This window comes from Cherax quadricarinatus, chromosome 70 (assembly GCF_038502225.1).
Source record: "Cherax quadricarinatus isolate ZL_2023a chromosome 70, ASM3850222v1, whole genome shotgun sequence".
NCBI lineage: Eukaryota > Metazoa > Arthropoda > Malacostraca > Decapoda > Parastacidae > Cherax > Cherax quadricarinatus.
The window spans coordinates 22,376,450-22,520,628 of record NC_091361.1 but is presented as its reverse complement, the minus strand read 5'-3'; the positions used below and the strand labels follow the sequence as shown (position 1 = coordinate 22,520,628).

The following is a 144,179-nucleotide window of genomic DNA, read 5'->3' as shown; positions in this document are numbered from 1 at the left end:
TCCCTTGCTGCCCTCTGCTGTCCCCCTTTGTTTGCTGACCTGATCTACTGTCTTTATTTATAACTTCATGCTGAATGCCTTTTATACATTTACTGTTTCCAACCCTAGTGTTGCAACCTGCTTGTTTCCCACACACACCCATACCTCTATCTTCTATCAGTTTAAAATCATAGGCATTTCACCAATGGCCTTCTCAATTGAGTTTGCAAGAGCTACCACCCCAGCCCCAGAGAGATGTACCCCATCCCTTGCATACATATCATGTTTGCCATAAAAGTTGTTCCAGTTGTCAATGAATGGGATTGCAAGTTCCTTGCAGTATCTGTCTAGCCAGCAATTTACACCAATTGCCCTAGACAACCATTCATTTCCTACTCCCCTTCTAGGCAAGATGCTACATATGATTGGGACCCCTCCCTTAGACTTAATGAAATCTATAGCTGACCTGTAATTATCTAGCAGCTCTTCTCTCCTACCCTTCCAAATATCATTTCCACCAGCACTGAGACAGATAATGGGCTTGTTCCCATTACCTGACATGATATTATCCAGCCTGTTAACTATGTCCCCAACACCAGCTCCAGGGAAGCACACTCTATCTCTCATCTTCTTATTCCTATTACAAAAAGCACGGTCAATATATCTTACCTGAGAGTCACCAACCACAAGAATGCGCTTATCTCTGCTAGCAGGGGCAGTAGTACCCTTACCTTCACTGGCCACTGAAGTACATTCATCCTGAAGAACAGAGAAGTGATTTCCTACCTTCAGATCTTCACTCTTAACTTTCCTTATTCTGATTCTCCTCCCATTACTGGGAACCACTCGCCACTTGTAGCAGGTGCTGGACTGCACCTCACTGCTGGTAGCCGTTGCTACCTCCCCACCTACAGCCTCCTCACAGCGAGAGACAGACTGCACCTAACTGCTGGAAGCCTCATTCTCCATAACTCCAGCCACCTCACACTCTCTCCCAGACCCATTGAGGTGGACCTTCAGCCTCTTAATCTCCTCCTGGAGAAGCAAGACCTCCTCCTTCAACTCTCCAACCTCAATTTTTAAAACACTGCAGAAGCAAGCCATGCTTTGTAACCGTCCACGCTAATCCCCAAAGCAGCTCAGGGTCTGTGACCTTACGTGACGACTGACCACTGACCACTGACATGTATATATATATATATGGTTTAGAAAGACACGTAAGCAAACACTATAACATATTTATTAGAAAACGTTTCGGTCCTGGGACCTTGATCACTTCTAACATACAGAGGTAGAAAGACATTATATATATAGGCGGAGAGTGAGGTGTGACGCACGTGACCTGAGGAATGTCATAAGAACATAAGAATGGAGGAACACTTTAGAAGGCCTACTGGCCCATGCGAGGCAGGTCCTTATCAAAACAACCTCTACCTATGATGAGGACGGGTAGACGATGAAATCATGTGACTCCTGTGTTGTTGGGTTGGTGCTGCTTAAGTATCATGTATGCCAATGTTTTTGAAATTTTGTAGTTTCCAGTGTTGCGTTTTCTAATAAATATGTTATAGTGTTTGCTTACGTGTCTTTCTAAACCAACTTGTCGGTATTTATTACCAAGGTTTATACCATATATATATATACATATGCATATACATATGTATACATGTATATATATGTATATATATATATATATATATATATATATATATATATATATATATATATATATATATATATATATATATATATATTCATATTTATATATATATTTATATGTGTGTGTGTGTGTACTCACCTAGTTGTGGTTGCAGGGGTCGAGTCACAGCTCCTGGCCCTGCCTCTTCACTGGTCGCTACTAGGTCCACTCTCTCCCTGCTCAGTGACTCTTATCATACTTCTTCATAAAGCTATGTATGGATTCCGCCTCCACTACATCACTCTCCAGATTATTCCATTCCTGGCCACTCTGTGACTGAAGAAATACTTCCTAACATCCCTGTGATTCATCTGATTCTTCAACTTCCAACTGTGACCCCTTGTTGTTGTGTCCAATCTCTAGAACATCCTATTTTTGTCCACTATGTCAATTCCTCTCAGCATTTTATGTCGTTATCATGCTTCCCCTCGCTCTCTATCCTGTCGTCCAGTGGTCGTCAAGTCGATTTTCCTTAATCTCTCCTCGTAGGACCCTTTTCTCCGGGACTAGTCTAGATGCATACCTTTGCACTTTCTCTAATTTCTTGACGTGCTTGACCAGGTGTGGGTTCCAAACTGGTGCTGCAAACTCCGGTATGGGCCTGACGTACACTGTGTACAGAGTCCTGAACGATTCCTCACCGAGGTGTCGGAACGCTATTCCTAGGTTTGCTAGTCTCCCATATGCTGCAGTAGTTATTTGGGCGATGTGGGCGCTTCAGGAGATGTGCTCGGTATAATCTTTTTCCCTTGAGTGAGGTTTGTAGTCTTTGACCCCCTAGACTGTACTCTGTCTGCGATCTTCTTTGCCCTTCCCCGGTATCTAGGAGCCAGTTGCTGGACCAGGCTTACAGCCTGTCCAGATCCCTTTGTAGTCCTGCCTGATCCTCAACCGATTGAATTCTCCTCATTAGCTTCAAATCGTCTGCAAATATACCAGAAACAGCACCTGTCCCAGGACTGACCCATGTGGAACCCTGGTCGTCACAGGAGCCCAATCTGATACCTCTTCATGTACCATGATTCGCTGTTGTGTGTGAATATATATACAGTATAAATTTGCTTTGAATTATGTTTTAATGTCCGCTTCTTTCTAGTACATACACGCCTGCTAGATGCTCCAAGCACCTCCTCTCAGCACCTATGCCACACTGCAAATATGCTCACTCACCTGCACACACAGAATACTGAGGCTACGTGGATGGCGCGGCTCTTATATAGGGTCAGGCAATTGAATGAGGGTTGCCAGGTACCCAAAGGGCTAGGCACTGGGATGAGCTAGACACTGGCATGGGCTAGACACTGGCGTGGGCTAGACACTGGCATGGGCTAGACACTGGCATGGGCTAGACACTGGCGTGGGCTAGACACTGGCATTGGCTAGACACTGGCATGAGCTAAACACTGGGATGGCCTAGACACAGGGATGGTTTAGACACTGAGAGGGGCCGGACACCAGCGTGGCAAAAGAACAAGGGAGGGGTGGAACAGGAACACTGGTGGTGGAGAGAGGGATGCAGAAGATGCAAAGACTCACCATTTCCTACATATGACGATCCTGCAGTTTTTAGAAACATACGGGTGTGACCTGGCATGACACAAACTGCTAAATGAGGAACGACAAGCAAATGCAATACTCTAGAGAGGCCTGAGCTTGCTACCATCTGCAGCTCATAAGACTGCCATCCCCACGAGCCCCTTTGAGGGGGGGTAGATGGCAGACCAGAGGCCTAGCTTCTCCCTACGAGCCCCGTGAGGGCGGGGAATGTGGCTAGGCCTGGGGACACTTGGTCCCAAAGATGAGGAGGTACTGTACCTCCTCCCATGGGAGACTTAAGTCTCGAGACACTCCCCAGATAGGGAGCCAAGGCCGGGTCACCACTACTTGGAAAAGACCCGGGCCGGGAGAATACCGGCAAATAAAAAAAAAAAAAAAAAAAAAAAAAAAATGCAGCTGGTGATGTGGTAGTGTTACTGGTGATGTGGTAGTGTTGCTGGTGATGTGGTACTGTTCCTGGTGACGTGGTAGTGTTGCTGGTTAAGTGGTAGTGTTGCTGGTGATGTGGAAGTGCTGCTAGGGATGTGGTAGTGATGCCGGCGATGAGGTACTGTTACTGGTGATGTGGCAGTGCTGCTGGTGATGAAGTAGTCTTGCTGATGATGTGGTAGTGTTGCTGGTGATGTGGGAGTGTTGGTGGGGATGTGGTTGTGCTGCTGGTGATGTGGTAGCATGGCAGGTGATGTGGTATTGCTGCTGGTGATGTGGTAGTGCTGTAGGTGATGTGGCAGTGTTGCTGGTGATGTGGTAGTGTTGCTAGTGATGAGGTAGTGCTGGTCGTAATGTGGTAGTGCTGCTGGTGATGTGGTAGTGTTGCTGGTGATGTGGTAGTGTTACTGTTGATGTGGTAGTGTTGCTGTTGATGTGGTAGTGTTGATGGTGATGAATTAGTGTTGCTGATGATGTTGTAATGCTGCTGTTGATGTGATAGTGCTGCTGGTGATCTGGTAGTGTTGCGGGTGATGTGGAAGTGTCACTGGTGATGTGGTAGTGTTACTGGTGAAGTAATAGTGTTGCTGGTGATGTGGTAGTGTTGTTCGTGATGTGGAAGTGTTGTTCGTGATGTGGAAGTGCTGCTGGTGATATGGTAGTGTTGCTAGTGATGTGGTAGTGTTGCTGGTGATGTGGTAATGCTGCTGGTGATGAGGTAGTGTTGCTGGTGATGGGATAGTGCTGCTAGTGATGATGTAGTGCTGCTGCTGTTGTGGTGGTGCTGCTGTTGATGTGGTAGTGTTGCTGGAGATGTGCTAGTGTTGCTGGCGATGTCGTAGTGCTGCTGGTGATGTGATAGTGCTGCTGGTGATGTGATAGTGCTGCTGTTGATGCAGTAGTGTTGCTGGTGATGTGGTGGTGCTGCAGGGGATGTGGTAGTGCTGCTAGGTAAGATAAGATAAGATTTCGTTCGGATTTTTAACCCCGGAGGGTTAGCCACCCAGGATAACCCAAGAAAGTCAGTGCGTCATCGAGGACTGTCTAACTTATTTCCATTGGGGTCCTTAATCTTGTCCCCCAGGATGCGACCCACACCAGTCGACTAACACCCAGGTACCTATTTGTTGCTAGGTGAACAGGACAATAGGTGTAAGGAAACGTGTCGAAATGTTTCCACCCGCCGGGAATCGAACCCGGGCCCTCCGTGTGTGAAGTGGGAGCTTTAGCCACCAGGCCACCGGGCTAGTGGTGTGCTAGTGTTTCCCGTGATTTGGTAGTGTTGCTTGTGATGTGGTAGTGTTGCTGTTGATGTGGTAGTGCAGTTGGGGATGAGGTAGTGTTGCTGGTAATGTGGCAGTGCTGCTGGTGTTGTGTATGTGCTGCTGGTGATATGGTAGTGTTGCTAGTGATGTGTTAGTGTTGCAAGAGATATAGAAATGTTGCTAGTGATGAGGTAGTGCTCCGGTGATGTGGTAGTGTTCGTGATCATGAGGTAGTGCTGCTGGTGATGTGGGAGTGTTGCTGGTGATGGGGTAGTGTTGCTGATGATGTTCTAGTGCTGCTGGAGATGTGGTAGTGCTGTTGGTGACGAGGAAATGTTGCAGGTGATGTGGTAGTGTTGCTGGTGATGTGGTAGTGTTGAAAATGATGTGGTAGTATTGCTGGTGATGTGATAGCGCTACTGGTGATGTTAAAGTGATTCTGCTGTTGTGGGAGAGTTTCCGGTGATGTGGTAGTGTTGCTCGTGATGTGGTAGTGTTGCTGATGTGGTAGTACTCCTGGTGATGTGGTAGTGTTGCTGGTGATGTGGTAATGCTGCTGGTGATGTGGATGTTTTGCCGGTGATGTGGTAGTGTTGCTGGTGATGTGGTAGTATTACAAGTGATATAGAAATGTTGCTGACGATATGGTAGTGTAGATTCCATCAGACGTTAAAAACCATGATGAGAACTTTTTGCATGCATTTTCCTACAGACTGGGATGAATCACTACCCTTGTTGCTGTTCTCAGTACGAGAAACTGTGCAAGAGTCTACAGGGTATAGTCTATTTGAGCTGATCTTTGGGCACAATGTACGAGGTCCTCTTCGGGTGCTCAAAGAAGGATGGATGGGAGAAGACGTTAGCTCAACACTCTACAACCCGTCTTCAAGGTTGCAGGTGGCACGTCAGTTAGCCAAGGCTAACCTAAAGACAGCTCCTTCCATCCAGGAGACAAGGTGTTGGTGCAGGAACCTATACCTGGCCACACCTTGAAAGCTAGATTTACGGGACCTATGCAGATTGTAAGTAGATTATCTGATGTAAATTATGTGGTAGCTCCCATTGATAAGACCTCAAAAACTAAAACTTACCACATTAATCAATTAAAATCTTTTCATACACCAGATAAAGTCCCAGTAATGACTCTGTCCTCTTCCTCTGAGGACGACTCTGATTCTTTGCACTCTATCTCTGAAATTAATGTTAAACTTTCAAATTCTGTCCTCCTCAAGGATCCTAGCCCTTTAATGGAGGGATTATCTGAAACGCAAGCAACAAATTTAACTGAGCTTCTACAGTCATATCCTAATATTTTTTCGGATGTGCCGAAAAAATGTACGTTAGGTTATCATGATGTAGATGTGGGAAACTCTAAACCAATTAAACTCTCCCCCTACAGAGCTAATCCTGAAAAGCAGAGGCTACTTCAGCAGGAAGTAGAATTTCTGTTAAAGCAAGGTTTAGTGGAGGAGTCATCTAGTCCATGGGCTTCACCGTGCATCCTTGTGAAGAAGGCTGATGGAGGGTTTCGTATGTGTACAGACTACCGTAAGGTGAATGAGGTCACAATTACAGATGCTTACCCTCTTCCTCTTCTGGATGACGTAATTGACTTTGTGGGTAAGGCTACTTTTGTGTCCAAGTTAGATCTCCTTAAAAGTTACTATCAGGTACCTTTGACGGATAAGGCAAAGGAAATCTCTGCCTTCGTAGTTCCAGGAGGTCATTATCAATACACAGTTACCCCCCCTTCGGAATGAAAAATTCCCCCTCTTCATTCCAGAAACTTGTCCATCAGGCTATTAAAGGACTTGAAGGCACGGCAGCGTACCTAGATGATATTGTTGTGGTGTCTGATACCTGGGATCAACACCTACTTACTCTTAAAGCTCTTTTTGAGACCTTTCAGAGTTCCCATTTAACAGTTAATTTATCTAAATCTTCCTTTGGCCAGGCCACTATCACTTTTCTAAGCCATGAAGTAGGTAGTGGTAAAGTTGCACCTAAACTTGCTCAAGTTCTTGCTATTACAGATTATCCAGTTCCCCATGATAGGAAATCTCTTCAATGTTTCTTAGGCATGATAGGATTTTACAGAAGATTCTGTAAGAATTTTTCAGATATTGTAGCCCCTCTTACCTCTCTTACCAGTCACAAAGTTCCCTTTAATTGGACCCCAGATTGTCAACAGTCTTTTAACAAAGCATAAAGAATATTGTGTACTGCACCCATTCTTTTGTCTCCAGACTTCTCCAAACCTTTTTCATTACAGGTTGATGCTTGTGAGTCTGGGGTTGGGGCAGTACTATTACAAAACGAGAATGAGGAGTTGCAGCCTGTAGCTTATTATTCTGCTAAGTTCCAGCCGCACCAGAGGGCTTACTCTACCATTGAAAAAGAAGCTCTCGCGCTGGTACTGGCTTTGGAGCATTTCGATGTTTGTGGGCCAGACATCGCAGGTGGTCACCGTCTACAGTGATCACAATCCTCTAGTATATCTCCAAGCCATGAAGAACCACAACACAAGGCTCATGCGTTGGGCTATACGACTGCAACCCTATTCCATCAGAATTAAATATATTGCCGGCTGTGGCATGCAAAGAGTACGTAACCTTTATTCGGCGCATGTACACACCCTCATTTACAGGCTGTCTCCCCCAACCAGCGAACCAGGTTACTAAGAGTTGATGATGGGGCCCCGTCGTTCAACTAGTGACCAGGTTCTAGCCAATAAGAAGATGGTTTTGGCAATTGCAGAGGTTATGTGGGTACCACTCTCCTGTCTGCCCTTGTCATTCCCATTCTAGAGCTGGTTGAAGCACGGTATGCTATCTTGTGGCTTCTATTTCTGCCTTGCTTACCGTGGAGTGCACTATACTTATCACTGTACATAGTGTACATATTGCTGTTCTAAATTGGTGAAGGATAATATAAGTCTAAACTTTTTCTGCTGTGTTTATTTTGCTCCCATTACACCCGGGATAACAGGCCATTTGGAATCCTGGGTTGTAATATGAGTAGCCTGTCCGAGAGCTGGAGCTGGACTTAGAGAAACGGTTGAGCTTAGGGTGAAGCTCGTAGCAGGAACATTGTGCAGCTTGCTGTCTGGCATTGCATTAGCTTTGCCTACGCTTAACAAATTTTGCATGTCAGTTGCTTTATGGTCAGCCTTGCTATTGTGTGATCGTTCAACAGCTCGCTACTAGCTTGTTCGGTGTGCTCGCTTCGCTACGGTCAACCTTCTACAGCAGTGTAGCTGTCTGGCATTGCTTTACAAATTTTGCGTGCCAGTTGTTACTTGCCTGTTCGGTGTGGAGAATTTTGCAGTCTGCTTTGCTTGTATGCGTATTCTGCAATCGTACTGTGCATAGCTAAGCGTGTTCTGCAAATTAACGTGTTACGTTGGGGTATTCTGCAATCGTACTGTGCATAGCGAATAACTTATGCCACCTAGACGAGTCAGACGTCTGGTGTCGGCATATACTTTGCATAACCTACCTAAATTGTCCCTACAGCGTTGTTGGCAAATTGCTCGTTCCATTGGCATTACATACAAACGCACTCTCACAGCTGCGCAACTGCGTTCACTGATTGCTGACAAACTTATAGAAGAAGAGATGGCACATCAGACTCCTCCCTCTACGGGAGCTAGGGCAAAAACTACTAAGTTCTCGCAGGAGGAAGATGATACACCTACGGAGCAAAATGGTCAGTATAGTGCAGCTGGGTTGTCTCAAGGTGAATCAGCGTCGTTGGCACTTGAGCTGGCAAAAATCAATCTTGAGCAAACTAGAGAACAGAGAGCATTCGCAAGGGAAGAATTTGATAGGGAAAGAGAAAGGAGGCAGTTTTCGCATTCTGTAAATTATTTTAGTTTACAAAAAGCAGTACAGTTTGTTCCCCGCTTCAGTGAGGCCGAACCAGAACAATTTTTCGAAAGCTTCGAAAATCAGGCTCGAGCCTTGAGGTGGCCGGAACAGCATTGGGCATCGTTGGTTCATACAGCATTATTGGGTAAGGCACAGGAATTTACGTCAGCATTAAATGACGCTGAATTTTCTGATAATAAAGTAGTGAAGACCACAGTGTTGCGAGCATATACATGTATCCCAGCCAAATATAAAAAGCCTTTCAAACTAAGCAGGCGGCAGCTTGGTCAATCCCTAGTGGACTTTGTGAGACAGCAAACCAAAGCTTTTACAAGCTGGTATAAAGCAAGTGGTGTCTCTACCTTTGAGGAGCTGGTACAGCTTATTCTGATTGATAACCTGCTGGAGTCTGTGGGACCAGAGGTTCGAGTCTTTCTGCAGGATCGTGACTTAACCACTGCATTGAAGGCAGCCAGGTTGGCTGATACCTTCGAAACTAACCGCTCCTTGTCCGAGCGGTCCCGTCTCTCTTTTCAACAGCCTGGCATGAGCAGAGATCGTCAACCTTGGAGAATGAAGTGCCAGCCGGAGGGAGAACGTCTACGTCAGCCAAGTCACCTGGTGAGCCACGCTTCTCAACATATGGTCCACCTGCGGAGAGGCAAACTACTCATGGTTCATCTCGACAACAGTATCCAGAGAGACACCAGCCGGAACGACACCATTTGCAACGTCAGCAGGGAGTAAAGGGCAAGCCTGTCGTCTGCTTCCTCTGTAACAAAGTAGGTCACATCCGTCCCAACTGCCCCCATAAACCCCAACCCATTGGGAAAATCTCTAATATCCCTAGTAACATGTCCCCTAGAGAAGTAGAAAAAGGTATGGCCCCTTATTATTGCAAGAGTCTTATTTCCCTTCAGGAAAACTCGGAAACAACTGAAGTAAAGACCTTTAGAGATACTGGAGCATATTGCTCACTTGTAAGAGAAGGAATATTACCCCTTTCAGAGAACACTTCCTTGAATTCCTCTGTTTTATTGGAAGCATTTGGAGGAGCTATATATTCTGTTCCTTTGCATAAAATTTATGTACAGTGCAAATATTACACTGGGTACTTGACTGTAGGTGTCTCAAAAGGATTCCCCATGAAAGATGCCATGTTATTACTGGGTAATAACATTACTACTGTTAGTGCGTGTCCTGAACCTATAATGAGTAATTCTTCTCCGGTGTTGGCCATAACTCGGGCAACATCCCAAGGGTTGTCTGGAGAGAATGTTGACCTATCCTTGGACGACTCCTATCTCGGAATAGCCACGTTGTTTTATGAGGCACACCGGCCGGAGCCTCGTAAATCAAGTGAACAGACCCCGATCAAGCCTTCCTATTCCCAGGTTGAAGGATTACCAGATGTCTCTGTTTCCATGCCCGAGGGACTGTCCTTCCGGGAGGAACAACGAAAGGACCCTTCTTTAAAATTCGCTTTTCAGGCAGCCATGGGTAAATCCTCTTTGGGTCATCCGGTTAAGTATGAAGTTAAAAACGATTATTTGATCTGCACTGAGACTGGTAAGGAGATAGAGGGCCGGCAATTGTATGACAGGTTAGTGGTTCCAACCAAGTTTAGACCTCAAATATTAAATATAGCTCATAATACTTCATTAGGAGGTCACTTAGGAATTACAAAAACCTTGTATAGAATCACAAAAGAATTTTATTGGCCAAAATTAAAGAAAGATGTGAAGAATCATATTAGGTGTTGCCGAGAATGTCACCTTTGTAAATTGTGAGTTCATTACCTCTGTAACTTGCTCAGCTATCAAAACTTTGGAGTCCAGTCCCTGGACCAATTATGTACCTCTGTAATCTTTTGACTACCGCCCACAGGATGGGTATGGGGTGCATAATAAACATATTAAACTAACAACGAGAATGTCAGCAAGTAGGGAAACCTGGACATTCCATTAAACCTGCACCTCTCCAACCTATACCTGCTGATGGAGAATCTTTTGAAGATTTAATTATAGATTGTGTAGGTCCACTACCTAGGTCAAAGTCTGGAAATCAATATTTATTTACGATTATGGATAAAGTAACCAGATACCCTGAAGCAATTCCCATGCGCAGTATTAATACTAAAGCTATTCTCAAAGCTTTAACAAAATTCATTTCTTGTTTTGGCATTCCTAAAACTATTCAAAGTGATCAAGGTACTAACTTTACTGCCAAAGCATTTAGAGAAGTATTAACTAGGTTAGGGATAATCCACAACTTATCCACTGCCTATCATCCTCAGTCCCAAGGCGCCTTGGAAAGATTCCATCAGACGTTAAAAACCATGATGAGAACTTTTTGCATGCACTTTCCTACAGACTGGGATGAATCACTACCTTTGTTGCTGTTCTCAGTACGAGAGACGATTAGATTTTTAGATTTTGCCACCGAAGTGGCTAGTTTATTGTGCACCCCATATCCATCCTGTGGACGGTAGCGCGAGAGCATATGGATACACAAAAGGCCTAGGAACTAGGCCCCAAAGGGTTAACAAGAATACATATGGATTTATATCTACATATCTATAGTTCACTTACCTGTTACAAGCAAATTTAGGAAATTTGCTTAGTATATCTGGTATCTTATTTTCATTAATAAGATATCTTGACATGTCACATAGGTTATTATACTGTCTGTCTCTGTATTCCTCAATAAGTGGACAATTAAGCACATAGTGTTCAAGAGAGTGACCATATGCCTGATCACATAATTTACATTTAGTTTGATCATCATCTGTGTGTCTCCCAAACTGCCAGAAGTACTTGTAACCAAGCCTAAGTCTGGCCACTACAACATCAGTCAGTCTGTTCACATTGCAAGTTGCTCCACAAACATACTTATCTACGTTCATGTTATCATAGTGGGTTATAGATCTACTCAGGCTTCTAACTGCATTCCTATAACAATCATTTTCATTATTTACTTCTCTCCTAATATTATTCCTAATGCTAGACACAGTTATACCAAAGTTATATTCTACATTCTCCTTCTGGGTACTCTTCTTGGCTAACATATCAACTTTATCATGAAGGAGTAATCCAATGTGCGATGGGATCCATAGCAATTGTACATTAATTCATTTGTCCCTAATTTTTGAGTATCTATACCTGGCTTCCCCAATGAGCATGTTGTTGGAGTCATTATATGAGTCAAGAGCCTTCAATGATGACATAGAATCAGTAATGATGATAGAGTCAAGCTCAGTGTCACAGGTTAGCTTTAGCGCCATTAGGATTGCAAAAATTCAGTTTGCAGTGTAGACGCCCAGTTGTTAATTCTTATGCCTGACTCAACAAATTTATTATCGTTCTTAACTAGGGAGGTGGCAACAAGAGCAGATGCAGCCCTGCCAGAAGACTCCTGTTTAGATCCATCAGTGTATATAACTTGTGATAACTTATTACTACCAGCTAGGTGAGAAATTTCTTCGTGAGCAGTTGCTCTAACAAGAGATTTAAGGAAGGGATTACTAGCAATGAGCTTCTTGGGAGGAACTTGTAGGTATGTGATATTAAATGAACACATCTTCCATGGAGGGGTGAAATGCTCTTGTTGCCTACAGTGATACAGTTCATGCAGGTTATAAAACTTAATGTAATTGCACGTTTTCACAATCCATTTAGATCTGTGTGTATTTACCTCTAGACACTTGGTAAGATTCACTGTGACAGTGTCTGGTTCGTTTCTCAACATTCTAATACCGAGTACAGTGTTAATTTCAACAATCCTATCACTGATACTAGAAATACCAAGCTCCTTCCTCATGTTAAGAACTTTTGTAGATCTGGGACAGCCAAGAATAATCCTGAGAGCTTCATTTTGCATTAACTCCAAGGGTCGGAGAGAACTTTCTCTAGCTAATATCAACATGGGAGCAGCATAATCAATTAAGGACCTAACATAGGCTATGTACATCATTCTCACGATTCTCACATTAGCACCATAGTTGGGATTGTAGCCAGCAACAGCTTTGAGAGCATTTAGCCTAGTTTTGCATTTCTTGTTTAGTTGTGGTATAGTGGATTTGTTAAAGGGTACATCTACACCAAGATATCTGTAAGTTTTAACGTAGCTAATGATTTCACCCTGCAAATAGATGGGTGGGGGATGTCGTTTGCTTGTTAATATCTTTGTTTTAGAGGAAGATATTATGAGGCCTAGTCGATTACAAATTGCTTGAACTTCATTAAGAATGGTATTCATCTTCTTATGCCCTGTTGTATGGATCATGATATCATCAGCATAGCTTATAGCTATATGTTTAGGTGAGGCAGGTAGAGCATTTAGGAGAGCATTAATCAGAATATTAAATAGCATGGGACTAAGAACTCCTCCCTGCGGTGTACCTAAAGACATTTCTTTAGAATCACTTCTGAAGCCTTGATAAAGGACAGAGGATACTCTATTTGACAGGTATCCTATTATCCAGCAGAGTAAGCTACCACCAATATTCATTTTGGCTAGTTCATGTAGTATAACGGTTCTGTTCGCAATATCAAATGCAGATTTTAGATCAAGAAAAGTGGTAAAACTAGTAGAGGTGTGTGCAGTGAGAAAGGTGGAAATACAGTTCTGCACACTTTTACCTTTCATGAACCCATAGAGGTAGGGGGAAAGTTGGTGTCTGATTCTGTAGTACAGTCTGTTAAGCATCATTCTTTCAAAAGTTTTACAAAGACAACTAGTTAAGGAGATCGGCCTAAATGTATCAGGCTGTTGGGGCTTAGGGATAGGCACAATGAGACTATTGGTCCAGGAAGTAGGAAGAACGCCCTCAATGTAACTGAGATTATACAGTGCCAACAAAGGGTTATCAGGCACGTGCCTTAGAGTTCTGAGAATATCATAGGTTATACCATCCTCTCCAGGAGCAGTTGATCGACCTTTGGTTAATGCATTATCTAATTCATACTCGGTGAAGAGGCAGTCACTCTCATCTCCAATATTTTGGCTCATAAAATTAATCAGTTTTAACATTTCTTCAGAAGCACTCTCTAATTTTTTTCTAATATGAGATGGAAGGTTTTCATGCCTGGATGTTTTGGACCAGTCATTTATGAGGTCATTTGCTTTTTCAAGAGGAAAGGGATGAGCAACATTGCCAGTCTTTTTCCTGGTTATTTTATTTATACCTTTCCAAGCCAAACTCAAAGGGGTGGACCTATTTAATCCACTAACAAACTGTTCCCATTCCTGTTGCCTAAGTTCTTCCTTTCTATTCCTTGCATTTGTTAGTGCAGCTTGGAACGTTCTGAGCAGGTCTGGGGTTCTACATTCACGGTATGCTTTACCAATCCTCCTAGCTGCATGTGTTAGATTGCGTAGCTGTGGATCATTATAGTATTTACATTGGTTTTTATTGTTATTTATAGTGGAGGGTCTTTGTTTCCTATTCCTGCCCACTTGATCTGTGAGAACACTCTCAATAGTGGTAATTAAATCATCATTAAATTTTTGTGTGCCAATGGGCTCGTAATTCTTATACCATTGATCCAAGTGGTTAATAAAGTTGTCTCTGTGTTCTGGTTTGAGAATAAGTTTCCTCCTTCTGTATTTAGCTCCTTGATTGCTGGAGATGTGATCAAGATTGACAGTTGTTAGTCTTGGGAAGTGATCAGATAGAAGATCATCAACTATGACAAAGTCATGCATCGTATATGATGTATTAAATCCAAGACACAGATCTAGTATGCCACCATATATGTGAGTAGGCTCAGTAGTGCCCACAATTCGAACATTATCATGCTCATTTAGCAATTTCACTAGTTTAGTTCCGTTGGTGTTTGTTATAGACCCACCAATATTCTTATGTCTGGCATTAAAATCTCCAAGAATGGTGGTAGGTTCACTATTGATGCGATCTGGTAAAGCATCAGGTCGAAGCTGGTTCGCTGGGGCATAGAGATTAAAAATGTTTATGGAAAAATCGCCTGCATGTACTTTGACACCATGATACTGCATGTTAACTCGACTCTGCAAGGAAAGGAGTGAATGTGGCAAGTTCTTTCTGACATACATCACACAACAGTTGGTTGACCTTAGGTTATAAACTGCATGTCCAGGTAACTTTGGTGGAGGTGCTCCATCTTTCAATCTACATTCCTGCAAACAGATGACATCAATATTCTTGGCTGCACTAATATGATGTAAGTCAGGCAACCGCTTCCTGATGGAAGCAATGTTCCATGAAAAGATTTGTAATGTATCCATTGTAGTGAGTTATTACAATCTCTTGCTCATAAGATGGTAAAACTATTATGCTTTGACTACAGTGTGCAGACATTTAAGAGCAAATAGCATAGTTTGTACGTCTTTATCTTCAGGACCTTTATTTTTAAGCATTTTTCGGCATCTTGGCAGCCAGTTAAAAGGCAAGTCTTGAAGCCAAGAGTCATGGGCTTCTTTCTCACAAATTGCTGGAAGCTGAACGGAGATTGCTGCACTTTTGACATCATCACCATGCTCAAGAGCATCATCCTGATTACATATATTTATTAAACTTGTCAGGATCTGTTCAAGATGCTCAATTTTTTCTGGAAATTTGTTATAATATGAGGAAGGTCAGGCGAATCGTCTGATATCTCAAGTTATGCAGGAATGCACATCCACCAATTTCGCCTCCTATTTGAGAGGTGTCAACACAATTTTAACCTCTAGAGCACGAAAAATTCTTCCCATTATACCAACGTTTGTACAAAATTCAAAACCAAGATGGCGAGTCTCGTCTGCGCAGACGCAGGCTTTCCGTTTTCTATGACATAAATATTATTAAATACAGTATGGCCATCTATTTACATATAAATACTGTATTTCCGGAAAATATATACAGTATTTTCCACACTTTCTACAATACGAGGGTCATTACTAGGAATAAGGTAAAATTTACACGTATGTTAGCTAAAAAATAGAAAATCATTCCCCTCCCTTTTTGTAGCTACTTTCATCAGACACCTTTTGGCGCTCTTCTTGAACTGGTTCATGTTATGACTGGCTTTGACATGTGCGGGTAGTCTGTTCCATTCCTTTATTGCTGTGCAATAAAAGGTGTTTGAAGCCTGGCCAATGACTGTGGGTACTACAAAGTTGTGCTCTCTCCCCCTAGTACTATGATTGCTTTGGTTCCCAACCTTGACAAAATTGACAGCAAGATATTCTGGACACTGTTTGTGAGCAATTTTATAAACATGATTTAGCTTCAGTTGTTTTACTCTGTCTTCAACATTCAGCATATCCAACTGCTGTAATTCATCCTGGCCTACATGTTCTCTTGGTCCCAGCCCCAGGATGAATCTTACGATTTTGTTCTGGGTGATTTGCAGTTTGTCTTTCAGTTTTTTGTCAAGGCAGAGTACCATGAAGAGCAAGCGTAATCCATATGGCATTGTATAAGGGCTAGACATAGGGTCCTGCGAGCCTCAGTAGGTAGACACTGTGCTTGTCTATATAGGAACTTCAGTCTGGCATTCGCTTTCTTTGCTACACTGTTCCCTATCAATTCTCCTGACATGCATGAGTCAAAGGGGATTCCCAGATATTTTACTGATGAAACCAAAGTGATGGGCTCCCCATTACACTGGACATTAAAATTATTTACCCTTCTCAGTTTATGTTTCGTGCCAAAGAGAATGGCTTCAGTTTTCCCGAGGTGTAATGATAGTTTGTTGCCTACTAACCATTTGCTGCAGGACTCCAGTTCCAGTGTTAAAACAGCAATATCTTGTGGGTCTTTACCTGACACTAACAGGGCACTGTCATCTGCATACAGTAAGAGTTTGCACTTGACACTGATAGGCATGTCATTGACATAACATAAGAATAATAAGGGACCCAGAATACTACCTTGGGAAACTCCACATGTTATCGGCAAAGGTTCTGATTCCGTTTTGTTGATTTTGACAATTTGTCCCCTGTTGCTAAGGTAGGACTTAAACCAGTCTACAGAACCTATACCGATAGCTTGAAGTTTCGTACATAATATATTGTGGTTGACAGTATCGAAGGCCTTTTGCAGGTCTAAGGTTACCATACCTATGAGGTTCCCCTTTGACATTTCAGTTCTCAGGTAATCCATCAGATTAATTAGGGAGGTGTCGGTTGAGTAAGATCTTCTAAAGCCCGATTGATAGCTATGGAGAATGTTGTTGTCATTAAGGTACTTAACTACTTGAGAGTACACTGCCCTCTCTAGAATTTTGGATATTATACTGAGTATACTAACAGGCCTATAGTTGCTAACATCAGACCTACTATTTTTCTTGAAGATAGGAGTAACTCTGGCCTCCTTGAACCCCTCCGGTACGGTATTAGTGGTGATTGATAGATTTATTATGTGAGCAATAGGGATTGACAGTTCAGAAGCACCATCTTTTAGGAACTTAGAGGGGCCCGGTGGCCTGGTGGCTAAAGCTCCCGCTTCACACACGGAGGGCCCGGGTTCGATTCCCGGCGGGTGGAAACATTCGACACGTTTCCTTACACCTGTTGTCCTGTTCACCTAGCAGCAAATAGGTACCTGGGTGTTAGTCGACTGGTGTGGGTCGCATCCTGGGGGACAAGATTAAGGACCCCAATGGAAATAAGTTAGACAGTCCTCGATGACGCACTGACTTTCTTGGGTTATCCTGGGTGGCTAACCCTCCGGGGTTAAAAATCCGAACGAAATCTTATCTTATCTTATCTTATGTTATCAGGGCCTGTGCTCTTAGTTGGGTTTAACCTACTTAGCTCTTTTTGAATAAAGTCATGAGATACACTTATTAGTTGACAACTGTTTGGGGTTACCCCTTTATTGGTATAGTATGTTTGAAACTTATCAGAGACCGTGTTAAAGGTATTTGATGCAGCTGGTAGTTTACTTACTAGTGTTGATGCAACAGATGTGTAGTAGGAATTAAAGCAATTTGCCACCATAGATGTTTCGTGGCATACCTCATTATCGATAGTCTAATGTGGACAATACTACTGGTTTGGATACCCTGAGTGTTGAGGCAGGGGTGGGAGGCCTCAACGAGAAGGAAGTGAGGGTAAGGGGCTGGTTCAGAGTGTGGCAGTGGAGGTCCACAGGGAAGAAGCCCTGGAGGAGGAGATCATTGAGGAGCATAGCTCTCGCAAGAGGGCGGCTGTTATTTCTGATAGTGAGGATGTTTTGACTCCTGGGCAAATGACTGGGAAGAAAGCTTGGCATGATGTAACGCAGAGATAAAGGTGGCTTAAAGAACATTGAGTGTGTGCAAGGGGAAGGTAATGGCAGGTGTGGGGGGCGGGGGGAGTAATTCTCGCCTGGGTTCTAAGTGTAGGGTGCCTTGAAGGTCAGAATGGGGGCCCATTACGACCTTCAAGTGCCTTACTTTAAATGTTAATGGGTTGAAAGCAGTGGGCAAATGTAAAGTATTGGAGGTCCATTTGAGGAGATATGTGCCAGATCTCGTGTTCCTGCAAGAACATAATTATAAATCTTTGGGTGAATTGTCGATTACTAGATATGAAGTGTATATGGGTTATTCTACACGATTGAAAGGTGGTGTGGCGTTATTAATTAAGGAAGCCAGCCCGTTTCGTTTGCACAGGTATGAGGTAGGGGAGGAGGGGCAGGTGGTTAGGGTGGATGGTATGTGGGGTGGGGTTCGGGTGGGTTTCATTGGGGTGCATAACCACTTCAACTACTACAACACTGTACCATCACTACTGCAACAGCTAACAGTATGCCATCACTACTAAAACTACTAACACTGTTCCACCACTAGTACTACTACTTCCACAACACTGTACCATCACCAGAACATCTACTATCACAACACTGTACCATCACCAGTACATCTACCATCACAACACTGTACCATCACTACTACAACTGCTATCACAACACTGTACCATCACTACTACAACTGCTACCACAACACTGTGCCATCACGACTACAACTGCTATCACAACACTGTACCATCACCAGTACATCTACTACCACAACACTGTACCATCACGACTACAACTGCTATCACAACACTGTGCAATCACAACTACAAGATTAGTTATTCTTAGCTAACTATATTTATAGTGACTGTGATAAATTGAGAACGTCAGAGAGATAGAGCACAGTAAAACTCAAAGTATCGTTCGTCAGTTTTCTCTGCTACAGCTTCACTATAACTATATTTATAGTGACTGTGATAATTTGAGAACTTCAGATCGGCAGAGCACAGCTTAACTCAGTTTCGTTCGTCAGATTTCTCTGCCAGAGCTTCACTATAACTATATTTATAGTGACTGTGATAATTTGAGAACTTCAGATCGGCAGAGCACAAGTAAAACTCAGTTTCGTTCGTCAGATTTCTCTGCCAGAGCTTCACTATAACTATATTTATAGTGACTGTGATAATTTGAGAACTTCAGATCGGTAGAGCACAAGTAAAACTCATAGAGTATCGTTCCTTCTTTTTGAGGAACATCTCTGCGAAGGAATATATAAACATGACAAGCTTCTCTTGTTCCAAGGAATCTTTCCAAGACTATTTGGTTACCTATGATTTTCTGTTTGATTTGTGTGATCTGGGCAACAGGAAGAGGCTAGGAAGCGGAGTGTCTGCTACAGCATATAAAGTGATTTTCAACGGTAAACCCGCTTGTCTCAAACTTGGAAAATGTTTGGAGGATAAAGAGGCATTTGATGATGAAGCTGCTAAATTACTTGAGCTTCAAGGAGCTGGTGGAGCTCCACTGTTGTACTGTGTATGCCACAACTTCCCCGCTATTGTTATATCCTTCAGAGGCGGTACTACCTTGTATAATTATTGCAAGAATAACTACGACTTAAAGCTAGAAACTCTGTTGTTGATATTCCTTCAGGTGGCACTTAATCTGGAGGAGATTCACCAGCGAGGATTTACCCACAATGATTTAAAAGAAGACAATGTCCTCATTCATGAAGCAGAGGACGCCCTCAAAGTTAATATAATTGATTTTGGGCTCAGTACAAAAGTGGGAGAGCATATGGACTGGGATTATACCCCTGAAGAGCATGAAGATTACCCACACTATGCTCCTGAGGTATTTCTTTGTGGTCCATGCACCCCTAAAGGGGATGTGTATTCCCTAGGACACATGATGTTTAAACTCTTGGGCTCTTACTTTAGATACAGGAAAATTCCTGGCCCCTTGCTGCTAATTAAATTAATAGATATTATGATGGACCCAGAAAGGTCTAGACGGCCATCTATCCTTCAAGTATTTCAAATACTTGAGGAAACAGTAAAACAGCTGCTGATCAATGCAACCCCACAGATTGACGGCCCAACAGATGTCCCATCAATGGCCGACGACCAATCAGAAGCCGATGTCCCATCAGAGGCCGACACCCCATCTGGGGCCAACGCTCCATCAGAGGCCGATGCACCATCAGAAGCCGACGACCCATCAGAGAATGATGCATTGCCACGGACCTACACCATGCCACGGGATGACTTGCCATCAGTGACTGATGCCTTATCAGAGACTGACGCCCCATCAATGGTCGATACCCCATCAGTGGCCGACGACCAATCAGAAGCCGATGTCCCAACAGAGGCCGAGCCCCAATCAGAAGCCGATGTCCCATCAGAGACCGACACCCCATCTGGGGCCAACGCTCCATCAGAGGCCGATGCACCATCAGAAGCCGACGACCCATCAGAGAATGATGCATTGCCACGGACCTACACCATGCCACGGGATGACTTGCCATCAGTGACTGATGCCTTATCAGAGACTGACGCCCCATCAATGGTCGATACCCCATCAGTGGCCGACGACCAATCAGAAGCCGATGTCCCATCAGAGGCCGAGCCCCAATCAGAAGCCGATGTTCCATCAGAGGCCGACACCCCATCTGGGGCCAACGCTCCATCAGAGGCCGATGCATCATCAGAAGCCGACGACCCATCAGAGAATGATGCATTGCCACGGACCTACACCATGCCACGGGATGACTTGCCATCAGTGACTGATGCCTTATCAGAGACTGACGCCCCATCAATGGTCGATACCCCATCAGTGGCCAACTCCCCATCAGACACACAAGTCCCACCACGGGATGATACATTAGCTGGGGGATATTTTACAATAAGTACGACAAAAGGTTTGGCCCTACACTATGTCTTGTATATGGCATTCTCTTGTATGTATGGTAATAATTATTAACCAACATATGACACCATAGAGTGAGGTCCTGGTAGTGTAGTCTTCTCTCTCTATTCTTATCTACTCACTCACATTTTTATTGTAATTTAAATACAAAGAAATCTATTTTGTTTTCATTAAAAAAAGGGAATATTATTTTAAAAAAATTGTTTTATGTAAAAGAATATTTTGTTTTACTTAAAAAAATTATTTTGTTTTAATAAAAATCAAGAAAGTTTATTTATATATAAAAAAGAAGGAACTCGATGAGCAGCCACCTCCACGTGGTGAGTTCTGGGTTTTTTGTAACTTGATAAAACCTGTTACAAAATAGCTGAGAGCTGCTCATAATCTGCTGTGTATATGTGTGGAAACTACACATATATTCATACATACAGGCAGAGTGAACCTAGTAGTGACCAGCCAAGAGATGGGACCAGGAGCTATGACTCTACCCTGCAACCAAAATATTTGCATTAGTGATACTTGTAGTTTTGGTACTTGTAATGGTGATACATGTAGTGATGATACTTATAGTTGTGGTACTTGTAGTGGTGATACTTGTAATACTTGTGAAAGCCTTCACTGAAAGCCTTCACTGGACACATCCTTAATCTACAACAAGAACACATTCCTCACCGGCAATATGTGACAAAGCCTACAGATCAGCCTTGGTTTGACTTTCGTTGTAGAGAGGCTGCTACTGCTAAGTACAAAGCATGGCGAAGGTATGAGACATCCTACCACCTATAACAGGAACTTGCACAGGCAAGCCTGTAGGCATATGGGTGACGTTCAAAAGTGGGCCATTGCTAAATGAGAGGTGGACACTAAAAGAAAGCTAGCATCAGGTAGGCTAGGCTCCAAAACCTGGTGGTCCCTGGTCAAGGACAGACAATGTTATCTGCCTGATGAACTCATTCCACCTCTAAATCGAGTGTGGAAAATAATTTTCCAATATTATGCTGTGTAAATAAACCTGATTAAAAGTGTATTTTTAAAAGAAGAGAATGGAGCCGACAGGGAGGCTCTGCGCCTGCGCAGAAAGGACTCACCATTTTGTTTGAAATGGACACTAACGGTAGTGTATAATGGGAAGAATTTTTCGTGCTCTAGAGGTTAAAATTGGGCTGACACCTCTCAAATAGGAGGCGAAATTGTTGGATGTGCATTCCTGCATAACTTGAGATATCAGACGACTGAACAAGACAGCTCCAGGAACCTCAGATAAGCTATTTAGATTTATGTTATAATTCTGGCCAGTATTTTCATAAATTTAGTTAGTGAGGTTTTCTGAGTATGATACACCTTAATCTCCAGTCAAATTGGTGAGTGATATTAAGATATTCTCTTTCTGTTATGTGCAAATATGCCTCTGAGGGAATGGAATAGTAATTCGTCCAAATTAAAGGACAAAATAAGTAAAGATTACCCTGGAGATGAAGTGTCAAAATGTAGTAATGTATTGGGTTTAACTTGGGATACTGAGAGAGATTTGTAAATGTTAAAACCTAATAATTACAGTATGCCCAATAAATTAACTAAGAGAGTTTTGCTTGCTGAAGTTTCCAAATGTTTCGATCCACTAGGTTTAGTGTCATCCCTTACTATAAGAGGGAAATTATTAATACAGGAAGCATGGAAACTTAAATGTGCTTGGGATGAAACTCTACCTGAGGAATTTATTAACAGGTGGGATGAATTAATTGGTGATTATGAGAAAATTCCAATGTTGGAGTTCCCACACCAGGTGGCCAATCCAAATGGGAAAAATGTACTCCACATTTTTTGTGATGCTTCAAAATTGGCATATGGAGCAGTTGCTTACCTTCAATGTAATAGTGTTATTTCTCTTGTTATGTCTAAAGCTAAAGTGTCTCCAATTAAATCACGTACCTTGCCTCAGTTGGAATTAACAGCCATTTATGTAGGTGTCAAATTAGCTAATTATATAAGAAATAAGTTGCAAGAGATAAATACTAGCGTCACTGTAATTTGGTCTGATAATGAGGTATCCTTACAATGGATTCGTAATGGAAACAGTAAAATTGTGTACGTACAAAACAGAGTCGCTGAAATTAATCAGATGCAAGAGAAGTATAATGGTTTGGGCCAGCATATGTTAACATTTAATCATATACCTGGTGAGGAGAATCCAGCTGATTTCCTGTCTCGAGGTTTATCTTATGCTAAATTTGTAAATGCTGTATCATGGTTTAAAGGACCGAGCTGGTTGGTAAATAAAACTAATTGGCCTGTACAAAAGGCGTACATTGCTCCTGTTGAAATTACTGTGACCACCGCTCCAATAGTTTGTCCTTCAGCCATTGATATAAATAGGTATTCTTCTTTACCCAAACTAATCAATGTAACTAAGTTGGTGTTTAAATTTCTAAACAAGATGAATCTCTCATATAAATTTTCACATCCACTTGAATATTGAATAAAGAGGGTACAAGAAGAAATCTATGGAAATGAGATTTAACTGAGCTTCTACAGTCATATCCTAATATTTTTTCAGATGTGCCGAAAAAATGTACGTTAGGTTATCATGATGTAGATGTGGGAAACTCTAAACCAATTAAACTCTCCCCCTACAGAGCTAATCCTGAAAAGCAAAGGCTACTTCAGCAGGAAGTAGAATTTTTGTTAAAGCAAGGTTTAGTGGAGGAGTCATCTAGTCCATGGGCTTCACCGTGCATCCTTGTGAAGGAGGCTGATGGAGGGTTTCGTATGTGTACAGACTACCGTAAGGTGAATGAGGTCACAATTACAGATGCTTACCCTCTTCCTCGTCTGGATGACGTAATTGACTTTGTGGGTAAGGCTATTTTTGTGTCCAAGTTAGATCTCCTAAAAGGTTACTATCAGGTACCTTTGACGAATAAGGCGAAGGAAATCTCTGCCTTCGTAATTCCAGGAGGTCATTATCAATACACAGTTACCCCCTTCAGGATGAAAAATTCCCCCTCTTCATTCCAGAAACTTATCCATCAGGCTATTAAAGGACTTGAAGGCACGGCAGCGTACCTAGATGATATTGTTGTGGTGTCTGATACTTGGGATCAACACCTACTTAGACTTAAGGCTCTTTTTGAGACCTTCAAGAGTTCCCATTTAACAGTTAATTTATCTAAATCTTCCTTTGGCCAGGCCACTATCACTTTTCTAGGTAGTGGTAAAGTTGCACCTAAACTTGCTAAAGTTTTTGCTATTAAAGAATATCCAGTTCCTCATGATAGGAAATCTCTTCAACGTTTCCTAGGCATGATAGGATTTTACAGAAGATTCTGTAAGAATTTCTCAGATATTGTAGCCCCTCTTACCTCTCTTACCAGTCACAAAGTTCCCTTTAATTGGACCTCAGACTGTAACACTGCTTTTAATAAAGCAAAAAGAATATTGTGTACTGCACCCATTCTCTTGTCTCCAGACTTCTCCAAACCTTTTTCATTACAGGTTGATGCTTGCGAGTCTGGGGTTGGGGCAGTACTATTACAAATCGAGAATGAGGAGTTGCAGCCTGTAGCATACTTTTCAGCCAAGTTCCAGCCACATCAGAGGGCTTACTCTACCATTGAAAAAGAAGCCCTCGCGCTGGTACTGGCTTTGGAGCATTTCGATGTTTATGTGGGCCAGACATCGCAGGTGGTCACAGTCTACAGTGATCACAATCCTCTAGTATATCTCCAAGCCATGAAGAACCACAACACAAAGCTCATGCGCTGGACGCTAAGACTGCAACCATACTCACTCAGAATTAAATATATTGCCGGCAAAGAAAATGTGTTGGCGGACTCATTATCTAGAGTATATTTTTATTTATTTAGTTTAGGATGTTATATTTGTGGTAACCCCTTTTCACGCTCTTTTTTTTTATCCCCTGGTGTGGGGTTTTTTTTAGTGAGGGGATGCGGGCTACCGTCCGCCTGTATCTTGGACCTATGCTAGCCTGACTGACTGCTGTCTCACTTCTTCGAGGATTTGAGATCTCTTTTTTGTCAGCATATCTACCCCTCTTGCAACAACAGCACACTTTATTTCCTTTCCCTTTGCCATGATCGAAGTGATGGTTGAATGGGGTTTGCCATACATCCTGGCAAGTTCTGTAACACGCACTCCGCTCTCATATTTTTCAATGATTTCCTTCTTGAATTCGATCATGTTCCTCGCTTTCTTTACCAAAGGGCTTGCACTAGCTTTCCTTGGGCCCATGGTGACTTATTTAGCAGTTGCAAGCACAAACAATGGATTATTATGAAATGTATTATATGAACCCTCGGGGTGATGGTCACCTGCTGGTAAACAATGGCACACTGAGTGTGAGTGGTGTGGGAGACTGGCTTTGTGTGTGCGGTGATGGGCGGACACGTACCAGACGGTCGCCGAATCACGAGCCCAATCATGAACCCCGAGGCTAAATTTTGCCGAAAAAACTTGCCAAAAGTCAGATTTCATGAAAGTCGATGCCGACAAAACTCAGGAGTCCACTGTATATCAGTATTGTTAACATGGAGGAAATCAGCGATCATAGGGCTTGTATACCAGTCATCTGTGAACAATGTATGACTTGTGAACAACAACACTGGAAATACCCAACATCTGCCTGGCATCATTGAGTGCATTTCTCCCAGTGTAGACAATGACAGCTAACACTATACCAGTCTCAGTCACATAAAATTTTTTATACCAGGGCGATTATATTTGCTTTGTATATATTGTCTGAATGACAGTTGTCCCTTGAACAGAATCAGGGACTCATCGACAACAATGTTCTTGAATGGATAAAAGTAGGCACTGAATTTTTGCTTCAGATACTTAAACACTTACAGATTTTGTATAGGTCATTTCTGTTGGGCCTATTCCTGTCTGAGAAGCGCAACATTCATAGCACCAGCATGAATCTGTTGCAGGCAAGGTGGTCACGAAAGACTGGAGTACTGAGGAAGTAGTCTGGACCAGTACTGTGCTTATATTAACCCTTAAACTGTCCAAACGTATTATTATTATTATTATAATCGAGGGGAAGCGCTAAACCCGTAAAATTATACAGCGCCTGGGGGGGATGTAGAAGGCATTCAGGCTTAATTCGGGGAACTGGAGCACAGATCCAATTCCCCAAATCAAGAGCCCCTCACCAACATCAAGGAACCTTCCCTGAGGGGTGTCCAAACGTAGATCTATGTTTTTTCAACATTTCAAAGTACTATGTAAAAAACGTAGATCTTCTTTTTGTTTTTTTTACATTTGAAAACGTGTAAAAAACTTTGATCTTCAAACAAGGAATCAAAATAAAACAATACTGAAATGAAAAATATTTATGTACCACTCTCTAGTCTCATTTTACATTTTCAAATAAACATAATTGCTCCTTCTCCTTGACGTTACACCAGCTCATCCTCAGCTCCACACCAACTAGTTTGTATTAGATGGCTGGGAAGTGCACTGCCTGTATAAAAGAATTAGGTCCTTGTTAGAGAATCTTAAATTATATTTTTTTAATGCTCTTTTTATTTTGAACAATACATTACAAGGTAATAATTTACATTTATTAAAATATTAACTTCAGAATACAAAAATAAAAACTATTGAGATTTTGTATACTGTATCTTATATACAAACCCCTGATTAAAATTTAATTAGATTGGTCAAATTTGTAATAATGCTATTTAACCCTTTGAGGGTTTTCGTCGTACTAGTACGTCTTACGCGTAGGGGTTTTTGACGTACTAGTACTCATAAATTCTAGCGACCTCAAATCTAGTGGGAGAAAGCTGGTAGGCCTTCATATGAAAGAATGGGTCTATGTGGTCAGTGTGCACAGTCTAAAAAAAATCCTGCAGCACACGGTGCATAATGAGAAAAAAAAAACTTTTTCCATTTTTTTTTAAAAAATCAGCGACTTTGCAGTGTATTTTCGTATAGTATTTATTGTTGTATTCTAGTTTTCTTGGTCTCATTTTATAGAATGGAAGACATATTACTGAAATTGAGATGATTTTGACTGGTTTTACAATGAAAGGTGCCTTGAAATTGAGCTCAAAGTAGCAGAAATGTTCGATTTTTACCAAACTTCAAAAGTAAACAAATCGTGCCAAGCGTGCAATACACGTCAACTGGTGAGTCTAATATTCTTTCACAAGTGCACCAATAATATTTATACCATTTTTTACACTAATGCAGTAGTCTGCATAACAGTAAATCTTATATTTTTTGTGAGAATAAAAATTCAAAGTGGAAAGCAAAAGAATATAAGAGGGGCCTTGAGACGTGACTAATGACTAGAGGAAATGTCATTTTAGTGCCAGGAATGTCTTTCTTGTTTATTCTGGACCCTATTCCGAAATTGGCATCTTTTGAAATTTGTGTGAAATTGGCAAAATTGCTAAATTCTGACCACTGTACTGGATAGTTGAATTTATAAATGGGTGGTTTCTTGCACCCATTCGATAGAAAAAATGGAGTTCTAGCGAAATATTCATGTTTTTTGTCTACTAGTACAGTGAAATTGGCCGAAAATGGGGCTCAAAGTGGGCAAAATCGCCGATCCGTAAACATCGCCGAGACCGCTAACTTTGCGAGAGCATAATTCCGTAAGTTTTCTATCAAATTTCAAACTTTTGGTGTCGTTATGATCGGGAAAAGATTCTCTATCTTTTCATAAGAGAAAATAATTTTTTTTTTTTTTTAAATTTGGCCGACCCTGAGAACGAGTTTCGGAGAGGGCCTGTCGACCCTCAAAGGGTTAAAGAGTTTAACCTAAAAGACATATTACACTAAAATACTTTGATTATCAATTTAAGCATCACTATAGATTTTCCTTTTCCTTGCCAGGACTAAAGTGTCTCCCCTCCCCCCCAGCCTCCCACTGTTCTTATTATCACCAGTCTATTTCAACATATGTCTTAACCAAAAATATGTTCAACTTATGATTAGTTAATTCACTAAGTGCACCTACTCAAATTTTGAAGAAAATATTCAATGAATTAACCAACCAATTGGGCTGTGTGGCTCGTACATCAGTCTGCGTGCAGCCGGCAGTAACAGCCTGGCTGATCAGACCCTGATCCACCATGAGGCTTGGTCTCAGGCCGAGCTGCGGGGGCACTGACCCCCGAAACCCTCTCCAAGTAAACTCCAGGTAACCCTTTCACTTATGCAACATATAGGAAATGTTTCGCCACACAGTGGCTTCATCAGTCCAATACTGATGAAGCCACTGATGTGGCGAAACGTTTCTTCAATAAAGATTCCTATATGTTGCATAAGTGTCTCAATCTTCAACCTGTCGTTTTTTTTTAAACCATTTATCACAACCCTTTCACTGTCGAGACCCCTGCTCACAAACTTGCTCTCAGTGTTTAACCCTTTGACTGTCGCGGCCGTATATATATGTCTTACGAGGGAGGTACCGTGTTTGACGTATATATACTCATAAATTCTAGCGGCTTCAAATCAAGCAGGAGAAAGCTGGTAGGCCCACATGTGAAAGAATGGGTCTGTGTGGTCAGTGTGCACCATATAAAAAAAAAATCCTGGAGCACGCAGTGCATAATGAGAAAAAAAAAAACTCCGACCGTTTTTTTAATTAAAATACCGATTTTGTGGTCTATTTTCATATAGTATTTATGGTTGTATTCTCGTTTTCTTGGTCTCATTTGATAGAATGGAAAACATATTATAGAAATAGAGGTGACTTTGATTGATTTTCCTATAAAAAGAACCTGGAAATGGAGCTCAAAGTAGGGGAAATGTTTGATTTTTACCGATGTTCAAAAGTACACAAATGATGTCATTGTCCAATAAATGTCCAACTAGCCATTCTAATATGCAGTCATGAATGGGTTGATGTTATTTATACAATTATTACAGTATTGCAGTAGTCTGCATAATAGTAAGTCTTCTATATTTTGTTTGAATAAAAATTCAAAATAGAAAGCAAGAGTAATATCAGAGGGGCTGGAGACATGACTGATGAACAAAGAAAATGTTATTTTAGAGCCAGGAATGTCTGCATTGTTCATTCTGGACCTTATTTTGACATTGTTATATTTTTTAATTTTCGTGAAATTGGCCAAGTTGCAAATTTCTGACCACATTATTGGGTAGTTGAAATCGGTAAATGGGCAGTTTCTTGTACTCAATCGATAGAAAAAATGGAGTTCTAAAGAAATAGCTATGACTTTGGTCGACTGGCACAAAGGAATTAGCCAAAAATAGGGCTCAAAGTGGGCGAAATCGCCGATTTGTCAATATCGCCGGGGTCGCTAACTTCGCGAGAGCATAATTCCGTCAGTTTTCCATCAAATTTCATTTTTTTAGTGTCATTACAATCGGGAAAAGATTCTCTATCATTTCATAAGAAAAATAATTTTTTTTTTTTTTTGACATTTTGCGGCACCAGGAGACACCTCAGGATTGGGGGTTGCAACAGTCAAGGGGTTAATAATTTTCAAAAAAAAAAAAAATGTTTTTTTCATGTGAAATGATAAAGAATCTTTTCCCGATGGTAATGACACCAAAAGTATGAAATTTCGTGGAAAACTTATGGAATTACGCTCTCGCGAAGTTAGCAGTCTCGGTGGTATACGTATATGCATCGGCGATACGCCCACTTTGAGCCCTATTTTCGACCAATTCTATTGTTCCAGTTGACCAAACTCATAGTTATTTCACTAAAACTTATTTTGTTCTATCAACTGAGTACAAGAAACCACCCATTTACCAATTTCAACTACCCAATAAAGTGGTCAGAAATTGGCAATTTGGCCAATTTCACACAAATTTCAAAATAGGGTCCAGAATAAACAATGCAGACATTTCTGGCACTAAAATAACATTTTCTCTGTTATATTACTCTTGCTTTCCATTTTGAATTTTTATTCACACAAAATATAAATTTACTATTATGCAGGCTACTGCATTATTGTACTAATTATATAAATAATGTCAACCCATTCAAGACTGCGTATTAAACTGGCCAGTTGGACAAGTACGTATTAGACGGTGACGTCATATGTTTACTCTTAAACATCAGCAAAATTCGAACATTTCTGCTACTTTGAGCTCAATTTCAAGGTACTTTTCATCGTGAAACCAATCAAAATCATCTCTATTTCTGTAATATATCTTCCATTCTATCAAATGAGACCAGAAAAATGAGAATACAACCATAAATATCATATGAAAATACACCTGAAATTCGGCGTTTTAAACCAAAAACACAGTTGGAGTTTTTTGTTCTCATTATGCACTGCGTGCTGCTAGACTTTTCTTATACTGCACACACTGACCCCACAGACCCATTCTCTCACTTTCTCCCACTAGATCTGAAGCAGCTAGAATTTTGGGGAATTAATACATCACCAACACTGGCTTGTAAGTCGTACTAATATGATACCGACAGTAAAAGGGGTTAATATCATGAATCCTTAAAATTTCAGAAAAAAACTTTATTAACCCTCAAATACAATGGTTATTGTCCATGTTTTGCATCACAAATTACTGTAAGTATGTACACTTTATATATTACTGTGCCTTCAAGCATGATGCACCTATTGCAGCAGTATTTCTGCAATTGTTGATTTTTATAATATAAAAAAATGTGCTAAACCCTTACAAGTAATACAGCACTGTGATGGTGTGTGTTGACTTGGTAGGGGTTAGTGGAGTTACGGTTAGAAAAACAGGAAAGAAATTAGCCAGGAAAATAATTGTGATTTAATAGAGATCAATTTGTGATTTAACCTAGACTAACTCTGCTGCCAACAATTTCAAAAGAGATTACCATAAAATAATGTGAAAGAGAGACCACTCCCTCTATATGAGAGTGGTAAACCCTGAGTTGAAAATAGAGTAGCAGAGTTTGCATGTCTTTACCTTGGACATCACGGTGTCCCACGGACCCAGCAAACACCAATATCTTTGAATTTGTTAAAAATATGGAATAACCACTAACATATGGAGTACTAAGGGATATGTGGAACTGAATTGCCTTGGGAGTATAAAACAATAACAAAAATTATTACAATAACTAGGGTCATACAGCAAAGAAGGAAGAAGTGGGCACACTTGCAATGTGTAAGAGAGCAAAAAGTATTGCATAACAACTCTAGTAAATGCTGGCCAACTCTAGTAAATGTCCCTGGATAAAACTATCTAGGAAAACAGATGCAGATACTACCTTTTTGGGGAATTTTGAACAATCTCTATGCACTGCTGTAGTGTGGGGATGAGTTCATTACAGGTACGTATACCTTTGAGCATGGAAGAGAAACACACCTGATTTTTATCATTATAATCCAAACTAAGCATTAAACCCACAAGGATCATACCGCACTGCAGGATAGGCTGTACAAACTGTTTAATATGCTTGATCTGAGACTAGCAAGGGTGGAGAGTATAACAGAGGAAGAGTTAAAGATGGAGTCTGTGTCAAAGGTGGGGCTGTCAGTAAGGAGGGAAAATAAAATAAGGGTGCTAGAGTGGTGACGAGGTCGAAGTAAATTCTGTGTCCTTGCTGGTAGACAGGACAGTCCAACAGAATATGGCAAACTGAAACTGGAACCTGAAAATTTTCACAGAGTGGAACTGGGCGCCTCTCCATGAAATGTCAATGAGTGATCACGTGTGCCCAATGCAAAGACGGAAAGCAGTCTCCCAACCACGACATGATGATAAGACGACGACTAGGATCCTAAACACGGCTTGACAGAATATAATTTGTTATGAATCAAAGCAGACCAGCGTTGTTGCCAACAGCTGCGAATGTGGCTAGATATTACAGCAAAATACAGTGGAACCTCGCTTAACGAACGCATCGCATAACGTTAAATCCGCCTAGCAATACATTTTAACGCAAAAATTTTGCCTTGACTAGCGCTAAAAAACTCGCTCAACGCGGTTCGTTCGAGACACGGCCACGTGCAACCTGAGCCCGCCTCACTTGTTCCTTGGGTGCCAGTGTTTACAACCCAGCCACCGCGGTCACTTCCAAGCATACAATCGGAACATTTCATATTATCACAGCCTTTTTAGTGACTACACCTGCAAAATAAGTCACCATGGGCCCCAAGAAAGCTTCTAGTGCCAACCCTACAGCAAAAAGAGTGAGAATTACTATGGATATGAAGAAAGAGATCATTGCTAAGTATGAAAGTGGAGTGCGTGTCTCCAAGCTGGCCAGGTTGTACACGAAACCCCAATCAACCATCGCTACTATTGTGGCCAAGAAAACGGCAATCAAGGAAGCTGTTCTTGCCAAAGGTGCAACTTTGTTTTCGAAACAGAGATCGCAAGTGATACAAGATGTTGAGAGACTGTTATTGGTGTGGATAAACGAAAAACAGATAGCAGGAGATAACATCTCTCAAGTGATCATATGTGAAAAGGCTAGGAAGTTGCATGATGATTTAATTAGAAAAATGCCTGCAACTAGTGATGATGTGAGTGAATTTAAGGCCAGCAAAGGTTGGTTTGAAAGATTTAAGAATCCTAGTGGCACACATAGTGTGATAAGGCATGGTGAGGCTGCCAGTTCGGACCACAAAGTGGCTGAAAAATATGTGCAGGAATTCAAGGGGTACATAGACAGTGAAGGACTGAAACCTGAACAAGTGTTTAATTGTGACGAAACAGGCCTGTTTTGGAAGAAAATGCCAAACAGGACGTACATTACTCAGGGGGAAAAGACACTCCCAGAACATAAACCTATGAAAGACAGGCTTACTCTGTTGATGTGTGCCAATGCTAATGGTGATTGCAAAGTGAAGCCTTTATTGGAGTATCACTCTGAAACTCCCAGAGTGTTCACGAAAAACAATGTCCTCAAGGCTAATTTGTGTGTGCTGTGGAGGGCAAACAGTAAGGCATGGGTCACTAGGGACTTTTTCTATGACTGGTTACACCATGCATTTGCCCCCACTGTGAAAAATTACCTAATTGAAAAGAAATTAGACCTTAAGTGCCTCCTGGTATTAGACAATGCTCCTGGTCATCCTTCAGACATGGCAGAGCAGTTTGTGTGTATTAAAATTAATATTTCATGTGGTAAAATTTTTTTTTTGTTCATACTTTGGGGTGTCAGGAACGGATTAATTTGATTTCCATTATTTCTTATGGGGAAAATTAATTCGCCTAACGATAATTTCGCTTAACATTGAGCTCTCAGGAACGAATTAATAGCGTTAGGCGAGGGTCCACTGTATTCTGAGAAAGGAATACTACCTCTATATGAAATGGGAAGATCACATACTGCTGACTGCGTTGCAGAGTCCACGTGCTTATTGCCCTGAACATCAACATAACCAGGGTTCCACGTTCCAGAAGACAATGATTTCTTTGTTTTTGCTAGAACTGCAGCGCAACCGAAGTTGTATACGAAGAACTTGGGGATGAGGCGAATTTGATAGGTTGCAAAGCATTAAACGAGGTCTCAAACTACCAAAAATGTTGAGGTAGGCCTGGACACAATACAGATAATCACTAAGAGAACTGCATACAGTTCAGCTGTGAACATGTTAGCCAAGTCTAATATAAGACCTTGCACAACACTATCCAGGAACACTGCTTCAAACCCAATACTGTGAAGAGGATTTAGAACTATCAGTGTAAACTGCAATGGCATGAGAATGAGACTGGTAATGGTTGAGAAATGGTGAAGCAAGAAGCAACTGTAGGTATCTTAGCTTTCACACACAGCAGTGGAACTGTCAGAATCTCCCAAGGGGGAATAAAATAGTTAGATGTTAGATAAACATATAAAGGGGGCAACTGAAGAGAAGCCAAGAGTGAAAACAAAGAGAAAAGGGACAGTGTAAATGGCTGGCAAACAAATAATGAACCTCTGCTAACGTCCATTACCATCCAGTATATAGAAGGATCGTAAAGGTCATGAGAACAGAGAAAATAACAAAGGCAATGGGCATGACGCCAATCGTTCAGGGATGTAACATTTGGCTCTGCATGTAGACTCTTGACAGGGGAGGGGCAAAAAACACCTAGACATAAACATTATTTCTGATGATGGATGGAATCAAGTTCAGGAAGAGTTGCAGACCGCAGAACATATCTGATCACAACAGTCTAGTTTCAATAAAATTAAGGCTGAATGAAGTCGAATGAGAGTTCGACAATCCCTCCCCCCCCACCACCAAGAAAGATGAGTGAGAGTTTTAACCCTTTGACTGTTTCGGCCGTATATATATGTTTTACGAGGTACCGTGTTTGACGTATATACAGTATAGTGTACTCATAAATTCTAGCGGCTTCAAATCAAGCAGGAGAAAGCTGGTAGGCCCACATGTGAGAGAATGGGTCTGTGTGGTCAGTGTGCACCATATAAAAAAAATCCTGGAACATGCAGAGCATAATGAGAAAAAAAAACTCCGACCGTTTTTTTTAATTAAAATGCCGACTTTGTGGTCTATTTTCATTTAGTATTTATGGTTGTATTCTCGTTTTCTTGATCTCATTTGATAGCATGAAATTTCATTCTATCAAGAAATAGAGGTGATTTTGATTGGTTTTACTATAAAAAGAACCTTGAAATGGAGCTCAAAGTAGGGGAAATGTTTGATTTTTGCCGATGTTCAAAAGTAAACAAATGTCATTGTCCAATAAATGTCCAACTAGCCATTCTAATATGCAGTCATGAATGAATGGGTTGACTATTTGTACAATTATTACAATATTGCAGTACTCTGCATAACAGTAAATCTTCTATTTTTTGTTTGAATAAAAATTCAAAATAGAAAGCAAGAGTAATATCAGAGGGGCCTGGAGACGTGACTGATGAACAAAGAAAATGTTATTTTAGAGCCAGGAATGTCTGCATTGTTCATTCTGGACCTTATTTTGAAATTGTCATATTTTTTAATTTTCATGAAATTGGCCAAATTGCAAATTTCTGACCACATTAGTGGGTAGTTGAAATCGGTAAATGGGCAGTTTCTTGTACTCAATGAATAGAAAAAAATGGAGTACTAAAGAAATAGCTATGAGTTTGGTCAACTGGAACAATGGAATTAGCCGAAAACAGGGATCAAAGTGGGTGAAATCGCCGATTTGTAAATATCACCGAGGTCGCTAACTTCACGAGAGCGTAATTCCGTCAGTTTTCTATCAAATTTCGTTTTTTTGGTGTCATTACAATTGGGAAAAGATTCTCTATCATTTCATAAGAATTTTTTTTTTTTTTTTTAAATTTTGCGACACCAGCAGACACCTCAGTATTAGGGGTTGCGACAGTCAAAGGGTTAAGGAGGTTGAGCAGGCTATAGCAAGATGCTTTCAGGGAAATATGTGAGGTTTCCAGGACAGCTGGTGATCAAGCAGAAGGCCAAGAAATCTGACCATATCACGTTCAGGGATCCGGGAACCATACTGGTATAGCGGAGTGTTAGAGACAACCAAACGTCTAATAAAAATAATCTGGTGCATTTTAGTACCAGAAAATTTAAACCCATGAATAGTGGCCCAATGGAAAACACAGTCAATAGCATTCTGGAGAGAGAGAGAGAGAGAGAGAGAGGCTGTTACCAGGTGGCAGTTAGCACCTGCACAGGCTATAGCAAAGTCATCAACAAAGTGATGACCAAATATTAGCAGGGAAAACAGAAGCCAGATCATAAATAGCTAGTAGAAAAAGTGGTGCTAAGGACACATCCCAGAGGAACACCTTCAACCTGGATAGTCAAAAGAAAGCAGAATAAGTAGAACCTCGGTTATCGTGTGCATTACTTGTCAAACAAATTGTTTTTTAAACAAGGAATTCGAAAAAAAAATGTCCTGGGTTTCATATGTTCTCTTGGTTGCCAACCAACAATGCTTGAGGCCTATAGACAAAGCCTAGGGAAATGTGTCTTCCAGGACCATGAGTCAGAGTAGAAGAAATTGTTGCCTGACTTTATGGCAGCCAGGGATAATATGAAGGCTTTGAAGATGAGCCTGAGCCAGTAGAGCATATTGTGTTCCTGAGGAAAACCTTGGGCTTAGAGGAGACTGAAGATTATGTGGAGGAGTTGGTGGAGGAGCACAGAACTGAACTCACCACAGAAGAACTTCTAGACCTTCTGAAGGAGCAGCAACAGATTGTAGTAGAAGAGCTGTCATCAGAGGAAGAGGAAGGAAGGGATGATGTGCCCATTGCACTTGTCAAGAAAATGTGTGCTAAGTGGCATGAAGTGCAGGGGTTTACCGAAAATACCATCCAGACAAAGCAGTGGCCCTCCATCTCTAACATGTACAATGACAGTACTATGTCTCAATTTAGACAAGTGTTAAAACAGAGACTGAAAAAACCTCACTGGACAGGTTTTTAGCGAGACAAAGAACCAGTGAGCCAGAACAAGGTGTTAGTGGTAAAATGAGAAAAAGAAGAGAAACAACAGTTGGACAGTTGCCTGATATATTAACAGGTGGTGACTCTCCTTCCCTGCAGTAACATCCCCCCTCCTCTCCACCTCCTGCTTCCAGTATGCCATTATCTCTCCTCTGACAGGCAAGAGGCAGTTAAATTTTCATTTACTGTACAGTATTTCAGTTAAAGTTCCTAATAGTATTCATTTTTACAGTTTTATGTAGTAGTTAGTACATTTTTTATAAATTATTCATCTACAATAAATTATTATATTGTCATTTGGGGTCTGGAAAGGATTAATTCTATTTGCATTATTCCTTACGGGAAAAATTGCTTTGGTTGTCATCCACTTTGGTTGTCGAATCGACATCTGGAATGAATTAAATTCGACAACTGAGGTTCCACTGTATAAACCCAGACATGGAAATCTCTCTCAGACAAGAAATTTTTAAGGAAAAGTGGCAGACTGTTTTGGAGGCCTAAGGAATGTGTTTGAGCCAAGATGTTATATCTCCAAGTAGTGGCATATACTTTTTCAAGACCAAACAAGACTGCGACAACCGAGTGGTTACTAGCAAAGGCATTACGAATATAGGTATCTAACTGGAGTATGGGGTCAATAGTGGAATGGCTCATACAAAAGCCAAATCGACAAGTGGAAAGACTTATGTGACTCTAAAGGGAACAGCTCTAGAAGATCCCAGAGGCATTGATGAGGCTGCCTCACAACGGACCAACAAGAAGATCCTTCACTCTGGAAGAATCAGGTACAAGAAACAACACAAGGCACATCCAAGCTTCAAGTCCTGCATGTAGGGAACTCCAAATAAATATTATCCTCAGAAAATCACAAAGAAAATGAAGGTCTGCAAAACATTCCATTAAGAACGCTAAATGATGACACTGTGCAGTATCACTGATAAGCATAAACTGGTAAGGTGTGAATGACTAACAACTGGACGATTAGGTACAAATTCTCCTTTTGCTTGCAGTACTTCAAATACTTGCTTGAGAACTTGTCTGCCAGCTACATGTATGCTGAGAGATCAGGCCCAGAATGCTCCTTTTTCACAATCTGAATGTTACAGAATAGCACAAATTTTCAGTTTGAGGATAAGAAATTTATTCAGATTATTAGGCATCCCCAAAAGAGTATCTTAAATTGGTTGAATTTTTTCTGAGGTTTTCATTTTACAACTTGAGGATGCCTCATCCTATTGGCCTTAAATTTTCAATGCTGGATTACTGCAACTAGGGAATGGTTCATGTAACAACTGCTGTGGGGACATGTCAATACTTGAAAAATTTGAATTAATAATTTTCAAGAAATAATTTGTGATTGCCTCAACCATTTAGCTTTAAACTTTCAACATCAATAACTGGAGAAGGCAACTTTTGAGCAGATTAAAACTTTAAGTCCTGGAGTATTTTAGGATAAAGGTCTTTGTGCAGTAACTAGAGATTGCTTCTTCCAACTGGCTTTAAATTCTTAACCCTTTCAGGGTCCGTGCCGTAGATCTACGGCTTTACGTTGAGGGTCCAAACCGTAGATCTACACAATGAGCTCAGCTCACTCTGATAAGCTGTGAGTGGTAAATTTGGGCCTAGATATGAGAGAATACATCTATGTGGTATGTGTGCACCACATAAAATAAATCCTGCAGCACACAGTGCATAATGAGAGAAAAAACTGAGACCATAATTTTTTATTAAAACTGCAACTTTGCAGTGTTTTTTCGTATGTTTTTTATACTTGTATTTGCAATTTCTTGATCTCATTTGACAGAATGGAAGATATATTTACAGCAATAGAGATGATTTTGATTGGTTTTAGTACTGGAAATGGTTTGAAACTAAGCTCAAAGTAGCGGAAATGTTAAATTTTTGCCGATGTTCAAGAGTGAACAAATGACCTCACACATCTAATACACATCAGCTGGTGGGTTTAATATACGTTCACAAATGTGCTGATATTATTTATACAATTATTACAATATTGCAAACAGTAAATCTTCTATTTTCGGTTTGAATAATAATTCATTATGTGAATAAAAATTCAAAATGGAATTCATTTGTAAAGCCTGAAAACGTAAATAATGAACAGAGGAAATGTTAGTCTAGTGCCAGGAATGCCTGCATTGTTTATTCTGGACACTATTTTGAAATTGGAATATTTTGAACTTTGCATTAAATTGGCCAAATTACCAATTTCTGATCACTTTATTTTGTAGTTGAAACAGTTGACTTGGTGACTTCTTGTGCTCAATCGATAGAACAGAAGTAATACTAGTGAAATAGCTAAGAATTTGGTCGAATGGAATAATGTAATTGGCCTAAAATGGGAGACAAAGTCGGCAAAATCACCACTGCGTAAATATCGCTGACACATCAAAATTCACAAGAGTATAATTTCGTCAATTTTCCATCAAATTTCGTACTTTTTGTTTTATTACCTTCAGAAAAAGATTCTCTACCATTTCATAAGAAAATTATTTTTTGAAAATTCTTGGACACTTGTGCACACTTTTAAATTTGGCCTCTGGACCCTGAAAGGGTTAAAGCAGAAGCACCTACCTAGTGAAAGATTAAAATTTATTTTGGGCTATGTCAGTGACAATTTGTCTTTTTTCTTTTTTAATAAACTCAGATGTTATTTTCTGAATGATAACTTATAGATGGCTCTCTTGATTGACTCCAAATCTTCAAAGCTGATATTTAACTGCATAAGAAACTCATGCCACACTGTGTACCATTCATTTTATGTACAATAAGGTATACCTCCCTTAAATGGAAACTTTTCTTATTTAACTTGGAGGGTTAGTAGCCAAGGATAGTCAAACCAACATGGCTTAAATAAAAAAAAAAAGGCACAATACCGTGACTGGAACAATACACAAATAACCCGCACATAGAAGAGAGAAGCTTATGATGACATTTCGGTCCGACTTGGACCATTTACAATGTCACACTAATGAAAAGGACAGAAGGAGGGGTATATATAGGCAGGAGGTGGTAGTAGTAATAGTAGTAGTAGTAGTAGTGTGAATCTTAGTCCTGGCTTTGTCTCTATAGATGCCTTCCTTTCCCACTACATTGTAAAATGCTCCAAACTTCAGAACACCCATGACTTAACCTGATTCCTCCTTTTTCTTCTTCTCCCTCTTCCCCTTTTCTCTTTCTGCCTTGTGTATTTGCTCCATCTTTATGTATTTATTTATTTTTATCCCCTCTGCATTCTTGGTCTTACCCACTGTGGGCACCTAACTCCCTTGCAGTACTCCTCTTTCTTGTATTTGCCTGGATCCTCCTCCTTCTTACTACCTCCACTACTACTACTACTACTACTACCACCTCCTGCCTATATATACCCCTCCCTCTCTCCTTTTCGTTAGTGTGACTTTGTATATGGTCCAAGTCGGACCAAAACGTTGTCGTAAGCTCCTCTCTTCTATGTGCAGGTTATTTGTGCAACATGGCATATTTCCAATGGGATCCTTAAGTTCTTTTCCCCAGGAGGTGACCCACAATAGTCAGTTAACACCCAGGTACTTAATGCTAAGTGAACAAAGGACTTCTCCACTTGTTCCACGACCAAACCCAAGTCCATCAGCTATAAGCCAAAAGCATGTATTAACTACCATCACACTGGACACAAATGGAATAAGGAAGCATACAAAATGAAGTTGCAATTTAATAAGAGTTTCATCGAGTTATTAGCCCAATGTACATATATCTGAAGCATAATGCTATTAAAACTGGCATTAAGTGCTAAATGTTTATTTTAATTATCACTGTGAAGGCACCCACACACCACACTCTGAGAAAACACTTCTCACTCATCCTTGAGATATGACAAACAGTCAAGACTTATGTGAGGCCCACTGCCTAATTTCAATATAAAGCTCCATGATGTGATTATATACACAGAAGGGCCCTGCTTTATGGTGTTCCACTAATAGGGACATTTCAAATTACATATGACCAAAACTCGCTATATGGCTCCCACCACCTGACGTTCTAATACGGTCACTGTGCCCCACCCGGTTTGTTTACATTCTCCGTGAGCACCACGTCTCTCCATTATGTCTGGAAACTTTGCAAAATTTCAAGTGTTTTAAAGTTATTTCATGCTTCATATATACAGGAAGGCCCCGCTTTACGGCGTTTCACTTTACGGCGTTCCGCTAATACGGACATTTCAAATTATGACCAAAACTCGCTATACGGCTCCCCCCACCTGACTTTCTAATACGGTCACCGTGCCCCACCCTGTTTGTTTACATTCTCCATGAGCTCAGTAAGCACTAAGTCTCTCCATTTTGTCTGGAAACTCCAAAATTTCAAATGTTTTTAAAAGTTATTTCATATTTTATATATACTCTGATAATTATACTTATGTATACCTGTACCTAAATAAACTTACATACTGTGCTGGCATGCAGGTACACATTAAAATTGGTAAGTGTCTTATGTCTCCAGACATCATATTAGTAATGATAATAATAATCATCGAGTCATTTAAATGTCGTATATTACGTTAATATACACATTTTCATTAATTCATCCATGATATTTTTTTCAAAATTATATAATAAACACGATGCATACCATATAAATAAGATAAATACACCCCACAGTAGAATAAATAAACATAAATGTGAGATGTGGTAGCAGACGACTTGCACAAGTGACGCCATATTAGAAATGATAATAATAATAACAACAATACTCACCGAGTCTCATTAAATGTCGTATATTACGGTAATATACACATTTTCATTAATCCATCCATGATATTTTTTTCAAAATTATATAATAAACACGATGCATAACATATAAATAAGATAAATACACCCCACAGTAGAATAAATAAACATAAATGTGAGATGTGGTAGCAGACGACTTGCACAAGTGACGCCATATTAGAAATGATAATAACAATACTCACCGAGTCTCATTAAATGTCGTATATTACGTTAATATACACATTTTCATTAATCCATCCATGATATTTTTTTTCAAAATTATATAATAAACACGATACATAACATAAAAAGATGATAAATACACCCCACAATAGAATAAATAAACATAAATATAAGATGTGGGAGCCACATAACTTGTACAAGGGACGGCAAGAATAACATTTTCTCTAATCTAACATAAGAGAAAATGTGTTACTGGGGGTAACTGTAGAAAATTATTCCTTTCGTATGTATGTAAGTAAGTTTATTCAGGTATACACAAATACAGTTACATAGATTATCATACATAACAACATACGTGTAGAGAACCTAGGATAACCCAAAAAAGTCAGTGTGACTTATTTCCATTGCCTTCACTCAGAGCTTCATTTCTTCTCAAAATGATGTTACATGAGAATGGGAGTGTTCTTCTTTATTAATTCTACCGTATCAATGTAGAGACAACCTGTACACAATGTAACTTGTACACAAACCAGACGTGTACACTTCGTTTGTTTACAAAACTTACGTTCGCCTGGTTTGTTTACATAACTCTGCGCCTGTCCCCTCTCATGTACTCATTCTTTCTCTCTCTCATTTATTCGTTTTATCTCATTTACTTACTCCTGACCCTACATTAAGACTACAAATATTTTAAGGTAAGTAATGAGTGAACTGTATATACATTTTATCGCTCTGGGATGCTTAAATATCATAGAATAGTATGTGTGGGTGGGGTGGCCTGGTAAGGTAGCCTGGTTATTACCATACATACCACACTTGATTTCTTACAATAAATACTACTTGTCTCACCCTAGATTAAGACTAAATATTTTAAGGTAAGTAATGAGTGCACTATGTGTGTATTGTACTTTTTTATTGTTTTTTGATGCCTGGTTCTATTGCTAACTTAATATATGTTAGTGTAAACTTGTTATCTAGTGTTTGTATGCATTTATAAGTGGAAAAAAAGGGTGTTCCACTTTACGGCGGTTTCCGCTTTATGGCGGTAGCCTGGAACCTAACCTGCCGTATAAGTGGGGCCCTCCTGTATAGTGGTACCTCAGGATATGAACTTGAACAATTACGTAAGTGAATTTTTCTAAGTGTATTTTTGGGGGTCTGAAACGGATTAATCTACTTTACATTATTCTTTATGGGAACAAATTCGTTCAGCACTCAAATGTATTGGCACTTGAGCAGCCTTCTGGAATGAATCAAGTTCATATCCCAAGGTACCACTCTACTCTGATAATTATACTTATGTGTACCTGTACCTAAATAAACTTACACACTGTGCTGGCATGCAGGTACACATTAAAATCACTAAGAGTGTCTTATTAGTCTTGGGGATGCCATATTAATAATTATTATAATTATAATAATAATTTTTTTTTATTAACACATCGGCTGTTTCCCACCAATGCAGGGTGGCCTGAAAAAGAAAAACTTTCATCACCATTCACTCCATCACTGTCTTGCCAGAGACATGCTTACACTACAATTATAAAACTGCAACATTAACACCCCTCCTTCAGAGTGCCAGCACTGTACTTTCCATCTCCAGGAATCAAATCCGGCCTGCTGGTTTCCCTGAATCCCTTCATAAATGTTACCTTGCTCGCACTCCAACAGCATGTCAAGTCCTAAAAACCATTTGTCTCCATTTGCTCCTATCTAACACACACACACACGCTTGCTGGAAGTCCAAAACCTCCTTTACTCCCTCCCTCCAACATTTCCTAGGCTGACCCCTACCCTGCCTTCCCTACACTACAGATCTATATACTCTCAAAGCTGTTCTATTAAGTTCCATCCTCTCCACATGTCCAAACCATCTCAATAACCTCTCCTCAGGCCTCTGGATAATAGTTTTAGTAATCCCACACCTCCTCCTAATCTCCAAACCACGGATTCTCAGCATTATGTTCACACCACACATTGCCCTCAGACACGACATCTCCACTACCCCCAGCCTTCTCCTTGTTGCAACATTCACAACCCATGCCACACACCCATACAAGAGCATTGGTATAACTATACTCTCATACATTCCCCTCTTTGTTTTCAAGGATAAAGTTCTTTGTCTCCACAAACTCCACAGTGTGCCACTCACCTTTTTCCACTCATCAATTCTATGATTTACCTAATCTTTTGTAGACCCATTCGCTGACACGTCCACTCCCAAATATCTGAATACATTCATCTCCTCCATACTCTCTCTCTCCAGTCTGATAACCGATCTTCCGTTACCTAATTTTTTCGTTATCCTCATCACCTTACTCTTTCCTATATTCAATTTTAATTTCCATTTTTTACATACCCTACCTAAATCATCAATCAACCTCCGCAACTTCTTTTCAGAATCTCCCAAAAGCACAGTGTCATCAGCAAAGAGCAACTGTGACAACTCCCACTTTGTGTCAGATTCTTTATCTTTTAACCCCACACCTTTGGCCAACACCCGAGTATTCACTTCTCTTACAACTCCATCTATAAACATGTTGAACAACCATGGTGACATCACACATCCTTGTCTAAGGCCTACTTTTACTGGGAAATAATTCCCCTCTCGCCTACATACTCTAACTTGAGCCTCACTATCCTCATAAAGACTCTTCACTGCTTTCAATAACCTACCTCCTACTCCATACATTTGCAACATCTGCCACATTGCCCACCCTTTGCACCCTATCATATGCCTTTTCCAAATCAATAAATGCCACAAAAACCTCTTTACCCTTATCTAAATACTATTCACCTATATGTTTCACTGTAAACACTTGGTCTACACACCCCCTACCATTCTTAAAGCCTCCTTGTTCATCTGCTATCCTGCTCTCTGTCTTACTCTTATTCTTTCAATAATAACTACCATACACTTTACCAGGTATACTCAACAGACTTATTCCCCTATAATTTTTACACTCTCTTTTGTCCCCTTTTCCTTTATATAATCACTCTGAAGCACATTAAATGTCATATACATTAATATAAACATTTCCATTAATCCATCTATGATATTTTTTCAAAATTATATAATAAACATGCTACATAACATAAACATTATAAATACATCCCACAATAGAATAAATTAACATAAATATGATTATTATTATTATAATAAAAAAGAAGCGCTAAGCCACAAGGGCTATGCAGCACTGCAGGGTAGGGAAAGAAGCAAGAGTATTGGGCGGTAGAAGGGGGGAGGGATGATCAGTAGGTTACAGAAAACAGCGGGGCAGGGGATAGTGCGGGGGTAGAGGGCAGCAAGAGATTGAGGTAGAAAGGGCTGAAGGTATCATCAGAGTTTGTGAAGTCAGTCAGTTGTTGTCAAAAAGTCAATGAGAGAGTCCGTATGAAAGGTGGGTCCATCAGCGAGAAGGGAAAGTAAAGAGAGAGCAGCGGAGCGAAGACGACATTGGAGGAATATTCTGTGTGCTCGTTGATAAAGTGGGCAGTCTAATAGAATGTGTCTAACCGATAATGGAACCTGACAATTCTCACAGAGAGGAGTAGGGCGCCTCTCCATGAGATAACCATGAGTAAGACGAGTATGGCCAATGCGAAGACGGGAGAGAGTAGTCTCCCAACCTCGACACTGGTGACAAGAAGATGGCCAGTAACCTATACTCGGTTCAATAGATTGAAGTTTGTTACCGAGCAGAGTAGACCAACGTTGTTGCCAACGGGTGTGAAGGTGGGTAGCTATTGCAGCAAAATAGTCCGTAAATGGAACACCTCTATGTGAAATTGGAAGGTCATATACTGTTGACTGCGCAGCAGTGTCTGCCTGTTCATTGCCCTGTACGTCAACATGACCAGGGACCCAACAAAAAACAATATCTTTATGCTTGGAAGAGATGCGGCGTAGCCAAAGTTGGATACGGAGGACTAAGGGGTGAGGTGTATTAAATTTCTGTATAGCCTGTAAAGCACTAAGGGAGTCTGAGACAACCACAAATGATGACACAGGCATAGATGCAATACAGATATGTACTGCAAGAATGGCATACAATTCAGCAGTAGAGATACTAGCCGAAGACAGTAAATGCCCTCGTACGACGTTGTCCGGAAACACTGCTGCGAATCCTATGCCATCAGAAGACTTAGAGCCATCTGTGTACACTGCAATGGCATGAGAATGAGAGTGGAAGTGGTCAAGAAAAAGAGAGCGGGAAGCTACCATAGACAGTTGGGCTTTCGAGCAAGGGAGTGAGAAAGAACAGACTCGAACAGCTGGAACTTCCCAGGGGGGTAGGGAAAAGGGAGATGCTACATGAACATAGAGAGGTGGTAACTGAAGAGAAGACAAGAGCGAATGTAGGCGAAAAGAGAAGGGACGGAGCAAACAGGGGCGGCGAACAAATAAAGAATGTCTACTAATATCAGTGACCATTCTATAAACGGAAGGATTGCGGAGATCATGAGAGCGTACATAGTAGCGAAGGCAATGGGCATCACGGCGATTGGATAAGGATGGAATGTTCGCTTCTGCATAGAGGCTCTCAACGGAAAGAGCGAAAAGCGCCAAGGCATAAACGTAATCCTTGGTGATGAATGGGGTTAAGGCTAGAGAGAGTAGCAGGAGAGGCCGCTGAATAGATCTGGTCACCATAATCAAGTTTCGATAAAATGAGGGCGGAATGTAGGCGAAGGAGAGTTCAACGGTCAGCTCCCCATGAAAAATGAGCAAGGGTTTTAAGAAGGTTCAGCCGGCTGTGACAAGTTGCCTTCAGAGAGGTAATGTGAGGTTTCCAGGATAACCTACGGTCAAAGAGGAGGCCTAGAAACCTGACTGTATCACGTTCAGGGATACGGGAGCCATAGAGGTACAAAGGATGATCGGAGATGACAGAGCATCTAGTGAAAGTAATTTGGTGAGTTTTGATACTGGAAAATTTAAACCCATGTGTGGTGACCCAATTGGAAACACGGTCGACCGCATGTTGGAGAGAAACTGTAATGAGGTGATAGTCAGCGCCTGCACATGCAATAGCAAAGTCATCAACATAGAGTGATGACCAAATATTGGATGGAAGACTAGAGGCCAAATCATTTATAGCAAGGAGAAAAAGTGTTGTGCTCAGAACACATCCCTGGGGGACACCTTCAGCTTGGATAAAGTCCGGGGAGAGCACATTATTAACCCGAACACGGAAATGTCTGTCAGTTAAAAAGTTCTTAAGGAAGGATGGTAGATTACCTCGAAGGCCTAAGGAGTGGGCTTGGGCCAAAATATTATACCTCCAAGTTGTGTCATATGCCTTCTCAAGGTCAAAAAATATGGCAATAACTGAGTGGTTATTCGCAAAGGCATTACGAACATATGTATCCAAGTGTAGTAAGGGGTCTATGGTAGAAAGGCCTTTACAAAAGCCATATTGACGAGTGGAGAGACTGTTGTGCGTCTCTAAATACCACACCAAACGCCTATTTACCAGGCGTTCCATCACTTTGCAAACTGCACTGGTAAGAGCAATGGGACGATAGCGGGAGGCTTCATGTCCCGTAGTACCCGGTTTGCGGAAAGGGAGAACAATAGCAGATTTCCACAGCTGTGGAAGAACTCACTGTGACCAAATAAGATTGAAAAGGCGTAATAGGACTGCAAGGGCTGACTGATGTAAATGTTGTAGCATACGAATATGAATGTCGTTGGGCCCAGCTGCCGATGATCAGCAAGCTGAGTGTGTTGCCTCCAGTTCCTGAAGTGCAAAAGGCACATTATACTGTTCTTCTCTGAGAGAAGAAAAGTCCAAGGGTGCTAACTCTCTGGCAGACTTTGAGGAAAGAAACGAGGGACATAGATGGAGCCCCTGAGAAATACGGACCAGATGATTGCCAATTTCATTGGCAACATCTAGTGGGTTTGCTATATCAACACCGGCAACCTGCAAAACAGGAGCCAGGTCAGGAGAATATTTACCACTCAGTTTTCGTACTTTTTTTCCAGACTGCACTCATAGAGGAAGCAGAGGTGATGGTGGAGACATAATCTCGCCAGCAAGTGCGTTTAGCGTCACAGATGACACGGCGAGCGATCACACACTTCTGCTTAAAATCGAGAGGTCTCTCCATGGTTCTACTGTACTGGTACCTGCCCCATGCAGGGCGTTTCAAACGTACTGCACGAGCACAAGCAGGAGCCCACCAAGGCATGCATTTCTAAGAATGCCTGCCCAAAGTTTGGGGTATAGAATGAGAAGCTGCGGTTAAAACGAAGGACAAGAAGAGGCGTAAAAGCTCATCAATGGAGGACGAAGAAGGAACCTCACTAAAAACAGTTAGTTGTGAGTAAAAGTTCCAATTTGCCTGATCAAATTGCCAGCGTGGGTTACGAAGAGGTGGTGAATATGAAGGGAAAGTAAGAATGATTGGGAAATGATCGCTGTCATGTAAATCCGGGAGAACAGACCAGGTGAAGTCTAATGCGGCGGAGGAAGAGCAGACTGAGAGATCGATGCAAGAGAGAGTATGAGTCCAAGGATCAAAAGGGGTGTGAGTACCAGTATTTAAAACATGGAGGGGGTGGGTAGCAAGAAAAGCCTCTAACTGAATGCCATGGGAATCACAGTGAGACCCCCCCCCCCAGAGGAAATGATGGGCATTAAAATCGCTAAGTAACAGAAGTGGTGGAGGTAATGACGAAACAAGAAAGGCAATATCTGGGATAGATAATGCCCGAGAAGGAGAGAGATACAAAGAACAGAGTGCATACCACCTATGCAAGTGGATATGGGCTGCTGTGTAATGCAGCGAAGTACAAACAAATAGCTGATGGTATGGAATATCAGTGCGTAGAAGAAGGGCACTTTCATTAAAGGTCCCATCAGGAAAAGGATCTGAAGAATACATTACAATAAATTATAGCCTGAGATAGGATAGATAACGGCAGAGTGTAATTTTGGTTCCTGTAAGCAAACACCAACAGGGGAAAACTGGGAGAGCAACATCTAAAGCTCACCTCGATTACCCCTGAGGCCGCGAATATTCCACTGTAAATAGGCCATGAATGGCAACGATAAAGATACCTGAAATCCGCAGGTAAGGGTACCTACGGATCTACTAGAGGGGTTAGAAAAGTCCACATGCGGTGGCAAAGGAAAACGTTCAAGTAGCAAAGGAACGGTGCGTTGTGAAGAAAGGAGTTGCGCAGATGGAGAAGAGGAAAGAGAAGGAACAGAGGGTGGATCAGTGTCCAATGATGGTTTGGTCTCTGCAATATATTCAGAGATTGCTTCAAGTATTTCGGAGTTCAGAGGCGTTGTATGGGAGACAATATTGTAGATGGAAGGAGGAGGAGTTTGAGTAAAGATCGGAGCTGTAAGGGACTGTACCAAGGTAGGGGGGGGGCAAAAGGGTGGAGGGAACTGGAGAAGTGTGGGATTATCTGGAGAGATTATCTGGAGAGAGTTCCGGGGGTCAACGCCCCCGCGGCCCGGTCTGTGACCAGGCCTCCTTAGGTCAGTGTCCCAGGATGCGACCCACACCAGTCGACTAACACCCAGGTACCCATTTTACTGATGGGGAACATAGACAACAGGTGGAAAGAAACACGTCCAATGTTTCTACTCTGGCTGGGAATCGAACCCAGGCCCTCACCGTGTGAAGCGAGAGCATTAACCACCAGGCCACCAGAGCCCGTAGAAACCTGGGAGGTGGCAGAAGAGGAAGAAACGTGGGAGGGGACAGGGGAGGAAGGCACAGTACGAGGAGGAGGATGAACCTCCACTCTTGTAACAGAGCCAGTGAAAGGGGAAGACTCAGGTACAAAGACTGGGAAGGTAAAATGTGGAGGTGGATGAAGAGAAGGAGGGGTTAAAGGAGATTTTTTGGGCCTCTGAGAAGTAGAGGGAGGATTGGGAGGTGGTGTCGTACGAGGTCTTGTCGATACCGGGGTTTGTGAGGGAGAACATGAAGAAGTGAGGACAGACTGAGGAGTTGAAGTAGGGACGTCTGAGCCCAGGACAGCAAAAGAATTAGATACAGGAGTGACTATGGGACTGGCAACCACAGAGGAGGCTGCAGAAGATGTGACCTCAGAAGTGGGGGGAAGCTTTGAAACACGAGAATAAGAAACACGGGGCAGTCTCCCTTGGAGGCGGAGATGAGAAACCGCCATAGCATAAGGGAGACCTTCTGCCTCTTTGAGGCAATGAATTTCCCGCTCATTTAAGTAGACTTGGCAACAGCAAGAGTACGAAGGGTGAGCCTCACGACAATTGAGGCAAGAGGGAGTTCGACTGCAATATTTTGCTGGGTGGCCAAATCGCCAGCAATTCCTACACTGTTGCGGTATAGGGATCACCTTCCGAACTTGTAACCTATGTCCTGCTACATAAATAGAGGATGGGAGTTCACAGCTGTCAAAAGTTAAACGAGCCACATTGCAAGGGTATCGTCTTCGCCCGCAGGCAGGAAGAACATAAGTGTCTACCTTGAGAATTGGGAGATCTTGGAGTTCCAGCTGTTTGAGAATGTCAGTGCCACATGTCTGGAAATTCTGTTGGACTATGGTATGGGGCAGAATAACAGTACCACTACAAGAATTGAGGGAATGATGTTTTTCGATAGTGATAGGAATAGTATCGATATGTGAAAGAAGAGAAAGATCATGAGCTTGAGTAGAATTCTGGACTGTGATGATGTGCGTACCACTCTTAAGAGCATGAAAGGAAATATCTCTACCAACGTGGCATAGGAGCGCTTTGCCAATACTATGGTCGGAAAGATAGGCAGTAGAAGTTGGTCTTAATGTAAAGAATTTAGTCCATTGTGTGGTTTGAAACTGAGTGTGGAGAGGGAGTGTATGACGTGTCGGTCTTTTCCGAGTAGAAAGGGAAGGCAATGAAGTAACATCATTAGGAGATTGTCGTTATGTTTAGAAGTGGGACCAGAATCGGTCCGACATGGGATGGGCTGGCGATTCGAAAATTGCCGCACCGTAGACGGAGAAGCCGGAAGCATAGTCAAAGGAGAGCGGAGGTCAGACAAATCGAAGGAGTCAGTGGAAGCCCCGGTACCTGAAGTGGGTGAGGAAACAGCGCCAGCAAGAGGTACAGGGGCCTTAGGAATGTCCGAAGAGCGGCCAAAAGACGAGGCGAGGCCAGAACGGGGTGTGGTAACAATAAGGGGCCTGGGGGTAGCGGGGTCATGGATCGGGTACTCCATGGTTAGGTTACTTCTTTCTTTTTAAGAAAAAAAAAGAAAGAAGAAAAGAAAATAAAAAGAAAAAAAGAATAAAAAAAAGGGGGGACCGGGGAGGGATAGTTCCTAGGAGGAATGAAAGGGCCGGAAATCTCCCTCCACGCCCAAGAGGACCTCAGCACCACAAGTAGCGCAGATGCAGCATGGAACCCGTGCCATACCCTACCCATCATGCCAGTAAACCAGCAATCCGGGATAGCAACCTCACATCTGCCGAGCTACCTCGGTGGACAAAAGAGAGGGCGGCCGGATATCCGCCACAAAGCATACCTCCTTTGGCCACCACCCCCGGAATCCGAAAGGTGGCTTCCAGATATACACCCGTCGCCCGAAAAACACCCAAAGCCACCCTCCGGGATACTGGAGAGGGATTGGGACATCCCCAGGCGATCCAGATTCCACGGCAAACTACGCCACCGCCAAGAACCTCAATGGAATGGGATGGACCCTGGTACCCTTTTCCCTACCCAGGAACTAGCACGCCTGTGGGAAAAATTCCAAAGGCCAAAAAAGAAGGGCAAAAGGGAGGGGTGGGGAGGAGGAAGAGGAAAGGAAAAAGGGGAGGATGGGGAGGATGGGACAGGGAAGGGGGGATTGGGAGGTAATTAGGTTCAGTCTGAGGAAGGAGACCGACAGGTCTCCATGCCAAGGAGCCCCCCTTGAAGAGGAACATAAATATGAGATGTTAGGTGCAGATGAAAGTGTATGAACCAAAACCAGATGCGCCCGTCTGTTTGTTTACATTCTCCGTGTCTCTCTTCCCTCTCATTTATTCGTTTTACCTTGTTTACTCACCTCTCGCCCTACATGAAGACTACAAATATTTTATGTTAAGTAATAAGTGTAGTGCGTGTGAATTTTACTTTTCATTGTTTTTAATGCCTAGTTCTACTGCTAGTGTAAACTTCTCATTTGCTATTTATATGAATTTCTTCTTCTTTCAATGCACCGGGCACAACCTGCCAAAGCAGGGTGACCCAAAAAGAAAAATATAAGTTTCTCTTTTTAACTTCAGTAATGTATACAGGAGAAGGGGTTACTAGTCCCTTGCTCCTGGCACTGTAGTCGCCTCTTACAATGCACATGGCTAACGGAGGAAGAATTCTGTTCCGCTTCCCCATGGAGATTATATGCATTTATAAGTGGAAAAAATGGCGTACTGCTTTCTGGTAATGTTTGCTTTCCAGCAGTAGCCTGGAACCTAACCTGCCATGCAAGTGGGTCCCTACTGTATTCTACAAATATTTAGGTTTCAAGTCAATGCAAAAAAAAGCAGTCTTATCTAGTATTAAACAAAAAAGTAATGGCTAAATATAAAAATATATTTGAACAAAAACTAGAATACACCTCTTCTACTAAGAATACTGAACATGGTAATATAAATATAGTAATAATAATGATATAATAATTAGAGGGAATAAATTTACTGAGTATACCAGGTAAAGTGTATGGTACTGTTATTATTAAAAATATTAGAGGTAAGACAGAGAGCAGGATTGCAGATGAGCAAGGAGGCTTTAGAATGGGTAGGGAATTTGTAGATCAGGTGTTTACATTGAAGCATATACAGTGGTACCTTGAATTACGAGTGCCCCAACTTACAAGTTTTCCAAGTTATGAACCCTCTTTCGATCGATTTTTTGCTTTGAGTCGCAAGCCAAAATCTGAGTTATGAGTGATCTTCAGATGCGCCACTAATTGGAAGCGTATCTGAAGTCAAATCCTACTCTGTACCCAGAGGAATGTCAGGTACTTCGTCCCATCCTACAAGCTCTTCCAAGACATAACTGGAAGAATAATACGTCCACACTAATTCCAGATTATAGCGAGGCACCTCATCCCTTGTTTGGTTCTTGTATTAATCTGGAGAAGAGGCAACCACCATTTCAACAATCAAGAATTTTTCCAGAAACATTAAGTGGGTGAAGTACTGATAGTGGTGGGCAGAATAGTGATAGTAGTGGGTGGAGTAGTGGGGGTGGTGGGTGGAATAGTGATAGTGGTGGGTGGAGTAGTGATAGTGGTGGGTGGAGTAGTGATAGTGGTGGGTGGAGTAGTGATAGTGGTGGGTTGAGTAGTGATAGTGGTGGGTGAAGCAGCGATGGTGGTGGGTGGTGTGGCATGCAAAGACTACGTAACCTTTATTCGGGGCATGTGTACACCCTCACTGAAAGGCTATCTCCCCCAACCAGTGAACCAGGTACTAAGGGTTGATGATGGGGCCCCGTCGTTCAATCAGCACCCAAGTTCCAGCCAATGAGAAGATGGTTTTGGCAATCACAGAGGTGATATGGGCACCACTCACCTGTCTGTCCTTGTCATTCCCATTCTAGAGCTGGTTGAAGCACGGTCTGCTCTCTAGTGGCTTCTATTCTGCCTTGCTTACCGTGGAGTGCACTAATACCTATTGTTGTATATAGTGTACATACTTCTGTTCTAAATTGGTGAAGGATAATACAAGTCGAAGGTTTTTCTGCTTCCTTTACACCCTGGGTTGTAATAGGTGGAGTAGTGATGGTGGTGGGTGGAGTAGTGATAGTGGTGGGTGGAGTAGTAATAGTGGTGGGTGGAGTACTGACAATGGTGGGTGGAGCAGTGATGGTGGTGGGTGGAGTAGTGATAGTGGTGGGTGGAGTAGTGATGGTGGTGAGTGGAGTAGTGATAGTGGTGGGTGTAGTAGTGACAGTGGTGAGCAGAGTAGTGATAGTGGTGGGTGGAGTAGTGATGGTGGTGGGTGGAGTAGTGATGGTGGTGGGTGGAGTAGTGATGGTGGTGGGTGGAGTAGTGATAGGGGTGGGTGGAGTAGTGATGGTGGGTGGAGTACTGATAGTGGTGGGTAAAGTAGTGATGGTGGTAGATGTAGTAGTGATGGTGGTGGGTAGACTAGTGATAGTGCTGGGTGGAGTAATGATGATGATGATGGGTGGAGTAGTGATGGTGGTGGATGGAGTAGTGATAATGGTGGGTGGAGTAGTGAGGGTGGTGGGTAGAGTAGTGAAGGTGGTGGGTGGAGCAGTGAAGGTGGTGGGTCGAGTAGTGAAGGTGGTGGGTCGAGTAGAGATGGTGGTGGCTGGAGTAGTGAGGGTGGTGGATGGAGTAGTGATAATGGTGGGTGGAATAGATATGGTGGTGGGTGGAATTGATATGGTGGTGGGTGGAGTAGTATAGGTCTCGCTCAACATTCGCGTTTTACACTTTCGCGGGCTTAGAAGATTTGCGAATTCCCAGCTGCCTGATCATATTTAAAATATGTCATTACATGTGTTAGGAATTGTGGCGGTGGCAGAGTTTGTTTAGAGCAAGGACAAGATAGTCCTTCAATATGATACTAATGTCAACTCTACAGCTTATTTTTCTATCACAATTCATCTAATATGACATAATAAACAATATTAATAACATAGAAACATGACATGTACTCTAGAATGAATAAAATATGTCATTAAGCATGTCACGAGTGTTGCTGTGTTGTTGTTGTTGTGTGTATAAGGGCCACTGAAAGCATAAGCCGTACATAGTGGCGGTGAAGGCAGCAGCAGAGGCGGCAGAGACTAGAGATGGTGGTGTTGTCAGTCGCACTATATAACTCCAACAACACTGGAGGAGTTAGGTTCATGCTGTCCTTTTTCTATCGATTAATCGCTTAACTTACTTGCTACACTGTTAATGCTACACTTTATCGCTGGCTGGTGCTATAGCCTTTATTGAATCATGCTGCTTTAGTATTGTACATATCGCAGAATCACTGAAGAAGGCACATTGTCCCCTCTCTCTTCCTCCTCCACTTTGGTACTCTGCTTTGAGTTCTTTCTTGAATTCAATAGTTTTTCTCACCTTCTTTACCAAAGGGCTGGCACTAGTACAATATTTTACGATGTTTTAACGTGTTTTATGATTGTTCATGGTTCAATAGGATATTAAGGAAGCAGTATTTTAGGCTAAGTAAATGCTATTACTGTATTTCCCTACAATATATTTGTGCACCAAACATTGGCGAGGTTCTTTATCCCCTAACCCTCGCGAATGTGGAGGGAGACCTGTACATTTTTCTTATCTAAAAATCCGTAACAAAAAAACTGGGGTTTCTTTTGGGGGCTGAAATGGATTAATGCCATTTCAATTAATTTAAATGAGGAAAACTGATTCGATATATGAACAAATTGAGTTACGAGCTGGGTCAAGGAACTAATTAAACTCGTAGGTCAAGGTACCACTGTATGTGAACAGTATTTAGATAAAAGTAGGGAAGTTTTCATTGCATTTATGGATTTAGAAAAGGCATATGATAGAGTGGCGGATGATGCAAGTGTATGTAATAGGTAGTAAGTTACTAAATGCTGTAAAGATTTTTTATGAGTCTAGTGAGCTCAGATTAGGGTGAGAGAGGGACATTACATCCAAGTAAAAGTAGGTCTTCGACAGGGATGTGTAATGTCACCATGGAAAACAAATAAATAAATAAATAAAGAAGGAATAAATACACAGGGCAGAAGACAACCCAAAAGAGAAAGAGGAAAGGGGAAGAGGGAGAAGAAGAAAAAAGGAGGAATCAGGTTAGGTCACGAGTGTTCTGAAGTTTGGAGCATTTTACAATATAGTGGGAGAGGAAGGCATCTACAGCCACAAAGCCAGGACTAAGATTCATACAAGGAAAGTTGTGTATTAGGGAGGATTCTACCAGATGGCAACTGTTAAAGTTGGAAGTAGGGAAGACAGTTTTAGCAGAAGACCTATGCTTTTTGGGGATTCTAAAGAAAAGTTGCGAAGGTTAGTGGACGAGTTTGGGAGGGTGTGTAAAGGTAGAAAGTTGAAAGTGAACATAGATAAGAGTAAAGTAGTGAAGGTATCTGATGATTTACATAAAGAAAAATCGGATATCACACTGGACTGCTTGCAGAGGCAAATGCAATGTTTGCGGCTTTCACAGAGACCCACGTAAAGGATCACTTGGACAACGAAATATGGATCCCAGGTTACAACCTATACAGATGCGACAGAGTGAACAGGCAAAAGGGGGAAAGTTGGCCTGTATATCGCAGAGTCACTTGTTTGCACAGAACTGCTTAATGCCTCAAATGATGTAGTGGAAGTTTTAGCAGTAAAGATCGAGAACCAAAACCTAGTCATTGTGGTAGTCTACAAGCCTCCGGATGCAACGTCCCAGCAATTCCAGGAACAGCTGTTAAAAATTGACCACTGTCTGGAAAATCTGCCAGCTCCTGCCCCCAACATCTTGCTCCTGGGGGATTTCAACTTAAGGCACCTAAAATGGATGAATATAGCAAATAATGTTGTTGCAGTGATAACACCAGGAGGCAGCTCTGACAAAAACTCACACACACACACACACACACACGAGCTTTTAAATCTCTGCACAAAATTCAACTTAAACCAGCAAATAATAGAGCCTACTAGACTGGAGAATACACTAGACCTCATCTTCACTAACAATGATGATCCGATACGAAATGTCAGCATATCAAAAACAATATACTCAGATCACAACATAATCGAGGTTCAGACATGTATGCGCGGAGCCCCAGACCGACATAATGAGATTAGTCACGAGGGAGCATTCTCCAAATTCAACTTCAATAACAAGAACATAAAGTGGGACCAAGTAAACCAAGTCCTAAACGATATAAGCTGGGAAGATAGACTAAACAACACAGACCCCAACTTATGCCTAGAACAGATTAACTCGGTGGCACTCGATGTATGCTCAAGGCTTATTCCTTTAAGAAAAAGGAGGAGTAGATGTAAAATAGAAAGAGACAGGCGCTCCCTTTACAGGCGACGAAAAAGAATAACAGAGCGGCTAAAAGAGGCCAATATATCTGAAATGCGTAGGGAGTCACTGGTCAGAGGAATAGCAAACATCGAACTTAGAGTATATATCGTGTTTCTGTTATTTATATTGTCTGTTATGTCATATTAGATGAACTGTGAGTTATAAATAAGCCATGTAGATGACATTAGCGAAATTATTCACGAAGAATTTTGCCTGGTCTCCAGACAAACTCGCCGACACCGCCCATACCACTACATGAATGGCATATTTTATTCATTCTAGAGTATATATCATGTTTCTATGTTATTCATATTGTTTATTATGTCATACTAGATGAACTGTGATAGATACATAAGCCGTATAGATGATATAAGCGAAATTATTCATGAAGTATTTTGCCCGTTGTCCAGACAAACTCTCGTCCACCGCCGACACCGCCCATACCACTACTACATGAATGACATATTTTATTCATTTTAGAGTATAGATCAGGTTTCTATGTTATTTATATTGTTTATTATGTCATATTAGATGAAGTGAGATAGATAAATAAGCCGTAGAGTTGATATTAGCGAAATTATTAAAGTACAAAATTCCACTGGAACGGATTAATTGCATTTCAATTAATTTAAATGAGAAAAATTGACTCTGCAAACGAGAAAATCCAGTTGCGAGCAAGGTCATGGAATGGATTAAACTCGCAAGTAGAGGTTCCACTGTGTAAGTGTAAATATAAAAGGACCCCAATGGAAATACGCAAGTCACTCTGACTTTTTTGGGTTATCCTAGGTACTTTACACATATGCTGCTATGTATGATAATCTATGAATGTAACTTTATTGGTGTATACCTGAATAAACTTATTTATAAATTAAAATGTAAATATTTCCTATTTACAAATTAAAATGTAAATATTTCTTATTTATAAATTACATATATTATTTAAGTGTGATAGTGTTGGTGGGTTTTGTTGCTGCCTCCACCACCACCAGCACTATGTATGGCTTCTCTCAGTGACCCTTATAAACCCAACAACAACACTTACACCATTCACTCCTCTCATACATTATGACATACAGTGGTCCCTCAACAATCGTCTGGCCTGAAAGTCACCCATTTCGGAAATAGTAGTCCTGTTTTTTCGTCTAAATATTGGCTCGCAAATGGTCCATTAACTCGCTAAGCGTCCTTCGTCCGGGACGGGTACTCACACTCTGGGCCGCCTGGGCCTGCCTTCCCAGCCAGTGTGCCATTGTTTACCAGTGAGTGACAGTCCCCTCACATGCTCCTACGAAATATTTCATAATATTCCATTGATTTTAGTGCTTGCAAGTGCTAAATAAGATACCATGGCTCCAAAGAAAGCTTCTAGTGCCAGCCTTTTGGTAAAGAATGTGAGAAACACATAATTTATGAAAAAGTTTGTAGAAAAAGACAAAGATGGTGGTGGTAGAGTGGAAGCAGTTGTGATAGTGGTTGATGAACATAAGAAAGGAGGATCACTGCAGCAGGCCTGCTGGCCCATGCTCGGCAGGTCCTTTACAATTCATCCCACTAACGAAACATTTTCCCAACCCAGTCCTCAATGCTACCCAAGAAATAAGCTCTGATAACTCTATCCACTCATTTGGGACTTGCAAATGAGTGGATAGAGTTATCAGAGCTTATTTCTTGGGTAGCATTGAGGACTGGGTTGGGAAAATGTTTCGTTAGTGGGATGAATTGTAAAGGACCTGCCGAGCATGGGCCAACAGGCCTGCTGCAGTGATCCTCCTTTCTTATGTTCATCAACCACTATCACAACTGCTTCCACTCTACCACCACCATCTCTGTATTTTTCTACAATTTTTTTCATAAATTATGTGTTTCTCACATTCTTTACCAAAGGGCTGGCACTAGAAGCTTTCTTTGGTTGTAGTGATGGTGGTAACAGTTGTAATAGTGGTAGAAGGTCGTAGTGATGGTGGTAGAGGATTCCTTCTTTAGTGATTCAGCGATTCTACCAACTCTTCCAATGTCCAATGTTGTTGGAGTTATATAGGGCTACAGAAAACACCGCCGCCTCACCACCATTATGGACGGCTTACATTCTGTGGCCCTTATATACCCAACAACAACACAACACAACACCTCTCGTGACATACGTAATGACTTATTTTGTTCATTCTAGAGTATATTCCATGTTTCTATGTTATTAATATTGTTTATTATGTCATATTAGTTGAATTGTGATAGATAAATAAGCTATAGAGTTGATATTAGTGTCATATTCTCCAACAATAAACTTACCATCCCTCCCTCACACAAACGAATAGCCAATAAGAACATAACAATGGAAGAACACTTCAGGTCTACTGGCCCATACAAGGCAGGTCCTTATCAAAATGACCTCTACCTAAAGCTACCCAAGAATTTACTCCCGTACCCAATGACACAAATCAAACTCAGCTCCTCCAACTCACATATTTGTCCAAACTCTTCTTAAAGCTACCCAAGGTCCTAGCCTCGATCACCCTACTGGTAAGTGTGATGTTAAATAAGAACTTAAGAAAGTAGGAACACTGGAACAGGCCTGCTGGCCCATACTAGGCCGGTCCTTCACAAATCCAACCCACTAACAGAACAAATGCTACCCAAGCAATAAGCTCAGGTGTAAGTCCGACTCAAATCCAACCCCTCTCACTCGTGTATTTATCCAACCTAAATTTGAAACTACCCAATGTTTTAGCTTCGATCACCCAACTAGGCAGACCATTCCACTCATCAACTACCCCTATTACCATTTATTTTTTTTTTTATTATCACACTGGCCAATTCCCACCAAGGCAGGGTGGCCCGAAAAAGAAAAACTTTCACCATCATTCACTCCATCACTGTCTTGCCAGAAGGGTGCTCTCCACTACAGTTTTTAAACTGCAACATTAACACCCCTCCTTCAGAGTGCAGGCACTGTACTTCCCATCTCCAGGACTCAAGTCCGGCCTGCCAGTTTCCCTGAACCCCTTCATAAATGTTACTTTGCTCACACTCCAACAGCACGTCAAGTATTAAAAACCATTTGTCTCCATTCACTCCTATCAAACATGCTCACACATGCCTGCTGGAAGTCCAAGCCCCTCGCACACAAAACCTCCTTTACCCCCTCCCTCCAACCTTTCCTAGGCCGACCCCTACCCCACCTTCCTTCCACTACAGACTGATACACTCTTGAAGTTATTCTGTTTCGCTCCATTCTCTCCACATGTCCGAACCACCTCAACAACCCTTCCTCAGCCCTCTGGACAACAGTTTTGGTAATCCCGCACCTCCTCCTAACTTCCAAACTATGAATTCTCTGCATTATATTCACACCACACATTGCTCTCAGACATGACATCTCCACTGCCTCCAGCCTTCTCCTCGCTGCAACATTCATCTCCCATGCTTCACACCCATATAAGAGCGTTGGTAAAACTATATTCTCATACATTCCCCTCTTTGCCTCCAAGGACAAAGTTCTTTGTCTCCACAGACTCCTAAGTGCACCACTCACCCTTTTCCCCTCATCAATTCTATGATTCACCTCATCTTTCATAGACCCATCCGCTGACACGTCCACTCCCTATTACCAATGTTCATTTATACATTTTATTAGTGCCCTAGAGTCCTTATGGAGGGAGATTCCCCTTCCAAATAACCTCTCTTCCCTCTCTCCTCCTCCCTGTCTTCCATTCATCAACAACAGCCTTCAATAAAGGTAACTGTCATGTTGAATGTTCTTTCTTTTGTGCATGTAAATCTATCTTTTAGGTAAAAAAAAAAATTTTTGTTGATACTTCTGGGTGTCTGGAATGAATTAATTGGATTTACATGATTTCTTATGGGGAAAATTGATTCGAAAATCGTCCATTTCGATAATAGTCCCACTTCCAGGAACGGATTATGGACGATTATTGAGGGACCACTGTATTTTATTTATTCTAGAGTATATATCATGTTTCTATGTTATTAATATTGTTTATTATGTCACATTAGATGAATTGTGATAGATAATAAGCCGTAGATATAATAGTGTCATATTGAAGCATAAAAAACTCGTCTCCCTCTTGCCTCCTACCTGTCTTCCATACACAAACAAGAGTCAGTAGAAGTAAGTGTGATGTTAAATGTTCATTTATCCATTTTATTAGAGCTTTATATGTATTTCTCATTGTTTTCTGTATTTATATCTATACAGTGGACCCCCGCCTTAAGAACGCATCGCGTTACGTTAAATCCACCATACGAAGCATTTGAACACAAAAATTTTTCCTCACCTCACAATAAAAAACTCGCCTTACATGATTTGTCCGGGACGCACCCCATGTGTGGCCTCGGAGGCAGTGTTTACAAGCCAGCCAGTGCAGTCGCATCTACGCATACATTCGGTACATTTCACATTATCCCAGTGTTTTTAGTGCTTGTAACTGCAAAATAAGTCACCATGGACCCCAAGAAAGCTTCTAATGCCATCCCTGTGGTAAAAAGGGCGAGAATTAGTATGGAATTGAAAAAAGAGATTAAGGAAATGTGTGCAAAGTGGGTTGAACTGCAATCCTTTATGGATGAAAATCACCCTGACACAGCTACTGCAAGCCATGTTGGCAACCTGTACATTGACAATGTTATGGCCCATTTTAGGAAAGTCTTAAAGGAATGGGAAGTACAGAGCTCTATGGACAGATTTGTTGTGTGACAGAGGTCCAGTGACTCTCAAGCTGGTCCTAGTGGCATTAAAAGAAGAAGGGAAGTAACCCCGGAAAAGGACTTGCTACCTCAAGTCCTAATGGAAGGGGATTCCCCTCTAAACAATAACTTCCACACTCTCCCCTCCTCCCATCCCATCAATCATCACCAGACCTTCAATAAAGGTAAGTGTCATGTATTCTATTCTTAGTAGAGTAGTAATTGTGCATGTCTTCTTTAGTTTGTGTGTAATAACCCTTTCAGTGTCGAGAGGCCCTCTCCAAAACTCGTTCTCAGGGTCGAAAATTTTTTGGAAAAAAAGAAAAAAAAAATTTCTTATGAAAAGAGAGAGAATCTTTTCCCGATCATAATGACACCAAAAGTTTGAAATTTGATGGAAAACTTATGGAATTATGCTCTCGCAAAGTTAGCGGTCTCGCCGGTGTTTACGAATCGCCGATTTCGACCATTTTGAGCCCTATTTTCAGCCAATTCCAGTGTACTAGTCGACAAAAATCATAACTATTTCACTAGAACTACAATTTTTCTATCAAAAGAGTACAAGAAACCACCCATTTACCGATTTCAACTATCCAATAAAGTGGTCAGAATTTAGCAATTTTGCCAATTTCACACAAATTTCAGAAGATGCCAATTTCCAAATAGGGTCCAAAATAAACAAGACATTCCTGGCACTAAAATAACATTTCCTCTGTTCATCAGTCACGTCCTCAGACCCCTCTTATATTTCTTTTGCTTTCCACTTTGAATTTTTATTCTCACAAAAAATGGAAGATTTACTGTTATGTAGACTACTGCATTAGTGTAGAAATGATATAAATAATATTGGCACACTTGTGAAAGAATATTAGACTCACCAGTTGATGTGTATTGGACGTGTGGCATGATTTGTTTACTTTTGAACTTTGGCAAAAATCGAACATATCTGCTACTTTGAGCTCAATTTCAAGGTACTTTTCATTGTGAAACCAATCAAAATCATCTCAATTTCTGTAATATATCATTCATTCTATAAAATGAGACCAGGAAAAATAGAATATAACCATAAATACCATATGAAAATACAGTGCAAAGTCGCTGTTTTAAACCAAAAACAAGGTCAAAGTTTTTTTTTTCTCATTACACACTGTGTGCTGCACGATTTTTTTTTTACTGTGCACACTGACCACATAGACCCATTCCTTCATATGTAGGCATACCAGCTTTCTCTCGCTAAATTTGAAGGCGCTAGAATTTAGGCGTACTAGTACGTCAATAACCCTGGTGCGTAAGCCGTACTAGCACGTCGGAAACCCTGAAAGGATTAAAATTGATATTTCATGTGATAAAAATTTTTTTTTTCATACTCTGTGGTGTCAGGAACAGATTAATTTGACTTCCATTATTTCTTATGGGGAAAATTAATTTGGCTAACAATAATTTCAGCTTACGATGAGCTCTCAGGAACGGATTAATATCGTGAGGCGGGGGTCCACTGTATTTAATCTTAAAAAAAATATTTTTTGTTAATATTTTTGGCTGTCTGAAACGGATTAATTGTATTTCCATTATTCCTTATGGGGAAAATTAATTCGGCCAAAGGCAAAAATCGGTTAAAGGAATGGATTAATGCCATTACCCAAGGGTCCACTGTACAGTGGACCCTTGGCTAAAGGCTGCATCGGTTAACGCCAAAATCGGCTAACGGCTCGCTTTGGCGTCAAAATATTGGCTTGGCTAATGTCAAAAAACTCGGTTAAGGGCTTTCGTCCCGAATGTATCTGCACAGCCTGAGCAGGCCCAGCCACTCCATACTCCTTGTACAGCCAGTGGGCCATTGTTTACAAAGCTAGTAAGGACGATTCCCCATGTATATGCGATATATTTTGTATTATTCCATTGTTTTTAGTGCTTGTAACTGCTAAATAAGCCACCATGGGCCCCAGGAAATCTTCTAGTGCCAGCCCTCTGGTAAAGGACGTAAGGAACACGATAGAATTCAAAAAAAGTTTGTAGAAAAATACAAAAGTGGTGGTGGTAGAGGGTGGTAGCATCAGGTAGGATAGGCTCCAAAACCTGGTGGTCCCTGGTCAAGGACAGACAAGGTTATCTGCCTGATGAACTCATTCCACCTCTAAATCGACAGGATGGCGCCACCTCTACTAGTAGACAAGAGAAGGCGGACCTCTTTGCTGAACACTTTGCTACCAAAATGCAAGTTCCTGATCCAGCAAGGGACCCTCCTTGGCTAGCTGCAAGAACTGTGTGAAAACTGTCAGTGGTGACAATAAGGCAGGAGGAGGTGCATTTCCTTCTTAAATCGCTTGACCAAGAAAAGGCTGTGGGCCCAGACAAGTTGAGCCCAAGATTGCTGAGAAGATGTGCAGACCAGCTAGCAGCACCTCTAACTCGCATCTTTCAGCACTGCCTAGTACAGTGTAAATGGCCCTCTCTATGGAAAGAGGCAAATGTAGTCCCTGTTCACAAAAAGAAGAGCAGAGCAGAAATCAGCAACTACAGACCAGTGTCACTCCTGTCAATCACTGGTAAGATCCTTGAGACAATAATCTCCTGACAAATGACAGAGTTTTTTGACTATCACTCACTACTTTGTGATCATCAATATGGCTTCAGGAAAGGTTACTCTGCTGCTGATCTGTTGTTAAACCTCTCCACTAAGTGGCACCAGTCACTGGATGAATCCAAAGTCAGCTGTGTGGTAGCACTGGACATTGCTGGCACTTTCGACCGGGTGTGGCACCAGGGCCTCTTAGCAAAACTTCAAGCACTGGGAATTGCAGGCTCTACGCTATGTCTTCTCAGTGATTACCTTCATGGTAGATCTCTAAGGGTAGTTCTCAATGGAACGGAATCAGCAAGACATCCTATTGGGGCAAGTGTTCCACAAGGAAGCGTGCTGGGACCATTGTTATGGAATGCCTACTTCAACGACCTTCTTCATCTCATCCCAGAATCACATGCATATGCAGACGACTGTACACTGACATTCACTTATCCAAGAGAAGAAATGCCAGCTGCTCTAAGCTACATCAATCACCAGCTGAGAGTTATATCAGCTTGATGAAATAGGTGGTAAGTAACATTTGCACCTGAGAAAATGCAAATGATGATCGTCTCTAGGCACCATGATGGTAATGCTGGTGCAGTAGTAAGGATGAATGGGAGGGTGTTGGCACCTGGAGAAGAAGTTGATATCCTTGGGGTGAAATTTGACTCCAATCTAACCATGAAGAACCATGTTGTAAATCTTGCAAACAAGGCAGCCAGGAAGCTTACAGCACTTCGCCGTATCTCGCATCTGCTTGACAGTAGGGGTTGCAAGATTCTGTACGAGATACAAGTACGCTCACACCTTGAGTATGCTCCACTTTCTTGGTTTGCCTGCCCCCCCCCCTCTCATCTGCGACTGCTTGACAGAGTAGAGAACAGAGCAAGATGTCTCATCTCTTGCCTGGACCCATCCTGGATAGATCTGTCATTTCAGCAGAGCCTTCAACATAGGAGGGATGTGGGTGGCCTTACTGTTATGTACAAGGCTAATATTGTCAAAGTACCACACTTGGATCCACTTCGAGGACAGCGTGAAACAAGCTTTTATGCCACAAGACGGGCAGAAAGCAGCAACTTCACTCTGGCTGTACCCTTCTCCAGAACATCACTCCATCTGAGATCATATATACCCAGGATGACTCGAGTATGGAACACATTCGTACAGCATAATGATGTCAACGAGATAAAGTCAGTTGATCAAATGAAAATGCTGGCCCACAGATGGCTCCAACTTCATCCTGTTCCCTACTTGTATGTCTCATAACAATAAAAATGCTTTCAAATGAGCTGATGTAGGTAACAGCTCTTAGCTTGTCAATAAAGTTAGGAATCTTTAACCTGTAAATAGCTTGTCAATAAAGTTAGGAATCCTTAACCTGTAAATAGCTTGTCAATAAAGCTAGGGATCCTTAACCTTGTCAAACCCTGTGTAAAAAAAAAAAAAGGTGGTAGTAGTTGTGATGGTGGTAGAGGGTGGTAGTGATGGTGGTAGAGGGTGGTAGTGATGGTGGTAGAGGGTGGTAGTGATGGTGGTAGAGAGTGGTAGTGATGGTGGTAGAGGGTGGTAGTGATGGTGGTAGAGGGTGGTAGTGATGGTGGTAGAGGGTGGTAGTGATGGTGGTAGAGGGTGGTAGTGATGGTGGTAGAGGGTGGTAGTGATGGTGCTAGAGAGTGGTAGTGATGGTGGTAGAGGGTGGTAGTGATGGTGGTAGAGGGTGGTAGTGATGGTGGTAGAGGGTGGTAGTGATGGTGGTAGAGGGTGGTAGTGATGGTGGTAGAGGGTGGTAGTGATGGTGGTAGAGAGTGGTAGTGATGGTGGTAGAGGGTGGTAGTGATGGTGGTAGAGGGTGGTAGTGATGGTGGTAGAGGGTGGTAGTGATGGTGGTAGAGGGTGGTAGTGATGGTGGTAGAGGGTGGTAGTGATGGTGCTAGAGAGTGGTAGTGATGGTGGTAGAGGGTGGTAGTGATGGTGGTAGAGGGTGGTAGCGATGGTGGTAGAGGGTGGTAGTGATGGTGGTAGAGGGTGGTAGTGATGGTGGTAGAGGGTGGTAGTGATGGTGGTAGAGAGTGGTAGTGATGGTGGTAGAGGGTGGTAGTGATGGTGGTAGAGGGTGGTAGTGATGGTGGTAGAGGGTGGTAGTGATGGTGGTAGAGGGTGGTAGTGATGGTGGTAGAGGGTGGTAGTGATGGTGGTAGAGGGTGGTAGTGATGGTGGTAGAGGGTGGTAGTGATGGTGGTAGAGGGTGGTAGTGATGGTGGTAGAGGGTGGTAGTGATGGTGGTAGAGAGTGGTAGTGATGGTGGTAGTGATGGTGGTAGAGGGTGGTAGTGATGGTGGTAGAGGGTGGTAGTGATGGTGGTAGAGGGTGGTAGTGATGGTGGTAGAGGGTGGTAGTGATGGTGGTAGAGAGTGGTAGTGATGGTGGTAGTGATGGTGGTAGAGGGTGGTAGTGATGGTGGTAGAGGGTGGTAGTGATGGTGGTAGAGGGTGGTAGTGATGGTGGTAGAGGGTGGTAGTGATGGTGGTAGAGGGTGGTAGTGATGGTGGTAGAGGGTGGTAGTGATGGTGGTAGAGGGTGGTAGTGATGGTGGTAGAGGGTGGTAGTGATGGTGGTAGAGGGTGGTAGTGATGGTGGTAGAGGGTGGTAGTGGTTGTGATGGTGGTAGAGGGTGGTAGTGGTTGTGATGGTGGTAGAGGGTGGTAGTGATGGTGGCAGAGGGTGGTAGTGATGGTGGTAGAAGGTGGTAGTAGCTGTGATGGTGGAAGAGGGTGGTAGTGATGGCAGTACAGGGTGGTAGTGGTTGTGATGGTGGTAGAGGGTGATAGTGATGGTGGCAGGTGGTACTAGTTGTGATGGTGGTAGGTGGTACTAGTTGTGATGGTGGTAGAGGGTGGTAGTGGTTGTGATGGTGGTAGTGATGGGGGTAGTGATAGGGGTAGTGATGGGGGTAGTGATGGGGGTAGTGATGGGGGTAGTGATGGGGGTAGTGATGGGGGTAGTGATGGGGGTAGTGATGGGGGTAGTGATGGGGGTAGTGATGGTGGTAGTGATGGTGGTAGTGATGGTGGTAGTGATGGTGGTAGTGATGGTGGTAGTGGTTGTGATGGTGGTAGAGGTTGTGATGGTGGTAGAGGGTGGTAGTGGTGGTGGTAGAAGGTGGTGGTAGTTGTGATGGTGGTAGAGGGTGGTAGTGATGGTGGTAGAAGGTGGTAGTAGTTGTGATGGTGGAAGAGGGTGGTAGTGATGGCAGTACAGGGTGGTAGTGGTTGTGATGGTGGTAGAGGGTGATAGTGATGGTGGTAGGTGGTACTAGTTGTGATGGTGGTAGAGGGTGGTAGTGGTTGTGATGGTGGTAGAGGGTGGTAGTGGTTGTGATGGCTGTAGAGGGTGGTAGTGATGGTGGTAGAGGGTGGTCCAGTGACTCTCAAGCTGGTCATACTGGCATTAAAAAACAAAGAAGGGAGGTAACCCCAGAAAAGGACTTGGTACCTTAAGTCTTTATGGAAGGGGATTCCTCTTTCCAAACAATAGAACACCTTCATCCTTTCCCCTCCTCCCGTCTCATCACTCATCAACAAGTCCACAATAAAGGTAAGTGTCATTTCAGTATTGTTGATTGTGCATGTATCATTGTTTTCTGTGTAGGGAAATGTATATTTCATGAAAAAAAAAATTATTTTTTTTAATACTTTTGGGTGTCTGGAACGGATTAACTAGATTTCCATTATTTCTTATAGGGAAAATTAATTCAGCTAAAGGCTAAATCAGTTAAAGGCTAGCTCACTGGAACGGATTAAAAGCGTTAGCCAAGGGTCCACTGTATATGTAAAAGGAGAAACTTTTGCTTTTTCTTTTGGGACACCCCACCTCGGGGGGATACGACCAGTGCGTTGAAAGAAAGAAGTCTGTTGAGCATACCTGGTAAAGTGTGTGGTAGAGTTATTATTGAAAGAATTAAGAGTAAGGTGGAGAGTAGGATAGCAGATGAACAAGGAGGCTTTAGGAAGGGTAGAAGAGTATTTAGATAAGGGTACACAGGTTTTTGTGGCATTTATGATTAGAAAAAGGCATATGTGGCAGATGCTGCAAATGCATGGAATAGGAGGTAGGTTACTGAAAGTACGTAATGAAAAGTTTTTATGAGGATAGTGAGGCTCAGGTTAGAGTATGTAGGAGAGAGGGAGATTATTTTCCAGTAAAAGTAGGCCTTAGACAAGGATGTGTGATGTCACCATAGTTGTTCAATATATTTATAGATGGGGTTGTAAGAGAAGTGACTGCTTGGGTGTCGGCAAGATATGTGGGATTAAAGATAAAGAATCTAACACAAAGTGAGAGTTGTCACAGTTGCTCTTTGCTCATGACACTGAGCTTTTGGGAGATTCTGAAGAGAAGTTGCAGAGGTTGGTGGATGAGTTTGGTAGAGTATGTAAAAGAAGAATACTGAAAGTGAATATAGGAAAGAGTAAGGTGATGAGGAAAACAAAAAAAATAAGTAACAAAAGACTGGATATCAGATTGAAGGGAGAGAGCATGGAGGAGGTAAGTATATTCAGATATTTAGGAGTGGATGTGTCAGCAGATGGGCCTGTGAAAGATGAGGTGAATCATAAAACTGACAAGGGGAAAAAGGTGAGTGGTGCAAAAGGAGTCTGTGGAGACAAAGAACTTTGTCCATGGAAGCAAAGAGGGAAATGTATGTGAGTATAGTTATACCAACGCTCTTACATGGGTGCGAAGCATGGGTAGTGAATGCTGCAACAAGGAGAAGGCTGGAGGCAGTGGAGATGTCGTGTTTGAGGGTAACGTGTGGTGTGAATATAATGCAGAGAATTCGTAGTTTGGAAATTAAGAGGTGTGAGATTACCAAAACTAGGACCCAATGGGCTTAGGAGGGGTTGTTGAGGTGGTTCGGATGCAGAGAGGATGGAACTAAATAGAATGATTTTGAGTGTACAGTATAAATCTGTAGTGGAAGGAAGGTGAGGTAGAGGTTGGCCTAGGAAAGGTTGGAGGGAGGGGGTTAAAGAAGGTTTTGTATGCCAGGGCCTTGGACTTCCAGCAGGCAGGCATGAGCGTGTTAGATAGGAGTGAATGGAGTTAAGTGGTTTTTAGGGCTTGATGTGCTGATGGACTGTGAGCAGGGTAATATTTATGAAGGGATTCGGGGAAACCAGTAGGCCGAACTTGAGTTGTGGAGATGGGAGGGGTGTTAATGTTGCAGTTTTATAACTGTAGTGTAAGCATGCCTCTGGCAAGACAGTGATGGAGTGAATGATGGTGAAAGTTTTTCTTTTTTTTTGGGTCACCCTACCTTGGCGGGAAATGACTGTGTTATTTTAAAAAATAAAAATAAAATAAAAATAATAATAATAATAGTACATTATATCACATTTTAAGTACTTATAATTACTGAAATAGAGCTCAGACAAAACAATCTCTGGATGCAGGTCTTCGGAGTGATATCTCAAATTTAGTGTACTTGCTTTGTGAATAATTTCCATATAATATACATCAAAATATGTTATCAAAACACCATCCCAGAAACATTAGAGATGTCTTTATGGTATGATAAGCAGTGAACAATAAGTATCAACAATAATAGTACAAAGTGCAAAAAAATAGCAAAATAATATGTTGAGCAATAGTAAACGGGACGAAGTGTGAAGTGATATTAGGAGTAATAAATGAAACTACCTCTTGATACTTTATTCATTATTAATGATTCCATAATGACATCTGTTAGTTAGGTTCAGAGATCTTATATAAGCAGGGCAATAAGCAGGATAAAGACGGAAATTTGTGTTTGTATTGTGATACACAGTAAGTCGATGACTTATGGTTTGTAGCTCCTTATGTCTGGCTGGTCTCTACCTTACTACAAGTTTAAATTCATTTTAAACTTGCTATAATACATTAATTAACAGTTAGTGTTGGTATAAGAATAGTGACATACCCTTGTATTGCCTGAAGGGACACCAAGAAGTGTTTCCCCTTGTTTGTCTAAATTTTAATTATGGCAGAATTCTCATGCTAATACCTGCTTTTATTATTACTTTCCATTATTATTACTTTTTGTAGTGCAGATATATGATTATTGGATGATGAGCTTCTGTTCTGGTGGGATGAGTGTCCTAAACCTCCCTGCCATCTCCGCTTTCATATTTCCCATAATGCTCCAAGCTCATGCATGAGCTGTGTTATTCTAATGACCTCAAACAAATTTTGCCAATATTTTCCTGGTTTTTGGAATGGTGTTATGACATCCAATTTTCAGTGAAACTCGTAAATTTTTATCATCTAGCTTATATATACACAAGAGCACGATGGCAACTTTGCACAGCTATAATCTCACTCACACAGATGTAAAATGTATGATGGTCGTCTCGACCTCTTTCACCCCTTCCCTTCTTCCCCTAAAAGCTCCTCAATCCTAGGAGGGGGGGAGGGCCGAAGGATAGAGGCATCAGTGCGGGAGGTCATGCCTCATGGGAAGGCCAGGTTTCCGCAGTAGGCTGGACGCAGAGTGGGTGTGCCTACAGGAGGGTCAGTACAAGAAGCCACATGGATGAGGAAGAGCAAAACATTCCAAACACAAAAAATCTTAAAACTGTGAGTAATTAAAACATTTTAAACTATTTATCAGTAGAAGCATATAATAATTCATTTATTGTAGACTTAACAGAATATTGAAGATTTTTAATATAAAATCCTTAGTTATGGTAATCTATGAAGACTGAAATTATTAACATTTCAAAAAATTAAAACTCTGGTTTTAACTCCTAATATAAGTATTAAAAGCCAGACAAGCACTTGTAAAGCATGCAAAGAAAAGCAAACATGAAGACTCAATACATGCAATGTATTAACTAGGCACTATGTAAAACAATTGACTAAATCAAAGTGACATTCCAAAATACTTATTATAAGTAACAGCACAACTGCTCTCATTAAGGTATCATTAATATATAATAAACTCGGCACTACGTTAATATAACCTACAACTGAACCAAAAACAACAAGGTATTGCTATTTATTACTGACGGGCAACTTACTTAAGAGAATCATTGTGAGTTTTGTATTCCATAACAGTATTGGGAGGGAGGTTAAGGACTCGTTTTAGTGTGTCACGAATTCGTCCTGTAGTTATAGAGTCCTGTGCAGTTCGATTCCAAACAGAGATTATGTCCTCCTGTGAAAATAAATTGATTATGAAGAAAGTACAGATATATATTTTAAGCAATATAAAAATATCCAATCATATTAATTAATATATTCTTTTAAAGATAATACAAAATAATTAAAATTTTAATACTGTAACTGAAAGAATGTCTTGCATACAGCAGAGTCAAGAAAACAATTACTGTGGACCCCCGGTTAACGATATTTTTTCACTCCAGAAGTATGTTCAGGTGCCAGTACTGACCGAATTTGTTCCCATAAGGAATATTGTGAAGTAGATTAGTCCATTTCAGACCCCCAAACATACACGTACAAACGCACTTACATAAATACACTTACATAATTGGTCGCATTCGGAGGTAATCGTTATGCGGGGGTCCACTGTACACTAATACTTATACCTGTGTGAAGGAAAAAATGGGCTACTTGATATATCTGAAGATACTCAGGGGTATGGGGAGGTTACTGGGCTGATATGTATGTAAGGAGATTTATCACCTGATAAACTTAACATATGTAAATGTTACCAAAAATAAAACCTCAATTTTCTTACCATACTGCACCAAACAAGTAGGAACTCACTACACCTACACTAAATGAACATATACAAACAATAAATGCATCTGAAAACCAAAAGCAGAAAACAATTTAATTACTAAACTATTGGGAGAGGTATCTGCCATCTTGTTGTTGAGATTTATAAAGACTGAGAGCTTATGCAGCATTAACCCTTTAACACAGGTAAAAATAAACGCCACATTTCCTTATCAAACTGCACCAAAAACACAGGAACTTTCCACATTTATATTATTAAAAAAACAAAAATTTACTAAAGATGAACGTTTTCTAGAAAGTAATAACGACAGCTTCAGCTCACATTGTTCAGATATCACTAATTTCTATACCATATCTTCACCTAGGTAGTAGGTTGGTAGACAGCAACCACCCAGGGAGGTACTACCGTCCTGCCAAGTGACTGCAAAATGGAAACCTGTAATTACTTTACACGATGGTAATTGCTGGTGTCTTCTTTTCTGTCTTATAAACACGCAGGATAACAGGTATATCTTGCTACTTCTACTTACACTTAGGTCACACTACACATGCATGTACATGCATATAAATTTACACACCCATCAGGGTTTTCTTCTATTTTCTTAATAGTACTTGTTCTTCTTTATTTCCTCTTATCTCTATGGAAAAGTGGAAAAGAATTCTTCCTCCATAAGCCATGCATGTCGTAAGAGACAAATAAAATGCTGGGAGCAAGGGGCTACCTAGGTAGTAGGTTGGTAGACAGCAACCGCCCAGGGAGGTACTACCGTCCTGCCAAGTGAGTGTAAAACGGAAACCTGCAATTGTTTTACATGATGGTAGGATTGCTGGTGTCTATTTTTCTGTCTCATAAACATGCAAGGTTTCAGGTACGTCTTGCTACTTCTACTTACACTTAGGTCACACTACACATACATGTACAAGCATATATGTATATACACACCCCTCTGGGTTTTCTTCCATTTTTCTTACTAGTTCTTGTTCTTGTTTATTTCCTCTTACCTCCATAGGGAAGTGGAACAGAATTCTTCCTCCGTAAGCCATGCGTGTTGTAAGAGGCGACTAAAATGCCGGGAGCAAGGGGCTAGTAACCTCTTCTCCTGTATATATTACTAAATGTAAAAGGAGAAATTTTCGTTTTTCCTTTTGGGCCACCCCACCTCGGTGGGATATGGCCGGTGTGTTGAAAGAAGAAAGCAAGGGGCTAGTAACTCCTATTCCTGTATGAATTATTAATCATTATTTCTTTACTAATCATTACTTCAAACTTAAAATTCTTTCAACTTCATTATTTTAAATTGTACTAAATTGTAATACTGTATTTTTTATAACACTATATCAAAATTGTAACTATTTCCTACTGAACTTACTAGAGCCATATAGTATGAACTAAGTGAATATTCAGTTTTCTTGTATTCATTGTAACTCACCTAATGACCATATTTAAAATTACTGCACTGTTATAGCCTTATTAATCTTAAGTTAGTCTTAAGTTTGCCCAAAATGCTCTGCATATAAAGGGACTTTTGGCATGTTCACCAATTTGTTACACTCCTTCGTACAAACACGTATCATGCTAAAATAAACTTCTCATTGTCACTGTCAAATTTAAAAACAAAACCTATGGTCTGTGTTTATAGGTCACCCAATCTCAGTGGGATATGGCCAGTTTTTTGAAAAAAATATAACTCTTCAATGCATATCTGAACTGTCTGTACAACTGTCATTCTGTATGAGCTATGCAAGAAGGGCTGAGAATGTCATGTTTAATGGAGAGACAGTAACACTGCGCACCTTAGTAGAAAAGCCAGCCAATACTGAAATGGGATGCAGTGCCTCCTCAATCTCAAAATATTACTATTATCTTGGTGAAGTTTATATTACATATGTATCACTTCTAGTGCTGATGGCTGATACTGTAAAGTGATAATATAAAAGGGGCATCAAGGCTCAGCAAATCTGTAGAATATGATGTGCCTGACAGTGAGCTGGTGTCAATGTTTTTCAATCTTCATCATCCATCATTAACAAGGTCAACACTTACAGAAATACAACTAGTGCAGGTGCATCACTGTTAATTAAAGGCACGGCAATGAATAATTAACATAATCATTATTTTTATTATTATCACACTGGCCGATTCCCACCAAGGCAGGGTGGCCCGAAAAAGAAAAACTTTCACCATCATTCACTCCATCACTGTCTTGCCAGAAGGGCGCTTCACACTACAGTTTCCAAACTGCAACATTAACACCCCTCCTTCAGAGTGCAGGCACTGTACTTCCCATCTCCAGGACTCAAGTCCGGCCTGCCGGTTTCCCTGAATCCCTTCATAAATGTTACTTTGCTCACACTCCAACAGCACGTCAAGTATTAAAAACCATTTGTCTCCATTCACTCCTATCAAACACGCTCACGCATGCCTGCTGGAAGTCCAAGCCCCTCGCACACAAAACCTCCTTTACCCCCTCCCTCCAACCCTTCCTAGGCCGACCCCTACCCCGCCTTCCTTCCACTACAGACTGATACACTCTTGAAGTCATTCTGTTTCGCTCCATTCTCTCTACATGTCCGAACCACCTCAACAACCCTTCCTCAGCCCTCTGGACAACAGTTTTGGTAATCCCACACCTCCTCCTAACTTCCAAACTACGAATTCTCTGCATTATATTCACACCACACATTGCCCTCAGACACGACATCTCCACTGCCTCCAGCCTTCTCCTCGCTGCAACATTCATCACCCACGCTTCACACCCATATAAGAGCGTTGGTAAAACTATACTCTCATACATTCCCCTCTTTGCCTCCAAGGACAAAGTTCTTTGTCTCCACAGACTCCTAAGTGCACCACTCACTCTTTTTCCCTCATCAATTCTATGATTCACCTCATCTTTCATAGACCCATCCGCTGACACGTCCACTCCCAAATATCTGAATACGTTCACCTCCTCCATACTCTCTCCCTCCAATCTGATATTCAATCTTTCATCACCTAATCTTTTTGTTATCCTCATAACCTTACTCTTTCCTGTATTCACCTTTAATTTTCTTCTTTTGCACACCCTACCAAATTCATCCACCAATCTCTGCAACTTCTCTTCAGAATCTCCCAAGAGCACAGTGTCATCAGCAAAGAGCAGCTGTGACAACTCCCACTTTGTGTGTGATTCTTTATCTTTTAACTCCACGCCTCTTGCCAAGACCCTCGCATTTACTTCTCTTACAACCCCATCTATAAATATATTAAACAACCACGGTGACATCACACATCCTTGTCTAAGGCCTACTTTTACTGGGAAAAAATTCCCCTCTTTCCTACATACTCTAACTTGAGCCTCACTATCCTCGTAAAAACTCTTCACTGCTTTCAGTAACCTACCTCCTACACCATACACTTGCAACATCTGCCACATTGCCCCCCTATCCACCCTGTCATACGCCTTTTCCAAATCCATAAATGCCACAAAGACCTCTTTAGCCTTATCTAAATACTGTTCACTTATATGTTTCACTGTAAACACCTGGTCCACACACCCCCTACCTTTCCTAAAGCCTCCTTGTTCATCTGCTATCCTATTCTCCGTCTTACTCTTAATTCTTTCAATTATAACTCTACCATACACTTTACCAGGTACACTCAACAGACTTTTTTTATTTTTTTATTATCACACCGGCCGATTCCCACCAAGGCAGGGTGGCCCGAAAAAGAAAAACTTTCACCATCATTCACTCCATCACTGTCTTGCCAGAAGGGTGCTTTACACTACAGTTTTTAAACTGCAACATTAACACCCCTCCTTCAGAGTGCAGGCACTGTACTTCCCATCTCCAGGACTCAAGTCCGGCCTGCCGGTTTCCCTGAATCCCTTCATAAATGTTACTTTGCTCACACTCCAACAGCACGTCAAGTATTAAAAACCATTTGTCTCCATTCACTCCTATCAAACACGCTCACGCATGCCTGCTGGAAGTCCAAGCCCCTCGCACACAAAACCTCCTTTACCCCCTCCCTCCAACCCTTCCTAGGCCGACCCCTACCCCGCCTTCCTTCCACTACAGACTGATACACTCTTGAAGTCATTCTGTTTCGCTCCATTCTCTCTACATGTCCGAACCACCTCAACAACCCTTCCTCAGCCCTCTGGACAACAGTTTTGGTAATCCCGCACCTCCTCCTAACTTCCAAACTACGAATTCTCTGCATTATATTCACACCACACATTGCCCTCAGACACGACATCTCCACTGCCTCCAGCCTTCTCCTCGCTGCAACATTCATCACCCACGCTTCACACCCATATAAGAGCGTTGGTAAAACTATACTCTCATACATTCCCCTCTTTGCCTCCAAGGACTTATCCCCCTATAATTTTTGCACTCTCTTTTATCCCCTTTGCCTTTATACAAAGGAACTATGCATGCTCTCTGCCAATCCCTAGGTACCTTACCTTCTTCCATACATTTATTAAATAATTGCACCAACCACTCCAAAACTATATCCCCACCTGCTTTTAACATTTCTATCTTTATCCCATCAATCCCGGCTGCCTTGCCCCCTTTCATTTTACCTACTGCCTCACGAACTTCCCCCACACTCACAACTGGCTCTTCCTCACTCCTACAAGATGTTATTCCTCCTTGCCCTATACACGAAATCACAGCTTCCCTATCTTCATCAACATTTAACAATTCCTCAAAATATTCCCTCCATCTTCCCAATACCTCTAACTCTCCATTTAATAACTCTCCTCTCCTATTTTTAACTGACAAATCCATTTGTTCTCTAGGCTTTCTTAACTTGTTAATCTCACTCCAAAACTTTTTCTTATTTTCAACAAAATTTGTTGATAACATCTCACCCACTCTCTCATTTGCTCTCTTTTTACATTGCTTCACCACTCTCTTAACTTCTCTCTTTTTCTCTATATACTCTTCCCTCCTTGCATCACTTCTACTTTGTAAAAACTTCTCATATGCTAACTTTTTCTCCCTTACTACTCTCTTTACATCATCATTCCACCAATCGCTCCTCTTCCCTCCTGCACCCACTTTCCTGTAACCACAAACTTCTGCTGAACTCTCTAACACTACATTTTTAAACCTACCCCATACCTCTTCGACCCCATTGCCTATGCTCTCATTAGCCCATCTATCCTCCAATAGCTGTTTATATCTTACCCTAACTGCCTCCTCTTTTAGTTTATAAACCTTCACCTCTCTCTTCCCTGATGCTTCTATTCTCCTTGTATCCCATCTACCTTTTACTCTCAGTGTAGCTACAACTAGAAAGTGATCTGATATATCTGTGGCCCCTCTATAAACATGTACATCCTGAAGTCTACTCAACAGTCTTTTATCTACCAATACATAATCCAACAAACTACTGTCATTTCGCCCTACATCATATCGTGTATACTTATTTATCCTCTTTTTCTTAAAATATGTATTACCTATAACTAAACCCCTTTCTATACAAAGTTCAATCAAAGGGCTCCCATTATCATTTACACCTGGCACCCCAAACTTACCTACCACACCCTCTCTAAAAGTTTCTCCTACTTTAGCATTCAAGTCCCCTACCACAATTACTCTCTCACTTGGTTCAAAGGCTCCTATACATTCACTTAACATCTCCCAAAATCTCTCTCTCTCCTCTGCATTCCTCTCTTCTCCAGGTGCATACACGCTTATTATGACCCACTTCTCGCATCCAACCTTTACTTTAATCCACATAATTCTTGAATTTACACATTCATATTCTCTTTTCCCCTTCCATAACTGATCATTTAACATTACTGCTACCCCTTCCTTTGCTCTAACTCTCTCAGATACTCCAGATTTAATCCCATTTATTTCCCCCCACTGAAACTCTCCTACCCCCTTCAGTTTTGTTTCGCTTAGGGCCAGGACATCCAACTTCTTTTCATTCATAACATCAGCAATCATCTGTTTCTTGTCATCCGCACTACATCCACGCACATTTAAGCAACCCAGTTTTATAAAGTTTTTCTTCTTCTCTTTTTTAGTAATTGTATACAGGAGAAGGGGTTACTAGCCCATTGCTCCCGGCATTTTAGTCGCCTCATACGACACGCATGGCTTACGGAGGAAAGATTCTTTTCCACTTCCCCATGGACAATAGAAGAAATAAAAAAGAACAAGAGCTATTTAGAAAAAGGAGGAAAACCTAGATGTATGTATATATATATATGCATGTACGTGTCTGTGAAGTGTGACCAAAGTGTAAGTAGGAGTAGCAAGATATCCCTGTTATCTTAGCGTGTTTATGAGACAGAAAAAGCTGGTGTCAATGTTTTTCAATCTTCATCATCCATCATTAACATGGTCAACACTTACAGAAATACAACTAGTGCAGGTGCATCACTGTTAATTAAAGGCACGGCAATGAATAATTAACATAATCATGATAATGTTTAATGCTGGGCTACTAACCTTTGGGTTAGGAGGAGGTGGGGAGTATGGTGGGTGGTATGACACTCCTCATGGCCCAACAAGCAGACTGTTAAAATTAATGACAGGGAAAAACCAAGATTTTGCCCCTAAACTGATGCTATGCTGATTCTTTCATGCTTTATGGCATGTAATATCAAGTAACAAAATAAGGCATAATACCGTGACTGGAACAATACACAAATAACCCACACATAGAAGAGAGGAGCTAACAATGACGTTTCAGTCCGACTTTGTAAATGGTCCAAGTCAGACCGAAATGTCATCATAAACTCCTCTCTTCTATGTGTGGGTATTTGTGTAATGTAATAACAAGCATTTTAAAATTCTCAGATTTTTTTAGGATGCATTTTTTCAACAGATTTGGAATAAAATCATGCGTTCCAATTAAATTCTAGAAAAGGGTTTACTATACAATACAGTGGTCCCCCGCTTTTCGTAGTTCCCGGCAATCGTAAAATTCGCCAATCATAAGGGTATTTTCGTATAAACATGGACTCGCTTTTCATAGGTTGACTCGCAAGTCGTAGTTCGTCCGGGACGCGTACGCACAGCGTGGGCCAGGGCGGCAGCCAGTCTGGCATTGTTTACCAGTGAGCGAAGGTCCCCTCGCGTGCTCCAGCGAAATATTTCATAATAATCCATTTATTTTAGTGCTTGCAAGTACTAAATAAGCTACCATGGCTCCAAAGAAAGCTCCTAGTGCCAAGCCTGTGGTAAAGAAGGTGAGAAATACGATTGAATTTAAGAAAACCATCATTGAACAATATGAAAGTGGTACAAGTGTGGCCGAACTGTCCAGGATGTATAAGAAACCCTACACAACCTTATGTTCCATAGTGGCCAAGAAAAATGAAATAAAGGATGCTGTTGTTGCAAAGGGAGTAACTATGCTGACAAAAATGAGATCACCAGTACTGGAAGAGGTTGAGAAGTTATTATTGGTGTGGATAAATGAGAAACAATTAGCAGGAGATACTCTTATGACTTCGTTTATTTGTGAAGAGCAACACATCGCAGCTCAGAATCTTGCTGCAGAGGAGGAGGAAGAGAGATGGAAGAAGGTGCCTTCTTCAGAAATTAAAGAGATTTTTACAATGTGGGGTAAGATGGAAAGCTTTATTTGAGAAACATCACCCTAAGAGAGCATGCATAGTTCCTTTGTATAAAGGCAAAGGGGATAAAAGAGAGTGCAAAAATTATAGGGGGATAAGTCTGTTGAGTGTACCTGGTAAAGTGTATGGTAGAGTTATAATTGAAAGAATTAAGAGTAAGACGGAGAATAGGATAGCAGATGAACAAGGAGGTTTTAGGAAAGGTAGGGGGTGTGTGGACCAGGTGTTTACAGTGAAACATATAAGTGAACAGTATTTAGATAAGGCTAAAGAGGTCTTTGTGGCATTTATGGATTTGGAAAAGGCGTATGACAGGGTGGATAGGGGGGCAATGTGGCAGATGTTGCAAGTGTATGGTGTAGGTGGTAGGTTACTGAAAGCAGTGAAGAGTTTTTACGAGGATAGTGAGGCTCAAGTTAGAGTATGTACGAAAGAAGGAAATTTTTTCCCAGTAAAAGTAGGCCTTAGACAAGGATGTGTGATGTCACCGTGGTTGTTTAATATATTTATAGATGGGGTTGTAAGAGAAGTAAATGCGAGGGTCTTGGCAAGAGGCGTGGAGTTAAAAGATAAAGAATCACACACAAAGTGGGAGTTGTCACAGCTGCTCTTTGCTGATGACACTGTGCTCTTGGGAGATTCTGAAGAGAAGTTGCAGAGATTGGTGGATGAATTTGGTAGGGTGTGCAAAAGAAGAAAATTAAAGGTGAATACAGGAAAGAGTAAGGTTATGAGGATAACAAAAAGATTAGGTGATGAAAGATTGAATATCAGATTGGAGGGAGAGAGTATGGAGGAGGTGAACGTATTCAGATATTTGGGAGTGGACGTGTCAGCGGATGGGTCTATGAAAGATGAGGTGAATCATAGAATTGATGAGGGAAAAAGAGTGAGTGGTGCACTTAGGAGTCTGTGGAGACAAAGAACTTTGTCCTTGGAGGCAAAGAGGGGAATGTATGAGAGTATAGTTTTACCAACGCTCTTATATGGGTGTGAAGCGTGGGTGATGAATGTTGCAGCGAGGAGAAGGCTGGAGGCAGTGGAGATGTCATGTCTGAGGGCAATGTGTGGTGTGAATATAATGCAGAGAATTCGTAGTTTGGAAGTTAGGAGGAGGTGCGGGATTACCAAAACTGTTGTCCAGAGGGCTGAGGAAGGGTTGTTGAGGTGGTTCGGACATGTAGAGAGAATGGAGCGAAACAGAATGACTTCAAGAGTGTATCAGTCTGTAGTGGAAGGAAGGCGGGGTAGGGGTCGGCCTAGGAAGGGTTGGAGGGAGGGGGTAAAGGAGGTTTTGTGTGCGAGGGGCTTGGACTTCCAGCAGGCATGCGTGAGCGTGTTTGATAGGAGTGAATGGAGACAAATGGTTTTTAATACTTGACGTGCTGTTGGAGTGTGAGCAAAGTAACATTTATGAAGGGATTCAGGGAAACCGGCAGGCCGGACTTGAGTCCTGGAGATGGGAAGTACAGTGCCTGCACTCTGAAGGAGGGGTGTTAATGTTGCAGTTTAAAAACTGTAGTGTAAAGCACCCTTCTGGCAAGACAGTGATGGAGTGAATGATGGTGAAAGTTTTTCTTTTTCGGGCCACCCTGCCTTGGTGGGAATCGGCCGGTGTGATAATAAAAAAAAATAAATATCACCCTAACAAGGTTGTTGTAAGCCAGGTTGGCAACATGTACAGTGACCAAGTCTTGGGCCATTTTAGGGAAGTGTTAAAGAGATGCCAGAAACAGAGCTCTCTCCACAGTTATTTTGTGAGACAGGACTCCAGTGACTCTCAAGGTGGTCCTAGTGGCATTAAGAAACAGAGAAAAGAAGCAACCCCAGAAAAGCAAATGGTACCTGAGGTGTTGATGGAAGGGGATTCCCCTTCCAAACTATAAACAATCCACTCTCTCTCCTCCTCCAGTCTCCCATACACTAAGAAGAATCTCCAATAAAGGTAAGTGTTATGCTGTTAATGTTTCATTCATCATTTCCCATTGTATTGTTTATGTACGACATGTATATTTCATGTTAAAAATTTTTTTGTTTTAATACTTCTGGGTGTCAGGAACGGATTAATTGTATTTACATTATTTCTTATGGGGAAAATTGATTCGTAAATCGTAAATTTCGTTTATAGTAACGGCTCCAGGAACGGATTAATTACGAACAACGAGGGACCACTGTATATCATATGTTCCATAACAAGAAGAAAAAGGGCAAAATGCAAAATGAATACAGTTTAGTGTGAAGCAACAGCACATAGCGACTTCACTCTAACCTAAACACAGATACATGAATGTATAACAGATGGTGTGAGAATATTGACAAGTACCTACTTATAACAAGAGATAAACAGCAAATAGTAACTTCTCAAGTCAAATTAGACTTGAGAAGTTACTATTTACTTGAAAAGCTTGCTACACAAGCAAAACATCGCATAAATTAAGGTTCCAAACATTCCTTGTCTTTATCAACAACAAATATTTGGATACACAGTAAACTCTATCATAATATACAGGATAACTTCCTGATAATCAGCACCTTTTAGAACACATGATTATGTGTTCTGGAACACATGGTTGTGTGTAATAAAAGGTGCCAAGAACACACAGGTAAAGTGAGGTTACATTTCAGACACTACCTAATTTGCTGATACATTTTATCAGTGTTCTACAAGGTGAAAATAACAAGAGTATAATCTGGTTTACATTTAGTTAGTCACTGACACACTTTCCTTCTTTATGTTGCAAGCAAATTATTTATTTATTTTTTATTTATTATCACACCGGCCGATTCCCACCAAGGCAGGGTGGCCCGAAAAAGAAAAACTTTCACCATCATTCACTCCATCACTGTCTTGCCAGAAGGGTGCTTTACACTACAGTTTTTAAACTGCAACATAAACAAGCAAATTAACATCGTGCAATTTCGATGCATGCAAATTTACTTCATGCAATGATGCCATTTCTAGCAGTAGTCCTTTGAGTTACAATATTAACCCATTCCAGAAGGTTTATTGTACCTCAAAACTATCATACTTCAAACTCCAAAATACATACAGTGGACCCCCGCCTTACGAACGCATCGAATTACGTTAAATCCGCCATACGAAGCATTTGAATGCAATTTTGCCTCGTCTCATGATAAAAAACTCGCCTTACGTGATTCGTCCGGGACACGTCCCACGTGTGGCCTCAGTGCCAGTGTTTACAAGCCAGGCAGTGCGGTTGCATCTACGCATACATTTGGTACACTTCACATTATCCCAGTGTTTTTAGTGCTTGTAACTGCAAAATAAGTCACCATGGACCCCAAGAAAGCTTCTAGTGCCATCCCTGTGGTAAAAAGGCCGAGAATTAGTATGGAATTGAAAAAAGAGATTAAGGAAATGTGTGTAAAGTGGGTTGAACTGCAAACCTTTACGGATGACAATCACCCTGACACAGCTACTGCAAGCCATGTTGGCAACCTGTACAATGACAATGTTATGGCCCATTTTAGGAAAGTCTTAAAGGAATGGGAGGTACAGAGCTCTGTGGACAGATTTGTTGCACGACAGAGGTCCAGTGACTCTCAAGCTGGTCCTAGTGGCATTAAAAGAAGAAGAGAAGTAACCCCGGAAAAGTACTTGCTACCGTGAGTCCTAATGGAAGGGGATTCCCCTTCTAAACAATAACTTCCACTCTACCCCCTCCTCCCATCCCATCACTAATCACCAGATCTTCAATAAAGGTAAGTGTCATGTACTCTATTCTTAGTAGAGTAGTAATTCTGTATGTCTTCTTCAGTCTGTATTAAAATTAATATTTCATGTGGTAAATTTTTTTTTTTCATACTTTGGGGCATCAGGAACGGATTAATTTGATTTCTATTATTTCTTATGGGGAAAATTAATTCGGCTAACGATATTTCGGCTTACGATGAGCTCTCAGGAACGGATTAATGTCGTAAGGCGGGGGTCCACTGTACATGGTTTTATGAGGAGTCATTCTAAGAGTCAAAAAGTGCAACTTTTACTGTACCTTGGACTTGGAGGAGGAGGAGGAGGAGGAGGACAAGGACGAGAACGAGGAGAGGGAGGGAGGGAGGGAGGGGAGGGAGGGAGGGGAGGGAGGGGAGGGAGGGGAGGGAGGGGAGGGAGGGGAGGGGAGGGAGGGAGGGAGGGAGGGGAGGGAGGGAGGGAGGGAGGGGAGGGAGGGGGAGGGAGGGAGGGAGGGAGGGGGAGGGAGGGGAGAGAGAGGAAAGAGAGAGGAAAGGGAGAGGAAAGAGAGAGGAAAGAGAGAGGAAAGAGAGAGGAAAGAGAGAGGAAAGAGAGAGGAAAGAGAGAGGAAAGAGAGAGGGAAGAGAGAGGAAAGAGAGAGGAAAGAGAGAGGAAAGAGAGAGGAAAGAGAGAGGAAAGAGAGAGGAAAGAGAGAGGAAAGAGAGAGGAAAGAGAGAGGAAAGAGAGAGGAAAGAGAGAGGAAAGAGAGAGGAAAGAGAGAGGAAAGAGAGAGGAAAGAGAGAGGAAAGAGAGAGGAAAGAGAGAGGAAAGAGAGAGGAAAGAGAGAGGAAAGAGAGAGGAAAGAGAGAGGAAAGAGAGAGGAAAGAGAGAGGAAAGAGAGAGGAAAGAGAGAGGAAAGAGAGAGGAAAGAGAGAGGAAAGAGAGAGGAAAGAGAGAGGAAAGAGAGAGGAAAGAGAGAGGAAAGAGGAAGAGAGAGGGAGGAGGAAGAGAGAGGAAGGAGAGAGGAAGGAGAGAAGAAGAGAGAGGAAGAGAGAGGAAGAGAGAGGAAGGAGGGAGGTGAGGAGGAGGTGACTGAAGGCCACAATTTCTTCCAAGTTGCACTGAGGCACTAAGTGGAAACAGGAATTCACTATGAGCCTCACACAGTCTAAAATGTTAAACTTAGTCTCCCAGAATTCCTTGAGGCAGATGGCTCAGTCTCCTAAAGTTTCTGCAAAGCACTTGGCAAACATCTTGGTGAAAATCTTCTTGAAATTTACAATCACTTGCTGGTCCACAGGCTGAAGCAGCAGAGGGGTGTTGGGTGCTTGTATCTCAATTATTTTTACCGCAAACCAAAACTAAATTCCTTTATGAGAATAAATCATGACTGACTGACTAACTTTTGGCAGTGCCAGTATGTCCCTGTTTTCTGCTAAATCCAATTTTCAGTATATTTTTTTTTTTTTGTTGACAAATCTTAATGAAACTTTATAAAAATGTATGAAATCAGACAATAAATAAAATAATGAAATCCCAAACTGCAACCTCTTTAATATTTTCGGGCTAAGTAAACTATAGATAATCGAAACCATGGAAACCAAATCTGCGGATATGGGGGTTCTACTGTATTTATTTTGCTTTTATATCTATTTTTTATGCTTATCTGTACTGAACATTTAATGTATATGACAGTGTAAAACATCATCAGGTGTTTTAGATGCATTCGTTGATTCCTGCTTATCACTGGCCGTACAAATGTAGTCTTCCTGTAAAAGACTTTGACATAACAATTCACACGTGTTCATTCATGCTCTGCTAAGCGCATATGCATGAAACTCTCAGATAAATCAACTTATGAAATGTTTTACAAAATGCCACTTGAATGATCCAAATATCTTTGTTAGTTAACAACTTGTGACTTGTAAACTTTGAAAGTGCTTTTCTAAGCTTTTAAAACTGGTACTTACATCCTTTTATTTTTGGTTGCCTCATATGCTCTTCACCTTCTTACTGTTCTAATGAGCATATGTAGTACCTGGGTATATGGTGTGGGAAGGAGTTGTGAGAGCAATTGCATGCCAAGGCTAAATTATGTCTGTGTAGGGAAGGGTTCTTGGGTTTTGTGGAACTGCCACACATCAACCACAAAACATGCACTGGATGCAGTCAAACAGCCACAAACAGGAGTAATCCAACATACATATACATAATATGAATGTACAAAATACCAATACAAAATTATACATAAAGCCTGGTCACATTTCTGTAAGACAGGCCTGGAAAAACTTCAAGGGAGCCTTTTTCAGTAATAACTAGTGAACAGGTTTTCTAACATAACTTGAGTATGCAGAATCCAAAAATGGATTCCAAGCTGAGGCATATATGACCCCATGTATGCCAGCTGCTTTACCCCTTTCACTCCCCCCACTGCCTCATACACTTTCCTCACGCTCACACCTGGCTCCTCCTCATGTCCACAAGATGTTACATTACACCTTTTTGTCCAATGAATGCAATCATTGCTTTTTTTTTCTTCCTCAACATTTAACAACTATGTGCCTCAAACATCACTCTCCAAATCTTCAAAGACCTAAACCTACTTAAGTAATATACAAGATATTCACTCATACTACTGTGCATACTACATATACAGGCCAATAAATTCCAGTATCAATCCTGCCCTGGAACTCCTTGTTGATAGTTGCAACAGAACTCATAGGCATAACACTAGACACAAAAATATTTATGATATTCCCTGCATCTGGATTAATCTTTGCAAAAACTCTATGTGCATAAAAGGATCTAAAATCTGGAACTCTACATGAAAACTCCAGTCTCTCTCTCCCTCTCTCTCTCTATCTATCTGCCGGCCACTTCAAAGCCACTGTTAAAAAAACCCCTTCCTGAATGTGATCGTAACAACAATTAATTATGAACGATTCTTTCAACTTGTATTGTCCCTGTCCTTGTCTACCATTCATTCTACACAGTTATTTTCATCCTTAATACATCTCTAATTCAAGTTACTGCATTCAATGTTATCTAATGTAAGAACATGCACATGTAAACTTATTAGATTAAACTACACCCCTAATAATTTTTCTTATAATCATGTGCCATGATATACTTTTATCTACTTACATATACATTTTTTTTTTTTTGTCAACACATTGGCTATTTCCCACCAGGCAGGGTGGCCCAAAAAAGAAAAACTTTCATCATTCACTCCCTTACTGTCTTATTAGAGGCGTGCTTACACTACAGATATAAAACTGCAACATTAACACCCTTCTTCAGAGTGCAGGCACTGTACTTCCCATCTCCAGAGCTCAAGTCCGGCCTGCTGGTTTCCCTAAATCCCTTCATAAATGTTACCTTGCTCAAACTCCAAGAGCACGTCAAGTCATAAAAACCATTTGTCTCCATTTGCTCCTAACATGCTCATGCATGCTTGCTGGAAGTTTAAGCCCCTTGCACACAAAACCACCTTTACCCCCTCCCTCCAACCTTTCCTAGGCCGACCCCTACCCCGCCTTCCTTCCACATTTAGTGGAGGGAAGAACGGGGTCCAAACCACCTCAATAAGCCCTCCTCTGCCCTCTGGATGATAGTTTTGGTAACCTCACACCACTTCCTAATCTTCAAACTACGGATTCTCTGTAATACAGTGGACCCTCGGATAACGGCATTAATCAGTTCCAGAGAGCTTGCCTTTAACCGATTTTGCCTTTAGCCAAATTAATTTTCCCATAAGAAATAATGAAGATCCAATTAATCCGTTTCAGACAGCCAAAAGTATTAACGTAAAATATGTTTTTAACCCACTGGGGGTTTCAGACGTACTAGTACGGCTTACGACCCAGGGTTTTTGATGTACTAGTACGCCTAAATTCTAGCGCCCTCAAATCTAGTGAGAGAAAGCTGGTAGGCCTACATATGAAAGAATGGGTCTATGTGGTCAGTGTGCGCAGTATAAAAAAAAATCCTGCAGCACACAGTGCGTAATGAGAAAAAAAAAAACTGACCGTGTTTTTGGATTAAAACAGCAACTTTGCACTGTATTTTCGTATGGTATTTATTGTTGTATTCTAGTTTTCTTAGTCTCATTTTATAGAATGGAAGACATATTACAGAAATTGAGATGATTGTGACTGGTTTTACAAAGAAAAGTACCTTGAAATTGAGGTCAAAGTAGCAGAAATGTTTGATTTTTACCAAAGTTCAAAAGTAAACAAATCATGCCAAGCGTCCAATACACATCAACTGGTGAGTCTAATATTCTTTCACAAGTGCACTGATATTATTTATGCCATTTCTACATTAATGCAGTAGTCTGCATGACAGTAAATCTTATTTTTTTTTTGTAAGAATAAAAATTCAAAGAAATATAAGAGGGGCCTGGGGATGTGACTAACAAACAGAGAACTTGTTATTTTAGTGCCAGGAATGTCTTTCTTGTTTATTCTGGACCCTATTCGGAAATTGGCATCTTTTGAAATTTGTGTGAAATTGGCAAAATTGCTAAATTCTGACCACTTTATTGGATAGTTGAAATCGGTAAATGGGTGGTTTCTTGTACTCATTCGATAGAAACAATAAAGTTCTAGCGAAATAGTTATGATTTCTGTTGACTAATACACTGGAATTGGCCGAAAATAGGGCTCGAAGTGGGCAAAATCGCTGATGTGTAAACATCGTTGAGACCGCTAACTTCGCGAGAGCGTAATTCCATAAGTTATAAAATGACAAGAACTACTACAAAATGTAATTATCAGAACATAAAAATTTCATAAAATAATATGAAAAATAAAAAAAAGGTATATCAGCAACACTTCTGCAAGCGGCAGGACTCGATGTTGCTGTCACATGAGCATCCAGAGCCAACTTCTCGGCTTCATATCTCGGTAAGTACTGACCCTAATTTTTTTTTTATTCTAAAACATGTCAAAAAATGTATTTTTTTCTATAAAAAAAAAATTCTTTTTTCAAAATATTTGGGGCGCTGCGCGAGTGAATGTATATATACGTTTGGACCATTTAAGTGTTAACAAATCCATTGAATCTTCCACCTTCCCATCCATACTCAAGACAGCAAGAGTCACCCTGATCCTCAAAGGAGGTGATCCAACTGAATTGAACTATTATAGGCCTATATCAAACCTGCCCCTGCTATCTAAAATCTTTGAAAAATTAATACACAAACAAGTCTACTCTTACTTCGTATCCCACAACATACTCAACCCTTGTCAGTTTGGGTTCAGATCGAAAAAAAGTATTAATGATGCTATTATAAATATGCTTGAACTAATATACATTGCACTCGAGAAAAATTAATTTCCCCAGGGACTGTTTATAGACTTACGAAAAGCTTTTGATACAGTTGACCAAGACCTTTTGCACCAAAAACTCGAACATTATAGGGTCAGAGGACACTCTCTCGATTACCTAAAATCTTATCTTCACAAGAGAACCCAGTATGTATACACAAATGGAGCTTGTTCCACTACACAACCTGCTCTTGTTGGAGTCCCACACGGGAGCATTCTTGGCCCACTTCTCTTTCTCATTTACATCAATGACCTACCAAACAAATCTAATCTCCTTAAACCCATTTTATTTGCAGATGACACAACTTATGGTTTTTCTCACCCAAACTCAACCATACTAACATACACAGTAAATGCTGAACTGTTAAAAATATCAACTTGGATGATTACCAACAAACTTACTCTCAATATAGACACAACCTACTTCATGCTTTTCGGAAATAGAGCTTCAAATGTACAGCTAAACATATTGATAAATGGTTCACCTATCTCGAGACAGGCAGAGGGCAAATTTCTAGGTCTCCACTTTGACTACAGTCTCAAATTTCAGACACACATACAGCAAATTTCCAAGAAAGTCTCCAAAACAGTAGGCATTCTTTCAAAGATATGGTACTATGTACCACAATCAGCTCTTCTAGCTTTGTACCATTCTCTCATTTACCCTTACCTCACCTATGGTATTTGTGCATGGGGCTCAGCCACAGCAAATCACCTTAAGCCTTTAATAACCCAGCAAAAAGCTGCAGTGCGATTGATTACTAACTCCTGCATTAGACAACACACACCACCTCATTTCAAGAGTCTTAACTTGCTAAATATACAAAACATCCACACTTATTACTGTGCCTACTACATACACAGAACAGTATACTCTAATGTAAACCCTACTCTCAAACTCCTCCTTGATAACTATAACAGAACACGCAACCATAATACGAGACACAGATCACTCTTCGATATCCCCCGTATTCATGTCTCCCTATGCAAAAATGCTATGCATGTAAAGGGGTTATTGAAGGGTAACACATTTTTTTTTTTATTTTTCGTTCGATTTCTTTCATTTTTTTTGTACGTAAAGAAGCACCTTTCAATAGTAATGTGACCAAGTTTCAATAAGATAGCTCAAAAAACAACTGAGAAAAAAATTATTTACTAATAATCATACATATTGCAAGGTACCGTCGAAGTGGGACTTGGAGAAGTTGTTTTGGCATTATCTACGCATAAAACAATGCTAAACTGTATTTCTAATGGTTAGCCGTTCTGTAATTTATCCTTTCTTCATTCTTAAAAAAAATAAATTTTGTATGTTTTTTGACTTTCAGCCAAATATCTGACTTTTGCCCTCACAAAAATCAAAAACAAATTATGATATCTCAAAAAGCGATCCATGGGCTTGTAAAACAATCTTTCCTTTATGTTCTCTGTGAATTTCATTACATTCCTGCTATTATTAACGAAGTTACTTGCTCATATATGTGAATAACTTACTTCCGAGATAATCCGCGAAACAGCCGGACCACCTTTTTTTTTTTTTTTTTTCGAGAAAATAACATTTTTCTCAGTCTTATACTGCATTACGAGTGTATATCATAGTTAACCATGTTCGTTTTCTCTAATATAAGGACCCTGGAGGTGAGAGAAAGAGAATGGAAGCCCCTCTCTGAGAATGGGAATCTATTATTCCCGATGGAGCGCTCTGGGAATATGCCATATATTATTCATTCTGGAGTATTTACCATACTTCTTTGTTATTTATATTGTTTATTATGTCATATTAGATCAATTGTGATAGATAAATAAGCCGTAGAAGCTATAATAGCGTTATATTGAGCCATATTCCCCGGCCACCCCGAGACTGGAATTTTCCATGACGTCAGCAAAATGGTGTCGGGAGGTTCCTGGTTGGTTGGAACTCTACGTATAAGTCCCGCCCAATGTACAGTGGACCCCCGGTTAACGATTTTAATCCGTGCAAGAGGGGTAATTGTTATGCGAAATAATCGTTATGTGAATGAATTTTCCCCATAAGAAATAATGGAAATAAAATTAATCCGTGCAAGACACCCAAAAGTATGAAAAAAAAATTTTTACCACATGAAATATACATTTTCCCACACACAAAGAGAAGGATACATGCACAATAGTAGAGTAGTACATGCACAGTATATATTGTGCATGTACTAGTCTACTAAATGAAGAATAAATGACACTTACCTTTATTGAAGATGCAGCAATGACTGATGAGACACTGTGTCCTGGGAGTGCCTTTTCCTCCTGAGTACTGTAGGTCCTGTTTGGCATTTTCTTCCAGAACAGGCCTTATCACACTGTGTATGCCACTACGATTCTTAAATCTCTCAAACCAACCTTTGCTGGCTTTAAATTCACCAATATGAGCACTAGTTCCAGGCATTTTTCCCTGTTCACCTGGGTGTTAGTCGACTTGTGTGGGTTGCATCCTGGGAGACAAGATTAAGGACCCCAATGGAAATAAGTTAGACAGTCTTCGATGACACTGACTTTTTTGGGTTATCCTGGGTGGCAAATCCTCTGGGGTTAATTGTTTCTTGGTATTCTCAATAAGCCACACCAACAACGGTGCTACAGCAGCAGCAGCAGCTGACAGTGCAGCAGCAGCAGCAGCTGACAGTGCAGCAGCAGCAGCAGCTGACAGTGCAGCAGCAGCAGCAGCTGTACCACCAATAGTAGCGATGATTGATTGGGGTTTATTATACAACCTGGCCAGCTCGGAGACATGCACTCCACTTTCATACTTATCAATGATCTTTTTCTTCATCTCTATTGTAATTCTCACCCTTATCTCTCTCTCCAGGTATTGCTGTAGGGTTGGCACTAGAAGCTTTCTTGGGGCCCATGGTCACTTATTTTCCAGAAAAAGCACCGAAAACACTGTAATAATACGAAATATTCCGATTGTATGCTTGGATGTTACCGCGGAGGCTGGCTGGTAAACAATGCCACCGGCGGAACATGTGAGCGTGGCTCAGGCCGCACATTGGACGCGTCTCGGACGAAAATCGGTAAGCGGGTTTTTAAGCGGTATGTGAGGCAAAATTTTTGCAATTAAAGTAAGCGGTATGCGAAATAATCGCTATGTGATGCCATCGTTATGCGGGGGTCCACTGTATTATGATACCAAATCGTCAATTATTATCTTAGAAAGAATAATACAGTAAATACACGAAAAAAAAACGGAAAAAAAAAAAAATTGACGACGGGTGAGCACACCTGTCGCGGGTGGTGACGTAACCCTAGGTGTATTTAAATGACCATAATTCCTTGTAGGAATGTCGTAGAACAATGATTCTGGTACCATTGTGTTGCCAGAGAGTTAAGCTATTTTTCTATAAGATTAACTCAGTTTGTGAATTTTTTCGGAAAAAATTTTTCGTTCGCGCTGAGTGAGTCTAATAACCCCTAAAAGACCCGAAGATCTGGAATTCACTGCCAGAACAAACTAAAGGACCACTGTCTGCAAATCAGTTTAAGGCCCAAATAAGAAATCACCTCATTACCCAAAATTAACCAGACAAACCATACCTAACCACAAACAGGTTTCTCAAAAGCTACTCATACTGTGCAGATTAATGCTCAATCACTTACTATTTTGAAATTAGGATGTCTGTTCTTTTCATTGTATTAAATAGTACATCATAATGTAAATAACAAAAAAAGGCACAATACCGTGACTGGAACAATACACAAATAACCCGCACATAGAAGAGAGGAGCTTACGGCGACGTTTCGGTTCAACTTCGGTCCAAGTCGGACCGAAGTATCGTCGTAAGCACCTCTCTTCTATGTGCGGGTTATTTGTGTATCATAATGTAAATTGTTTCATTGTAATACCAAATTTTATTGTTTTAAATAGTACCAAACTGTAATACATCATTGTAAATTGTTTTAAATTGTTACATTGTAATACTGTAATTTTTATTAACTAATTCAATGGTGTAAAAAGCCTCTACTAGACTTATCAAAACCATGTAGCATCACCTAATATAATATTAAATTTTCCTGTACTCACTCTAACTCATCTAATGACCATATGAACTATGTATTATTGCCTTACTATTCTTAAGTTAATCTTTAAGTTTGGCCAAAATGTTCAGCATACAGAGGGGCTTTTGGCATGTACACCCAACTATTATATTCCTCTGTACAACCATGTAATTTGTCAAAATAAAAAAATCTGAATCTAAATCTATCTATCTGTCTGTCTGTCTGTCTAGCTCTGCTTATCTGTCTTCCTGTGTGTGTCTGTCTTTTTGTCTGCTTGTCTCTGTCTCAGGGACCAGCTCATAAAACTGTTGGTTTACGAGCCGCTCCATGTTTCCTGAGCAGGTGAAAATGCATATAGCGTCATGGTTATTTATGTCTTATATCTACAAGCACAGTATTGCACTTTGCCTGGAATTTTTGGGTTATCATAGGTAATTTACACTATGTATAATAACTGTACTTATGTGTACATGTGAGAGACAAAGATAGACAGAGATATAAACAGAAATATAGACAGACAGAGAGATATAGACAGAGATATAGACAGAGAGACAGCCAGAGACAGCCAAAGCCAGCCGGCCAGCCTGCTGAATACATAAGAACATAAGAAAGAGGGAACACTGCAGCAGGCCTCCTGGCCCATGCAAGGCAGATCCAGGTCACCCCCTGGCTTAGACCAATAACCCACCTAGTCAGGTCACATCCACTGAAGGAAGGAGCATGGCATCAGACCTAGTAGCACAAGCTAGTTGGGTCCGACTCACACCAACTCATGTATTTATCTAACCTACTTTTACTTTCCTCTTAGAAGGGGAGTGTTAATGCAACATGACATCAGTGAATCCCTGGTGTTTGCCACGCAATTTGCTCTAGCTAGCGCTCAACTAAACTGATGCTCCGACAAGGTACTAAGTGGTCCCAGATTTTTTTAATACTGCGCACACCAAGTGTTAAGACCCATTCTCTCGTGTCTAGGTGACTCAGGCCTATCACCCCAATTTTGAAGGAATGAAAAATAAAACATTGCTCTATGTTTGGAGTGCTATGTGAGCAAACATATACCTACATTTGGACAGTTTAAGGGTTAATAACCTTGGTATATAGCATCAATATTAATAACCAGTCAGGTTTCACACCAGAATATTTCAAAAGTGCAGACTTACATGAAATCGTACAGATATGACAGCACCACAAATCTCATCTCCGACCAAGAACTGCTCCCCTAGCATCGCCAGGATCATATTCTCCCAACATCGTGATGCCAGACCTTTCCGTAAACGTACAATCCATTTTCCTCCATTTTTATTTGCTACATCCTTTAAAAATGAAAGTCATGATTAACAATTTCATTATATAGTAAATTCTCAATATAACAATATAACAGACTAATAGGTGGGAATTATATGAGTGTCTGTAATATCACAATAATGTATAAAAAGATCACAAACACTTAACCTAATACAGAACTGCACTGTACACAATTTACAGATATACAGTAGGACCCCCATATCTACGAGGGATACATTCCAAGGACCTGCCATGGATACCGAAACCGTGGATAGTAGCAAACCCTATATGCAAGTCCTATACATACCTATAACAAATTTTAAATTGATAAATTATGCACAATAAGTGGAGAATTATCACTTTTCACTGATGGGAAGCACTTCACGACTTCTTTTAGGCTGTGAAGAACTGCCAGCTTGTCTACTTTTGCACTCTGGGGCCATTATTATTATTATTAAAAATTAAGAGGTATTTCTGGACCACAATAAACCGTGGATAACTGAAACCGTGTACAGTATATCGAACCAGTGGATACGGGGGTTCCACTGTACTAAAATAAACACTGAAAATAAATGAGTTAAAAGTACAATTTACCCAGTAGATTTTGTCCATTATTTCAAAGGTTTGTTATATCAAGATGCAATATATAAAGAGTTTACTGTATGTTAACATTCATTATTATAACTACATTTTAAATAAATTTCAAATATCAGGAATAAAAATTAAATATTTACCTCCCACATGGGTTTTATCCCATCTTTAAACATGTGGATGTCTGAGTGTGATGCAAGATCTGCCGGCCGTGCTAAGTGACTATAGTAACCCCAAAACTGTTCCACAGAAGCAAATCTGAAAATGTCACAAAACTCACAGTATTATGGCAATACATGACTCCAACTGTAGAGAGGATGACATCGTCAAGCCACAGTAACCCTGTCAGCAGGTGACTGTCTGACTAGTGTCACAGTTTAGAAGCAGCCTGCACAAAGTATGATGTCACTGACTGCTAGGCCACTCACTCCAGTTACTGTGTATGCTGCTACGACTCCAAGATGTTTCACTTGAGTCGTCCCTGCTATGACTCACTCCACTCTTGCTGGCAGTGACAGCCCTAGTGACAGTACCAGTCGAGAAATGTCATCCTGAGTCTCTTGCCAGTAGTCCTGCCCAGTTGCCAAGTACTGACATTGCCTCACTTGAGGGCACCAGCAAGTTATGCCCCAGGTTGAGCGAACCCTGCAACCACTACACGCAGGAAGACGTGTAGTGGCGCCCACCGAGGCTCACTGCCTTGGACCACGATATTTAACACACCCATTTTTTTTCTTCCCTCCCTGTAGGAAGTTTTTTTTTTTTGTCCATGTCGACATGTATATACATGTATATGATTTTATTCTGTGTTCTGTGCCCTGTTCCTGTGAGAGAGTGACCGAGTTTATTTTCAGTCAATCATGGTTGAGGACGACCATGGGTAGGTGGCCTAGTAATGTATGCCCGTTGGGTTCATATTTCACGGTACTGTGGTGCTGACACCTAGTGGCACAGGCCTACAATGCTCAGCTCACACCAGTTCAGTAGGTATCCTCTCTAAGATACATTACTATGTATCTCAAACAGCACTACTTACATTAAACTACTCCCTAATCTATTCTCGGTATTTGTACTGGGGATCCACTACAGCAAATCACCTTCAGCCAGTAATAACAACAAAAAGGGGCAGAACGAATAATTACTCAGTCTACTGCCGTACAACACACTCCCCTACTCTTCAAAAGTTTAAACTTACTTAATATTCATAAAATTCACTCGTACTACTGTGCATACCTGAAGTATACCTGGAGAGGGTTTCGGGGATCAATGCCCCCGTGGCCCGGTCCATGACCAGGCCTCGTGGATCAGGGCCTGATCAACGAGGCTGTTACTGCTGGCCTCATGTACACCGATGTACGAACCACAGCCCTGCTGATCAGGTGCTGACTTTAGCTGCCTGTCCAGTACCATCTTGAAGACAGCCAGGGGTCTACTGGTAATCTCCCTTATGTATGCTGGGAGGCAGTTGAACAGTCTTTGACCTCTGACACTTATTGTGTTGTCTCTCAGTGTACTCATGGTGCCCCTGCTTTTCATTGGGGGGTATGCTGCACCACCTGCCGAGTCTTTTGCTTTTGTAGGGAGTGATTTTCATGTGCAAATTTGGTACTAATCCCTCTAGGATTTCTCCAGTGTATTCAAGTACCATCCGACTTACGACTTGCTTGACATACGACCACTCATACTTTCGACCGTACGTCTGGCAGCATATACAGTAGTAAAATATTTAGTAAAAAGTAACATACGATACTATGTATGTACACCTACCATCCGACTTACGACCTGCTCGACTTACGACCACTCGACTTACGACCGTGTTTTTTACGCCAAATTTCTGGGAAATAAACAACTATTTGTGTTGTACAGTGTTTATCCTAAACCTTACAGTATAAAATACAGTACTAACAACATAAAAAGTAAAGTATAACATGAAATACCAAAATAAAACAATAAAATAAAGTCATTACAAAAATGTTTTGTTGATATTCAGTAGTAAAGTTCGACTTACGACCATTTCGACCTACGACCGGTTTCTCGGAACCGAACTCGGTCGTAAGTCGGATGGTAGGTGTACTTTATATAGCAAAGGTTTGACATTATGCCCTACCCAGAATGTCGACAATTTTCTAAGGATCGACTTGCGTCCATTTTGACTTACGACTGGTTGGTCAGAACCATGCTTGGCCATAAGCCACATGGTACTTGTATTATCATGTATCCTTCTCTCCTGAATTCCAAGGAATACAAATCAAGGGACTTCAACCGTTCCCAGTAATTTAAATGCTCTATCATATATGTGTGTGCCATGAAGGCTCTCTGTACATTCTCCAGGTAAACAATTTTGCCTGCTTTGAAATAGGCTGTTAGTGTACAGCAGTATTCCAGTCTAGAGAGAAAGAGCATTGAAGAGAATCATCATGGACTGGGAATCCCTAGTTTTGAAGGTTCTCATTATCCATCCTATCATTTTTCTAGCAGATATGGTAGATATGTTGTTTAGGTCTTTAAAAGTTCAATTGTCCGACATTATCACTCCCAGGTCTTTCACATTAGTTTTTCGCTCTTGTGTGGTTGGAATTTGTTTTATATTCTGATACAGTTTTACTTTCCTCAGGTTTCCTGTATCAGAGTACAGCCTCTCCTCACTTAGTGATGTTCTCATTTACCGATGACTTGGACTTACGACAGGCTCTTTGACCAATAAACATACCTAAATAATCTATATCAGAGCAGATTTCCTCTATTCTGTTTATTACAATATACAGCACACTACTGTATAAACACTGTAAAATATACCAGAAATGTTATAAATGGTGCAAAGGTGACATTAAAACAATATAAAAAATGGTAGACGCAAACCCACTACCATTATAGTATGCTTCTCACTAAGCAACGAATTTGTTTACCCAATGTGATTTTAGGAAAAGAACTCAGTCATTTAGTGAGGAGAGGCTGTAATTGAAATTTCTCTTCACTGAACTTCATATTGGTTTCTGCAGCCCATGTAATGATTTGGTTGATGTCCACTTGGAATCTTGAAGTGTCTTCGATGGATGACACTGTCATGCAAATTCGGGTATCATCTGCAAAGGAAGACACGGTGCTGTGGCTTACATCTCTGTCTATGTCAGATACAAGGATGAGGAACAAGATGGGAGTGAGTACTGTGCCATGTGGAACACAGCTTTGCACTGTAGCCACCTCAGACTTTACTCTATTTACTATTACTTGTGTTCTATTTGTTCGGAAGTTATAGATCCATCTACCAACTTTTCCTGTTATTCCTTTATCACGCATTTTGTGTGCTCTTACACCATGGTTGCACTTGTCAAAGACTTTTGCAAAATTTTCTAGTGCATCCAGGACCTTGCCATAGTGGTCCAGTAGTTTGGAGAGGCAGGAGTGACCTGTCAAAACCAATGTTGCACTGGGTTGTGTAATTGATGGGGCTCTAGGTGGTTGGTGATCTTGCTTCTTAGAGCCCTTTCAAAGATTTTTATGGTATGGGATGTTAGTACTACTGGTCTATAGTTCTTTGCTATTTGTTTACTGCCACCTTTGTGGAGTGGGGCTATGTCTGTTGTTTTTAGTGACTCTGAGATGACCCCTGTGTCCATGCTCCCTCTCCATAGAATGATGAAGGTACGTCACAGAGACTTATTGCAGTACTTGATGAACAAGGAGTTCCATGAATGCAGGCCTGGGGCAGAGCGTTTGGGCATGTCACTTATTACCTTTTTGAAGTTTTGTGGTGTTAGGATAATAGAGATTTTTGTGTTGAGTCTCAGTCATAAAAAATTCATTTAGATTGTCTGCCCTTAGTCTGGTTAACAACTCGCTAAATATTGAGTCATATTAGGACTTTAGTATCTCGCACATTTCTTTGCTGTCATCTGTGTGACTCCCATCTTGTCTAAGCAAGGGTCCAATACTGGATGTTGTTTTCACCTTAGATTTGGCATACTACATATACAGGACAGTCAGTTCTAATATCAATCCTGCCTTAAAGCTCTCTCTTTATTGTTCCAACAGATCTCATCAGCATAACACTAGACAGAAAAGTCTCATGATATTCCTGGCATCTGGCTCATACTTTGTGCAAAAGCTCAATGTGCATGAAACTGTAAAATCTGAAACTCTCTACCTGACAACTCCCTTACCTTACCTTTGATATACCTTTGAAGAATTTCGAGAGTATATCTGCTCTCTGAGCCCGGCCATGAGCCAGGCTCGTCTGGTGTTCGCCTGGTCAACCAGGCTGTTGCTGCTGGAGGCCTGCTGCCCCACATATCCATCACAGCCTGGTTGATCTGGCACCTGGTGAACATACTTGTCTAGTTTCCTCTTGAAGGCTTCAACACTTGTTCCAGCAGTGTTTCTGATATCTTCTGGTAAGATGTTGAAAAGTCTGGGACCCCTGATGTTGATACAGTGTTCCCTTATCATCCCCACCGCACCCCTGCTCCTCACTGGGTTTATTTTACACTTCCTCCCATATCTCTCACTCCAGTATGTTGTTATGGCAGTGTGCAGATTTGGGACCAAGCCCTCGAGTACCTTCCAGGTATATATTATCATGTACCTTTTTCTCCTCTACTCCAATGAGTACATATTCAAGACTTGCAGGCATTCCCAGTAGTTTAGGTGCTTTACTGGCTCAATGTGAGCCGTAAACCATCTCTGTATTTGTTCCAGCTCCGATATTTCTACTGCCCTGAACGGGGCCATCAGCACTGAGCAATATTCTAAGTGAGGGAGCACTAGCGATTTGAAGAATGTCACCATTGGCATTGTTTCCCTTGTTTTGAAAGTTCTCAATACCCACCCCGTCATCTTCCTGGCTGTCATGATCTTTGTCTTGTTATGGTCTTTAAAAGAAAGGTCCACTGACATAATTATTCCTAGGTCTTACGTGTTCCTTACATTCTATTTGATGACCCTCTTGAGCTTTGTATATAGTGCTCCTTTTGAGTTCTTCAATCTTTCCATACCTAAGTAGCTGGAACTTATCACCATTGAACGTCATGTTGTTTTCCACTGCCCACTGGAAAATCCTGTTTATGTCTTCCTGTACTTTTTCAGTGTCCTCTACCGTACTGACTTTCATGCTTATTTTAGTGTCATCTGCAAATGATGATACAAAGGTGTGCTGGGCGTTTTTGTTTATGTCTGCTACTGCTACTGTTAAAAAACACCTCCTTTCCTTAACCCCTTAACTGTCCAAACAATGATCTACTTAGATTGTTTTGTTTTTCCTACTTCCAAATTTGGCACGATTGGCCTGACAGGCCTTGGCAGTATAGAATGGGTATCAAGTGAATGTATCAAAGCATTATGTTAGTCTATCAGTGAAGAAGTGCTATGCATTCAAGAAGTACTATGTATTCCATCTCTTCCATTATTGGTCAGGCAAAATAAAGGCATATTAATGTGTGTGTCTACTTTTAGTTCATTCATGTACATTTGTAAGAGTTTGTAAAACTTTTACCTCACAATATTTTTTTTATTATAAAAATAACCTCACAATACAAATACTCTTACATTGCATACAAGTTGTACAAGTTAGTACAGAATAAACAAATAGCAACACTCCCATTCTCATGCAACACACCATTTTTAAGAGTGAATGAAGATGATATTATCATCATAATAAAAAAGCGCTAAACCCACAAGGGTCGTAAATTGCTATATATACAGTGAAGGCATACGAAAGGATTATTTTTCTACAGTTATCCTCCAATGTTTGACAAGAGAAAACGTAATTCTTCCGACACTACCTACACAGCTGCTTTGTAAACAAATCTCATATTTAAGTAAATTTTTATTCTGTGAGTGTATGTATCATGTTTATATGCTATGTAACATGCTTTTTATATAATTTTGAGGAAAATATCAAAGCTGGATTAATGAAAATGTCTATATTAATGTAAAATAAAACATTTAAGGTGCCCAAGAGTGATTATTATTACGTTGCATTGGTGTCATGAGTAGAGAGACTCTCAGCGATTTTAATGTGTACCTGCACACCAGCACAGTGTCTAAGTATATTTAGGTACAGGTACGCATAAGTATAATTATCAGAGTACATATAAAATACGCAATAACTTTAAAACACTTGAAATTTTGGAAAGTTTCCAGACATAATAGACGTGCTCACGGAGAACATAAAGAAACCGGGTGGGGGGGGGCGCCATATTTGAAAGACCGCTTGCCATATAGCAAATTTTGGTCATAATTTGATATCACTGTAGTATTAGAAGAATGCCATAAGGCAAAATGCCGTAAAGTAGGGCCCTACTGTACTGGTAAGTTTTGAGCCTATTCTTTTTTTTTTCCTTGTTGTTTTTTGGTCTTATACTACTAAGAAAGATGGGCACTTTCAAATTCTGCCATCCCACCAGCACTTTTTTTCCAGGTCTGCCACAGTTTAACCCTTTGACTGTTTTGGTCATATATATACGTCTTATGAGCCAGTGTTTCAGATGTATTAATACGCATACATTCTAGCAGCTTCAAATCAAGCAGGAGAAAGCTGGTAGGCCCACATGTGAGAGAATGGGTCTGTGTGGTCAGTTTGCACCACATAAAAAAAATCCTGCAGCACGCAGTGCATAATGAGAAAAAAAAACTGATCGTTGTTTTGGATTAAAACGCCGACTTTGAGGTGTATTTTCGTATAGTATTTATCCTTGTATTCTCGTTTTCATGGTCTCATGTGATAAAATGGGAAACACATTACAGAAATAGAGATGATTTTGATTAGTTTCACGATGAAAACAACCTTGAAATTGAGCTCAAATAGCGGAAGTGTTCGATTTTTACCAGTGTTCAGGAGTAAGCAAATCACACCACACGACTAATACACGTCAACTGGGGAGTCTAATATTCTTTCACTAGTGCACTGATATTATTTATATCATTTTTACAATAATGTAGTAGTCTGCATAACAGTAAATTTTGTATTTTTTGTATGAATAAAAAATCAAAATAGAGAGCAATAGTAATATAAGAGGGGCTTAGAGACGTGACTAATGAACAGAGGATATGTTATTTTAGTGCCAAGAATGTCTACATTGTTTATTCTGGACCCTATTTTGAAATTGGCATCTTTTTTAATTTACATGAAATTGGCCAAATTGCCAATTTTTAACCACTTTATTGGGTAGTTCAAATCGGTAAATGGGCGGTTTCTTGTACTCAGTTGAAAGAAAAAATGGAGTTCTAAAGAAATAGCTATGAGTTTGGTCAACTGGAACAATGGAACTGGCCAAAAACAGGGCTCAAAGTCAGCAAAATCGCCGATGTGTATATGTCGCCGAGACCACTAACTTCGCGGGAGCGTAATTCCACGAGTTTTCAACCAAATTTTGTACTTTTGGTGTCATTACCATTGGGAAAAGATTCTCTATCATTTCATAAGAAATTTTTTTTTTTCCAAAAATTTTGTGACATAGAATGACAGTTTCAGAAAGGGGCTTGCGACAGTCAAAGGGTTAAGGTTTATTATAACACTCACCTTCCTATTAATTGTAGGTTCTGGTCATAATTCTGCGATGTTGCCTGTTTTCCTGGTGCTCGACGACTGAACCAAATACAATATGTGTACTGGAGTCTGTGTTCACCAGGTTTAACCTCAACTGGTGGCTGGCAGAAAAAGAAAAAACTTACTACTTATGCATATTATAAATAGATATACAGGATGCCCAGAGAAGTAATGGCAACTAATAGTTCAGATCCTTCATAAAAAATAATAAAGCAAAACCTCTCATAAAACAAGAGTTATCTTTTTGAAAATTGCCGTTTTAGGATAAAACAGCTTTAAATGAAATGAAGTTAGGGGAAAATAAAGTTAAATTTGTGACAACTTCAAATGTACCAAACAATTCTTTTAACCCTTTCAGTATCCAGAGGCCAAATCTCTGGACCCTGAAAGAATTAAAGATAATATTTTTCTATAGGTAATAAAACAAAAACAAAAAAATTCCAATCAGTATTTTCCTAGATACTGAGGCATGAAGTTGACCCTCAATGACCGGGTGGCGGCAACATCGGCGACTCCTGTAAAGTCACATTTTTTTATTTTATTTTACTTTTATGTTAGTAATGTTCTATCATATATTTACATATGTACAGTCACTGGACATGTTCCTAGAACTGCTGCAGTCTGTGAAAGTCTTTGAAACAAGGTATCATGCACAGTGGTGTCTTACTCATCTATCGACCAGCATGATTTCATATTATGCTTATAGACATGATGCATAAGCATTATTGTTGCAAAAAACAAATACATTTCAGCCACAGTTGTCTCCTTCCGCTGGTGGATGACGATGCACTTTGTCCTGGACCTGCTGAGTCAGCGGATTGGGTCCCAGCCTGGGCTGGTGATGCATGCTGCACGCTCGCATGCTGCATGCTTGTAGCACCACCACCACCTATTGATGCATGTGGTCTATCCATCCCAATTGTAGCCACATCATAATTACTTTCAGGTGTAGGGCCACGGGATGTACTCTGTCTCCTTGGAATTGCATATGGTACAGGGACCCCAATGAAAATGTCACTGAATTTTTTGGGTTATCCTAGGAATTTTATACACATGCTGCCTACCAGCCTTCTCTCACTAAATTTGAAGCTGCTAGAATTTTGGTGTAGATCTATAGCTTGGACCCTGGTTTCAAAGCCTTAACCCCTTTCAGGGACAGGCCCTGAAAGGGGTTAAGTATTTTGCTACATTTTATCTTACCTAGCATTATAGCTGTTATTGCTTGATGACATGGAAGTATGTGGAGGTTTAACCCTTTGAGGGTCGAAAGGCCCTCTCCGAGACTCGTTCTCAGGGTCGGCCAAATTTAAAAAAATAAAATAACTTTTTCTTATGAAAAGATAATCTTTTCCCGATCATAATGACACCAAAAGTATAAAATTTGATGGGAAACTTACGGAATTATGCTCTCGCGAAGTTAGCGGTCTCGGCGATTTTTACGCATCGGCAATTTTGCCCACTTTGAGCCCCATTTTCGGCCAATTCCACTGGACTAGTCGACAAAAAACATGAATATTTCACTAGAACTCCATTTTTTCTATCGAATGAGTGCAAGAAACCACCCATTTATCAGTTTCAACTATCCAGTACAGTGGTCAGAATTTAGCAATTTTGCCAATTTCACACAAATTTCAAAAGATGCCAATTTCCGAACAGGGACCAGAATAAACAAGAAAGACATTCCTGGCACTAAAATGACATTTCCTCTGTTCATTAGTCACGTCTCAAGGCCCCTCTTACATTCTTTTGCTTTCCACTTTGAATTTTTATTCTCACAAAAAATAGAAGATTTACTGTTATGCAGACTACTGCATTAGTGTAAAAAATGGTATAAATAATATTGGCACACTTGCGAAAGAATATTAGACTCACCAGTTGACGTGTATTGGATGCTTGGCATGATTTGTTTACTTTTGAACTTCAGCAAAAATCGAACATTTCTGCTAATTTGAGCTCAATTTCAAGGTACTTTTCATTGTAAAACCAGTCAAAATCATCTCAATTTCTGTAATATGTCTTCCATTCTATAAAATGAGAGCAAGAAAACTAGAATGCAACAATAAATACCATACGAAAATACAGTGCAAAGTCACTGTTTTATTCCAAAAAAACGGTCAAAGTTTTTTTTTCTCATTATGCACTGTGTGCTGCAGGATTTTTTTTTATACTGTGCACACTGACCACATAGACCCATTATTTCATATGTAGGCCTACCAGCTTTCTCCCACTAGATTTGAGGACGCTAGAATTTAGGCGTACTAGTACGTCAAAAACCCTGGGTCGTAAGCCGTACTAGTACGCGTGCAAACGTAGATCTACGTTTGGACAGTTTAAGGGTTAAAAGAAGAAGGGAAGTAACCCAGGAAAAGGACTTGATACCTCAAGTCCTAATGGAAGTGGATTCCTCTTTTAAACAATAACAACTTCCACACTCCCCTCCTCCCATCCCATCAATCATCACCAGATCTTCAATAAAGGTAAGTGTCATGTATTGTATTCTTAGTAGAGTATTAATTGTGCATGTCTTCTTAAGTTTGTGTGTATTAAAATTAATATTTCATGTGGTAAAAAAAAAAAAATTTCATACTTTGTGGTGTCTTGCATGGATTAATTTGATTTCCATTATTTCTTATGGAGAAAATTAATTCGCCATTTGATAATTTCAGCTTATGATGAGCTCTCAGGAACAGATTAATATCATAAGGTGGGGGTCCACTGTAAATTAGATTAGTCCATTTCACACCCCCAAAATTACACTTACAAAATCACTTACAATAATTCACTTACATAATTGGTCGAGTTGGGAGCAGTTCGAAACTCGGGGTACCACTGTACAGTGAACCCTTAGTTAACGGCTGTTCCGCTTATCGGCCAACTTGCTTATCAGCCGGTTTTTCGGCTTCCGGTTATCGACCATTATTGCATTTATCAGCTGTATTGGATGCTTGCTGGCTGGCAACGCTTGTGTGTTCCTGAGTCATTGTAGCTGTGTTGCTGGCTGAGTGAGGAAGCTTCTGCTCATTCAGTTAAACATTTTGCTATAAATCAGTGTTATTCTTTGTTATTTATTAAGTGCAACAGCGAAATACATAAGCATGGCCCCAGATAAAGTCCCTAGTAAAGTTCCTGTGGTAAAGAAAGTGAGAAACATGATAGAATTTAAGAGAGAAGTGACTGAAAAATTTGAGAGTGGTGTGCAAGTGTTGGAACTTGTCAGGATGTACGGGAAAAACAAATCTACCATCACTTCCATCCAGGCAGAGAAAGAACAAATCAAGGAAGCTGATGTTGCGAAAGGAGTAAATGTGTGTACAGTGGACCCCCGGTTAACGATATTTTTTTCACTCCAGAAGTATGTTCAGGTGCCAGTACTGACCGAATTTGTTCCCATAAGGAATATTGTGAAGTAGATTAGTCCATTTCAGACCCCCAAACATACACATACAAACGCACTTACATAAATACACTTACATAATTGGTCGCATTCGGAGGTGATCGTTATGCGGGGGTCCACTGTATATCATTTTTCTATGTTATTAATATTGTTTATTATTACATATTATATGAACTGTGATAGATAAATAAGCCATAGAGTTGATACTAGGGAAATATTAAGTATTCTGTCATGTCTGGAAATCCACTGGAACGCATTAATTCCATTTCAATTAATTAAAATGAGGAAAACTGACTCGACAAACGAGCAAGTCAAGATGCGAGCAAGGTCACAGAATGAATTAAACTCATAAGTAGAGGTTCCACTGTGGTCAGATCTAGAGTTTTAACATGCTAGGAGAGTTTAGTAGCACTTTTTAATTGCAGTTACATAAATTCACACTGTGAGGCCGCAGTACAAGAGGTTTCACTATACATGTAAAATATTAGTTATACAGGTCAGCCATCACTAATCCGGCAATCAGTCATCCGATTCCATCAGTAATCCGGCACTAATTTTGGCTAGCGTAATTTCAAATTTCATCATTATACTGACACAAATCATTATACTGTCTCAAATTTCATGATAATACTGACTCAGAAATTGTGCAGATGGTTGTAAATCCACAGCAGCAAGCCAGTGGAGGAGAAAGCAGTGATGAAAATGAGGAAGATGTGGCAGAAAAACTCTCTATTGATAGGTTACCTAACCAGTCTGTAATCCAGCAAACTCACTAATCCAGATCACTAAAGGGCCCAATGATGCCAGATTAGTGATGGCAGACCTGTACTAGCTATATTTAGCAACACATGACAGATAAAATCAAACTGTTAATTTTATTAAATGCAGAAAAATTATTTAAAATATTCACACTGCAAGCTGCATATGAAATGCAACAGGCAATACATGAAAATTTAACTTTTTGAGGGTCCATCCCATAGTTCTATGACTCTGAAGCCAGGGTCCATGCCGTAGTACTACGTCATAAGCTCAGCTCACTCAGATAAGCTTTGAGATGTAAATCTGGGCCCAGATATGAGAGAATGTATCTATGTGGTAAGTGTGCACCATATAAAATACATAATAAGAAAAAAACTGCAACCATGTTTTTCGATAAAAACAGTGACTTCGCAGTGTATTTTCATGCTGTATGGTTTTTACAGTTGTATTTGCTGTTTCTTGGTCCCATTTGATAGAATGGAAGATATATTACAGAAATAGAGATGATTTTGATTGGTTTTGTATTGAAAATAGCTTGAAATTGAGCTCAAAATAGCAGAAATGTTCGATTTTTGCCAATGTTCAAGAGAAAACAAATCACATCATGTGTCCAATACACGTCAGCCGGTGGGTCTAATGTGCATTCATGAATGCACTGATATTATTTATACAATTGTTACAATATTGCGTAACAGTAAATCTTCTATTTTTTGGTGTGAATAAAAAAATATTATGTGAAAAAAGCATCAAAATGGAGTTCATCTGTAAAGCTTGGAAACCCCAAATCCTGAGGTGTCACCTGGTGTCGCAAAATTTCCGAAAAAAAATTTATTTTTTCTTATGAAATGATAGAGAATCTTTTCCCGATTGTAATGACACCAAAATAACAAAATTTGATGGAAAACTGACGGAATTATGCTCTTGCGAAGTTAGTGATCTCAGCGATATTCACGAATCGGCTATTTCGCCCACTTTGAGCCCTATTTTCGGCTAATTCCATTGTTCCAGTCAACCAAACTCATAGCTATTTCTTTAGAACTCCATTTTTTCTATCGACTGAGTACAAGAAACTGAAGATTTACTGATTTCAACTATTCAATAACGTGGTCAGAGATTTGCAATTTGGCCAATTTCACAAAAATTAAAAAATATGACAATTTCAAAATAGGGTCCAAAATGAACAATGCAGACATTCCTGGCTCTAAAATAACGTTTTCTTTGTTCATCAGTCACGTCTCCAGGCCCCTCTGATATTACTCTTGCTTTCTATTTTGAATTTTTATTCAAACAATAAATAGAAGATTTACTGCTATGCAGAGTACTGCAATATTGTAATAATTGTATAAATACTGTCAACCCATTCATGACTGCATATTAGAATGGCTACTTGGACATTTATTGGAAAATGACATCATTTGTTTACTTTTGAACATCGGCAAAAATCAAACATTTCCCCTACTTTGAGCTCCATTTCAATGTTCTTTTCATAGTAAAACCAATCAAAATCACCTCTATTTCTATAATATGTTTTCCATTCTATCAAATGAGACCAAGAAAACGAGAACACATCCATAATACTATATGAAAATAGACCACAAAGTCGGCATACAAAGTCGGCATTTTAATTAAAAAAAAAAACGGTCACAGTTTTTTTTTTCATTATGCACTGCATGCTGCAGGATTTTTTTTACATGGTGCACACTGACCACACAGACCTATTCTCTCACATGTGGGCCTACCATCTTTCTCCTGCTTGATTTGAAGCTGCTAGAATATATGAATATAGATATGTCAAAAACGGTGGCTCGTAAGACATACATATACGACCAAAACAGTCAAAGGATTAATAAACAGAGGAAATGTTATTTTAGTGCCAGGAATGCCTGCATTATTTATTCTGGACCCTATTTTGAAATTGAAATGTTTTGAACTTTGTGTGAAATTGGCCAAATTACTAACTTCCGATCACTTTATTGGGTAGTTGAAATAGTTGACTGGGTAATTTCTTACGCTCAATAGATAAAATGGAACACATACTAGCAAAATAGCTAAGAAATTGGTCTAATGGAATAATGTAATTGGCAAAAAAACTAGGACTCAAAGTGGCAAAATCAACGATGCTAAATATCGCTGACACAGCAAAATTCGCAAGAGCATAATTTCGTCAATTTCTGATCAAATTTCATACTGTTTGTTTTATTACTTTCAGAAAAAGATCCTTTACCATTTCACAAGAAAAATAATAATTTTTTTCTTTTTTTAAATTCTTGGATGGACCCTGTGGGGAATTTTCAGATTGGGGGTCTGGTCCCTCAAAGGATTAACCCTTTGAGGGTTTCGGACATACTAGTACGGCTTACGACCCAGGGTTTTTGACGTACTAGTACGCCTAAATTCTAGCGCCCTCAAATCTAGTGGGAGAAAGCTGGTAGGCCTTCATATGAAAGAATGGGTCTATGTGGTCAGTGTGCACAGTCTAAAAAAAATCCTGCAGCACACAGTGCATAATGAGAAAAAAAAAACTTTGACCGTTTTTTTGGAATAAAACAGCGACTTTGTACTGTATTTTCGTATGGTATTTATTGTTGAATTCTAGTTTTCTTGGTCTCATTTTATAGAATGGAAGACATATTACAGAAATTGAGATGATTTTGACTGGTTTTACAATGAAAGATACCTTGAAATTGAGCTCAAAGTAGCAGAAATGTTCGATTTTTACCAAATTTCAAAAGTAAACAAATCGTGCCAATGGTCCAATACACGTCAATTGGCGAGTCTAATATTCTTTCACAAGTGTGCCAATAATATTTATACCATTTTTTACACTAATACAGTAGTCTGCATAACAGTAAATCTTATATTTTTTGTGAGAATAAAAATTCAAAGTGGAAAGCAAAAGAATATAAAAGGGGCCTTGAGACGTGACTAATGGCCAGAGGAAATGTCATTTTAGTGCCAGGAATGTCTTTTTTGTTTATTCTGGACCCTATTCGGAAATTGGCATCTTTTGAAATTTGTATGAAATTGGCAAAATTGCTAAATTCTGACCACTGTACTGGATAGTTGAATTTCATAAATGGGTGGTTTCTTGCATCCATTCGATAGAAAAAATGGAGTTCTAGCGAAATATTCATGTTTTTTGTCGACTAGTACAGTGGAATTGGCCGAAAATGGGGCTCAAAGTGGGCGAAATCGCCGATGCGTAAATATCCCCGAGACCGCTAACTTTGCGAGAGCATAATTCCGTAAGTTTTCCATCAAATTTCAAACTTTTGGTGTCCTTATGATTGGGAAAAGATTCTCTATCTTTTCATCAGAGAAAATTATTTTTTTTTTTTTTAAATTTGGCCGACCCTGAGAACGAGGTTCGGAGAGGGCCTGTCGACCCTCAAAGGGTTAAGGAAAATTGGATTGTGTCAGGACATTCTGCAAACTACTAATAGTGCTGTTGTCACTGTAGCTATGACTACCAAAGTTTGGATAATTTTCTACTACTTCATTCTGCTAACACTCAATGTATGTAAAGTTATTGAAATGAAGGTTATGAATTACCGATGTGTACACAGTATCATTTTTCTAACACCATAAAAAATATTCACTTAATGCTGACACCTAAAGCATAGGTGGAATAAAAGGTAAACTATTACAGTATATGTGAGATTTGCTGATTGAAAGAATAATGCAGTGACAGAGGGGAGTTCAAAGACAAGACAACCAGTATCTAACACCTGACCATCTACAAATCTCTTCACATTTGGAAGCGAAGGTTATCCTTTGTTAGGAACTCATATCTGTAAACTTTAGCTCATTTAAAATTATAGGGCAAATTGTGAAATAGTATATGAATGCACACATAGGACTTGATCCACCAGGAGACCTGATGAGCTTTAAGAATCTCTCATGTTATTTTAAGGTCACAAGAAAATATGCAATTCAATGGAACATCATACCCCAGAAAACATTCATCATGTATATACAATATACAGTATATACCTAATAAACTATGCTTAACAATTCTCAAATGCATGAAATCACTTACAAACATTATCTCTCAAGCTACAGCAGGATTCAAACTTACACTTTCTGCATCAAAATACATAGTACTACTTTAGCTGTGTGGCTAAAGATCTGTGTTCTTTGATGCAGAATGTGTAGGTCTGAATCTTGCTGTGGACCAAAAGATAATGTGTATCTATTACTCTAAATATATTTGGAATCGGCAGAACATAGATTCCACTGATGCAAGTTATACTTTACTTAATGAACATACCAGCAGCTTCTCAGTATCCTTTGATTCTCGATTGCCGCCATCTTCTTCACCCGAGTCATCATTAGTTTTAAGACTGAAAATAAAACCATTTAAGTAAGGCATCAGCATTCTCAGAAAAAATAAAACCACAAAATAGTCCCATTATATCCAAAATAAACAATGATATATACAGTTAAACCTCTAATTAACAGGCCTCCATATAACAGCTATCACTAATTATGGACAAATTGGCCATACAAACATGGGAAGCATCAGACAAAATGGAAAAAAAAACAATTTCAAATAGGCTGTCTATGCCAGTTTAATGTTTGTGCTCACACACTCTTCATTCAATCCCCCATCTTCCCGGGCTTTACAGCGGTTGTGTAATTTGATTACCATATTAACTGAAGTGCAATTAGTAATGGCTTCTAAAGCTAGCAGTGATGCCAAGAGGAAACATGTGAGTTTTCAGTATTAAGCAGAAGGTTGAGTCTGGTTTCTCAGTGGCACGGGTCTGTGAGGAATGTGGTGTTAAGAAACAGTGTCTGATATCCATAGAACAAAAGACAAACTTACAGACTAGGTTCTTAAGTTTACTGAAGATGCTACCTAAACTCAGACAAACTTATTCTGAGTCAATGCTAAATTTTAATCATGACATTTGACATCTCTTCTCCCCACTATGAAAATAAAAGTAAAATTACTGTAAATTATGTGCAGTACCATACAACTAATATGGAGTACAGTACAGTATGGCCCCGCTTTATGGCGTTTCACTTTACGGCGTTCCGCTAATATGGACATTTCAAATTATGACCGAAACTTGCTATACAGCTCCCCCCACCTGACTTTCTAATATGGTCACTGCGCCCCACCCAATTTGTTTACATTCTCCATGAGCTCTGTAAGCATCACGTCTCTCCATTATGTCTGGAAACTCCAAAATTTCAAGTGTTTTTAAAAGTTATTTCATATTTTATATATACAGTGGACCCTCGCCTAACGATATTAATCCGTTCCTGAGAGCTCATTGTTAGCCAAAATTATCGTTAGCCGAGTTAATTTTCCCCATAAGAAATAATGGAAATCCAATTAATCCATTCCAGACAGCCAAAAGTATTAAAATTTTTGTTTTTTTTCATGAAAACAATAAGACATGCACAATAACTACATAAATAAATGTTAAAATGACACTTACCTTTATTGAAGAGTACTGATGAGTGATGAGACACTGTTTTTCTTGAACACTGGGATTTTCAGAGTGATACACCAGTAAAGACTTCACTTTGCAATCCTCACTAGCATTACAACAAAACATGAGAGTTAGCCTGTCTTTCATAGGCTTGTGTCCTGGGAGTGCCTTTTCCTCCTGAGTAATGTAGGTCCTGTTTGGCATTTTCTTCCAGAACAGGCCTGTTTTGTCACAATTGAACACATGTTGGGGATGAATTTTTCAGCTTCGCCATGCCTTATCACACTGTGTATGCCACTACAATTCTTAAATCTCTCAAACTAACCTTTGCTGGCCTTAAATTCACCAATATGAGCACTAGTTCCAGGCATTTTTTCCTGTTCACCTGGGTGTTAGTTGACTGTTGTGGGTCTCATCCTGGGGGACAAGATTAAGGACCCCAATGGAAATAAGTTAGACAGTCCTCGATGATGCACTGGCTTTCTTGGGTTATCCTGGTTGGCTAATCCTCTGGGGTTAATCGTTTCTCAGTAATTGTTTCACGTTAAGCCACACCAACAACACTCTCTCCACATCTTTGAGTAGTACAGCTGATGGTGGTGCAGCAACAGCTGACTGTGGTGCAGCAGCAGCTGACCGTGGTGCAGCAGCAGCTGACTGATCCAGCAACAGCTGACTTGTCCAGCAACAGCTGACCATGGTGCAGCAACAGCTGACTGATCCAGCAACAGCTGACTGGTCCAACAACAGCTGACCGTGGTGCAGCAACAGTTGACCGTGGTGCAGCAACAGCTGACTGGTCCAGCAACAGCTGACCATGGTGCAGCAACAGCTGACTGGTCCAGCAACAGCTGACTGGTCCAGCAACAGCTGACGGTGGTGCAGCAGCAGCTGACTGTGGTACGATAGTATTTCTCACCCTTTTTACCACAGGGTTGGCACTAGAAGCTTTCTTGGGGCCCATGGTGGCTTATTTAGCAGTTACAAGCACTATGAACAATGGAATAATACAAAATGTATCAAATGTATGCATGCAACCAGCCACCCTGGCTTGTAAACAATGACGGCAAGGCAGCTGAGGCGCTCAGGCTGGATGGACAGGTTTGGGAGGAATCATGTTGGGCGAGTTTCTTATCGTTAAGCGGGCCAAAATTTTTACGTTCAAATGCTTCGTTAGGCGGATTTAATGTTATGTGATGCATTCGTTAGGCGAGGGTCCACTGTACTCTGATAATTATACTTATGTATACCTGTACCTAAATAAACTTATACACTTTGCTGGCATGCAGGTACACATTAAAATCACTAAGAGTGTCTTATGTCTCGAGATGCCATATTAGTAATGATAATAATACTCAATAATAATCACCGAGTCTCATTAAATGTCGTATATTACGTTAATATACACATTTTCATTAATCCATGATATTTTTTTCAAAATTATAGAATAAACACGATACGTAACATATAAAGATGATAAATACACCCCACAGCAGAATAAATAAACATAAATATGAGATATGGTAGCCAAAGATAAGAGAAAATGTGTTACTGGGGGTAATTGTAGAAAATTATTCCTTTCGTAAGCCTTCACTCAGAGCATCATTTCTTATAAAAATGGTGTTACATGAGAATGCAAGTTCCTCTTTATTAATTCTACCATATCAATGTAGGGACAACTTGTACACAATGTAACTTGTACACAAACCAGACATGTTCACCTGGTTTGTTTACAAAACTTGCGTCCGCCTGGTTTGTCCTCCCTCATGTACTAATTCTCTCTCTCTCTCACTTATTTGTTTTATTTCATTTACTTACCTCTGACCCTACATTAAAACTACAAATATTTTAAGGTAAGTAATGAGCGAACTGTACGTATATGCATTTTGTCGCTCTGGGAAGCTTAAATATCATAGAATATTATGTGTGGGTGGGGTGGCCTGGTATGGTAGCCTGGCTGGCTACCATACATACCACACTTGATTTCTTACAATAAATACTACTCATCTCACCCCAGATTAAGATTACAAATATTTTAAGATAAGTAATGAGTGTGCTATATGCGTATTTTACTTTTTTATTATTTTTAATGCCTAGTTCTATTGCTAACTTAATATATGTTAGTGTAAACTTGTTATCTAGTATTTCTATGTATTTATAAGTGAAAAAAAAAGGGTGTTCCACTTTATGGTAATTTCCACTTTACGGCGGTAGCCTGGAACTTAACCCTTTCAGGGTCCGTCCCGTAGATCTACGGCTTTACGTTCAGGGTCCAAACTGTAGATCTACGCCATGAGCTCAGCTCACTCTGATAAACTGTGAGTGGTACATTTGGGCCTAGATATGAGAGAATACATCTATGTGGTATGTGTGCACCACATAAAACAGATCCTGCAGCACACTGTGTATAATGAGAGAAAAAAAAGAAATCATGATTTTTCGATTAAAACAGCAACTTTGCAGTGTTTTGTCGTATGTTTTTTATAGTTGTATTTGCGATTTCTTGGTCTCATTTGATAGAATGGAAGACATATTACAGAAATAGAGATGATTTTGATTGGTTTTAGCATTGGAAATGACTTAAAACTGAGTTCAAAGTAGCGGAAATGTTAAATTTTTGCCGATATTCAAGAGTAAACAAGCGACCTCACACGTCTAATACACGTCAGCTGGTGGGTCTAATATACATTCACAAATATGGTGATGATATTTATACAATTATTACAGTATTGCATAACAGTAAATCTTCTATTTTTTGGTGTGAATAAAAATTCATTATGTGAATAAAAAATCAAAATGGAATTTATTTGTAAAGCCTCAAAACATAACTAATGAACAGAGGAAATGTTAGTTTAGTGCCAGGAATGCCTACATTGTTCATTCTGGACCCTATTTTGAAATTGGAATATTTTGAACTTTGTGTTAAATTGGCCAAATTAACAATTTCCGATCACTTTATTTTGTAGTTGAAACAGTTGACTTGGTGATTTCTTGTGCTCAATCGATAGAATAGAAGTAATACTAGTGAAATAGCTAAGAATTTGGTTGATTGGAATAATGTAATTGGCCTAAAATGGGAGTCAAAGTCGGCAAAATCGCCGATTCGTAAATATCGCTGACACATCAAAATTCGCGAGAGCATAATTTCGTCAGTTTTCCACCAAATTTCGTACTTTTTGTTTTATTACCTTCACAAAAAGATTCTCTACGATTTCATAAGAAAAAATAACAAATTTTTTTTTTTGAAAATTCTTGGACACTGGTGCGTGACTCCAGATTTGGGCCTTGGACCCTGAAAGAGTTAACCTGCCATATAAGTGGGGCCCTACTGTACTGTACTATAGTACAAAAGGTTGCAATACCTATATTCTTAGTGTCCAGTTGTCCTCTGAATCAGTGGACCAAATCTGCTGATTCAGAACTTTGTATATTTATGTTTTGATCACATAAAATGAATTTTATAATTCAGATGTTTCAGACACTTAGCAATATCGTATACCCCATAGTCCATTTACTAGAGGGTTCACTGTAGTACAGTACAGTAGGGCCCTGCTTTACGGTGTTTCGGGTTACAGCATTACGTGTGGGTGGGTTGGCCTGGCTGGTTACCATACTTTACATCCCACACCTGACTTCTTACAATAAATACTTCTCACCTCTCACCCTACATTAAGACTACAAATATTTTAAGGTAAGTAATAAGTGTACTGTGTGACCATTTTACTTTTATATTGTTCTTAATGCCTAGTTCTATTTCTAACTTAATTAAATGCCAGACAACAAGTGTAAACTTGTTATCTGGCATTTACAAGTAGAAAAAATGGCATTCTGCTTTCTGGTGGTAGCCTGGAACCTAACCTGCTGTAAAAGTGGGGCCCTACTGTATATAGTTTGTGTATGTATGTGAAATTATTTATTTGTAATTACTGTACCCATTTGTAGTTACCGAGCAAAGCTAAGGTAGTCTTGTCCTAGCTATAATATGCCAAAGTATCGATATTAGAAGGTATCAGCCATTTTTACAGTATCAGTGAAAAAGCAGCCAATATCAGCCGAATAGGAATAAAATTCATTTAGGCACAGGTATACATAAGTACAGTTACACAAATTTTGGTGATTACAATTAGCATACATAATAATGTGTGTAAATTACCTAGGATAGCCCAAAAAAGTCAGACTTATTTCCAGTCCATTCCTTATAATACCTTATTACTTTTTAAAATATTAATCCTTTCAGGGTCAATGTCGTACTAGTACGGCTTGCACGCCAGGGTTGGTGCCGTACTAGTACGTGTAAATTCTAGCGCCTTCAAATCTAGTGAGAAATAGCTGGTTGGCCTACATATGAAAGAATGGGTTTATGTGGTCAGTGTGCACAGTATAAAAAAACCTGCAGCACACAGTGCATAATGAGAAAAAAAAAAACTCTGACTGTGTTTTTGGATTAAAACAGTGACTTTGCAGTGTATTTTCATATGGTATTTATGGTTGTATTCTCGTTTTCCTGGTCTCATTTTAGAGAATGGAAGACATATTACAGAAACCGAGATGATTTTGATTGGTTTCACAATGAAAAGTACCTTGAAATTGAGCTCAAAGTACAGTGGAACCTCAAATTTCAAACTTAATCCATTCCAGGAGCTAGTTCTAAATTCGAAAAGTCTGAAAGGCGAAGCAATATTTCCGATAAGAAATAATGGAAATACAATTAATCCGTTCCAGATACCCAAAAACATTCACAAAAAAATACATTTTATAGATAATATTACATTATAGTTTTACATACAACAAACAGTGTACAATTATTAATAAATTTAAATAAACATATAAAATAACATTTTTACTTACCTTTATTGAAGAGTGGTGATGGCATCTGGAAGATAGGGAGGAGGAGAGAGGGAGTTGAAGTTAGTGTTTGGAAGGGGAATCCACCTCCATAGGGACTTTAGGTATCAAAGCCTTCTCTGGGGTTACTTCCCTTCTCTGTCTTTTAATGCTACTAGGACCAGCTTGAGAGTCACTAGAGTCACTTAGCAAGCTCAACAAGTCGCACACCACCCTCATACTTCTGTATTATTTCCTTCTTCACATCTATGGCATTTCTCACTTTCTTTACCACAGGGGTACCACTAGCCCATGGTAGCTTATTTCACAGCCCCACAAGCACTAAACACAATGAATTAATCGTAAAATGTTTGAATGAGACCGCAGGTTAGTGTTCACTCAAGCATCAACAAAGCCAGACTGGCTCATGGTGCCTGCACGGGTATGCGGACAGAGCGGGCTGGCAGACAGGTCCAGTACCCAGCGGTTCGAAAAAAGGGGAGAGTTCGATAATGGGGACAAAGGTGGTTCGGAAAAAAACGGTCAATTTTTGAAGAGTTCGATAAGTTATACATTCGAAATTTGAGGTTCCAATGTAGCAGAAATGTTTGATTTTTGCCAAAGTTCAAAAGTAAACAAATCATGCGACGCGTCCAATACACATCAACTGGTGAATCTAATATCCTTTGACAAGTGCGCTGATATTATTTATACCATTTTTACACTAATGCAGTAGTCTGCATTACAGCAAATCTTCAATTTTTTGTGAGAATATAAATTCAAAGTGGAAAGCAAAAGAAACGTAAGAGGGGCCTGGGGATATTACTAATGAACAGAGAAAATGTTATTTTAGTGCCAGGAATGTCTGTCTTCTTTATTCTGGTCCCTATTTGGAAATTGGCATCTTTTGAAATTTGTGCGAAATTGGTAAAATTGCCAATTTCTGACCACTTTATTGGATAGTTGAAATCGGTAAATGGGTGGTTTCTTGTACAGGTCCTCCATCACAAATCCGGCACTATTGGGACCTGTAGTGTGCCGGATTACTGAGTTTGCCGGATTACAGAGTGGTTAGGTTAGAATACACTTAATAAAATTAACCAACTTGACTTACACAAAGTTCATTGAACATCGGCAAAAATCGAACACTTACGCTACTTTGAGCTCAATTTCAAGGTACTTTTCGTCATGAAAGCAATCAAAATGATATCTATTTCTGTAATATATCTTCCATTCTATCAAATGAGTCCAAAAAATGAGAATACAACCATAAAAACCATACGAAAATATACTGCAAAGAGGCGGCTAATGGCTGAGAAGTGAACTCCCTTATTTATCGTCCGTCTTTTTTATTTTTGTTGTATGTTAAGATGCATCTTTCCATCATACATTGCCCAAGTTTCAATGAGATAGCCCAACAAACAACCGAGAAAAGAAAATATTTACCAAAAATCATATATGGCAAGCCCAAGCCAGGTACTGGAAATAAGTCACTTTGTCTGACTTTTCTGGGTTATCCTAGGCTCTCTATACATACACTGCTATGTATGATAATCTATGTAACTGTATTTGTGTATACCTGAATAAACTTATTTACTTCTAGTCTGTCAACTGAGTACAAGAAACTGCCCATTCACTTATTTCAACTACCCAATAAAGTGGTTAGAAATTGGCAATTTGGCCAATTTCACACAAATTTCAACAGATGCCAATTTCAAAATAGGGTCCAGAATAAACAATGCAGACATTCCTGGCACTATCATTTTCTCTCTTCATTAGTCACGGCTACGGGCCCCTCTTATATTACTCTTGCTTACCATTTGGAATTTTTATTCACAAAAAAATAGAAGATTTACTGTTATGCAGACTGCTGCATTATTGTAATAATTGTATAAATAATGTCAACCCATTGTTGACTACGTATTGGAATTTGGACTGGCAGGCGGATGGGTATTGGACGGTGATGTCATTTATTTACTCTCGAGCTTTGCAAAAGAATAGAACATTTTCGTTACTGTGAGCGCAATTTCAAGGTACTTTTCGTCATAAAAGCAATCAAAATCATATCTATTTCTGTAATATATCTTTCATTCTATCAAATGAGACCGAAAAAATGAGAATATAACCATAAAAACATACAAAAATATACCCCTAAGCGGCCGCTAATGGCTGAGAAGTGAACTCCCCTATTTATGGTCTGATTTCTTTAATTTTTGGTGTACGTTAAGAAGTATCTTTCCATCATACATTGCCCAAGTTTGAATAAGATAACCCAACAAACAACTGAGAAAATAATATAATAATAATAAAGTAACACAGTAACACAATAACACAGTAACACAGTAACACAGCAACACAGTAACACAGTAACAAAGCAACACAGTAACACAGCAGCACAGCAACACAGTAACACAGCAACACAGTAACACCAACATGGTAGCACAGCAACACAGTAACACAGCAACACAGTAACAGTAACACAGTAACACAACACAGCAACACAGTAACACCAACATGGTAACACAGTAACACAATAGCTTGGTAAGCAACACTTGCTTCACAGTGTCCATAACTTCCTCGGGTTATCCAGAGTGGCTAACACAGTAACACTAACATAGCAACACAGTAACATGGTAAGCAACACTTGCTTCACAGTGTCCATAACTCTCTCGGGTTATCCAGAGTGGCTAACACAGTAACACAGTAACACAGTAACATGGTAAGCAACACTTGCTTCACAGTGCCCATAACTTCCTCGGGTTATCCAGAGTGGCTAACACAGCAACACAAACACAGTAATACAGCAACACAGTAACACAGTAGCCTGGTAAGCAACACTTGCTTCACAGTGCCCATAACTTCCTCGGGTTATCCAGAGTGGCTAACACAGCAACACAGTAACACAGTAGCCTGGTAAGCAACATTTGCTTCACAGTGCCCATAACGTGCTCGGGTTATCCAGAGTGGTTAACACAGCAACACAGCAACACAGTAACACAGCAACACAGCAACACAGTAACATGGTAAGCAACACTTGCTTCACAGTGCCCATAACTTCCTCGGGTTATCCAGAGTGGCTAACACAGCAACACAGCAACACAGTAACACAGCAACACAGTAACACAGTAACATGGTAAGCAACACTTGCTTCACAGTGCCCATAACTTCCTCGGGTTATCCAGAGTGGCTAACACAGCAACACAGTAACACAGCAACACAGTAACATGGTAAGCAACACTTGCTTCACAGTGCCCATAACTTCCTCGGGTTATCCAGAGTGGCTAACACAGTAACACAGCAACACAGTAATACAGCAACACAGCAACACAGTAACACAGTAGCCTGGTAAGCAACACTTGCTTCACAGTGCCCATAACTTGCTCGGGTTATCCAGAGTGGCTAACACAGTAACACAGCAACACAGTAATACAGCAACACAGTAACATGGTAAGCAACACTTCACAGTGCCCATAACTTCCTCGGGTTATCCAGAGTGGCTAACACAGTAACACAGCAACACAGTAACACAGTAACACAGTAACACAGTAGCCGGTAAGCAACACTTCAGTGCCCATAACTTCCTCGGGTTATCCAGAGTGGCTAACACAGCAACACAGTAGCCTGGTAAGCAACACTTCACAGTGCCCATAACTTCCTCGGGTTATCCAGAGTGGCTAACACAGCAACACAGTAACACAGTAACATGGTAAGCAACACTTCACAGTGCCCATAACTTCATCGGGTTATCCAGAGTGGCTAACACAGCAACACAGTAACATGGTAAGCAACACTTCACAGTGCCCATAACTTGCTCGGGTTATCCAGAGTGGCTAACACAGCAACACAGTAACACAGCAACACAGTAACACAGCAACACAGTAACACAGTAACATGGTAAGCAACACTTCACAGTGCCCATAACTTCCTCGGGTTATCCAGAGTGGCTAACGCAGCAACACAGCAACACAGTAACACAGCAACACAGCAACACAGTAACACAGCAACACAGTAACACAGCAACACAGCAACACAGTAACACAGTAACACAGTAACATGGTAAGCAACACTTCACAGTGCCCATAACTTCCTCGGGTTATCCAGAGTGGCTAACGCAGCAACACAGTAACACAGCAACACAGTAACACTAACACAGTAACACAGCAACACAGTAACACAGCAACACAGTAACACAGCAACACAGTAACACAGCAACACAGTAACACAGCAACACAGTAACAGTAACACAGTAACATGGTAAGCAACACTTCACAGTGCCCATAACTTCCTCGGGTTATCCAGAGTGGCTAACACAGTAACACAGCAACACAGTAACACAGCAACACAGTAACACAGTAACATGGTAAGCAACACTTCACAGTGCCCATAACTTCCTCGGGTTATCCAGAGTGGCTAACACAGTAACACAGTAACACTAACACAGTAACACTAACACAGCAACACAGTAACATAGCAACACAGTAACATGGTAAGCAACACTTCACAGTGCCCATAACTTCCTCGGGTTATCCAGAGTGGCTAACACAGTAACACAGCAACACAGTAGCCTGGTAAGCAACACTTCACAGTGCCCATAACTTCCTCGGGTTATCCAGAGTGGCTAACACAGTAACACAGTAACACAGTAACACAGCAACACAGTAACACAGTAGCCTGGTAAGCAACACTTCACAGTGCCCATAACTTCCTCGGGTTATCCAGAGTGGCTAACACTCTAGGGTCAAAAAATCCGAACAAAATATTACATAGCAACAGCAGGTAGACACAAGTACAATCATACAGTAAAACAATCATACCCTGGAAATAAATCACTGACTTACTGCGCTAAACCCATATGTATCCCTCCCTTCCCCAAAAAAAGGTCAGAAATGACTTATTTCAGCAGCACAGCGCCCCTAATACGCCTTATTTACAAGATAATGTTCCATTAAATATCACTTACGCGTCGTATTTGTTAACCATATTTGTCATTCTTGTAACAGACGGAATTGTGATCAAAATATTTGTAAAAAAGAAAGTTGTGAGGGAAGTTGTGCAGTCACGACCACAACACTGAGTCACTGTTGCCACATCTGTGCCCAGTACCGCTAATATATGCTGAAAAGTACTGCTGATATTGCTGGAAAGTACTGCTGATGTTGCTGGAAAGTACTGCTGATGTTGCTGGAAAGTACTGCTGATGTTGCTGGAAAGTAGCGCTAATATTGCTGAAAAGTACTGCTGATGTTGCTGGAAAGTAGCGCTAATATTGCTGAAAAGTATTGCTGATGTTGCTGGAAAGTAGCGCTAGTATTGCTGAAAAGTATTGCTGATGTTGCTGGAAAGTAGCGCTAATATTGCTGAAAAGTATTGCTGATGTTGCTGGAAAGTAGCGCTAATATTGCTGAAAAGTATTGCTGATGTTGCTGGAAAGTAGCGCTAATATTGCTGAAAAGTACTGCTGATGTTGCTGGAAAGTAGCGCTAATATTGCTGAAAAGTACCACTAAGATTGCTGAAAAGTACGGCTAATATTGCTGAAAAGTACCGCTAATATTACTGAAAAGTACCGTTAATGTTGATGAAAAGTACCGCTAATATTACTTTAAAGTAGCGCTAATTTAACTAAAGTAGATATTACTGAAAAGTAGCGCTAACCTTGCTAAAAATAGCTTTTAATATTACTGAAAAATAGCGCTAATCCTACTTAAATGTAGAGCTAATTTTGCAGAAAAGTAGCGCTGATAATGCTGATAAGTAGCGTTAATCTTACTTAAAAGTAGCGCTGATCTTGCTAAAAAAAATAGTGCACGTGTCACCTCAAAGTAGCCCAACTGTCATTTAAAAAAGTAGCGTGCCACCTAAAAGTTGCGCAAGTCACTTAAAAGTAGCGTGTCAACTAGAAGTACCATGTCACTAAGAAGTGTTACCTAAAAGTAGCGTATGTGTCATCATGTCATCATAAAGGACTTCAATGGAAATAAGTCACTTTGCCTGACTTTTTCGGGTTATCCCAGGTTCTCTACACATATGCTGCTATGTATGATAATCTATGTAACTGTATTTGTGTATACCTGAATAAACTTACTTACTATTTTAAAGTACAAAACTGCTACTTTAAGATGAGTAACTCAACTGCGTGAAAATCAGAAACAATTAAAATAGGGCATATGGAATAGAGAAAAATCGGCTTAAGGGGCACGGAAGTCCATCAGTCTTTTAATAACATGTTCATTTTTTCCACTATAATCTACCTTGTTCATAATTACTATCACATTTGCTTTGTTTCGTAAGGTGAAGTCCAGGATCTTTCCTTAATTCATGGTATAACTTAACAAATCTTTGAGGATAATTGTGTTGAAGAAGTCTTAGCTTGCTCAGACCTCTCCAACACAACTGTGGAAGAGTGGAGGAAATAAAAACCGAAACAGATACACAAATCATTCAAGGTAGTGAAAGTTCCATGGAAGTGATGTTTTGAGATCTTACAGTCAAGGATACAACAGTGTTGTTGTTGCTACAGTAAGATAATGATGGGTTGGATCATTAGAACTTCCAAGACAAGGGATGATTAGTCAATAATTATCTTCACGTTATTTATTTTCTCTTGGCTGGAATACTCTACACTACTTAACTTTACCACCACCTCACTATCTTCAGTATTTAACACTATCACAAACTCTAAATTACTTAACATTAGAACTAGCTCACTATTTTCACTACTTAACATTCTCTACACAACTTAACATTAACACCAGCTCACTAGCTTCACTACTTAACACTATCACTGGATTTCTTCACAACTTTGCACTAGTACAACTTACTATCTTTGCTACTTAATACTATCACAATCTCACTGTATTCACAACTTTACACTATCACTACTTCACTATCTTCACTACCTAACACCATCGCTAGCTCATTCCTTTCTCTATATATCATTAACAGCAGCTCACTATCTTAATTACTTATCACTTTCATTATCTTTCTCTAGTACTTAGCACTGCTAATAGCTCAATCTTCACAATTTTTCATTGTCACTCTATGTTTACTACTTAACACTATCACTATTCTTCTTCGCTACCCAACACTATCATCAACACACTACCTTCGCTACCCAACACTATCATCAACACACTACCTCCGCTACCCAACACTATCATCAACACACTACCTCCGCTATCCAACACTATCTATCATCAACTCTCCCTCCTCCTCTTCAACATTCTTCATTACTTAACACTTTCACTAGCTCATTATCTTTACAATTTAACACGATCAAAATATTTCACTGTCACACTCTGCGTCATTATGTACTGGAGTGTGATAAAATTAATGAATTTAGAAACAACTCACTCAGAAGTGTTCAAGAAATGGCAAAGTATTTTATCCACAGTGGTATATTACAGACCATTCTGGAGAAATACCCTGACTTTGCTAGCTGTAAATAATGCATTACCACGTGTGTGCATGTGTGTGTGTGTGTGTGTGTGTGTGTGTGTGTGTGTGTGTGTGTGTGTGTGTGTGTTTGTGTGTGTGTGTGTATGTGTGTGTGTGTGTGTGTGTGTGTGTGTGTGTGTGTGTGTGTGTGTGTGTGTGTATGTGACTCAACAATCAATATTTGCACCAATAACTCATTACAGTTGTGACCGGGTGTGGAAGTGTGAATTGCTCATTACTCTACAATTTGTTCATGATTGTACCCATGTATAAACGTAAGTAACCATTCTTACAGGATTCATTACCTTTGTAACTTGTGAGTTCATTACCTTTGTACCTAACTGTACCTAACTGTACCTAACCTTTGTACCTTTGTACCTAGTTCAGCTATCAAAACTTTGGGGGCCCAGTCCCTGGACCCATTACGTACCTCTGTAATCCGTAAATACCTTTGTAACTTGTCATGATTGTGACCAGACCTACCTGGAGTTCATTACCTTTGTAAATTGTGACCTCATTTCTTTTGTAAATTGCGAGTTCATTACCTTTGTAACTTGCTCAGCTATCAAAACTTTGAGGCCCAGTCCCTGGACCCATTATGTACCTCTGTAATTTTTTGACTACCGCCCACAGGATGGGTATGGTGTGCATAATAAAGATATTAAACTAAAAACTTCACAACATCATTGAAAGTTTACCTTCTTGACTGCCTTGGCAAGAAGACTCAATATCCTTCGTTTTCATATACAGTTTTTGGCTAAATGTGACAAATCACGTCATTTGGATATAGTATATTTTTTCTGTTTCTTCTACAGAAAATTTTAGTGCAGTTTGTACTGCTGGTGGTTCATTAATGAAAGGTGATGCAAGAATATTTATTTGGTTATTAAGTGGATTAACTGTTATGGGTTTCATAAAATTTTGCCATGGTGAAGAAGATAAAGTCTGCAAACATCTGCCAGTGCATCCACAAAAGTACTTCCGTTGTGAGAACGCAACATATCTACAAAACTTTTTGTGCTTCCATTTTCCAACTTCTACGATCTTGATTGAAGATGGAATACCGTGCGATTTATATATTTATTGATTTATCATGCACTTTGCTGGTGTTATGCATTTTGTTCCACCCACTGAGTGATTAGATTAGATTTTGCCACCGAAGTGGCTAGTTTATTGTGCACCCCATATCCATCCTATGGACGGTAGTGCAAGAGTATATGAATACACAAAAGGCCTACGAACTAGGCCCCAAAAGGGTTAACAGGTGTACATATGGGTTTATATCTACATATCTAAAGATCACTTATTTGTTACAAGCAAATTTAGGAAATTTGCTTAGTATATCTGGTATCTTACTTTCATTAATAAGATATCTTGACATGTCACATAGGTCATTATACTGTCTGTCTCTGTATTCCTCAATAAGTGGACAATTAAGCACATAGTATTCAAGAGAGTGACCATATGCCTGATCACATAATTTACATTTAGTTTGATCATCATCTGTGTGTCTCCCAAACTGCCAGAAGTACTTGTAACCAAGCCTAAGGAGGCGGTATGGCAATTTTCCGCGCTCTCAAAAAAAAATCGAAAAATTATGGAAATTGAGTTATTTATACCAGAATAAGTAAGTAAGTAAGTAAGTTTATTCAGGTATACACAAATACAGTTACATAGAATTATCATACATAGCAGCATATGTGTAGAGAACCTGGGATAACCCAAACAAGTCAGACAGAGTGACTTATTTCCATTGGGGTCCTTTTACCTTATTATTATAATATAAAGGTTATAATATTTTCTTATTATTCTACAATGAAGATGACATCTTATTATCATACTAAAAAGACTATCTACTACACGAGAGTCATTAAGACTATCCACAATACGAGGTTCATTACTAGGAATAAGGTAAAATTTACACGTATGTTAGCTAAAAAATAGAAAATCATTCCCCTCCCTTTCTGTAGCTACATTCATCAGACACCTTTTGGCACTCTTCTTGAACTGGTTCATGCTATGACTGGCTTTGACATGTGCGGGCAGTCTGTTCCATTCCTTTATTGCTGTACAATAAAAGGTGTTTGACGCCTGGCCACTGACTGTGGGTACTACAAAGTTGCGCTCTCTCCCCCTAGTACTATGATTGCTTTGGTTCCCAACCTTGACAAAATTGGCAGCAAGATATTCTGGACACTGTTTGTGAGCAATTTTATAAACATGATTTAGCTTCAGTTGTTTTACTCTGTCTTCAACATTCAGCATATCCAACTGCTGCAATTCATCCTGGCCTACATGTTCTCTTGGTCCCAGCCCCAGGATGAATCTTACGATTTTGTTCTGGGTGATTTGCAGTCTATCTTTCAGTTTTTTTGTCAAGGCAGAGTACCATGAAGAGCAAGCGTAATCCATATGGCATTGTATAAGGGCTAGACATAGGGTCCTGCGAGCCTCAGTAGGTAGACACTGTGCTTGTCTATACAGGAACTTCAGTCTGGCATTCGCTTTCTTTACTACACTGTTCCCTATCAATTCTCCTAACATGCATGGGTCAAAGGGGATTCCCAGATATTTTACTGATGAAACCAAAGTGATGGGCTCCCCATTACACTGAACATTAAAATTATTTACCCTTCTCAGTTTATGTTTCGTGCCATAGAGAATGGCTTCAGTTTTCCCTAGGTGTAATGATAGTTTGTTGTCTACTAACCATTTGCTGCAGGACTCCAGTTCCAGTGTTAAAACATTAGCAATATCTTGTGGGTCTTTACCTGTCACTACCAGAGCACTATCATCTGCATACAGTACGAGTTTGCACTTGACACTGATAGGCATGTCATTGACATAACATAAGAATAATAAGGGACCCAGAATACTACCTTGGGGAACTCCACATGTTATCGGCAGGGGTTCTGATTCCGTTTTGTTGATTTTGACAATTTGTCTCCTGTTGCTAAGGTAGGACTTAAACCAGTCTACAGAACCTATACCGATAGCTTGAAGTTTCTTGCGTAATATATTGTGGTTGACAGTATCGAAGGCCTTTTGCAGGTCTAAGGTTACCATACCTATGAGGTTCCCCTTTGACATGTTCTACGACGTTTCTACAAGAAATTATAGTCATTTATATCAGGTATGGTGGCGGCGATGTTTACCTGGAGTTTACCTGGAGAGAGTTTCGGGGGTCAACGCCCCCGCGGCCCGGTCTGTGACCAGGCCTCCTGGTGGATCAGCGCCTGATCAACCAGGCTGTTGCTGCTGGCTGCACGCAAACCAACGTACGAGCCACAGCCCGGCTGATCAGGAACTGACTTTAGTTGCTTGTCCAGTGCCAGCTTGAAGACTGCCAGGGGTCTGTTGGTAATCCCCCTTATGTGTGCTGGGAGGCAGTTGAACAGTCTCGGGCCCCTGACACTTATTGTATGGTCTCTTAACGTGCTAGTGACACCCCTGCTTTTCATTGGGGGGATGGTGCATCGTCTGCCAAGTCTTTTGCTTTCGTAGTGAGTGATTTTCGTGTGCAAGTTTGGTACTAGTCCCTCTAGGATTTTCCAGGTGTATATAATCATGTATCTCTCCCTCCTGCGTTCCAGGGAATACAGGTTTAGAAACCTCAAGCGCTCCCAGTAATTGAGGTGTTTTATCTCCGTTATGCGCGCCGTGAAAGTTCTCTGTACATTTTCTAGGTCGGCAATTTCACCTGCCTTGAAAGGTGCTGTTAGAGTGCAGCAATATTCCAGCCTAGATAGAACAAGTGACCTGAAGAGTGTCATCATGGGCTTGGCCTCCCTAGTTTTGAAGGTTCTCATTATCCATCCTGTCATTTTTCTAGCAGATGCGATTGATACAATGTTATGGTCCTTGAAGGTGAGATCCTCCGACATAATCACTCCTAGGTCTTTGACGTTGGTGTTTCGCTCTATTTTGTGGCCAGAATTTGTTTTGTACTCTGATGAAGATTTAATTTCCTCATGTTTACCATATCTGAGTAATTGAAATTTCTCATCGTTGAACTTCATATTGTTTTCTGCAGCCCACTGAAAGATTTGGTTGATGTCCGCCTGGAGCCTTTCAGTGTCTGCAATGGAAGACACTGTCATGCAGATTCGGGTGTCATCTGCAAAGGAAGACACGGTGCTGTGGCTGACATCCTTGTCTATGTCGGATATGAGGATGAGGAACAAGATGGGAGCTAGTACTGTGCCTTGTGGGACAGTGAGTCTGCTCACAGCCCATATATTTTTTGGAATTTTTTCCTTGTTTTTTTTTATCTCTTTTTCTTACATTATTCTTTCTAATATAATAACTGGCTGCTATGTATGATAATTCTATGTTACTGTATTTGTGTATACCTGAATAAACTTACTTAACTGACTATTTGGCATCATAAAAAAAACTAGGCGGAGCTTATCCGTAGACTTAGAGACAACCAGGCACCATATGGGAACACTCGGCAGTGTTGCCGCTCCAGAGTGCCAGGAGAAATCACTCCATTATTACGCTTATATCAGCTTATATATCAACTCTACGGCTTATTTATCTATCAGAATTGATCTAATATGATATAATAAATACTATAAATAACATACAAACATGTTATATACTCTAGACTGAATAAAATAAGCCATAATATGGCGAGAGACCAGCCGGAATATTTCGATATTAATGAGTTACTACTCTCATGTCGTCTCCATGTCGTATTCTTTGGTAAACCATACCCCGGCTGGGTTTGAACTCGCGGTTTACAATCGTGTCATTACGATTTCGTGAGTCGAGTCGTATTCTTTGGTCTCTGAGTAATAGAAAACGGTGTTTTGAAGAGGTTAACTGCATTAGAACATCAGTTTACTAAGAAATACACCCAAACAAACGCGATTTTCGCGATTTTTTTTTTTTTGAGACGGTGGGCCGGCCGGCGCTCCAGGCCAATATCTCGGAAGCAACTTATTCACTTTACGGTACATCGTCTGCTTTTATTACTTAATTAAATGTAATAATATTCACATAAATTATTATTATTATTTTTTATTAAAGATTAGCCGGTATTCTCCCGGCCCGGGCCTTTTCCAAGTGGTGGCCCGGCCTTGGCTCCCTCTTTAGGGAGTGTCTGAGACCTAAGTCTCCCATGGGAGGAGGCACAAGTACCTCCTCATCTTTGGGACCAACTGTCCCCAGGCCTAGCCACAAGCTAGGCCTCTCTGGTCTGCCATCCCCGCCACAAGGGGGCAAATGGGAATGACAGTCTTGTGAGCTAAACGCTCGGGCTCAGGCACCTACCCTACCCTAGAAGGGTTAGGCATGGTATCGATCCACAGAAATTGTAGAATAATGATTTCTCTAATTAGTAGTTATTCATTTTTGGAAATATTCCAATTACTTTGGGAGTTATGTGGGAGTAAAGGACAGATTTTTTGTAACATTCCAAGAACTAACAAACTTTATTTTTTTGTTAAATAAAGATAAGTTATTTAGAGGAAAGGTAATAATTACAAATTCGTATAAGCATTGTTCTCTCGGCACCAAGTGTCCAAAGAACCTTACGTCGTCCCATATAGGACTACCATCGTGCCAAAGGGCATTTTCAGTAAATCAGTCTTTTTTCAGTCTTTTCTCAGTTGTTGTTTGAGGTATATTTTTGATAAATATTTTCAAGAAAGAGTGAAAACACTTTGTCTTGTGCACCAAAACTGGAGAAAATCGGACGGTAAACAAAAAAGCAACATTTAATTGTTATACAGCCTCCTAAGCCTGGCCACTACAACATCAGTCAGTCTGTTCACATTGCAAATTCCTCCATACACATACTTATCTACGCTCAGGTTTTCATTATTTACGTTCATCATTTTTATTATTTACTTCTCCCCTAATATTCCTAATGCTAGACACAGATATACCAAAGTTATATTGTACATTCTCCTTCTGGGTACTCTTCTTGGTTAAAATATCAACTTTATCATAAAGGAGTAATCCAATGTGTGATGGAATCCATAGGAATTGTACATTAATTCCTTTGTCCCGGATTTTTGAGTATCTATACATAGCTTCTCTAATGAGCATGTTGTTGGAGTCACTATATGATTCAAGAGCCTTCAGTGATGACATAGAATCAGTAATGATGATAGAGTCAAGCTCAGTGTCACTAGTTAGCTTTAGCACCATTAGGATTGCAAACAATTCAGTTTGCAGTGTAGACGCCCAGTTGTTAATTCTTATGCCTAATTCAACAAATTTATTATCGTTCTTAACTAGGGAGGTGGCAACAAGAGCAGATGCAGCCCTGCCAGAAGACTCCTGTTTAGATCCATCAGTGTATATAACTTGTGATAACTTATTACTACCAGCTAGGTGAGAAATTTCTTCTTGAGCAGTTGCTCTAACAAGAGATTTAAGGAAGGGATTACTAGCAATAAGCTTCTTGGGAGGGACTTGTAGGTATGTGATATTAAATGAACACATCTTCCATGGAGGGGTGAAATGCTCTTGTTGCCTACAGTGATACAGTTCATGCAGGTTATAAAACTTAATGTAATTCCACGTTTTCACAATCCATTTAGATCTGTGTGTATTTACCTCTAGACACTTGGTAAGATTCACTGTGACAGTGTCTGGTTCGTTTCTCAACATTCTAATACCGAGTACATTGTTAATTTCAACAATCCTATCACTGACACTAGAAATACCAAGTTCCTTCCTCATATTAAGAACCTTTGTAGATTTGGGACAGCCAAGAATAATTCAGAGAGCTTCATTCTACATTAACTCCAAGAGTCGGAGAGAACTTTCTCTAGCTAATATCAACATGGGAGCAGCATAATCAATTAAACATCATTCTCACGATTCTCACATTAGCACCATAGTTGGGGTTGTAGTCAGCAACAACTTTGAGAGCATTTAGCCTATCTTTGCATTTCTTATTTAGTTGTGGTATAGTGGATTTGTTAAAGGATACATCTACAGGCCCGGTGGCCTGGTGGCTAAAGCTCCCGCTTCACACACGGAGGGCCCGGGTTCGATTCCCGGTGGGTGGAAACATTTCGACACGTTTCTTTACACCTGTTGTCCTGTTCACCTAGCAGCAAATAGGTACCTGGGTGTTAGTCGACTGGTGTGGGTCGCATCCTGGGGGACAAGATTAAGGACCCCAATGGAAATAAGTTAGACAGTCCTCGATGACGCACTGACTTTCTTGGGTTATCCTGGGTGGCTAACCCTCCGGGGTTAAAAATCCGAACGAAATCTTATCTTATCTTATCTGTAAGTTTTAACGTATCTAATGTTTTCACCCTGCAGGTAGATGGGTGGGGGATGTCGTTTGTTTGTTAATATCTTTGTGTTAGAGGAAGATATGATGAGGCCTAATCGATTACAAATTGCTTGAATTTCATTAAGAATGGTACTCATCTTCTTATGCCCTGTTGTGTGGATCATGATGTCATCAGCATAGCTTATATTTGTATGTTAAGGAGAGACAGGTAGAGCAGGCTTAGGGATAGGCACAATGAGACTATTGGTCCAGGAAGTAGGAAGAACTCCCTCAGTGTAACTTGTATTATACAGTGCCAACAAAGGGTTATCAGGCACGTGCCTTAGAGTTCTGAGAATATCATAGGTTATACCATCCTCTCCAGGAGCAGTTGATCGACCCTTAGTTAATTCATTATCTAATTCATACTCGGTGAAGAGGCACTCACTCTCATCTCCAATATTTTGGCTCATAAAATTAATCAGTTTCAACATTTCTTCAGAAGCACTCCCTAAATTTTTTCTAATATGAGATGGAAGGTTTTCATGCCTGGATGTTTTGGACCAGTCATTTATGAGCTCATTTGCTTTTTCAATAGGAAAGGGATGAGCAACATTGTCAATCTTTTTCCAAGCCAAACTTAAAGGGGTGGACTTATTTAATCCACTAACAAATTGTTCCCATTCCTGTTGCCTAAGTTCTTGCTTTCTATTTCTTGCATTTGTTAGTGCAGCTTGGAACGTTCTGAGCAGGTCTGGGGTTCTACATTCACGGTATGCTTTACCAATCCTCCCAGCTGCTGCATGTGTTAGATTGTGTAGCTGTGGATCATTATAGTATTTACATTGGTTTTGATTGTCATTTATAGTGGAAGGTCTATGTTTTCTTTTCCTGTCCACTTGATCTGTGAGGACAGTCTCAATAGTGGCAACTAAATCATCATTGAATTTTTGTGTACCAATGGGCTCGTAATTCTTATACCATTGATAAAAGTGGTTAATAAAGTTATCTCTGTGATCTGGGTTGAGAATAAGTTTCCTCCTTCTGTATTTAGCTCCTTGATTACTGGAGATATGATCAAGATTAACAGTTGTTAGTCTTGGGAAGTGACCAGATAGAAGATCATCAACTATGAGTCATGCATTGTATGTGATGTATTAAATCCAAGACACAGATCTAGTATGCCACCATATATGTGAGTAGGCTCAGTAGTGCCCACAATTCGAACATTATCATGCTCATTTAGCAATTTCACAAGTTTAGTTCCATTGGTGTTTGTTATAGACCCACCAATATTCTTATGTCTGGCATTAAAATCTCCAAGAATGAGGGTAGGCTCACTATTGATGCGATCTGGTAAAGCATCAGGTCGAAGCTGGTTCGCTGGGGCATAGAGGTTAAAAATGTTTATGGAAAAATCGCCTGCATATACTTTGACACCATGATACTGCATGTTAACTCGACTCTGCAAGGAAAGGAGTGAATGTGGCAAGTTCTTTCTGACATACATCACACAACAGTTGGTTGACCTTAGGTTATAAGCTGCATGTCCAGGTAACTTTGGCGGAGATGCTCCATCTTTCAGTCTACATTCCTGCAAACAGATGACATCAATATTCTTCGTTGCACTAATATGATGTAAGTCAGGCAACCGCTTCCTGATGGAAGCAATGTTCCATGAAAAGATTTGTAATGTATCCATTGTAGTGAGTTATTACAATCTCTTGCTCATAAGATGGTAAAACTATTATGCTTTGGCTGCAGTGTGCAGATACTTAAGAGCAAATAGCATAGTTTGTACGTGTTTATCTTCAGGACCTTTTTCTTTAAGCATTCTTCGGCATCTTGGCAGCCAGAGATTGCTGCACTTTTAACATCATCAACGTACTCAAGAGCATTATACATATATTTATTAAACTTGTCAGGATCTGTTCAAGATGCTCAATTTTTTTCTGCAAGTTTGTTATAATATGAGGAAGGTCAGGCGAATCCAATGCTTCTCCCGAGGATGGCACTTCTGAATTAGTTCTTTCTTTAACACCTATCATCTTAACAGGTACCATGGTTACATTAGTGTTCTCTGATGGTGCCTGTGGCATGACTGCCTCATTATTCATTGAAGGTAGGTCCCGTGCACCTAACTTATCTCCAGCTTCCAGGGAGGTTACATGTGTGGTGTCCGTCTGACTGTTGTAGTTGTGTGTACTGGAAAAAACGACAAGCTCATCCCCATATTCAGGTGTAGGCGTAGGTATCAGTAGTCGCATATCAGTAGTTCCACATGTGCTAGCAGGGATGGCTAGCTCCTCCACAACTAGTGTGTGTGATGGCATTCTGGTATCACCAGAATCCTTTGCAGTGAGGTTGGGCTCTTCCACACTTTGCAGAGGTTCAGTCTCAGCTCTGGCTGTGGTAGACTGGATGGCCTCATCCTCAGTTACCATTAAAGGACTGTTATCAGGTTTACGTCGAAGGTTGTTTGGGTTCTGACTGCAGTCCTTGTGGGAAACTGTAACCCCAACTTCTTTACAGTTAATACACTTAATTTTTTGGCTGTCAAGGCCTACTGTGCATTCTCTAGTGGAATGTTTCCCAGCACACTTACCACACCAAGAATGTAGTATTTCACAGTCTACTGCAACATGGCCATAGTGCTGGCATTTGTAACACCTACGTTGAGGGGGTAGGTACACTTCGATGGGTAGGAAACGTAGGCCAGACACCCAGATATTTAGAGGGAAGGGCACAGGGCCTACCCAACTGGCAATAATTTGGGATCTTCCTTTAAGCCTTTTAGGGTTGATGATATGCTCACTTAGAGTCAGATGGGATGGGTCCACGTAAAGAGGGTATCCAAAGAAACCATACCATGGATGGGGATAGAACCCGCGGTCAGAGAGTCTCAAAACTCCAGACCGTCGCGTTAGCCACTGGACCAGCTCTGATCGCGGGTTCTATCCCCATCCGTGGTATGGTTTGTTTGCAATCGTGTCGTTACGATTTCGTGAGTCAGGGTATCCAAAGATTATGATACTGACCTATTTTTTAAACTGGTGAATGTCTGACGGAGGGCGGAGCAGCTTAATACCCCCATAAGGTGTATTCAGTAGATCATTGATTAGTTCTTCATTCTGCTCCACAAACACAAAGTTGTGTGAGTTTTTTCTAAATTGGATCCTTGCCTTAGGATGTTTTTTTATTGCTTCCATTAGCCATGATCACTAAGCAGGCATCAGGGTGTTGTCAGGCAAGTTCAGCTTAACACATTCTTCCTTTGAAGAAAGACTTCTTGCACCCTGTGTGCACCAAGGATGTTTAGTTTCACATTGTCTACGAGTCAAGTGAGTCTAACTACATCAGGGCTCTAGCCCTTTCTCACTTTTTCTCCATTGTTTACTTTTAAAGGTCTGGAAGCTATCATCATTTCCGTGGGAATTCTTTAAGATTACCTGTATGAACCTCGTCCTTGCATTCATACAAATAATCTCATTGGGAGGTGACAACCATATATTGTTTACAATAGTTACCCCGTGTAGACGTGTGAGAAAACTGAAGCCACTTCTGGTCATTTCAAGCGGCCCCTTCGACTTCATGCATCTCAAACACATCTAAGGCTTAGATGTGTTTCAGATGTATTATATTTTAAGGTTGGATAACACCAATAGGTATGGCGTTACCATTAGTTGTGGACTGTATGGATAAATTGGGCCGATTAGAAGCGGAGGGAAGGGGTTACACATGTTAACATAATGAGACCACCACTTAGCCAATCACATCGGTGGTCACTGGAGATATTTGTGGTGCCCACAGTACCTGTCCTATTATAACATCTAACTGACTAGCTATGAGTCTGATATAATAAGAAGGTTTACTGAACTGTGGCCGAGGAGGCAGCATTCCTTGTCTTTATTTCCTCCTCTGATTTAGATATCCTACCAAATCAATGAGATTCTTCTTCCAGCAGGACTATGACATCACTAGGGTTGTCCCGATTTAGATGAGACTCCATAACAACTCCGTGGTCCTCGGGATAGGGCCGTGAGTTTACCATGTTAGGTTTAATATGTTTATTATGCACCCCATACCCATCCTGTGGGCGGTAGTCAAAAGATTACAGAGGTACATAATGGGTCCAGAGACTGGGCCTCAAAGTTTTGATAGCTGAGCAAGTTACAGAGGTAATGCATTCACAATTTACAAAGGTAATGAACTCACAATTTACAAAGGTAATGAACTCCAGGTAGGTCTAGTCACAATCATTACAAGTTACAAAGGTATTTACAGATTACAGAGGTACACAATGGGTCCAGGGACCGGGCTCCAAAGTTTTGATGGCTGAACTAGGTACAAGGTAATGAACTCACAAGTTACAAAGGTAATGAACTCACAAGTTACAAAGGTAATGAACTCACAAGTTACAAAGGTAATGAACTCACAAGTTACAAAGGTAATGAATACTGTAAGAATGGTTACGTTTATACATGGCTGCAATCATGAACAAATTTTAGAGTAATGAGCAATTCACACTTCCACACCCGGTCACAACTGTAGTGAGTTATTGGTGCAAATGTTGATTGCTGAGTCTCTCTCTCTCTCTCACACACACACACACACATACAAATTCATACACACACACACATAAACACACACACACACACACAAACTCATACACACACACGCACACACACTCATACACACACACACACACTCATACACACACACACACTCATACACACACACACACTCAAACTCGCACACACACACACACACACACACACACACACACACACACACACACACACACACACACACACACACACACACACTCACACACTCACACACTCACACACAAACACACACACACACACACACACACACACACACACACACACACACACACACACACACACACACACACACACACACACACTCACACACTCACACACTCACACACAAACACACACACACACACACACACACACACACACACACACACACACACACACACACACACACACAATCACACACAAACACACACACACACACACACACACACACACACACACACACACACACACACACACACACACACACACACACACACATGCACATATGTGGTAATGCTTTATTTACAGCTAGCAAAGTCAGGGTATTTCTCCAGAATGGTCTGTAATATACCACTATACCACTGTGGATAAAATACTTAGCCATTTCTTGAACACTTCTGAGTGAGTTGTTTCTAAATTCATTAATTTTATCGCACTCCAGTACATAATGACGCAGGGTGTGACAATAATCCATCTGGCAAAGTTTACATTTCGTTTGGTCTACATCTGGTGGTGGTGATTTAACCTGCCAAAGATACTTGTAACTCAGCCGGAGCCGGGCAGTAGTGACATCCAAGAGTCTGCTTATTTTGTTGGATGCACCATAGACATGTGGCTCCTCCTGCATGATAGAATGATGATAGATGGACTCACTGGTGTCAATCTCCCTGAGCCTTAAGTCCATAAAATTCAGCTGAAGTTCTTTTCGTATTATTGTTCTCAAACTACTACCTGAGAAGCCAAGATTGTAATCTACTCCCTCTTTGAAAGCATACAGCTTAGCCAATTTATCAGTTCTATCATGCATCTGAAGACCAATGTGAGATGGAATCCACAGCATGTGCACTCTGACTCCACTGTCCACAATCCTACCATACCTGTGTCTGGCTTCTGACACAAGCATGCCACAATTTATGCACTCCCCTGCATTACAATCATCCTACACTCCCCTGCATTACAATCATCCTACACTCCCCTACATTACAATCATCCTACACTCCCCTACATTACAATCATCCTACACTCCCCTGCATTACAATCATCCTACACTCCCCTACATTACAATCATCCTACACTCCCCTACATTACAATCATCCTACACTCCCCTACATTACAATCATCCTACACTCCCCTACATTACAATCATCCTACACTCCCCTACATTACAATCATCCTACACTCCTTTACATTACAATCATCCTACATTTTCCTATATTACAATCATCCTACACTCAACTACATTACAATCATCCTACACTCTGCTGCATTACAATCATCCTACACTCCCTTACATTACAATCATCCTACACTCCCCTATATTACAATCATCCTACACTCCTTTACATTACAATCATCCTACATTTTCCTATATTACAATCATCCTAAACTCAACTACATTACAATCATCCTACACTTCCCTAAATTACAATCATCGTACACTCCCATAAATTACAATCATCCTACACTCCCCTACATTACAATCATCCTAAACTCCCCTAAATTACAATCATCCTACACTCCCCTACATTACAATCATCCTAAACTTCCCTAAATTACAATCATCCTACACTCTCTTAAATTAAAATCATCCTACACTCCCCTACATTACAATCATCCTACACTCCCCTACATTACAATCATCCTTCACTCTCCTACATTACAATCATCCTACACTCCCCTACATTACAATCATCCTTCACTCCCCTACATTACAATCATCCTTCACTCCCCTACATTACAATCATCCTACACTCCCCTACATTACAATCATCCTACACTCCCCTACATTACAATCATCCTTCACTCTCCTACATTACAATTATCCTACACTCCCCTACATTACAATCATCCTACACTCCCCTACATTACAATCATCCTTCACTCTCCTACATTACAATCATCCTACACTCCCCTACATTACAATCATCCTTCACTCCCCTACATTACAATTATCCTACACTCTCCTACATTACAATCATCCTGCACTCCCCTACATTACAATCATCCTACACTCCCCTACATTACAATCATCCTACACTCTGCTGCATTACAATCATCCTACACTCCCCTACATTACAATCATCCTGCACTCCCTATATTACAATCATCCTACACTCCTTTACATTACAATCATCCTACACTCCCCTATATTACAATCATCCTACACTCCCCTACATTACAATCATCCTACACTCTGCTGCATTACAATCATCCTACACTCCCCTACATTACAATCATCCTGCACTCCCTACATTACAATCATCCTACACTCCTTTACATTACAATCATCCTACACTCCCCTATATTACAATCATCCTACACTCACCTACATTACAATCATCCTACACTTCCCTAAATTACAATCATCCTACACTCCCATAAATTACAATTATCCTACACTCCCCTACATTACAATCATCTTAAACTCCCCTAAATTACAATCATCCTACACTCCCCTACATTACAATCATCCTAAAGTTCCCTAAATTACAGTCATCCTACACTCCCCTAAATTATAATCATCCTACACTCCCCTAAATTACAATTATCCTACACTCTCTTAAATTAAAATCATCCTACACTCCCCTACATTACAATCATCCTACACTCTCCTACATTACAATAATCCTACACTCTCCTACATTACAATCTTCCTACACTCTCCTACATTACAATCATCCTACACTCCCCTACATTACAATCATCCCACACTCTCCCACATTACAATCATCCTACAATCCCCTACATTACAATCATCCTACACTCTCCTACATTACAATCATCCTATACTCCCCTACATTTATAATGAGATTATTTGGTGTTTCTGGTAGCGGGTGAGTGAATGATATGTCTTCCGAGGCTTCTTGCTTTATTCGCAAAGTCGTGGTGGGTACACAGGCTTGTGTATTTGTCCCCATGGCCCAGGAGGGCCATGCCCACGAGGGAGAGAGGGAGCAGACTTGTTGTCTGAGTCTAGGCCGCTGAGAGAGTGAGGCAGATGCAGGGGTGGGCATACTGAAGTGGTAAGTCTATAGGTGGCAGCACCAGCATGGCGTGAAATATGAACTCAGCTGGCAGAGAGAATAGGCTGTCTGTGCAGACAGTACAGACTGTCTACATTTGCTCGGCCACCTACCTCGTGTCGTCCCGATGCGGCAATACTGGTGGTAAAAAAAACTCAGTCTCTCTCTCGTAGGAACAGGGCACAGAACACAAAATAAAACACACACACACACACACACATATATATATATATATATATATATATATATATATATATATATATATATATATATATATTTATATATATATATATATATATATATATATATATATATATATATATATATATATATATATATATATATATATACATAGACATGGAAAAAAAAGCTTCATACAGGGAGGGAAGAAAAAAACATGTTGGGTGTGCTGGACATCATGTTCATAGGCAGTGAGCGTCAAAGGGCATCACTGCATGCCTTCCTGCATCTGGACAGATACTTCAACACAGGAGACATCGCTGCAGCTGAGCTGTGATGTAATGGGTTATGGTCCCCTCTAGAATGGTGAAGCAGTCATCGTAGGGGTTGCTGCAGGATTTCACTCAACCTGGGGCACGACATGCTGGTGCCCTCGAGTAAGGCATCTACAAAACTCGGCAACTGGGCAGGACTTCTGGCAAGCGACTCAGGACACTTCTTGACTGGTACTATTGCTGGGTTGTCACCACCGGCGAGCATGAAGTCGTGGAGCGAGTCGTGGCAGAGACGACTGGGCGAAACATCTGGGAGTTGTAACATCATACACCAGATTGCAGTGAGCGAGCTAGCAGTCAAAGTGACATCATCTTTGTGCAGGAGCTCACTGAAGCTTGACACAAGGCTGACACAGCGCCTGCCGACAGGGCTAACTGCGGTTTGACGAGTGTCATTCTCTCGACAGTTGGAGTTATAGTAAAGGTTAGTCTAAGCATTCTCAGACTTGTTTCTCTACATATAACTGCACTCTGAAGGTCTTTAGGTGAAGTGAAACAAATCTCAATGGGAATTGTAGCAGGTACAATTTTGCAGAACATCTATGAGCGCCAAGGAAGGAGCTCATACACTCAGGGATGACTAATATCAGCTGTCAAATGCGCTGGTCACACTGGGTGATAATAACACAGTGGTGCTACACACTGGTCTGGGCTCAACACAACACTGGACACACGGAAAACTTTACACATACCCGATGTACATGCAGTACAACATGGCTTAAACTAGCAAATGATGCTTTTCTGTGCACAAAATTGACACTAAGCCATACACTAACATGTGAGAACACTGACTGAGAGGAATTAATTAACACACGACATATATCTCTCAATCTTCTCGACAATACTGACATAATTACTGAAACACTCGATGTGACATCATGTGATGTCAGGCGTGACCTTGCGAGGTGATGTCAGCAGCACTGTGATGTCAGCAGACGTCTCAAGATGACGCCAGGCAGACGTGACGTCATGAAGTCGGGCAGCAGCAGACCACAGCATGTGGCCTGGGACGTCTGGCTCAGTAACTCATGTGGCTCGTAGATCCACGTAGCTTCGTCCACACCCCACTTGGCGTTGGGATCCATGTGGTGTCGTGATCTATGTGGCATGCTGATCCACGTAGCTTCGAGTGGCCTTGGGCACTCGGATACACAGCTCTGGCAATGAATTTGCACGAAAAACAGCAGAAAACACAGCAGAGGGCGTGATGGCATGGTGGTGTATGGCAGGCTGGTGAGGTGTGAGTGTACAGCAGGGCGAGCATGGGTGAGGCAAGGAACGGCCACTTCCTTCTCTTCTCCCACATACACGGAGACACGCACACTGGACTCAGAAATCACCACAAACTCACCTCTGGCTTGCTGAAATAGCTGTGCTGAGCTGAACAACAACAGCAAAACATACAAGTGATGCTGAACACGTGACTTGAGAAACAGCATGGGACGCTGTTGCATGGGGTCACTGACACGCCACTTACAATTCTCGAAGAAATTCGGCAAATTTCGGCTAGATCCTGCTTGTACCTGTGTCTAGATGCTGAAACGTGCAGACACGACATCAGGATAACTCGTTGAGAGATGGATGTTTCTAGTGTAGGGTGATGAAGTGAACACGACTTCATTCCATTTCCTTCCTCTCTCCAGGCAAACACTTGCTGCGACCACTGCTTCCCACCGATGTGAAACAGAATTATTTGGTGATGCTGAAGCGGGGAGTAAATGATACGTCTTCGGAGGCCTCTTACTTTATTTGCAAAGTCGTGGTGGGTACACAGGCTTGTGTGTTTGTCCCCATGGCCCGGGAGGGCCATGCCCATGAGGGAGAGAGGGCTAGGACCTGTTGTCTGTTTCTAGGCCGCTGAGAGAGTGAGGCAGATGCAGGGGTGCGCATACTGAAGTGGTCAGCCTATAGGTGGCAGCACCAGCATGGCGCGAAATATGAACTCAGCTGGCAGACAGCATAGGCTGTCTGTGCAAACAGTACAGGCTGTCTACACATTATAATCATCCTACACTCCCTAAATTACAAACATCGTACACTCCCCTACCTTACAACCATCCTCACTCTCCAACATTACAATCATCCTACACTCTCCCACATTACAATCATCCTACACTATCCTACATTACAATCATCCCACACTCCCCTACATTACAATCATCCTACACTCCCCTAAATTACAATCATCCTACAATCTCCTACATTACAATCATCCTACACTCCCTTACATTACAATCGTCCTACACTCTCCCATATTACAATCATCCTACAGTCCCTTTCATTACAATCATCCTACACTCTCCTATATTACAATCATCCTACACTTCTCAACATTACAATCATCCTACACTAACCTACATTACAATCATCCTACAGTCCTCTTCATTACAATCATCCTACACTCCCCTACATTATAATCATCCTTCACTCCCCTACATTACAATCATCCTACAGTCCTCTTCATTACAATCATCCTACACTCTCCCATATTACAATCATCCTACACTCCCCTACATTACAATCATCCTACACTCCCTACATTACAATCATTCTACACTCCCCTACATTACAATCATCCTACACTCCCTTACATTACAATCATCCTACACTCCCCTACATTACAATCATCCTTCACTCCCCTACATTACAATCATCCTACACTCCCTTACATTACAATCATCCTACACTCCCCTACATTACAATCATCCTTCACTCCCCTACATTACAATCATCCTACACTCCCTACATTACAATCATCCTACACTCCCCTACATTATAATCATCCTACACTCCCTTACATTACAATCATCCTACACTCCCTACATTACAATCATCCTACACTCCCCTACATTACAATCATCCTACACTCCCTTACATTACAATCATCCTACACTCCCCTACATTACAATCATCCTACACTCCCTTACATTACAATCATCCTACACTCCCCTACATTACAATCATCCTACACTCCCCTACATTACAATCATCCTTCACTCCCCTACATTACAATCATCCTACACTCCCTTACATTACAATCATCCTACACTCCCCTACATTACAATCATCCTACACTCCCTTACATTACAATCATCCTACACTCCCCTACATTACAATCATCCTTCACTCCCCTACATTACAATCATCCTACACTCCCCTACATTACAATCACCCTACACTCCCTTACATTACAATCATCCTACACTCCCCTACATTACAATCATCCTACACTCCCTTACATTACAATCATCCTACACTCCTCTACATTACAATCATGCTGCACTCCCCCACATTACAATCATCCTACACTCCCCTACATTACAATCATCCTACACTCCCCTACATTACAATCATCCTACACTCCCCTACATTACAATCATCCTTCACTCCCCTACATTACAATCATCCTACACTCCCCTACATTACAATCATCCTACACTCCCCTACATTACAATCATCCTACACTCCCCTGCATTACAATCATCCTACACTCCCCTACATTACAATCATCCTACACTCCCCTACACTACAATCATCCTGCACTCCCCTACATTACAATCATCCTACACTCCCCTACATTGCAATCATCCTACACTCCCCTACATTAGAATCATCCTACACTCCCCTACACTACAATCATCCTTCACTCCCCTACATTACAATCATCCTACACTCCCCTACATTACAATAATCCTACACTCCCCTACACTACAATCATCCTTCACTCCCCTACATTACAATCATCCTACACTCCCCTACATTACAATCATCCTACACTCCCCTACACTACAATCATCCTGCACTCCCCTACATTACAATCATCCTACACTCCCCTACATTACAATCATCCTACACTCCCCTACATTACAATCATCCTACACTCCCCTACACTACAATCATCCTGCACTCCCCTACATTACAATCATCCTACACTCCCCTACATTACAATCATCCTACACTCCCCTACATTACAATCATCGTACACTCCCCTACATTACAATCATCCTACACTCCCCTACATTACAATCATCCTACACTCCCTTACATTACAATCATCCTACACTCCCCTACACTACAATCATCCTGCACTCCCCTACATTACAATCATCGTACACTCCCCTACATTACAATCATCCTACACTCCCCTACATTACAATCATCGTACACTCCCCTACATTACAATCATCCTACACTCCCCTACATTACAGTCATCCTACACTCCCCTACATTACAATCATCCTACACTCCCTTACATTACAATCATCCTACACTCCCCTACATTACAATCATCCTACACTCCCCTACATTACAATCATCCTACACTCCCCTACATTACAATCATCCTACACTCCCCTACATTACAGTCATCCTACACTCCCCTACATTACAATCATCCTACACTCCCCTACATTACAATCATCCTACACTCCCTTACATTACAATCATCCTACACTCCCCTACACTACAATCATCCTGCACTCCCCTACATTACAATCATCGTACACTCCCCTACATTACAATCATCCTACACTCCCCTACATTACAATCATCGTACACTCCCCTACATTACAATCATCCTACACTCCCCTACATTACAGTCATCCTACACTCCCCTACATTACAATCATCCTACACTCCCCTACATTACAATCATCCTACACTCCCCTACATTACAATCATCGTACACTCCCCTACATTAGAATCATCCTACACACTCCTCAACCACAACCTACATTACAATCATCCTACACTCCCCTACATTACAATCATCCTACACTCCCCTACATTAGAATCATCCTACACACTCCTCAACCACAACCTACATTACAATCATCCTACACTCCCCTACATTAGAATCATCCTACACACTCCTCAACCACAACCTCAACCCACTCTTCCAGTGTAACCTTGAAACACCTTTCCAGCAATCTCTCAACCCACACCATCATTCTCAACTCAACACTCCAAAACAATCACAACACATTCTTGAACCATAACCTCGACACTCTCTACCAACATCGTCTCACAGCATCCTCCATCCCTTCAATACACATTCCTTCACAAGACAACCAGAGACACTTCTCTTCAACACTTCACCATCACTTCAATGCTTCACCATCACTTCAATGCTTCACCATCACTTCAATGCTTCACCATCACTTCAATGCTTCACCATCACTTCAACACTCCACCATCACTTCAATGCTTCACCATCACTTCAATGCTTCACCATCACTTCAACACTCCACCATCACTTCAATGCTTCACCATCACTTCAATGCTTCACCATCACTTCAATGCTTCACCATCACTTCAACA

The 144,179-nt window shown here is 40.7% G+C and overlaps 1 protein-coding gene across 3 annotated transcripts; it reads right to left on the bottom strand.

Annotated features, from left to right (window-relative positions):
- Positions 1-26,303: 26,303 nt before the first annotated feature.
- On the bottom strand, positions 26,304-120,999 carry eIF4EHP (eukaryotic translation initiation factor 4E homologous protein). 3 transcript variants are annotated; one of them, XR_011393976.1, is made up of 8 exons: positions 120,778-120,985; positions 109,820-109,892; positions 101,370-101,497; positions 93,997-94,111; positions 93,139-93,291; positions 70,655-70,791; positions 69,959-70,135; positions 26,304-26,449 (listed from the first exon to the last, which is right to left on the bottom strand). XR_011393976.1 is itself a non-coding variant. In XM_070099956.1 (7 exons), the coding sequence occupies exons 1-7, from the start codon at positions 120,804-120,806 to the stop codon at positions 26,416-26,418; spliced, it is 669 nt and encodes a 222-aa protein (XP_069956057.1). In that variant the 5' UTR covers positions 120,807-120,988; the 3' UTR covers positions 26,304-26,415. The 3 variants fall into 3 exon arrangements, 2 of the variants coding, with proteins under 2 accessions (XP_069956057.1, XP_069956059.1); XM_070099956.1 differs by lacking the exon at positions 69,959-70,135 and having other exon boundaries at positions 120,778-120,988; XM_070099958.1 differs by lacking the exons at positions 26,304-26,449; positions 69,959-70,135 and adding an exon at positions 77,793-77,859 and having other exon boundaries at positions 70,654-70,791; positions 120,778-120,999.
- Between the last annotated feature and the right edge of the window lie 23,180 nt (positions 121,000-144,179).

Coding starts and splice junctions, on each gene's coding strand:
- eIF4EHP (XM_070099956.1), bottom strand. CDS start 120,806: ATGACAAATATGGTTAACAAATACGACGC. Junction 109,893..120,777: donor ATGGTTAACAAATACGACGC/GTAAGTGATATT, acceptor TTTTATTTTCAG/TCTTAAAACTAATGATGACT. Junction 70,792..93,138: donor TCATATCTGTACGATTTCAT/GTAAGTCTGCAC, acceptor TTATTTTCACAG/GAGGACATAATCTCTGTTTG.